General features: G+C 40.6%; 1 protein-coding gene across 6 annotated transcripts; it reads right to left on the bottom strand.

Annotated features, from left to right (window-relative positions):
* Nucleotides 1-42,302: 42,302 nt before the first annotated feature.
* Nucleotides 42,303-111,204, bottom strand: HFM1 (helicase for meiosis 1). 6 transcript variants are annotated; one of them, XM_077333045.1, is made up of 39 exons: nucleotides 111,050-111,204; nucleotides 108,032-108,127; nucleotides 107,358-107,470; nucleotides 105,659-105,701; nucleotides 100,485-100,750; nucleotides 97,428-97,475; nucleotides 94,321-94,391; nucleotides 91,820-91,952; nucleotides 88,686-88,837; nucleotides 87,327-87,404; nucleotides 87,086-87,247; nucleotides 83,033-83,233; nucleotides 82,854-82,942; nucleotides 80,504-80,547; nucleotides 80,312-80,413; nucleotides 79,152-79,297; nucleotides 77,343-77,437; nucleotides 75,011-75,144; nucleotides 72,264-72,311; nucleotides 69,611-69,691; nucleotides 68,133-68,224; nucleotides 65,623-65,729; nucleotides 64,858-64,905; nucleotides 64,522-64,619; nucleotides 64,287-64,418; nucleotides 63,887-63,972; nucleotides 62,074-62,157; nucleotides 60,973-61,130; nucleotides 60,779-60,882; nucleotides 59,009-59,146; nucleotides 56,698-56,793; nucleotides 56,051-56,169; nucleotides 54,382-54,464; nucleotides 54,141-54,244; nucleotides 52,145-52,381; nucleotides 51,398-51,503; nucleotides 47,824-47,935; nucleotides 45,469-45,605; nucleotides 42,303-45,238 (listed from the first exon to the last, which is right to left on the bottom strand). In XM_077333045.1, the coding sequence occupies exons 2-39, from the start codon at nucleotides 108,091-108,093 to the stop codon at nucleotides 45,175-45,177; spliced, it is 4,173 nt and encodes a 1,390-aa protein (XP_077189160.1). In that variant the 5' UTR covers nucleotides 108,094-108,127; nucleotides 111,050-111,204; the 3' UTR covers nucleotides 42,303-45,174. The 6 variants fall into 6 exon arrangements, with proteins under 6 accessions (XP_077189160.1, XP_077189162.1, XP_077189163.1 ...); XM_077333047.1 differs by having other exon boundaries at nucleotides 111,054-111,204; XM_077333048.1 differs by lacking the exon at nucleotides 111,050-111,204 and adding an exon at nucleotides 109,408-109,447.
* Nucleotides 111,205-127,783: the final 16,579 nt, after the last annotated feature.

Raw genomic sequence — 127,783 nt, 5'->3', positions numbered from 1 at the left:
CACGCCCCAGGTGGAACCTCAGGGTCCCCCAAAATTACAGCTCATCTCCAGACTACAGAGATCAGTTATCCTGGAGAAAGTGACTGCTTTGGAGGCTGGACTCTATAGTGTTGAACCCCAGGGATTCCCCAACATGGACCTGACAAACTTACTCCCTTATCCCCTGCCGGTGGGGGGACATATCCTAAATATGTCAAATATAGAATAAGATTGCCAGCCTCCATGCTGGACCTGGAGATCTCCTGAAATTACAACTGGTTGTCAGGCGATAGATATCAGTCCACTGACAAAATGGCTCTTTTGATGGATAGACTATGTAGCATAAGCCCCTGCTGAAGTCTCTCTCCAAACCCCACCATATACAGGTTCTACTCCCAAACTCCAGGAATTTTGTAAACCAAATTGGGCAACCCTATGCCAAATGAAACACAAAAGTTCACCTGCTGGCAGAGGACACTGATGGTGTCACATCTGAGAAACCCCTTTCTCAAGACACCACCCATCTAACCCCAGAAGGTGGAAGCAACCAAAGCAAGGCCTCTTAGGATTATCGGAGAAGTATTTGTTCATCGGGCAATAAATAAATTATAATGCATTTTCATCCATACTCTGAATTATTATTATCAATAATAAAAAACAATAAAAGGGGTTTCAAAAAACCCACACCTGATTCACTTTAAAATGTGAGGAAGGAGATGTCTTTATTATTTATTTTGAAATATTTTTATCCCAGAATGGTTAAAGCTGCTAATAGCACACTAACCAACATAAACTCATTAAAATACCTGATAATTATCTATTTAAATAAAAACAGCAGCTGCTGAAAATCAGAGGGTGTGGAACACCAATGTAAATCTAAAAAAAACCAACAATTTCAACCTTTTTTTTAAAAAAAAAGAAACCAGCCTATTGAAATAGTAGTATAACAAAATCACATTCAAGGGAAAATAACAGTCAACTGAAACAAAAGTAATATGGAATATCAAAATATTAACCTGCTGCATAAAGAAAGACCAAGAAGACACAGGGTAAACTTAAAAAGGAGAGTTCAAAGATAGAATAATAGAATCATGGAGTTGGAAGGGGCCATATAGGCCATCTAGCCCAGTCCCCTGCTTGACACAGGATCAGCCTAAAGCATCCAGGGCTGATTATGCACTTACTTTGTTTATTCTGTTGTGGATCCTGCTGAATTCAGAGCAATTTGAACTTGGGTCTTCCTCTATTCCCCCCTAAAAAGGTAAAGGTAAAGGTATCCCCTGTGCAAGCACCGAGTCATGTCTGACCCTTGGGGTGACGCCCTCTAGCGTTTTCATGGCAGACTCAATATGGGGTGGTTTGCCAGTGCCTTCCCCAGTCATTACCGTTTACCCCCCAGCAAGCTGGGTACTCATTTTACCAACCTCGGAAGGATGGAAGGCTCAGTCAACCTTGAGCCGGCTGCTGGGATTGAACTCCCAGCCTCATGGGCAAATCTTTCAGACGACTGCCTTACCACTCTGCGCCACAAGAGGCTCTTGCTATTCCCCCCTACAACTGAAAAAGAAAGTTTTTCAACTGGGAAAGCTCAGAATGGGGGGGGGGGGAAGCCAAGTGCAGCAGAAGCCTCTTACTTTTGTTGAACGGGGGGGGGGGGGAGAGATTGGAGACAGCAGAGGAGGGGGAAAAAACCAAGAGGCAAATCTCTGCTGGAGCGCAGTCACTTTAAGACAAGTCTTGCAACCAGGAACTACAAAGACTTTGAACTGACCCTCTGGCCAATCAGGGAAGATTTCTTTGCTAAAGCATTGGAGGCACAAGGCAGCAAGTTAATTTGCAAAGAGCAGAGAGCTGCACATTTACTCATGGCAGTTTTTGAAATATCGAGGCTTATATCTACTCCAGGATATCGATAGGGTTGAGAATGTCCTGCATAGTGCAGGGGGGGGGTTGGACTAGATGGCCCATTATTCCATGATTTTATGATTCTATTATTCTAATTATCCTTATTGCAGAAGGAAGATTGAAAGTGCCCAAAATCAAAATGTGAATCAAATTCAGTGTAGATGGGAGGGATTCATTCAAACTGGGACTGGGAAAAAAGCCCCATGCAGACTATATCTAAGAATAGTATCTGTCCAGCTGCTACTTGAAGATTGTCAGTTAGGAGGAACTCACCACCTCCATAGGCAGTTGAGTCCACTGCCAAACTACTCTGACTGTGAATTTTTATATTGCCGCTCTCAAAAAAGTCTTGCAGTGGTTCACAACAATGATAAAATACAATAAAATCCATAAAACCCTCTAAAACACCTCTTACCTTATGGTTAATCAGATGGCAATCTAGTTCCTATAAAGAGTCCCAATCTCCCACTCTCCCCCACCACCGTTCAGCCTATGGGTCAAGTTCTCTTCTACTGATATCTAGCCAATATTGTTCTACATGTAATTTAACCCCATTAGTGCTGCCAACAGGAACCTTTCCTGCCCTCCTTTAAGTGACAACCTTACACTTAGTTAAAGACAGCAATCATGTACCTTCTCAACTTCATCTTCTCTAGGCTGAACAATCCCAAGTCCCTCAGCCTTTCTTTATAGGGCTTGATCCCCAGGCCCTGAATCATTCTCATCACTCTCCTCTGCACCTTCTCTATTTTGTCCACATCCTTTTTGAAGTAAGGCCTCCAGAACAGCACACAGTACTCCAGGTGGGGTCTGACTAATGCAATATACAGCAGGACTATGACATCTTGTGATGTGATTTTGATGTTGCTGCAGCCCAAGATTACATTTGTCTTCTTTAATGCTGCATCACACTGTCTGAGTGTCATCTGCATACTGATGCAACGCAGCCAGTAACTCTGTACCAGCTGTCCTAGAAGGCACATGAAGATGTTAAATAACATGGGGGAATAGTACTGTACTTTGTGGTACCCCACATGGGAGTCTATCAGGGCGTAATAACATCTCCCCTCACTGCCACCCTCTTTGTCCAGTCCCAGAAAAAGGAACACAGCCATTGAAGACCTGTTCCCCGAATCCCGGCCCCGTTGAGGCAGTGGGTGAGTAACTCGTGGTTGACCACATCAACTGCGGCTGATCGAGTAACACAAATACTGCTGACCCGCCCCGATCCAGCTGGCGCCAGAAAGCATCCAACAAGGTGACCAACACTGTCTCCACCCCGTGGCCAGGATGGAAGCCTGTTATAGACTGAGCGCTAAAATTTCCTCCAAGTAAGCCAGGAACTGGTCCGCCACGGGCCTTTCAACCACCTTAACCATAGATACAAGATGCAAGACTTAGGTGGTAGCTGGCTGGGTCTTCCGTATCCAGTGATGTTTTTTTCAGCAAGGGACAAACTACTGCCTCCTTCAGTGCCTCTGGGAACTCCCTTGTAGCAAGGGAGAGGTTGACAATCTCGTCTAGAGGGACTCCTATCCGCTAGTCACTAGTTTTGAGTAACTAGGATGGACAGGGATCAAGGGGGCAAGTAGTTGCTTTTCTTGTTTTTTGAACAAAGTTTTTTGAAACTTTGTCAGGATTGTTCATTTTATATTTTTCTGGCTTTCCCACACACACACCTACAGGCTTCGAGAAACCCCAGAACTGGCACAAGCATAGCTGATATGCCAGTGTTTATTGTTCTGGTCTAAAGGACTGTAAATAAACTGTTGTTGGAAGCATAGCTGTGTACATGCCCACCTAGGGCCCCTCCCCTGCCCATGGGGGTGGGGTGGGGTGGGGCATATCGACATGACCATATATGGTCATATCACCGAGTAAGTGTTGAACACATTTTAAAAATATATAAAAAATCAACTCCCACCAGTCTGGGAAACCCTTCCAGGGCCATCAAGAAACCACGGAGTTTCATGAAACCCTAGTTGAGAAAGCCTGTTCTAACTACTGTATCAAACTGGCTTGGAATCAGGAGTTTGTGTTAAGAAAACAAAATAGTTATATGAGCATAAGAAGGTCTCCTGAGAAGCTGTTATATACAAGGTCCTCTACTTTTAGCAGTGTTATTGTCAGAAAGCAACCTGCTTCCTATATAATCTTTACAATCTCAACTTTCCTCTTTTTGATGAAGTGTTTAATTTTCTCGAAAGGTTTTATTTGTCTTTGGGTATTACAACAACACTTTAATGGCTGACTCTTATCTATCCACTATTTCAAGAAGGGATATAATCAGTTCATCTCTAAGTAAATACCTCAAGGAATTCATCTTGATACATGGCTGGTAAATTTCAAATCAAAACCAAGTTGGGTCTGTTGCTTTTCCTTTGCTCTTTCGGAGCTGCATTTGGAGTTTCACAAAGCAGCCTTTGACTGCCTCGGAATAAGAAATTAATAGTTTTTCTAAACATCTTTATAATTTTATCAGTCTCAATGACAAGATGGTGTGTCACACCAATGACAAGATGGTTATTATATCTGCCATTGATCAAAGATACTCTATAAAGAGGGGGAAACAAAAGGATTTTAAAATAGTTCTCCTGTCTTATTGCTTTATTAGTCTAGGATGGAAGCAAGTATTATTTCTGAATTCCTTTTAATTGGTTTGATGGAACTTTAAAGAATGAATCCAAAATAAAACTTGAAATGTTGTTTAATATGTGCATTAAGTGAATGAACAAATACTCCCAGCCTAGTTAATGGGCATCGTTGTCAATACACATTGGAGGGTTGAGCTGTTTGAATCAGGGCATGGGAAATGTAAAAGAGACACTTGCTAAACATTTCCATTAGAAAAAAATGTGGATTAGAATCATAGAAACATAGAGTTGGAAGGGACCTCAGGAACTCACAACTACCTGCCCAGCCATAGTGACCCTAATTTCATGCCCAAGTGATCCGTCCACCAAAAATCTCCAGAATTTCTGGCCTGGATGAAATTCACCTACCATCCCACAGCAGCAATTAGCAATTCCCTGGGTATGCAAGGAAGGGCCACAAGAGACAAACACTGGTCCATCCCTTCCTTCCCACCCCCACACTGCCTAAGTTGATAAAAATCAGCATTTCTGACTACCTAGCCTCGGCTTTAAAACTTCCAAAGAAAGAGAACTCACCACCTCCCAAGGAAGCCTGTTCCACTGAGGAACACTGATTAATTCAAATAAAAATTATAACAAATCAACAGGGGCTTGAGGCAAGGAATGACCTGATTTACATTGCAGTTTGAAACATCTGCTGGGCCTATGACATCACCAACAGCTGTACTGAGGACCACCACTGTGTTTCCGGCTGCACTGCTGTAGGGTTGCTCCTTGTAGCCTGGCTCTTGGACCTTTGCAAGCTGATTAACAAACAGTTGTTTAACAAATGCATACTGCTAGAAGGACAGTTCTGTCAGTAGTTCTGCTTTCTGTTAAAGAAACTTTCAGAGGCATAGGAGCCTCACTAAATGAAAGGAGCTGATAGCCCTTTTCATTTAACTTGCATTCAGAGTTCCATTTCTGATGCTGTTCAATAGAGGTTAGAGTTGTTGCACAGCTCTGTCCTTGTTCATATGGTGATTGGTGGGTAGAAATACCCTCCCTGCTTGTTTCTAATCTTAGCTAATTTCAGCATGGAACTCATGCTGGGGTTGGACTGGGATAGTCCTTCAATTTCTGCACAGGTATGCTCTTGCTAGTATAGGATACACCATGCAGGCTATGTGGGTGGTGGTAAGGGAAGTATGTGTCCTTGTATCCATCCATGTGATGTGGCCCACTGGATTTCAGAGCATCACATTCTCCTATCTGGACAGTGAAGTTATCATGCAGTGCAGTCTTATGTACAAGAAATTGTGAGTGTGTGGGGGGGGGAGAGGTGTCTTGAAACCCTAAAACGGACTCTCAGCCTTCCTGAGTGCAGCCATAAACTGCTCAATCTGGATCATTCATGTAAAAATGCTCAGCATACTAAGCCAGGGTCCCTTGGGCTAAACCTTGATGGTTATCATTGGACTAAAATAACTGATTTCAATTTGTATTGTGGTTCTCCCATTCAAACAGGCACATTCCTTTCTACAAGCATTAACATAATATGAAGTATTCACTGGTACATTAACAGCTGCTTGCCTTTTCTATATTCTCCAGCTCCTGACAGCTTTATATGGAATCCCCCCCTTTGCTTGTATCTATATAAATAATTCTTGACAGGTCTGACATTCCCCCCCCCCAAGCAATGGGTCAGTGTTATCACAAGATGAACTTCTTCAGTTTATTTTTCTAATCTCCAAGGCTCAAGCACAGGATGTGCAGAGAATATTTTTGTGCTGTCCTTCACACTTAAATTTAATTTTTCTACTCTTTAATGAGCTGCGGGCTGCTGCTCCAAAACAGAAAACATTAATAGTTCAAGGAGGAAAAAAGAACCCTCACAGATTAATCATTGAGCATCTTCATGGGCCAAATTTTAATCAGCAGGCAAAGCGAAGCTCAGATCTTCTATGGTGCAGAGTGCCTGGTTGATTAGGATATTAGCTCTTCGCGAAGTTTCACTTTGACATGCCTGAAGTCTGGTCCTTTCTCTGTTAATTGTGTCAAACGCTATCCAAGGTCTCAAGATATTAGTATTGCCATAACTACAGACAATATTCGGTTTTAACGAAAACTGAACTTGTCAATAGTCTTAAAAGCAGCTCTTTTTGTGTCTCTTCTTCCCCATTAGGCCAACATTAATAAAAGGCAGAGAACTGCTTCATCTGTCTTTCCCAAGTAATAAAAGTCTTTCTCTGCCTGTTCCAAAACAGCACTATTAAGTCCATAAAAGGCCATAGTGCTAATTTTTAGAAGATCCAAGGATTCCGCTGCTTTGGAAAATTTCATAACAGTTTCAAATATTCCTGTCACAGAATTTGTATCCCCATGGCAGAGAGAAGTCCTGATTTAAGTGGACATAGTTTTTTGCAATTCTTACCTAATTCATCCTGAAGCATTTTTATGGAGCAAGTAATTATTCCCATTTCACATACATCAAATAGCTTGTTTAAGGGCATTGGAGTCATATATGCTACCTTTTCAGGTTTCAGTGTTCTAGCTAGTGGAACAAACGAGAAAGTAAGAGCTACTCACTCCTAGCATTTCTAATAACACTTTTTTGGGTTGTTGCTATATATAGTCCTTACTACCAAATGAGAAAAAGATTATCTAAGACGTGAGAATCTGATAATGCAGAATACTTTTAGTATGAATTTGTAAGGAACTCTCCTGTAGTATCACAATATTAATATTTCTCAGAGGATTTATGCACCTGAATCTATAACCAGTGCTTTTGCTACATGCTGAAGATACCACCAATTTTTTAGCCACAATAGATTGTTAAATCACTGCACTTTGAAATGTCTTTAATAAAGGGACAGTTTTACTTGTCTTAAAGTTCTCAGAGTCATCAAGCCCTTAGTTTTGTTTTGATAAACTAGTTGTTATCTAACAGTAGGGGATGCAGCTCAGTGGGAGAGCATTTTCTTTGTATGCTGAAGGTCTCAGGTTCAACCATTGGCATCTCTAGTTAAAAGATTCAGGCAGTACACAATGTGAAAGGCTTCTAATTGAGCCCAGCTCCCAGTCAGAACAAACAACACTGAATTTGCCTGACCCAGGTAGAATCTGCACTGGGCTTTTTATCCCCAGTGACCCCAGATGAAAGAAAGTCATCTACATATTATTTGATTCCCATTCAAAAAGTACTATGCATCTATGATCAGATACATAGGCGTTTAAACGGAGAAGTATTAATTAAAAAGATTAGCAGACATCGTGGGACCTTTAAAACATGGAGAAAGGGGATTGGCTGCCTGGCTTGATTAACAGATGGAAGAGAGTCATGTATAAGGCGCGTTACTCTCTTCCTCCATTTCCAGCAGCAGTTGTGGAGGGTGAGAAGCACGAAAAGGTGGCAGACTAGAGCAAGACAGCAAAAAGGTGAGGAGTGGCTGGGAGGCACTGTAATATTTAGCGCTACGCCATGAACCTGGCATAATGTTATTTTTACTGATGTGCAAAAATGCCCTAAGATTCCAGTTTAACTAAGGATCATCTATTTTAGGACGTTTTAATCTTTCATGATGGTACCTACGTTAGTCTGCAGTAGCAGAATAAAAGACCAACAACCTTGTCCAGAGTATAAGCTTTCGTGGGTCACAGCTCCTTCTGTCAGTTGTTTCATCTGATGAAATAAGCTTAGATTCATGCAAGCTTATATACTGAACAATGTTAATGTACTACAGAACCTGGATTTTATTTAACTGTATTGTATGATTTTGTGAGCCACTTGCTATATGGCAGAAAGGCAGGGTACTAACTAACAAAACAAATTCTAAGAAAACAAATAGTGACTCAAAAGTAAAGTAAATGTTTCTTGGACGTATCTGTAGACACACTGTTTTGCTGTTCCTTTATATCTTGCCATTGAAAACAGATGCCAGGACTAAATCTTGATGAGTGTTTCTATTTATTTATTACATTTAAAGCCCAACTCCCTTTTGGAGGCATACATACAGTTCTCAGAATATTTTCCATCTAGGCACTGAACAGGCCTAGACTTGCTTAGTGGATCCATCCCCCAGTCCCCATACTTTGTTCTTGTTTCAAGGATTTTTTTTGGACAGCTAACCTTTATTGCAAATCACATTCTTTGTAACTGCCTCGGTCCCATAGAACAGAAAAAGAACATTAGCTTTGGTAAGGTATCATCTCTTATTAACTGATCCAATGCTAATCATATGACAACACTGGAAAACCCCCTGCTCTTGAAATATTTCAAAGACAGGGTCTGTTATTCACTCATTTATTAGACACGTTCCTTCCTTACTTAAAGCCAGCAAAGCTGATATAAATATGTTTAGTTCCTGAATGACACCTACAGTCTCTTGCTTGCAGCCTCTGAAACAATCCCACCCACCCCCCTTCCCACATACACATTTAATGGCATGCAAACACTACATACTACACTGCTTAAAATGGAGTAGAAATGACTTTTTCATCACTACTAGAACAGGTACTGTTGAAGATAAAAGCAACTGTCTCAGAAGAGCATGCATGACATCTGGTAAGTAGTACCAAAAATAAATCTTTAACTTCCTCTCATACCTGCCAGCTTTGCTCTGAGGAAACAAACCTGGGGAACACTACAAATACATGCTCGTCTCAGATTTCCAGTGAAGAGCTGACCTATTTCTTTGCTTTGCACCTATTCTTTGAAACTGCTTTGAAGTTGCCACAATAGGATTTTCAAAATATAAAATAAAAGGGGTGTGGTGTTGTTTTCACAAGATATATAAAAGAAAAACTTACTTGGTTTGCTCAGAAATCAGGGCGATAGTTGGCTTCATGGCACTTCGCAGCAAACGGATATTGCTTAAGTGCAGCATTAAGTCACAAGGGTAGAACAAATTAAACAGAAAACACAAAGAAATACAAAATGAAGCAATATCCACCCATGACTGATTCTGCAGTTATAATTTGCCGGCGCATCTTCACTGCATTGGATTCTAAATGTAGACTCTGAATTTGCACCTGGCATTTTGCATCTTTGGTTTTCTCCTGTCACAGTATTGCCAGCTTTCAAACTAGGGTTGGGCACTTCGCCGTCCGAAGTGACCGTTCGCGTCCGAAGCAACCAGCGTTGCGGGGGGGAAGGTGAGGCATAGGCAAGCCGACCGGCGCACACACACAGGTGCACACATGCTGTTGGCATGCTGGCACTGGCGCCTCCCCTCCCTCCCACGCCATGGCGCTAGCTGTTTCAGGCACGAATAGCCACTTTGGATGCTAAAGTGTCCAACCCTATTTCAAACCTTGGTTTCTGTCAGTAAAAGACATGGGGGAGTGGCAAGGACCTGTCCAGAACTGTTTTGGCCTTTGAAGGAGGACTTATCAGGGCCATGTTTGGCAATAACCAATGGTTGACTTGTTACTACAAAACTTGCATAATTTGCCCTGGCCTAGCTTCTTGCTACTGTTCAGTAGCAGCCACTCTCCAAAACCCATAGTGGTGTAGAGTTTTTGGAAGTTTTCAGGGAAGGGAAAGGAGAAATATCAGAGGACAAAAAGAGATACTATCTGCAAGTGCTTGCAGGTCCCCCTCTTTTGTAATATTAATGTAATACATTTTATGCTTACTTTATTTTTTAATTTGCTGGTTTATTCTGGCTGGTGAACATTCAGTTGGATGTGGCACTTGATTCCTTGTATTATCTCATACCTACCACTAAATGCCAGAAATACTTAAGGAAAGGTGATTGTAAGCCACGTTGAGACTCCTTTGGGTAGTAAAAAGTGGTATACAAAAACTCTTCTTCTTCTAAGACAAGCTGACTTCATGAAGCATAAGCTTTCCACAGGCTAGATCCTCCATCAGATATGAAAGGAGAAAATGATTTTGATGGCTTTTTAAAATGCCCTTCTTTCAATGGGTGCTCAGTTGCTCATGTGAGTTAAAGATCCCGTAAGTGCTTGCACACATTCAGAAACAAGACATTACATGGAATTTTGATTTATTTTGCCTTAACATTCCCAATAAATTTATTTTGAAAATGTACATGCCACCTTGCTACCATACTAAGGATGTTCAAGATAGCTGGTTTTTAAGGAGTCCTGGGCTGATTCTGCACTTACTTGGTTTATCCCGTTGTGGATCCTGCTGAATCCAGATCGATTTTGTTGTGTATGCGAGGCAGAGGAAGACTGAGCTTGGGGTCCAGAGCAGGATCCAAGCAGCCCCGAAGAACAACCAATGAGCTGTAGGGTTCCCAGCCGCGGGGCCTAATGAGTTTGAATCAATCAAGCACCGCTAAGCCAATTAGGCTTGGCCTAGGGCGATTCAACCTCCTGTACATATGTATATAAGTGGGGGCTTGTCCAGGCAAGTCTCCAGTCTGCGTGGTTACCTTGAACATGTACCCACTCCTGGAAGCAATAAAAAGCTGCTTGATGCACGACTGCGTCTCGCTTATTTCCTAGTGAACCCACTATACAACACATTTGAACTCAGGTCTTCCTCTATCTCCTCTCCCCATTGAAAGAGAAAAGTATTCTGCGTGTGATTTGGGAAGCTCAGAAGGGGGAGGGGAGCCAAACACAGCAGGAGCCTCTTTCTTTTCTTGAAGGGGGGGGGGGAGAGGATTGGAGACAGCAGAGGAGGGAGAAAATAAGCAAGAGGCAAATCTCTACCAAGGGACTTCCCCTTTAAGGCAAGCTTGCAGCCTGGAAATGAGGAAGCCTTTGAACTGAAGCCTTGGCCAATCAGGGTTTCTTTACTATGGAGACTCAGCAGCAAGTTTGGAACCAGCAGAGACTCGCCAGCAAGTTATTTTGGGGAAAGCAGACAGCTGGATGCTTTCTCATGCCGATTTTTCAAATATTGAGGGTTATATCCATCCACTAGGATATCGTGGAGAACAGGTAAGGTCACTCTGCATTAATCATGCTTGTTGCAGAGGGAAAATTTAAATCGGCCAAAATCAAAGTGGAAATTGCATTCAGTGGAGTCGGCAGAGACTGAATCGACCTGGGATTGGAATAAAAGCTCCATGCAAATTCAGGTCCAACCAAAATCTATGGGTCCCCAGGGCAGGAGTGTACAAATATCCAGATGTTATTTTATAAAACATAGAAATTTTGTTAGGAGGAATTTTAGGAAACATTAGTTTAGCAAAATTTCATTAGCACTACACAGACCTGCCCTTAACCTTGAACTACAGCTGGTCCAGAATGCAGCAATCAGGATCCACTCAGCAACACTATAGAGGTCCCACATTCGGACCCTTTTTCAACAACTGTTCTGGCTTCCAGTCAAATTCCAAATCAGGCTTAAGGTTCTGGTAATCACCTTTAAGGCCATACACAGTCTGGGGCCAGTGTACCTGAGGCCTTTCTGCCTATACCCCTCAAAGAGCTTTACGCTCTGCGACCTCCAACTGCCTGGTGATCCCTGGCCCCAAGGAAGCTCCCTTGACCTCAACCAGGGCCACAGTATTCTCCATCCTGGCTCCCACCTGGCAGAATAAGCTCCCAGAGGAGATCAGGGCCCTAATGAAATTTGAACAATTCTGCACGGCCTGCAAAATAGAGCTCCGCCAGGCATTCGGTTGAGGTTGATCAGAACCAACACCTTCCACTGGGCCCCCAAGCCTCCCTCTCATGAAAATCACCGCCAATTCATCCAACCCATTGGACTGTCAGTGTGCTGTAGTTTGAATTACTGTTCTCACCATTGTTCTACTGTTCTATCATATGGTTCAATTGTTATTTACCATTTATAGCTACTGAGTTATCTGTACTGCTCCCTGTTCTACTAAGTTTTATGTAAACCTCGGGAGGGCGTCATATAAACAAACAAACAAACAATACTCTAAATCAAGCAATCTTTAAATAGGACAGGGTCCTATTAAATAAAAGAGTAAGGCCACCTGGGGAGGAGTTAGGGCGGGCCCTGTCCAGGATAAAAACTCAGAGGGCCCAATCAGGAGCAGCGAAGCGGCTCCTGATTGGGCCCTCCGAGTGTCCATCCAGGGCCAAGCAGCCAATGGGGAGGCACGCAAAGTGCCTTCCTATTGGCCCCTCACAAGGACAGACCAAAATTCCATTCACCCAGCCCAGTCTGGCTGCCAGTCTGCTCCTGACCACCGCAGGGAGAGGAGGTCAGCAGGGCTGCCAAGGGGGATGAGAACAGAGGCTGCGCCAGTCCTTTTCACCTCAAGGCTGTCCTAACTGTCATGTCCAACTGTAAATTGCCTCAGAACCCTGACAGAGCTGGCAGGAGGCTGCAGAGTGCTCCCCCTCCCCCCCCTTCAGGCCTACTGCGAAGGATCCTCTGACAGGCCCTGACTGAGGGAAGAAGGCCTTTCCAAGAGCAATGCAGGGGAGCCTCAGGGCCTTCCTTTTGAGGGGGGGGGACTGTCCCCTTCTGCCAAATGGTTGCCTGACAGGGAGGCCACAGAAAAGCCCCTTCTCACTTAAAATACTACTCTGCCCGGAGGTTAGACACAGCCAAGCCATGTGTCTTTCTTCTTTGCAACTGCAGATTTGAGGCCTACTGCGCAGCGTTATTCTGCAGACAAAACTGGATGCCTTTGCAGAGTTTCTTTTGTCTCCTGTTTCATCTACACAACAACCCTGTACAGTAGGCCTCAACATTCAACCCCATGCCCTTACAGACTGGACAACTCCTCCCCTTCCTCTTCCCACTGCCAAGCTCTAGCGCCCGTTGTATTCTTGGAGACAACGGGCTTTGCCCCTAGTACCAAAATAATCACATAAGCTTTTTCCTATGTCACTGCAGTAGATCCATAGATCTGGGCCTCTGGAAATCCAAGCTAGCAGAACCCTTTCTCAATTACCAGGCCAAATATAATTTTAGGCCCACCTGAGTCAGGCGATCACTCTGAACCAATTAAGTCCCATGGGCATCTAGGAATAATCTCAACTGCTAAGCAGGCACATACTTCTGTACCAAGTGGAATTACAACTGCCACAAAGTGTCATAAATAGGGTAAAGTTCACCTGTCATTCGTTCAAAAAATTCATTTACCCCCATGAAAGTAGCCATGAATAGGATTCCTAACTCTGGCTTGAGAATTCCCTGGATATTTGGTAGCGGTGTCAGGGGGAATTTGGGAAGGGGAGGAAGCTGAGTAGATATGTGATATCACAGAGTCATCCCTCCAGTTATCATTTCTTCCAGTGGAATTGGTCTTTGTACTCTGGTCAGTTGTGATCCCATAAGGTCTACACACACACACACATACATTCTATGGAGGTTAGCAACCCTAACAGGTTAGTTAAAATCTGCTGACCCAGTAATCCTAACAATGGATAGTGTTGGACCATCAGACCCAAACCTAATTGCTAATAGCAAGGGAGACGATAAGAAGAGTCCTAACAGAGAGCATAAGCCCAGATGAATCTCCCTTGGGAACAGATTTGGATGGCAGCAGCAAATATTCAAGCAAGAGTGTTGATGGACAAATGCTGTTTCATCTGGTAAAGAATGATTAGATGTCCTGGCAACAAAATTATCTTAACACTTTCTCAAGCTTTAACTATAGAATGTGATCCACCAAAGAGAATGTTTAATATTGCACTCAAAGTGGCTTACAATCGGCTGCCCTTCCTCTCCCCACAATTTCACCATCAATATTTGGGTGGCCAAAAACTTTGGTCGCACTTTTGTAAAAAACTAACTAAGACCAAAGAGAACACAAATGAAGTCAGAACAAGCATAATGAACATGTGCTTCAGAGAGAGAGAGCTCATGTTTATTCATTTATTTAATACTATTATTTATTATTTATTGTATTTTATTTTCTTCAGTTTCTATACCATCCTCCCATAAGGCTCAGATTTATATAAAACGTCAGATTTATATAAATTTATATAAAAATATATATATCAAAGTCTAGTGACAGCAAATTTAACAGTGGTTCCAAAATTGATCATAAGAGATTATAACAAAATACTACAACTCTCAACTTTTAACGTGAACCCGTGGGAGGTCAGCATGGCTCAGGTCACAGAGGAGGGTGTTTGGGGGACTAACAGATCGGCCAGCCAATGAGAAATAACACCATGATAAGAAAACTATTAGTCCATTAAGCAGCCCTTATTAGGCGAGTGTACAGTGAATCTGGCACTGGGTTTTTAGTTCAGCCTGCAGTGCATATTGTGTCAGATACAAAACCTGGGTACCACTTATACACACACTCCTAGGAAAATAAAGGCTACCCAGTCTCAGACCGCACATTACCTGTCTTCACCAGCAGATGGCAGCTCACCATTATTTTAAGCTAAGGTCCTTTTACATTTGGGGAAATGTTTGGTAAGAAATGTGATTGTCTCTCATATCTAATGTTAATTAAATAAACCTATTTTTTCCATCAAAAATCAAAAACTGACTTTACTTATTTCTTTCCAAAACCTAAGAAAACTATTTGATTTCGTGATCAACCAGATAACCACTGCCTGCATTTTGTGCGTATCAGAATGTTATTTTATTAATATACTAGCTTCAAAGTCCGTTCCTAAGAACAGGCCTTGAAAGGGCCCCCTTGCCTGGCCCCTGGCCAGGCAGCTTAAGGTGGCTTTGGGTGGCAGCTCGCAGCCAGATCAAGTGGGGCGGGTAGGGGCTGGGAAGTCCTCGTCAGCCGGCCAGGAGGCCCTCGTCAGCAAGCCCTCCACCACAACCCTTTGCCCAGGGCCCTCTCCCCTTACCTGCTGCTGGCTCCAGGCACTGAGGTGTCTGAGAGCAAAGGGGCTAGAGTCAAGGGATGGAGGGCAGGAGCTGCAGGGGCAGGGCCAATCAGGGCAAAGCTGGCTGCAGCCTGATTGGCCCTATTCCAACTTGGACAGCCAGACACATCCCACCCCCTAGGCTGTTTCATAAATATATAGAGGAACAACAATGGATAAGGATAATATTGTAGACTACTGCAGTTATGGTGCATTACTTTTCACTTGCAATGTCCAATCAAGGACCATTTGGATCCACTTTGTTTGAGTCCTACACCCTGACTCAATGGATGGAGAGAGAAAAAAGCTGCACAGAGAGGAAGAGTTTGAATTGCAAAAGGACCAGAGTGGAATCCCTTAAGTCCCCTCTTCTCACCCAGTGTGCTCAGTGCCTGGAGAACCGGTTGACTTGGTTAGAGGGAACAACCATTCAACTTGGCCAAAGGTATATAGTGCTAATTGTGGATGGTTTAGGATACTGAAATGTTTTAATACACAATATGGTTTTAAAGTCTAATGTATTTATTGATTAATGTTACCTATCCTGAGACACACAGGAAGGACAATTTAGAAAAATAAATATTTATTTATTTATAAATCTCTCTCTCTCATACACACAAACATGTGTGCACACACAACTATTTGGAAAACACTGTGCAATTTTATATGCCATCAGTCTCATGGGAGAAAAATCAATTGCTGGGTCCCCACCCCTCTTTGAAAAACTGCAGGTTTTTAAAGCAATGGAAAAAAGAATCACAGAACTCCACACAAACTGTGGCTTGAGCTTCAATCTGGCCTCGAAGAAACAACCTCTGACTTCAAATTTCAAATGACCCCTAAATTCAGAGGGCTAAAATAGTCTGTTGTCAGGAATACTCAGGCCCATTCCGCACAAGGACCAATGTTGCCAATTGGTCACACAAAGTGGAAACACTATTTTTAAAAGTGCAATCCCGGCGTTACGCATACCTGCTTTTTTAGTGGAATCCAGTAGTGTTTCATTCGTTTCCCACAGGTTTCCGGTCTTGCAAAAATCACTAGACAGGAAGCAATTTTTCCGGTGCTTTGTCCCGCCCCTGGCCATCAGTCAAATGAACAGCCAATGGGCGGTTGTTATCATGCTCCGGGAAAGCCCCTTTCCCTTTAAGAAAAGTTAAAAAACACACACACGTTGCAACAAATATGCGTTAATTCATTGCAGCGGAGAGACCCATCTAGCTGGCAGCTGGCGTGTGAGCTGGTGATTCATTGTTGCCATGCTCCCCCGAGTGAAAAGAAAAATCCCCCCCGCACGGGCGTGATTTTCGGCAGAAAATAAAGGGAACTTGCAAACGGGGCTGTATTGTGATTGGTGACTTAGGGGAGCTTTAAAGCACTTCTGTTGAGGGACTGTAGCCGGAGAAGCCTCGCTCGGTGAATGAAGGCTGGCCGGTTTGTTGCTTTCTGCTCGCTCTGAGAAAAAAAAAATAGCGATCACTTCGCCGGAGGTTCGGAGGAGAGAGCCAGGGGGAGGGACTTTGCTGGAATCGCAGCAATGGGAATGCACAGGTCTTTTTCGCTACTGTTGCAGATTGTTTGCAAGAGTGAATCTTGGAGGGTGAATCCACTTTTCTGGATTTCCCTTTAAGCGCTACAACGAATCGCTTTTTGCGGGACTGTTTCAGGAGTGTGGCAGATTGTGTGCGACATTTTGCGGAACTGCAAATTAGTAGCATTTACAATTTGCAAGCCTTTTGCAACATTGAAGTTGTGCGGAATGGACCTCAGTCATTCACCAGTTTGGCTCACAGCCTGATCTCAAGATGTAGTCATTACAGTCAGCCATCCACCACACTGTTTATGTGTGGTTAAACAGTTCCTACACTATTGTGAAAAAGGCCATTGCACAGGTGCAGTCACATGCTGCTGCTCCTAGTATCTTCCTTTCTTCTGTTTGACATGTTAGTAAAGTCCAAAAACATTACTGTTTTGCTTTTTGAAGTTTACTAATGAGATGCCTCTCTGTGTCCCAGGATCTAGGGAAATTTGCACATCTACCTTCATGGGAATTGTAGTTTTCCTTCCCCAGAACCTGTCAAAATCACTGAGATTTGTTTGATTAGTAAAAAAATGTAACTCCAGGCTTTTTTATCACAGTAGTTCTTGGAGCACTACATCTACATGGCCCAGTAGATTAGGAAAGGCAGACAAGCTGTTCTGATCTTGATCAATTCACGCATATACATCCCAGCTCTGCCTCATGAAAGCTGTAGCTATCTTGGGTAGGAGAACATATTGTTCCCTAGGACCCAATCAACTGCATAACTGTTATCCTGCACATCATGATGAAGAGCTACTCTGGTTGGCTGCCATTACCCATTCATGACCCTCTAGGCACAAAATAACTTACAGAGGCATTAAGTGTATGAGTGGCAGGCATGGCATATGAGTCAAACTTCAAACAAATATGGTGAGAAGCTTTACTGTAAATACACAGTTTGCTCATGGCAAGTTTTAATAACGTAGCTTTAAAGCTGATGATGAATATACTGAAATTGTTAAATAAAATCTCCTTGGCTCCATCATCAACCAAAAGGAGAGGAAATCAATGAATCAGGGACTAGGGAGGGGAGTTACATAGGAACTAGAAAATATCCTGAAGTGGAAGGATGTATCAAGAGAATTCATACCATGGTATTCCCATTCCTATGCACAAGTGTGAAAGTTGGACAGGAAAGAAAGCTGTCAGGAAGAAAACCATTTCAGGAGAGCTTAGAGGAGAGCTTTATGGATGCTGTGGACAGCCAAAATGCCAATAATTGGGTTTTAGATCAAATCAAGCCTAAATTCTCTCCAGAAGTTAAAATGTCTAAACTGGGGGCTATCAAACTTTGGTCACATGACAAGACAAAACAGACTGTAAAAAGGCACTAATGCTAGGAAAACAGGAAGACCCAACGTGAGATGAACGGGCTCAGTCAAGGAAGACACAACTTTCAGTTTGCAAGGCCTGAGTAAGGCTGATCACAACAGGATATTCTGGAGGTCATTAATTCATAGGGTCACCATAAGTTGGATGCAACTTGATGGCAAAGAATACACGCCATTTGAGTGGCAGATGTGTTTTCACAGAACCCCTCAGCATCCTCCTCTATTGCTCTAACTGCAATGAGGAAAAAGGCAACTGCACAGCAGGACTATTGTTTGTATACTCAGAAATGCTAGCTGCAGCAGCTACAGTTATGAACTATTATTGTTCACATCTCTTTCAACAAAACTAATAGGCTGGCCACAAGTTGTTAGGCTAAAGAGGTTTTCAAAGGAAGACAACATAAAAACTCTATTGTTATAAGATCCAAATTGCCACCCTATGTACATTTGCTAGGAGTATGTCTACTGTTTACAAGGAGGGCAGACCATATAAACTATATATGTCAGGGCTCAGGCATCTCCAGCTGAAGGATCTCAGAGGCCTGAAGAGCTTCTGCCTGTCAGAGAAGACTGGATGACAGAAACAAACATTCTGCCCAGGTCAAGGGATGTGTCATAAGTGTCACAGAACTGCAAGTTGCAGTAATTCTATCCATGGCAGGATGTAACTCCATGAGCCATGTCATCACATAGCCCTTGACAATTTGTGTCCTGGTGCAATGTCAGTTCTGTTCCTGACTATTAGGGACATGGGATGAAGGCTCCAGTTCAGTGTCAGAAGGGAAATCAGAGCTGGATTCAGGTATAGTTCTTCTGCAGCCTCTGATCCAAGTTATAGCAGGGAGAAGCTTATTCTCTTCTTCACAGAAGAATGTAATTATGCAAACAAAATAATAATAATAATAATAATAGTAATAGAGGTATAAGGTTAACCATCTGCAGGGGAACAAATGGGAAATGAAAATATTTATGAATTGCATAATAACTTTAGAGTCTTTGATAGTTTCAGAAAGGCTCTCTGTGTCAGGGAAAAAAACATATTTGAATAAACCTTTCTTGTTAATATGTGCAACTGCTTAAGCAGAGCAGCCGCCCAGCAGATGCCGACAAGGTCCTGTCAATTTTTGTTTTCATCCAGGAAGTATTTTAAATAATATTCAAAGTAGGCTTAACATCTGTGATTACTTGACTTGATTACTGCATTCCTAAGATAATGGTTTTCAAAATTGCATTTTCCAGTTGAAGATTAAAGAGTTACTCCTGAGTTACATTCTCCTTTCTTTAATAAAAGGAGACTCAATCTATCCTCAAAAGGGGAGCATTAATATAGAAAAGGCTTACTGGCACCTTGATTAAGTGTTATTAGTAATCATTTAGTAGTCTCATTATTTTCCCAAGCCAACCAACCTCTGTGTACATTGGAATGTAGACTTTGTTCTCTCTACTGTTATACTGCAAGAGGCTTGAAATTAATGTTTTATTTGGAAAGAGAAAGGGAAAGACGTGAAAGTTTTTCACCATGTCTAACTTCTGTTTCCTTAGCCCATTCTGTCTTTAATTTTTTTTTATCTGTCCCTTTCATTTTGATCTCACCCACATTTTATCCTCACAACACCCTTAGGAAGTAGGTGTGGCTGAGAGAGATAGACTTGTATAAAGTCACCTCAGTTGCTGCGCAGGGATCTGAACAAGGCTTTTCCCAGTTATTGTCCAGCGGGTGAGGATAAAATTTATCACCTGAATCCGTACACAGGTACAGTGAAGGGACAGCTTCTTGCTGCTTCTCTTTGTCTTGACCAAGAAATGGAAGCCAGGCTCCCCCAGTTTACTTGTTCTGCTTTCTTAACTTTACTCATTCTACAGTCCTATACATGCCTAGGAGGGAGTCCCATTAAACCTAGTCAGACGCAGTATCTGCAAATGACATCAAACTAGGAGGAGTAATGAATACCCCCAGAAGATACAGATACAACTCAGTAATAGTAATAGGACACCACTGAACACAGTGGGACTGTAGGCAATTGTGAACAAAATGCAATTCAACAAGGCTAAGTGCAGTGTTCTTCATCTGGGTAACACAAAATGGAAGCCCACATACGGGGTGGGGGATAAATTTCTTGTATGCAGTATGTGTGAACAAGATCTTGAGGTACAAGTAGACTGGAAGCTAAATATGTATAGTCAGTGTGATATGGCAGCAAAAAAGGCAAATGCAATATTGGGGTGTATCAACACAGGCATAACATCTAAAGTGGAAGGTGTCTTAGTCCCTGCAGATCAGGCCGCATGTGGAGTATTGTGCACAGTTCTGGGGGCTTCACTTCAAAAAGAATGTGGGCAAAATGGAGCAGGTGCAGAAGACAATGACAAAGATGATCGGGGGCTGTGGGGTGTGGAGATCAAGGCCTACAAGGAAAGAATGACTGACTTGGGTATGTTCAGTCTGGAGAAGAGGAGGCTGAGTGGGAACATGACTGCTTTTTTAAATATTTGAAAACCTGTCACTTAGAGGAAGGCTGGGAGCTATTCCTGTTGGCAGCATAGGATAGGACTTTCAATGAAGGGCTTAAATTGCTGCTGTAAAGGTACTGGATGGATATTAGGATTTTTTTTTAGGGTATGAGTAGTTCAGTAGTGGAACTGGATGCCTAGGAAGGTGGTAAGATCCTCTTCACTGGCAGTCTTTGAGCAGCAGCTGGATGAACAATTGTCAGAAATGCTTTAGTTTTTTCCTGATTTGAGCAGGGGGACTAGACGGCCTGTACAGCTCCTTCCAGCACTGTGGTTCCATGATTCTATGTCTTTGTTTAATAAATTATTGTTAATATGCACAATGAAAGACCACTGAAAACCAATTTGAAACAGCAAACCTTTAAATAAAATGTAGTGTGATACATCAGAAATTACTGAATTATTATAAATAAATAAAATGTTTACAAAGTTTTAAAAACAATGACTAATGCCCAGGTATTGTAAATGAACTTAATGCCTTTTGAAAGGAACATTGAACTTCCAGAGGAGGAATACTTCTCACTAACCCTGAAAATACCCTTGTAAATTCCCCTTGTAGCTTCATAAGTAAAAGATCCGGAGTCTTAACATTTTGTTTTCCAAGTGAAAAGTGAAACTTCAAGGGAGAGGCATGCAGTATCTGCAAATGCATGAACACTTGAAGCTGCCTCATACTAAATCAGACCATTGGTCCATCAAAGTCAGTACTGGTTACTCAGACAGGTTGTGGTTCTCTAGGTCTCACACTGGGGTCATCCATATCACCTACAACTTGATCCTTTCTGGAGATGCTGGGGATTGGACCTGGGACCTTCTGTATGCCAAGCAGATGTGCTACCAATACGTCATGGCCACCCCCATGGGGTGTATTAGATGTCTATAGACCAATACTGCCAAGAGGGGGAATTTAGGAAATACAGTTCTAGATCCTCTTGTAACCCAGGGACAGGACCTGTTGTGGGAGGACAGGAGGGCCTTTCTGGACCTCCGAGAAGGCCTACCCAAGGGCTACATGGAACAATACAAGACATGGATTTGTTTTCATATGATCTTTGGCTTGAGGACGAAGTGAGGCAGGTGCAAAGGAAATCCTTGGAGGTCCATGGTGGCTCTTGGCAGTTCTGCTAAGGTTTATGGAAATGAAACTCTCTGTTCCCATTTCATGAGACAAATTCCAAACCATGGTAGGAACCAAGTCACCATGGTTCATCTGGAACAGCTGCTAAGCACTGATACTTGCACCCACTGTGCAAATGACCCATGCTGTTGCATAAATTCCAGGCAAACTGATGCTGCTGTAAGCATGTGACATATTTGGAGGTTGGATGTATTGATCTAGAGCAAAGATGGTAGTAAGTTGAGCACAGACTGTACAATCTGCATACCAAGTGCCCTCCATTTGGCATAGGGGACAGCCTGAGATCCTCTCTTTATAGATACACATCTTGCAGTGCAACACAGACTAAGGAAGGTGGCTAACTGCCACATGAACATACAGCAATGCTCATCTTGAAAGCACTTCAGAGAATCTTGCCTCTCACTGAGGACCACTCTTTTGCTACCTGTTACATAGTCATGATTTCCAAGGGTTGCTGGGGCTATTTTAAAAAGCAGGGGAAGACACAGGATGTTCTACATATTATTTCCTTTGATAAAGGCAACTGGTCGCACGATCACAAACCGAATGCTGCTGAGGCAAGCCCTGGGGATTTATCAGCAAGCTCTCTCCATGCTGAAAAATGTGTAGAATCTACAAAATAACATTTAATTTAATTTAAGCATCTAAGCGACTGATTCACAAGTCGTTTTTGTATTTGGGGCAAGGGAATCTCTGTGCTTTCTTCCCAATGGCTTTAAGTATTTTTATGGCTGTTAAAAGTCCCAGGTGGATAATCTACTACTAATAAGGACAATTGTGTAGATTTATTACACCACTGAGATCTAGTTAAATATCTTTTTGAAAACTCCTATTGAAATGAGAACAACAATAGTAACTTGGGAAGTCAGTGTGGGATTTAATTGTTTTTTTAAGCACAGACAAGGAAATCTGTATAGAATTTAAAGTCATGAGATCATTTCATGAAATATGAATCTGTTAAGAAATAGGAGTTATGAGCACACAATGCTTTGGTTTACAATAATTATCCACAGGGCAATATAAAATACAAATAGGTTTGTCCAGACTCAGAGAGCGAAGCCCCTGAGAAAGAACTTTTACTTGATACTTATACATGGTACTGGGCTTCTCAGCTAAATTATTAACATTACTATTATTATTTTGTTCTGGTCAGCTGCCAGAAATCCAAAGGACAAGGCATGGATCTTCCAGAATTTTATAGCTATATGCTTGAACAGGCCACATCCCTGAACCAACCAAAACCTCTAGCATTGTCTTTATTTATAGTCCCCTTTTCTACCCAATGAGCACCTAAGAAAGCTTAAAACATTGTTCTCTCTTCCAGTTTATTCTGACAACACCAGCCCTGCAAGGGTTGCATCTCAGCTCCAGGGGCACTTGGAAGAGACTGATTTTCTGGATCCATTTCAGCCTCGCTTCAAGACTGGAGTTGGAAAAGAGATTGCTTTGATCACCTTGGCTGATGACTTCTATTGAGAATTAGACAAAAAGGATGTGCCTTGGACAGGTTACCAGCTCTGGGTTGGGAAATACTTGAAGATTCTGGGGTGGACCATGGGGAAAGAGGAGCCTCAGATAGGCATCATTCCATAGAATGCACCCTCTCAAGTAGTAGGTCAGTTCTAACTGCCAGGTGACCTCTAGATCCCACCTTGGCAATCATAGTATCCTACTCAGCCACCCCTCAGCACTAGGACTGGGGGGGGCACACAGTGGTTCAGGTACTATCTGTGGGGGCTTCTCTCATAAGGTTGAGCTGGGGTATTCCTGCTTATCCCATTACCATTGGCCCATGGGGTTGCCTGTCTTGGATGGGGCTATGATCCCCTTGAAAGGCAGGTTCATAACTCAGTGCCATTTGAAATAGCAGTCACCTTAGAAAACCAAGTGACTATGGTGGTCCAGGCTGCTTTCACCCAGCTTTGGCCAGTGTATCCGTTGCATTCATTCCTGGGTCAGTCAGATGTAGCCACAGTAATCTATACCCTTGTTATATAAAGATTGTTGTTGTGGAACAGTCTGGCCCTGGAGACAGTTCTGGCTCCTCTGCTGCTGATCAGCTGGAGTCCATGCCAACCAGCCAGGAACAGCTGAAGAACCAGATGGTGGATCACAGTCTGCTGTGGACATACAGCCAGAAGGTAGTGAGGTGCTGATGGGTCATGGGCTATCCTGCCTCCTCCGGGATCCTCAGGTCTTCAAGAGTGACACCAGTGCAAGTGTAGAGGGGGTTTACAGTCTGGCTGGAGGTCTGCCCATCTCAAAGTTCAACGTCAGCTGTTAATTGCAGCGGAAGGAGGAACATCACTAGATGAGAAGCATCTTTCACAGGCATGTTATAAGGCAGGGGTAGTCAAACTGTGGCCCTCCAGATGTCCATGGACTACAATTCCCAACTGGCATGGGCTTATGTGAATTGTAGTCCATGGACATCTGGAGGGCCGGTGTTTGACTACCCCTGTTATAAGGCTTGCAGCATATAAAGATGGGGGAGTTCTTCAGCATGGCTTAAGTATGTTCACTTCCTTGGACACTGACCTGCTGCTGCTCTATGTGACTTACTTTCCCATAAACAGATGCTGCCCTGCTCAGGCAGTTCTTGTATAATATATGGACTCTGTTTATTAAATCCTGCCTCTGACAGCCAACTCTGCTTATCAGCCTTGATCCTGTACTGACTACAAGTCACAGTCAGAGGTTGTCTGGTGCTGGGCCGCAACTGCATACTATGGTGCCACTCCTGCACCCCTCCCTCCATGCCCCCTTCTCTGGCATTCCACGGGCTCTGGCAACTCTGGCATTGAGGCTGGTGGCTGCAGAGCCTTTGGTTCAGCTGCACGACTGAACATGCGGCATGCTGACTTCCTTCTGAGACTCTGCGTCTTCACCAGATGGAGTCCTCACCAGACCCTTCAATGGGGTTAAAGGTCCTTCAGTTTTGGACACTTCGCTGCTGGGCAACTGAATGTGGGGAGGAAAGCCCACCCCCCCCAAAAAAAAATAGGCAAGAAGCTGGAAATAAATATGACAATGGGAGGCAACATTTTGTTTTTTTGGCAAAACTTTATAGTGGAATTTTATCCACAGGCTTTGTCCACAAACTTGAGCACCGCCCCTTGATGTGCCTACTTCTCTTCTGAGTGACATAGACACGTCACATTTATTTCCAGTTTCTTCCCTCCCCATTTCTGGTAAGTTCACCCCTATTCTGTGCCAGCCTGTCTGGCGGACCTGGCAACCCTTCACCACCTCGTCCAGTGGGTCTTCCTACCATATCTGAGGACTGGGTCTAGCTTGTTCCATCTCATCTAAGGAGGTGTTGGCAGGCAGACCCAAGACATATGCAGAACACTGCAGTTAAATTGCAGATCAGGGCCAACTAAAGGGAGCATCTGACTCTAATACAACAGCAATTATACAGGCTTCTCATCCACTCCTGAGCCCAATTCAAGCTGGTTTTGACATTTAAAGCCCTACAATGTTTGGGAGGAATCTAAAGGACCATCTTCCCTCCTGACTGTCCCATCCATCAAAGAAGCTCACTGGGTGGGTTCACAAGAGAAGGTCTTATCAGTGGTATCCCACAATTAGGGGCCAGTCTCCCTGGGGAGGTGTGCTTGGCCCCCTCACTTTTCATCTTTAGGAGGCACTCCAAGAAGGTCTTATTACTACATTTGATTACATTTACAAGCAGTCCTAAATTCTTGTTTTTAATTTTGTTTGTTATGTTTTAATGTATTTCATCTCTGTTGCAAGGTGCCTTGACTTCCACAAAAAAGAAAGGTGGCTAATTACTGTTCTAAATAAATAAATAGGTTAGGCTGAGGCAGAATGATGGGTTTGAGGATTAAAGGTTACCCAGCGAGCCTCCACATCAGACTCCCAGATTCCAGTCCAGCACCCTAACTACTACATCACACCAGTTCTCCTTCTGCCTTGACTTGCAAAAAAACAAGAAAATAAAAAATTGGACCATATCCTCCACCCTCCCAAACTATCTTCAGCTCCACCCATCCACCTGGCTGCATCCCCTGACCCTCATCAGTCATTGTCTCTTGATCTAGAGATTTCACCCAAATACTGGAATGTTCTATTTCAAGAGCTGGTGATGGTCTTAGAGCGATGATAACAGATTTGGGGATGTGTCTCATGCTTACTTTTGACATGGTGGAGTGAATATAATGAGATTCCTAGTTGTCATTTTAGAGTGGTGAACTTTTAACACAACTATACATGTTAAGGTCTTAGATTTACTACATCCCAGAAATCCATGGAAAGCTAAAGTTATTTCAGAGGCAATAAATCTCAGAACATCAAGGGAGGCTATGAAGATACATCATCCACACAAAATGACAGGCAAAAGTCACATTGTAGTAGCTTTAGCACATTAGAAAGGAATGTGAGAACTGAGGCTCAGAGTCAACATTTCAAAGTTTTCAAAATACGTAATCAATCCAGTACCAAGTAATATATAGCAAGGGTCCCTAGAATTCTGTCTACACATTGGCTACAATGAGGGAAATGTTTGAGTCTCATATAATACAGAAATGGCAACGGTAATGAACTGAACTTTATTAATCTCCTGACTGGTGACAGCACAGAGTTATATTATGAACAAAAGTCAGATTCATGAGCCACTGTCAATCATTTTGACTCTTTCTATATTATGCTAAATAAAATCATAATCGTATTGATTATAAAGGCATTATTGGGAAATAGTCATATGGCATTAATGGTGTCCACACTTTGAAACATTTCACTTTATAACAGGCAGCAATTGCAAAGCAGTAGGCCTCTAAATTGCCCGCCATGTCAAAACATACTTTTGAAAATTCTCTGGGAGGAGAGTTCATATGTTCTCAAGGGGAGATTCAAGAAGTCCTGTGGGGGATTGAAATCACACCCTTACCCCTAACTGGCTTTTGGTCTCATCCTCTCTTTGTTGTTGTCAGCTTGTTATTGTTAGTTGTGAAGTTGTGTCCGGCCCATCGTGACCCCATGGACAATGATCCTCCAGGCCTTCCTGTTCTCTACCATTCCCCGGAGTCCATTTAAGCTTGCATGTTGTCAGCTAGCCCCTGACAATAATGATATCTGAAAAAGTTACCTGTTACAAAAGCTCATCTGTTCCACTATAGAGTTCTGGTAAGGCCTTGCAGGAGGAGCTGGTCTCATGGCTTAAGTGCCATTCTGTGCTTAACACCCACTCAGGGCGGCTGTCCCACCCCTGAGTGCTTCCTCCACCAACCAGCTTGCCTGTCTGTCCAGCGGCTAGCCTTCCGTCCCCCACCCCTGACCACCCCCCTCCTCCTTCTGTAGATCCCTTCTGCATGAGAGCTGCCCTTGCCAGTGAGTTGTATAACAGCTGCATGAAGCCTTTCCAGGTCCTGGGGGGGGGGGGGCCTCTGCAAAGTTTTTCCACTCCACCACCCCAATCTAGAGCCCATTGTATTCCTGAATGCAACGGGCTTGGCCCCTAGTATTGAAATAAATGTTAGTAGACTTGGGGCAATTCCGCACTCAGCTCCAACTAGCGTGATTCCCACTGAATGGGCTAGTGCTAACAAAAAAAAAGTGTCCCATCTTTGTTTTGCCTGCAGCCTTTCCCCCCCCCCCCCCCGCTAGTCTTCAGCTTCTGGTTTGGCTGGTGGGTAGAGTATGACGCCTGTTTTGTGCAGCAATTCATCCCACCTTGCTCTGTCTATCAAGCTGGCAAACCAATCAAATGTCGAAACGTTCTGGAGTGAGCCTCCAACTTAACCCTTTCCTTAATTAAAAAAAAATTACACGTATAAACGCATAAGCGAGGATTCAAATGTGCATAGGGATCTTAAAGCTCTATATATGCTAGTGATCGTGCCTGTGCTTATGCCTTTACACATGTGTAAAAGGTAAAAAAAATATTTAAATCACAGTTCAAGCACATGACATTTGGAGGGGAATGCTTTCAGTCACTATGAAAGGGGTAGTGGTTTTTCAGCAAGATCGCTAGGGCAAGCTGTGTAAATGCCTCCGGGTTGCCTTGGTTTTTTAAAAAATCAGGCAGTCCTGTCTCCCGGAAGTAGGGAAGGAGGTGGGACCGAAGTTGTGGTGAATTGGAGGACAACTAGCGCTGTTTTTACAATGCACGTGTATTTGACGGGTGTGTTGCTGCTTGCTCGCAGCAGGCACACACTTTTTGGGGGGGTAATCCACTTTTCTGGATTTCCCAGCTCCTGCTACAAATGGAACAATGTAGCAGGAGCTTGGTGAGGAGTTGGCAGATTGTGCACAACGTCGTGCATAATTTTTTTAAAAGCGTCCACGAAAAGTAAGACTATCACTATATTAAACTTGTGCAGAATGGACCTTGGTTTTTATATCCCACTTTTATCTATCTTATAAAGAGGTTACAATAGCCTTTTACTTCCTCTCCCCCCTGTTGGAATATGCAAGATCTGTAGGGTGCCGAACACACTTCCTTTCTGCATTTTCCCTACAACAGTTAACCAGTCATGACTCTCTCTCCTGTTCTTTATATAGTTGTTTCTCTTCACAATAAAGCTTTTTTGCTCTTTAAGCAGCTGGTTCTCTGCTCCTCCTTTGCTTATTTGATTGATATATCATCCCTCACTATGATGTTTCAGGGCAGCGGTAAATTCTGCCAGCATCCGTAAACAGCATCTTGAGAGGTAGGGGCCATTGGACTTTTGTTTTAAATAAGTGGTAGACGTGAAGCACAGCAAGAAGTGAGCAGTGACTCCTGAAAGCTCATAGACTGCTACAAATACTGTTAGTCTTTAAGGTGTTACTGGACTCTTACTCTTTTCTAACCTTGCACAATGTATGTGGGTTCACTGTAATATGGAAGCAGGGAATGTACAAGCCAAGAGGTGGCAAATGAGAGGCAGCAGCCATTCAACAAAACAACAGCTGATTTCATGGGGGGGGGGGGGGAGTTGCTAAAGGAGCCCCTATGTGTACCTTCTTTTGCATGTGAGTGAGCACATATTACAGCCCCCCTCCCCAGCCCTGGCTGAGTTTCAACTCCAGTCCCCAACCTAGGTTATAAAATGTCATGATGCATTAATTGTTCTGCTTGTGTGAAAGCGAGGATGGATTGCTTTACCCGCATAATATTTTTAAGTAGGCAGTGCCTCTTTAAGGGTTTGCATTAGAAAGGGAAATGAGGAATAAGTGCTTCTTTTTAAAGGGCCTTTTCTGTGTATTTTCTTTCCGAAGCAGATGGAGGATTCCGCAGCATGCCTCAGGCTGGGGGTTGTTAGCATAATTAAGACAGGGAAATGTCCAATATGAGACCTGTGTGAAAGCCGTATTAAAACACTTAGTGTGCAGTGCATCATGGGGTTTGTATTCCTCCTTGACCTTTTAAACAAATATGTTCTGAAATCTCTTGCTGAAATCTGTCTGAAAGCACAGATGTTTACAGATGTTAGCCAGAACATGAAACAATATTACCAATGCTGTTTCCTGGCAAAGAGTCATTTCTCATTCCACTTGTGTAGCAACTGGGAATATAAATGTAGAGATGATCTGTTTTCAAATATTTCCGCAGAGGAGCAAAAACAAATGCTGTTTAAGAAATTGCATATGGTTTGGTGGGGAGGGGCTGGTCAGGGTAATCACTTCCTTTGCCTAGTAAAAGTTCCCAAAGGACCAAAGACACGGCACAGAGCTGCCCAGGGCGTGGCTCTCCCTGAATAACTAAATCCAAGTGTGCCTTGAAGAGTGGTCACAGAATGTCAGTCAAAAAGCTTTACGAGGCATGCCATTTTTCCACAACAGAGAAATAATGCTGAATAGTATCCTTGTTAGGAAGAATCTGTCTTTTCATATTCCCTGCTTTTATGATCAACAGGAACTTCCTGGAAAGCATTGCAGTCACTTTTCTGTGGAGAAGAGCAGGAACTGGAGACTTGTAGGGTGGTGCTTTGGTTTTTTTTTAACCCAGTTATTTACTAGACCAGGGGTAGTCAAACTGCGGCCCTCCAGATGTCCATGGACTACAATTCCCATGAGTCCTTGCCAGCATTTGCCGCAGTCTGACTACCCCTGTACTAGACTCTGGAACGAGCAGTCACAGTGGCACTGTTGAAGTCTGGTTTGGAAGTGGCCAAAGCGACTGGGAGCTCCTTGAGTGGTGCCCCTCTCACAGGGCAGCTAGGACAGGGCCTCCTTCGGTTTAACAGGCCAGCCATTCTGCCTCAGACCACATGGTTCATTTCTGACAGGTTTAATGACAGCCTGCAGAATACAGCAGCAGCATAAGGACAGCTGGAAAGAGGATTCCATTGGGCAGTAAGAGAACTTACATGTGCAAAAAGCCAGTAGCTCAGTCCTGTGCTTTTAGGAAGAAGCAGTTGGAGATAGGTCACCCAGCTGGCTAAATGTGGAGGAGAAGAGAATTAAACTTGGCTCGCCAGATTAGAAGAAGCTCTTAACTACTACACTAAGTTGTCTCAGCAAGACTGGGTTGGAAAGTAAGAGATTCAGTCAAGCAGGCAGATCAGCTCTGAAAAACGTGGTCAATGGTCCGGTCTGGGGTCAGAAAGTCCAAGAACTGGCAGGATTTCAGCCAGGAGTTGGGCAAGTTGGGTGTTAGCTAGAGCATTGCTCACATTTGCATCCATACAAGTTCAAGGTCTCAGCTCACCTGAAAAGCCTGAAACCAGAGATTCTAGCTCTCATCCTTGCAAACATTCTCCCTATTCTGCTAATTGCCAGTGAGACCACATGCAGATGCTGATAAGTCTTTTGTCCTCACTGACAACAATGAGCCACAGCTGTTCCAGATGGGCAATCGGGAGAGCTGACAGCCTGATCACTAGCAGCTGGTTCTGAGCAGGGCTGACTGCTGCACAGGGAGGCTTCTGCTGGTACTTCTGGCTCAGCAGCTGGATCCTCCAGCTCTCCCAATTGAGCCTCTGCCTATGTCCTTGGGTTGCCCTCCAGCTCCTCCTCTGCAGCTGACTTATGACACAGCCTATTGAATCCTCCAAATTCTGCTCCTGGAAAGTCAAGGGACTTTTAGTGACAATACAAGGGTACTAGTGACAAGGGAACTAAAAGAACTTGCATCTCTGAACCTCTGTCCATTATTTTTGACACTTCTTGGATAACAGGTAAGATGCCAGGTGATTGGAGGTGGGTGAATGTTGTCCCCATCTTCAAGAAAGGGAAAAGGGAGGATCCGAGTAACCATAGACCTGTCCACTTGACATCTGTAGCTAGCAAAATTTTTGAAAAAATCATCAAACAGTTAGTCGTTGAGCAACTGGAACAGAAAGCTATGATTTCTAAGACTCAGCACAGGTTTCGCAAGAACAAGTCATGTCAGACCAACCTTATCTCTTTTTTTTTGAGAAAGTGACTACCTTGCTGGATTAGGGGAATGCTGTGGACACAGTTTATCTGGATTTCAGTAAAGCTTCTGATAAAGTTCCATATGATATTCTTGTTGACAAGTTGGTAAAATGTGGTATGAATACTAATTCAGTCAGGTGGATAGATAACTGGTTGACAGATTGTACCCAAAGGGTACTTGTAAATGGTTCAGCATCCTCTTGGAGAAGAGTGACAAGTGGAATGCCCTAGGTATCTGTCCTGGGGCCTGTGTTGTTCAACATGTTCATAAATGATTTGGATGATGGATTAGAGGGGGTGCTTATTAAATCTACAGATGATACTAAACTGGGAGGGATAGCAAACATAACAGAAGACAGAATCAGAATACAGGATGATCTTGATAGGCTCAAGAACTGGGATAAATGAAATAAAATGAAATTCAATAGGGACAAATGTAAAGTACTGCATTTAGGTAGGAAAAAACATTTACACAAATATAGGATGGGGTGGCAGGTTACAGTAGATGAGCGATAGGGATGTGAGTGTCCTGCATAGTGCAGGGGATTGGACTAGATCAGCGGTCCCCAACCCCCGGACCGGGGACCGGGACTGGTCTGTGGATCAGTCAGTACCAGGCCGCGGCTCCTCCTCATCCTCCTCCCTGGCTGCTGTCTCGGGGGCTGCCCTGCCACTCTGCCACCAGCTCACCTTTGGTGCTCTCCAGTGGCCGCCATGGCTGGCAGCTCCACCCAGCAGGAAAGCAAGTGGAGCCAGGGGCTCAGGTGGCGATGACGTCCCTCGGCAAAAGACTGCCCCCGCTATGGGCCTCAGTAAAATAGCCAAGCATTGACCGGTCCCCGGTGATAAAAAGGTTGGGGACCACCGGACTAGATGACCCAGGAGGTCCCTTCCAACTCTATGATTCTATATAGTATAAAGTGGTCTGCAGTGAGATGGGGAAATCAGCAAAATTCACATAACTACAAAATGCCCCTACAATGGCACAAATGTTTTGGCATCAGTGGAATAACAAATTTGGATCCAATCCATTGCCTTTGTCAGGTAAAATTGCTTTTAGTCCTTTGCTTTTGAGATTGGACAGAAAATAAGGTTTTCTCACACACACATGCAAAACCAGTCTTCCAAACACCGCTAAAGGAGGTACAAAGCCCTTCTGGATATGTACCTCCTTTTGAATCAAAATGCTCATTCAGCCCCACTAAACTGGCTGGATGGGTCTTTTCATGTGGATTTACCCTGCCAGTGATGAAGAACCAGCAGAAAAAAAGCGTCTGCAAGAGGTAACCTTTTCTCTTCATTTTCTGAGTGCGGAATGGCCCTCAGTGTTCAATTCCTACCTTTCTACCATTTTTCTGCTGCAAGTTAAGAAAACAATACAAAGAATATGACATTGTTGCAGGAAGATCCCCCCCCACACACACACACACACACATGCATGCACACATAGAGACTCTGCCAAGGGAGAACAATTCTCAGCTATAAAATTCACATGCTATCTGTACTATTGATCTTATCCAATTGTTTAAAAATGCGACAGCTTGGAATTTGGCAATTAGTAAAGATGTAGCAATTCCCCATGCTGTAAAAAGCTGCTCAGGAAAGCGGTTTGTGGCAGAAATATTGCCAGCGTAGAAGGCCTGCTACTCTCTGAAAAAGGTTAGACAACATACACTTCAACTCGCTCAGAACTGCAGAATTCCAAAATGCATGTCAGTGGAATATTTATGGCTGAATCCAGAAGGAGACAGTGGTTCTAACATCAGTCCCATTAATGAGAAAAATGTCAGTCTCCAAGAGCAATATTTTTTTTGTACCTGGTTATCAGATCCTTCAAAAAGCTGATAACTACTCTTTATAGATTGTGAGAACAAGATATAACTCTGAATCTATTATTTTATTGGAACCCTCGGGGTAAACTTATCACCTGGAAAGCATTTTACATGGACAATTTGACTTTCATGTGGAGTGTCATAATGTACCCTAGATGGAAATCCAAAATAAATTATATGGCATGCAGCCTTCCTGGTGCCGGAATTTATCGTTCCCACTCTACAATAATTTTGAAATCTGTATCCCTTAAGCTACAAAGATGTGAAATATTATTAACTGCCTGAACTTAAAGAACATTCTGATTGGCTGGTATAAAATGCAGGGGCTGGGATTAATTTCTATGGAACCACAAGCTTATCGCAAACTGTTTTTCAACCATCTAAACTGCCAAGTTTATCTTCTTCCAGGACACAATGTTCATTTTATCACCACCATCCCCAATGTATGCTGGCATTTCAGTAAAGCTGTTCAAGGAAGTGAGAATGCCTCCAGCCATCTATGGCCATGGTTCTCTGAGACAATCGTACCCCAGAGAAAGTAAGCAATGTTTACACCAGGGCCTTGTCTTCCTTTTATATGACTTCAAACTCTCAGTAACTCTCCTAACTGTAGAATGCATCATCTCAAGCTGGCACAGACTGAAGCATGCCTGTTCCATTACCCGTTCTTTTCCCACTGAAGAAGAAAGTAAAAGTAATTAGATTATATATACAGAGGTAAAGGCATGATTGGCCTGGGTCTGTTGGGCTCATAAAGGAAAGCAGAGAGAAGGTCTATATGATCAGTTCCCCAGCATTCATGGTGTTGAGTGGCAGCCCAGAACAGTCTGAACAGATCCTTTGCACTGGGTTTGGAGTGCATGATCAAATTATTGGCTTGTCTAGCTCAGATTCATCCATTGTGAACAGACCTGGGCTCTCCAGGGTCTTAAGCAAAGCATGGTCTTTCCTGCTTCTTGAGATTCTGGAAATGAAGATGCTGGGGACTGATCTGGGGACCTTTTGCAGCATTTCAAGCCTGTGGCTTTGCACCTGAACTCTGTTCCATCAAGCTGAACAGGCAATTCCCGGATTCCAGGACTGACTGCTACCAGTCTCATTCTTTTGCTGCAGTCCTTCCTGCAATAATAATTTGAGCAATAATAATTATGCTGCACAAAAGTGTCAGGCAAAGGGTGCCAGTGTTCCTTCCCCCACGCTTTTCTGTGGCTTATCTGCCCCAATACATTAAAGGAGTTTGGTGTGCAGATCTGGTACCCAATGAAAAATAAACTCATTAGAACTCCCATGAGTTGCAACAAAGAAGAGCTGCTGCACAGTAAAGCAGAGGGAATCAAACCCTGCAAAAATAATATTTGACTTCCCAACATCTTCCCTCCCAGAGAACCTTAAATATGTCCTCACATAAGGAGGGAGGGTGACTGTAAACTCACCTATTTTCTCTTCCTCCTCCTCCAGTTTAGTGACTCAGAGACAAATCCTTCTTGACCACCTCATGCTTACTGTCAACTCCCATCTATATTCCTTGCTGGCGCTGCCACTTTTCTCACTTGTCCCGGACTGAAAGACTGGATTTTTCTTTAAACAAGAACTCCCCACATCATCTGTTGGTCAGCTGACAACTTCGTTGGGCCAAGAACATTTCTCAGGCCTAGAGATGTAGCAAATGTTTTGCTTGGACCATTGAAATAAATATCCCCTTTGTCTTTGGAGATCCATTACAGTAACTGAAGTGGCCGGTCTAAATTCTCTTTGCTTGATTTAAATAATGATATTTCTCTAACACCGTGTCCTCTTAGAAGGGGAGAGAAAGAATTTTCACAGTTGGCCATTCCCGCAGCTATCCATTCTGAACATTTAGAAACAGCTTGGATGGCTGACCTATTTTTTTTAATGTGCTTTCCCCCCTTAAAAATGGTAGTTTAATTAGTGTATGTTTAAAAACATACATCCTTTGAGTGGATACATTGACACCACCTACACACATTTGGAAGTGTGATCAGTCGCTGCCACTGACAGGCAGTAGCTGGGGGGTGGGGGGGGGATTACACAACCTGACCTTAATATGTGTGGCTCTCCAGGCTTTCACTGCAGAAATGTATATTTTTCAATATTCCTCTCTGAGCTGAAATCATGTCATTTATATGCAAATGAGTCCACATTCTGCAGCTGTTTCTTCTCTGCCGAAGCCCTGGGAATTATTTGCACTTAATAAAGCCTCATAAATAGGTTTTGCCTTTAAACAGGTGGGGGAGCAGCAAATCTATCATATCTATTTGCAGTTCCAAGCTTCTTTCATATCTTGAAAGTTATATGCATCTTTTAATAGAAAGTTTCACAGTTACAAGAGAAACACAATTGCATTTACCCAAACAAAAGCATTTGTCCTTCTTCCGAGCATGTTTCATTTTGCCATTGCCTATAGGAAAAGGGAGAGTTTTTAAACATTCAAGAATAAATATTGCAATGTTTTACATTTATAAAAAGAACTATTGTGAGGCAAAAAATACCGGCCTCCCAGCCAGCCTCAATGGTGATCGTCAAACCTTTTCTCACTTCATGGTGTGTGGGGCTGTCTTGATTGAATGATACGGCCAGAGATGTAACATGGGAAATATGTGGTCAACCTCTCACACTTCTTCTAGCGCTGCAGGATGTAGTACTTTAGCTTTCTCTCCCCTCTAAATGGCATAGAGGCTAGAGTGGCATAAAGAACAAAGGCCTAGAATCTGGGAAACTCAGGTTCAAATTGAATAGCCAGTTTGCTATGGATATTTACTAGTGCGCCAGTGGGTTGTAATGGTTAAGAGTTGAAAGGTCTAATTTGGAGAACTGGGTTTGATTCCTCACCCTCATGCCAGACTCATGTTTTGAATGGTGTTTGTTTTAGGATTAGAATAATCGGGTAGGTATTTTAGGACTTTTTTGAAAGTCATTTATCTCTTGCATCTTGGAGTTCGCCAAACATAAACTTCTGCCCCCACATAATACAAGAAGAAAACTCTGTTCTTTAAAAGCAACATAAATGTTGTGGTCACCCCCAACCATAAAATTATGCAAGTGTTCTTTCACAGAAATTAAACCTAAACTGACCAATGGCGTGAAGATTGATTGTTCATGATTGTATATAAATTGGGTTTTTTCCCCAGGGTTTCTCAGTTGAGTTCTGCTTCTTGTCCTGCTGAGCTGTGCTGGCACCTGGAGCACCTGACGGGAGACTGCACAGCACTGCTGGAGCGGCTGGCAACTGAGCACAGGTGCCTGCAGGAGTAGTAGCAATAGTGGCAGTGTCCCCCCCCCCAGCCAAGCTGCTTGCCTTCCATGACCACTGTGAAAGGGTCCTTTGACCCCAAAAGGGGTCCCGACCTCCAGGTTGAGAACCATTGCTCTAGGCCAACTATATATGCAAATAAAGCCTTTAACAAGAGCTGGGAACAGTTGTTTGTGGAATATGGAAGGATCTTCCTAAATTCTCATAACTACTGTAACTGCTAATGTACCGTTTATCACCTTTGGAAGGAGATCTGATAGAAGCAAGTAAGGCACCCTTGGTAGTCAGAAAAAGGTCAGCAGTGCATCCCTAAGCAGAGGTACATCTTTCTAAACCAAAAGATGTTCTGTCATAGTGAACTCTTAGGTGGCTTTAAGCCCACAACCAGACACTAGTAATTCATAACTTTGTTTTTTTTTAAACAACTATGAATGGGAGTCCTCCATTTCATTTCTGCAAGAGATTCCACCCCCCCAAGTTGTAATTAGTTCTGGAAGGGAAAATAAACAGGAAATGGATCTCCAGCATTTCAATGAGTGCTTCTTCTGTGTTTTAATCATGATACCACCTGCTATGTGTCTGAACAGAATTGACCTCTGAGTTTTGTTTGAAGCTGAGCTCAGAATACTAATTGACTGATACCTCTGGCACTGTCTGGCCAGGGATTATGTTTTTTTTTGGGGGGGGGCATCAACTGGTCATGGAATTGGGGCCACTGTGGTGGGCAGGTAGTTGCGAATTTCCTGCATTCTGCAGTGGGTTGGACTAGACGACCCTGGAGGTCCCTTCCAACTCTATGGTTCTGTGTTCACTTTACTCCACTTTCTGTAACCAGGATATGGACAAATCGTCTAGAAATGACAGATGTGTGGTACTTTGAATACAGTAAGGTTGAGGGGATGTAGTTTGACCTGTTAATTTTCAGTTTCCTTTTCACACTGATGCTGCTGTAATTTGTGTATACCATTATAGGACTATAGAGATGTGTATCCTATAGGGCTATAGGATAATAGAGCTCTTATACAAAGCCTTGCCAGGAGGCATGCTGTTTTTATCGTGGCACAAAATCCATTCTGTCCAGTATATTCTACACAGACCAGCTCTAGACTCAACCTGATGCTGACATTTTCAGCTCCACTGTAACTCAGGCAATCTCAAGAGAACTGCAGAGGGCTAACTAAGGAACCTGATGTGGGTGTCTTTGTCCAGTTCTAATAAATATCAAGTGGCTAATATGGTCTATTTGCTTCGTAGGAAAAAATGTAATAGAATTGGCAATACAAAAATTTCTTTTTATGTCTTTTCATTACCACTTTTTGAACTCCATGTTTTAACTTCCACAATATAATCACAGAAAATAATGCTAAAAATAAAACTGCCTCACGTTAAAACACTGCTTCTTACTGCATTCATGAGCTTATCTGATGTGTGATATTGTATGCTTCAAAGTGTTACAGGAAGCATGTCTAAGCACTGAAAGAATATGGACTTTATGGCTGTCCTTTACAGATCCTGATTTTCAACTATGAAGTAAAGCCCCTCCCCCCATGTTCAGGTGCAGATCTTGTCAACCTCACTTTATAGTCTGTATTCAATATATCAGAGAGAGAACCAAAAAAACATAAGGGAGTGGAAGTAAAATTAAAAGCAGGTATCAGCATGTAGTTTATTACAGAGACTCAAACGAGTAAGATAGTAAATGTGACTTCTTGTTATATTGAATTTTGCTTTCCTCTATGAGAGAAAGTATGGTTATAATCTTCTGCAGAATAATGACCACAGTATTCTACTATATCAAGTGGAAAACTGGCTATTCTATTCCTTTTCTTTTTAAACAAAGCACTCATATGAGTTACATTTCTGTTCAAGAAATAATAATACCTATGATTTAAGTATCTTTGCTTCTAATAACTTCTGCTACCAATGGCCTTTGATTTTTTTTTTTACCAAGTTGTAGTAAAATTGACCATGGCATATACTCATGTATTTTAAAACCTACAAAGGACATACAGTACAGTATGGTGGCTGAAGTATTCAGATTTAGCCACCATTATTAATGACATTATAATTTCAAGGAGGGAAATAATTCTGAAGGGCCTGCAAGGCAGAGCTGTTTCACGTGCCTTGCCTTGACCAGGGCCAGGGCTTTCTCAATCCGGGATAACCGGCTGATTCACGCCTGCAGAGTGAAGAGCCTCAGATGGCCTTGAAAGTAAGAACCAAAACCTTGAGCCTCAACCAGAAGCTAATTGGCAACCAGTGCAGCTGCTTCAGCATAGGCTGGACATGAGCCCTCCAAGATTATCTCGTGAGGACCCTAGCAGCCACATTTTGTACCAACTGCAATTTCCAGGTCAGAGACAAGGGAAGGCCCACGTAGAGCGAGTTACAGAAGTCTAATCTGGAAGTGACCGTTGCAGGGATCACTGTGGTCAGGTGTTCTGAGGACCAGTAGGGTGCTAGTATTCTAACTTGGTACAGATGGTAAAAGGCCACTTGAGCTACCTTTGTGATCTGAGCCTCCATAGACACGGGGGCATCAAAGATCACCCACAAATTCCTGGCCACAGATATAGTCATTATCTGCACCCCATCCAGGTAGGGGAGGTGTACTTCCTGATCATGCCCCCTTCTACCCAGCCCCAGGACCTCTGTCTTGGAGGCATTGCATTTCAGGTGACTCCGCCTGAGCCATTCAGACCCTGCTTCCAAACAACTGGCAAATGTTTCCGGAGGGGAGTCTGGCTGGCCTTCCATCAGCCAATAGAGCTGGGTGTCTTGCATAATGATGACAACCCAGCCCAAAACCCTGGACCAGCTTGGCCAGAGGGTGCATCCTAACGTTGAAAAGTGTGGGGAGAGTATTGCCCCCTGCAACACCCCACAAGGGAGTACAAAATGGCTGGACAACTCTTTCCCCATTGCCACCCTGTGTTTCCAGTTATGGAGAAAGGAGATCAGCCACTGTAAGGCCATCCCTTTAATCCTCACCCTGGTGAGGTGGTGGGCTAACAATTCATGGCTGACCACATGAAATGTGGATGACCGATCTAGAAGCACGAGGATAGCCAAGCCACCAGCACCTCTTTCTTCTGTTATCGCTCCCCTCTCCCTTTATGTCCCAATCGCCCCCAAATGTTGTACCAGTCTTGATTCTCTATTTCTCTCCCACTTTCCTTTCTTGACCACAGGGCCAGATTTATGGGCAAAAGCTGTGAGATGCCTGGTTTGCCTCTGGGCTAGCTGGTAACTCTTCACGATCTTTTAATATTTCTCAAATTTGGCTGCATTGTAGATTCCCAATGCGTCTCTCTTCTCTGTATGGAAAGGATCACCTGAATGGCCCTGTAGTAGTCAGCCCGTTCTTTGGAGGTGTTGATGTACTTCATCCTGTTATAGACTTTCCTGATCTCCTTCTTCAGACTCTCCTACTACATCAGTGTCTTTGTGGTCGCACAAGACTCCTTAGTACGCAAAAATGAGATCCATTTCCCACTGCAGGAGAAATCCTTTCAGATCCCTCTCACACCTCAAGTAGCGCTCAGATTCCCACAGTGATGCACAACATGCCTTGATCCAGCCACATGGTGGAAAGCAGCTTCACTTCACTGGGGAAGAGAGAGGCATGACACCAGACGCTGTCAATTCTACTCCCCATAACTGGGTGATAGGAGATCAGTTTCATCCCTGAGGTATTCCCATACTTCTTAAGAAGTACACCTGATGGTGAACAGGGAGAAAGTCTGCCTCAGATGGTGCATCCAATATCACATCAGTGAGGTCTAAGTTCTCCTTTATCAACTTTTTCAGGTTTGTTTCCTCTTCTATGTTATCTTGCTCCTTTCCTCCTCCCAGACTTTCTAACAGCTTGAACCTATTTGATTCATCCACCTTGTATACACGCTCACTCATTCTCACCCTTGGCAAACCTCTCCTTTTTCTTTAAGAGGAGGAATTCATCAACCTGCCTCCCTTCTGCATCCTCCCTTATTGACTCCACCCTCGTCCTTCCTCTCCGATTCTGCTCCACTTCTTTTTCCTCCCCTCATCCTCAGAGGGCCTCTTTATGCCCTGTCTAGACCCTCTGTCCCGTGAACTGTTGTAAAAAGCTGTCGGACAGAACAGATACATGTGTCCTTCTTTCCCACAGAGGTTACAGCAAATCCCATTGTTACATCTCACCGAGGCGTGTCACATGTTCCCACAATTAGCACATAAGGGGTTTATACAGTTTTGGAAAATGTGGTCATACCCCCCCCCAACTGAAAACAGGCAGATGGTTGACCAGTATACTGTGTAATGCCCCAATCCAATCCCCCCGAAATACTTGGGGAGGTGCTGAATCCTTCCCCTACTCTTCCTCTTTAATTATATGACTGCTTTAAATTCTCCTGTCCATGTATCCCAATCATTTAATTCCCTCCCCTGCCTTCTATAGACATAAAGACAGCTTCCTTTCTGGATTCTATCGTGGGGCCTAGAGCTTGTGCTTTCAATTTGTCCCCCATTTGGTCTTCATCAAGCATTGATGCTTGCTGAACAGAATTCAAACTTCCACTTTTAAAACCTTCCCCCTTTTCACTAGAGTCTCCTATGCCTTCTTCTTTTGCTTCAGTAAGATAAATGTTATCTTTTGTGGAAGTTTTTGGCCTGATGAAGTATCAGTGGTATCGTTACAAAAGGCCATGGGATATATACATAGTTTAGAGATATTTTTACATGTTAAAATTTGTAAAGAAATGGGGATTTATATAAGGGTAAAAACAAGTTAGGTTAAGTATCTTCATGAATATGGATAGTTTGTTTTTAGGTTTCTTGGCCATGTTAGGACTGGAGAAGATGTAGTGACATAATATAGAATGGCCATGGGATGTATGAATATTTTTTGAAAATATTGTACCTTGAAAAAATGTTAAAAATAAGGATTTATATTAGGGTAAATACTCACATTATGGTTAGGGTTAGGGTTAGTGTAAGGATTTATGGTTCTTAGGAATGGGCTTTGAAGTTCGTATACCTAATAATGATGAGCACAAAATGGCTGACAAAACTAAAGTTCATCACAAATTTTGGCCAGCTTTGGTTTGTGAAGCAATGTTTGCAAATTGAAGAACTGCCACAATTTCCAAAAATTTTGATACAGTTCATGGCAATTCAGCTGTTTGGTTTAATTGGCTCCAAGACATTTAAATGCTGCTTTCTGCTCCCCACAAAAAGTTGTGTGGAGCAAAAAGCAGGTTTTAAAATGTGGCTGATGACCAAATACAAACTGGTTCAGTTTGTGAACCAGCATAGAAGTTTGTTGGTTAACTGTGCACAGGTTAATTGCTAGTGAGAGCCAGTTTGGTGTAATGGTTAGGAATGCGGACTTCTAATCTGGCATGCCGGGTTCGATTCTGCACTCCCCCACATGCAACCAGCTGGGTGACCTTGGGCTCGCCACGGCACTGATAAAACTGTTCTGACCAGGCAGTGATATCAGGGCTCTCTCAGCCTCACCTACCCCATAGGGTGTCTGTTGTGGGGAGAGGAATGGGAAGGCGACTGTAAGCCGCTTTGAGCCTCCTTCGGGTAGGGAAAAGCGGCATATAAGAACCAACTCTTCTTCTTCTTCTTCTGTGTAATTCATGTTCTGGCATGCACCCACTGTCCATTAGTGTCTGCATGTTTACAGGAGTTTTATCTGTGCCATGTTGCTCCTGATTGAAGAAGTAACCTCAATCCAACAAAGCTTTCTCCCATGTGAAATTGTTGGAAATGACCTTAATTCTAAGCAACCTATAAAATGCATTGCATGTAACTGTATGCAAAATATGCCTAAGAAACCATGCTAATCGGTGGTTTTATCACCTTTGATCTTGATCAGGTATGACAATTACTTCAAAACAAAAATCTGGAGAATGTATCAGAAGAGTTGATGTAATATAAAAACTTCATTTGAAAGAAGACTTCAGAATATTTTTGCTTCTATTAAAAATTTCAAACAATTTTATGAAAGGGAAATTAGATTTTAAAAGAAACAAAACACAAGTATGAATAAGTGACATATAACAAAAATGACAAAGTAAGATACTAACCCCCTCCACAAAGTTTTCAATAGTAACATAGGCTTTGCCCTATAGATCACATTTTCCTGGAAGACATCTGCATTATACAATCTGAAGATATGAATGTCAACAGGAAGAATATTATATGATGCTGATTTGCTATGAAAAAGTGATATGAGAGAAAAAAATGTATTTCAAATAACTCTTTAAAGTACTAGAGCTAATTTATTTCAAGGTATTTCTTGGTTACAATCTACTGGGAAATTTTACTGCTCAGGACCCACAGAAACATAAGAGAACATGAACTTCCTGGCATATTATACCCTTAGTCTATGGTTAAAAATGGAAATTAAAGCCTCTTAAAATCAAAAGAACAGTGACAATATATTGCAAAAAGAAGTGAAGCTATTCCCCAATGTATGCAGGACAGATTATTGATGAGCAGCATATGAAAAAATGAAAGGAATATTACACGAGGAGAAAATGTTATAAGAACAAACTTTGAATGTAACTTTTGAAAATTAATCACATTTTAAAGTTGAAATAAAAACATTAATAACTACTAATCCCCTCCCTGGGCAAGATTTAATTCATGAGGAGAAAAAGGAAGTAACTTGAAGAATAACTTTTTTAAAAAACTGATGTTATCAGGAATAAAAACTACGCTCTGTCTTAGAGAATTTTAGGGTCCAGACAGACGTTATGCACCAGATTGCTAGCTGAAGGTGCCTCAAGCTGTTGTAAGTTGGTCACTTGGGTGTTTTCTACACAGGGACAGGCGTATATAGTGTGCCCACTGCTGTTCCAGCTGCCAGTATAGCACAGCAGCAACAGGGCTTATTCATGTCAAATTTCCCTGCTCCGGTTCTGTGGCAGCAGTTACTCCCCACCTTGCATCATCAGGAAAGTTCCAGATTGTTTTCTTTTTTTGAAGAAACAGCAATTTAATATATCTATATGAATATCCCTTGATTATCCCTATATCATTACAATATGTGTAACAGGTTCTCCTAATATGATTTTTAATCATATTCCTAATATGATTTTTAAAGACGTTTCTAGCCCATATTTATTGCCTTGCCTCTATCTCCACAACCAAGGCACCTGACATTAAAAAATAATATGAAAAATGGAAATTCAGAGAATCTTTTACACGTATTGTCATAACATTATATTGACATAAAGATATTCAGTGGCCAATTTAAAATAACAAAAAGCCTCCACCCACTAGTGGGGGAAGGAAGTGGTCTCTGTAGGGAAATTGGGCGGGACTGAGAACATGTGGATGTCTCTGCCCACATGGCAACCATCCAGGATTTACTGAGATCTTTCCCAGAACTTTGGTGAAATGAAGGTTTGGGAAAGCCAGGGAACTGTGGGAGGTGCATAAATGTATCATGATGCTGTAGGGAAGCAGAGGAAAAACTTTCTTCCCCAAAGCATTGAACCTGGGAAAAATTCCACAATTTTGTAGTAAAGGCCAAGTATGCCAGAAACTGTTCTGTGAGCCTCCTTCAGACAAAGGCCACTGGTTGTGACAAATGAACAAAAAGGACATTAAATCATAGGATTCCTAGTCTGGATTATTGAGGATCATAAAACAGAATTTACAAATTAATGACAAAAATGAACACAGAAAGTTGCACTCAAATTTCCAGGGCTACCTAAAGACTGGGACACTTTGTTATAAGATTTGCATTCTGAGAAACGTAAACATTTTGATTTTATTTTTCTAAGCAAGTTGTTTATAGTCCTCATCCACAAGCATGTCTGCACATGTGATGGCATTTTCTTTAAGGCTCAAAAGTGAACTATGAAATATTTATTACTACCATCTTAGTAATGTCATAACACAGATGGAAAACTTCACCATCCATTCACACTAGCCCATTCATAAAACTAGTACTATGTATCTCTAGAATTTAATGTAATAGTGCATTGTATGACCTATATTAAAAATGCAACATAATGAGATATTGGGATTTAGAGAAGTCCATAAAGTGTTCCTACACATATGCAGGAGGTAGATGATCTTTGCCTGCAGTGATAGCTCCTTGAGTTTCAAAGGTGCTGCTCCAGAGACCCCTCAATACTGAGAAAGTGATTTCCTTTTATCAAGAAGACATAGGTGCTGCCACTGGAAAGTGGAACGATGAAATCCCACAGGCATGTATAACACTGCATGTGGCACACTGTATCTAAGTCAGTATCTGGATACCCACATCTAGATTTAGCTATATAAAAGCCATTGTAGAGATACCATTTCTTTGTGGCAATATCCCCTTTTGCAACCTGAACGAAGATTTTGCAGTATTTTTTAACATTCCCATTTAAACTGTAAACCCAATGCTAATTCTGATTACAGTCCATACAATAATATAAACTTACACTGTTCCTTTTTATTTTTAAACTCCATTGTTTCGCATACTGTATGGGCATTATAGAACCACATTTTCAAGAATGACAAAAGTTAAAAATCCTGTATACAAGATATTTTTCCTGATATAACACAGTGATTGTTTATTTACAAGATGCATATTACCAATATAATCTTATTTCCCAAAGTAAAGCAGGGTATAATTTGAAACCACCAAAACAAATAGTTTGGCTTATAGCCAATCCCCCTTAATAACAGGGTATCAAAGAACCTTATCTCCTACAATACAAGGAGCAGCAACTCTTATAAACAAAGATGTCCAGACAACTATTAAAGATGCATTGTGTATTAAATACCAGAAGGAAACCATACGTTATTTTGGTCATTGTTGTGTAGCATGTGCAGCAAAATTGTCTAATGAATGGCTGTAAACCCAAAGTAGAAAAATTTGATTTGTATTTGAAGTCCTCATCTGGAAAATGAATGTTTATTTCTCATCACTGACAACATGCCTGGTTTATTTTAGAAAATGCCATCAAATATTCCGAGAAAAGGCTTCAGATCATCACCATCAGGGAGGTGATCCCTAGCAAAATGAACAGAATAAAAGAAACTTTGTTTAATATAGCAAACTATAAGAAATCATAATATCTATCTAGAGTGAAACCTAACATGTTTTAGAGTGCAATCCTTGCACAGAAAGCTGAAGGCAGCCATATGTGTGAGTGCGTGACCTTTTTGAAATACTTGTTTAGATGTAATTATGCAAACTGAAGATGAAGCTCTAGCAGTACATGTGCAAATCTTTTTCATTACCTGAGATCAGCCTCTTTTGTAATTCCTTTGTTACAAATAAAAAAGTCCCCTTTTTTAGTGAATTTAGACGATCCTGGGATTGCTTCTGAGGCTGTAGACAACTGTGGTGGTGAATTATTTCTGTCTTGAAAGCCAAACTATAAGTGTTGTAAGAAACAATGTGAAAATTAAAAATAACCAGTTTAAAGAGACTATCACTAAAAACAGATATTTCAACACACATATAGTAGTATCAGGTCTGATTCAGAATACTAACAAAATAATTTACCTGCATGATTTTTGGGATTACAAGTGAGAAGTTAAGTTGGGCAACCTGCACGGACTTCCGGGGTGGAACACATACCTCATTTTATCTGTCCCCCTTCAGCTATATTTATTATTTATTTACTTCATTTATAACCTACATTTCTCTACAATGTGAACTCAGAACATCTTACACCATTTTCCTCTCCTCCCTTTTATCCTTAGAGAAAAAAACTGTTAATATGAGTGAAAAAATCCTAGAAAAATGGCCCCTCTACCTAAAAGGACGGAGATGAAAAGAAATATGCAGTCTTCCTGACCCTGCCCTGCCCTCCCAAAGAGAGATGGAGGGAAGAAGAGGCAGCCTCCCTCACCAGTTCTGACTGGTGCTTGTCTTGCCTTGGATACTTCCCATGCCTCAGATACACTTGGTGCTGCTTCTCTAATTTCATGTCCTAAACCTCGAGTGGGCAGACCAAGCCAGGTGCCTCTTCCCCCATGCATCTTGGGAACACCAATCTTGCCATGATCCCCCCCCTTTTTTTTTCTGGGCAAGATGAGCACACACACCCCATCTCACTTTGGTAGGGGTGCAACCTTCCTCATCCAGTAGCCACCTCCTCCAGTTCACTTCAGAAAGAGCAAACCAGACACTGCCTCTCCTGCCTTGCATGGGGCTCAGGCAGGCTGGGTTATGCCCTTCTGTTACAAGGCTGGCCCAACCCAGGTGTGGCAGAGGTCTTCAGCCTACTGAGAAATGTCTTCATGGGTAATCTGTCCCTGTTTCTGGGGTAAATTAGGCTGAGAGTGTGTAATTGGCCCAGTGTCACAGTGAGTTTCCATGGCAGAATAAGGGATTAAGTTCAGAGTCTGAAACTCTAATCACTATACCACACTGGCTTTCATAGAGTAGCTACTGTTGAACACTGGCAAGTATCTCAGCCCAGGTGAATCACACAAGTTGTATGGTGTCAAGTCACCCATGAGTTCCTGCTGGCCCTGGCCCTCATAAGTTCTTGCTCAAAGGCCAAAACAGCCCTGGATAGGGTCTGGACCCTCCCCCAGGCTTTTACTGAAAGAAACCAAGCCTGTTAATTTTGCCTAGCTATGGCCACTAAGGGCAACTATTTCTTAAAGCTACAGGTAATCTTTGTCAGTGTGTGTGTGTGAAGATTTATCCTCCCCTTTAAATGCCTTTTTCTGTGAACTCAGGACATTTTTCAGGTTCTTAGGAAGACCTATCTATGTTTACGGGCCCAGTTTTTGGTTTTAAATATCCTAAGATGTGGCCGTCGGCTATTAGAATACATGATAGCGATAAATGTCCACAAAGAAGTGTAGTTATTCAGTGTCACAATTAGTGACCTAATGGCATCTTTATAGCCTGGCTCAGAATGCTAGTATAAGTGTAATGGCCAAATACTAACTGATGGGAAAGTTATACTGTTATACAAGCAAATACAAGGATGAGATGGGATGTGGGAAGGATAGGGACCTCAGAGTCATTATGATCACCACAACTTTTTCACCTCATGTTAGAATAATCTTTTATAATGCAACTATAAGTGACACAAATTGTATGCAATTAACAAGCATAAGATGCTACTAAGTTCTGTTGGTACAAGACACTATGTGTATTGCCAGTACTATACATAGGTATGCATACATATATGTGTGTGGTCAAGTCACAACCAGTTTATGGTGATGCCAGCAAGGGGTTTTCTAGGCAAATAAGAGGCAGAGATGGTTCACCATTAGTTCTTCAACGTATATTTAGCAGCAAGCTATTAAGCATATGATTAACAGGATGGCAAAACTAAACCACAACTATGACTCTTCAAAACATCAGAGTCAATGGGAAGATTTGGTTTTCCCTTTGTACTTATAATTGACCCTCTCAGAGAAGGAGGGAACAAACTCAGTAGAAAGAATATAAATTGCAATGAGTTTTTGAAGAAAACTTCTAGAAAATTAATAAATAAAATAAAATCCCACATATACCCAAATAGAGAGCACAGAAACTTATTTGAATTATAAATTCAAATAATTACAAAATAATTACAAAAATCACAAAATTATTGACTGGTAAAAAAGACCTGAATTTCTACATACAGTGTTTTTATTTCCATATCCTGTAGGTGATTTCACATATGATGATGGAGGAGTCAATGAGAAGTCAGAATTTTGTAAGCAGAAATCAAGTTTTTCATTCAATATGGAAACACTTTAAAAAGTGAAAACAATAAAAATGTTAGAAAGTTTAAATAGTTTTAACTCTGAAGATCCATGTGTTTGATTGGTTGCATACCATGTCAGGGAGTTTTTAGTCTGAAAATACACAAATGTATACATTCTGTATAGTTACACAAATGACTATATCTGCTGCTGCCATACATCTGTATATATTGCATACATCTCTGCTTTTCCTGTGTGGTTAAGAGATTCAATAAAGTCACTGAGAAAATAAAAAATCATAGTAAGTTCTGGTCTTTTACTTAGAAACAGAAAAGAAATAGAAATGGTATGGAGCCTGCATGATACATTTCACAGTTTTGGTACATGTACATCTCAGAAGCAAAAAATATTGCCTTTTCCAAGGATACTTCCTGCATACTCAAATATTCTTCTAAAGCATAGAATTAAGAATACAATAATATTTTATCATAATTCATCTTTACAAATTCTTGCCCAATCTTCAAGGAGAAACTGAACATATGAGGTACATTTCACACATGATTGTAACAGAGATATGAATTTCAGTTCTTTGGGGGTTCAAAAACTTTTAGAAAACTTGATGGCTGTCATAGTGTTGCTAACCTCTTTTAGTAGTTGTGAAATGGCCTTCTCTGGGTCAACACAATGTGCTCAATAGCTTAAAACACTTGTTCAACTGCTCCTGAGGTCTTATGGCATGAACTGATAGATCATGGGAACTGTAGTCAATGGGCATCTGGAAAGCCACAATCTGGCCACCTCCGTCCTATGGTATTCTAGCTGCCACACAGTGAATGTCACAGTATATCTCCATTTATGAAGACCAACCTGGAGCAGTACCCAGAATTAGCAAAAAGCAGGTTTGCAGACAGTATCTCTCCGTTACATTCAGGGAGTTCCCCGAGGCATTAAAGGAGGCAGTGGTTTCTCTCTTGCTCATTAAATCATTGATTGATCCATGGGACCCGACCAATTACCATCCAATGTCACAGCTTGTGTTTCTGGGCATGATGATTGAAATGGCCACAGAGGATCAGCTCCTTGGAGGATACTTTCATACTTGATCCTTTCCAGTGTGGCTTCCATCCCAGACACGAGGTGAAGGCCACTGGTTGCCCTGACACATGACCTCTGGCATCAGCTGGATAGGGGCATGTCAGCACTTCTCGTGATGTTAGATCTGTCAGCCACATTTGACTGGTTGATCACAAGTTGTTGGTCCACTGCCTCGCTGGGACTGGGGTTCATGAGACAGCCCTTAAATGGCTGATCTCTTTTCTCCAGAACATAGAGGGTGGCAATGGGGGAAGATATGTTGCACCCTTACAAAATCCTGTGTGGAATACCACAGAGCACAATTCTCTCACCCACGTTTTTCAACATCATGTCCCCTCTAGCCTAGCTGATCCACAGTTATGGGCTGGCTTGTCATCAATATGCGGATGTTACCCAGCTCTTTCTGCTGATTGATGGCTGGCCTGACTCCCCACCCTCAGACATATTTGCTGGATGTTTGTAAGCAGTGATGGCTTGGCTCAAGCAGAATCACCTGAAACTCAACCCTTCCAAGACAGAGGTCACATCAGGCAGTGTGTCTTCCCTGCCTGGATGGGACGCAATTGGCGATCTCATCCTCAGCCAGATTACCAGAGTAGCCCAATCAACATTTTTCCATCTGCGGCAAGCAAGGCTTCTGGCACCCTACCTGGCTCCAGAACACCTGCCTACAGTGATCCATGCAACAGTCACCTCCATGCTGGACTTATGTAACTACGTTCTACGTGGGCCTACCCTTGAGTTTGATCCAGAAGCTCCAGTTGGTACAGAATGAAGCTGCTAGAGTCCTCACAGGAACATCTTGGAGGGCCCATGTCCAGCCAGTTCTGAGGCAGCTGCATTGATTGCCAGTAATGTTCCAGATCAAATTCAAGACTTTATGCAGTGAGGACCTTACATACCTGAGGGACTTAATATCCCCCTGTACCCCCCCCCCACCGCCCCGCACAGCACTTCACTCTGTGGGTATGAACAGACTGTTGGTCCTTGGCCCTTGTGAAATATGCCTGGCCTTGATAAGTCTTACAGGCCCTGTTTGTTTCTGGCCCCTACCTGGTGGAAAGAGCTCCTGGATGAGCTGAGGGCCCTGCCAGAGCTATCACTGTTCCACAGGGCCTGTAAGACTTAGCTCTTCCACCAGGTGTTTGGTCGGGGCTAGGGCCTGGAAGATCGCCGGGTCCCCTTCCTCCCCTCCTGGACAATTCCATCTGAGCCGCTGCATCTTTCTTTTATTTTACATGGAGTCCAGCAACTGCCAAGGAACCATCTGCTGTGGCAGTTGGCTGTTGTCTGGGTTCAATTTTACAGTTATTGTATGGCAGGGGTTTTAATACTGGGGTCTTTATTGCTCAATTATTATTTTTATTTTTGTAAGGCGCCATGGGCTGGTTTCACCAGGAGCGGCAGCTAATGATTTGCAAAACAAACAAACAACCAGAGTTACCAAATAGCAGGGGCAAAAGCAAGACAGTCTTCTAATTATGTTTGCCTCTAATGAGAGCTTATAGAGGAGAGGCAGTTATCTGACGATACATTTATGTAGCAGCGGGTTCAGATTTCCTAGTGAATCACGGCTCTGAATTTGCATATGGCCCCGGGGGGGGGGGGGCTCTGGCACATTTGAAGGGGGCCTCAAACTAAAACATGTAAAAAGGGAAGCCCAAAAAGGTTAAGGGGCCCCTGGAAACTAAACTCATGAAAGACTCTTTTTGTCATGTGTGATGTCGTTAATTGCTCAAAAGTTCAACCGTTGTCAAGGGAAAGAAAAAGAAATCATATAATTTTTGTGTTTGAATTAATGCATTCAAGGAAAAAAATGAATGCACATGCTTCTCTTGACTGAATGTTCTAAAAAGCTGTCTTGCATATATATAAAACAAGGTACATCAAGTATGATTATTTCACTCTTAGCTTAGGCCTTTTTTAGCCTAGTTAACTGTACATGTGGCCAGCCTACTGCAGGGAGCAATGGTACCTGAGAAGATCTAAAAGGGCCATGGCCAAAGAACAGTTGAGAATGGCTGGTCTACAGGTTCTCCCTCAAACTGTACTTTGAATGGGGCCTACAACTGCATGACTGACAGGGCAGGCTTATCTATTTTAAGGACCAAGATCCCTGGGTTACATTACAAGTTTGAAAGTATAAGTAAAGGTACTTATATCACCAAGTTAAATACATTGCAGAGTCTATTGCCTTTGGTGTCAACTAGGACTTCTTACCAGAACAAGGAAAAATATACTGGGATATATAAATTTATATAGCTACATATATACAATGCTTATTTTACTTAATCAAAGCACGGATAGTGTCACAAACAATCTCACACTCATTAGTTTTCCAACATGCAGCTGAAATAGCAGCTACACTGAATATACAGTGCATGGTTTGTATGTACTATCATTAAATTATATTTACTTTTTCAAATGTGCATCTGGATATTTCTTCTCTGTATCATGGAAATCGTATTTAGTTCTTCCTGAGCTCTGAAGACATGTGTTTATAGATCCCAGGTGAGAAGATTCTAAAATATAAAACATCTTGCTAGTACTTACTGGAATCCAGACATATTTGCAACATAATCTGAAATAGATCCATTAAGGCAGGGGTAGTCAACCTGTGGTCCTCCAGATGTTCATGGACTACAATTCCCATGAGCCCCTGCCAGCAAATGCTGGCAGGGGCTCATGGGAATTGTAGTCCACGGACATCTGGAGGACCACAGGTTGACTGCCCTTGCACTAAGGTAACAGGACTCTCTTAAAGAAACAACACTCAATCCGCATAAAAGTTACGCAATAAGAATTGAATTTAAGCTTTTTGTTTATTGGTATTGAACTTTACTTGTTTATTTCCATAAATTCAACATATTTCAGAAAAGCATAACATGATTACTAGTTGAGACTAGGAACTAAAATGGGCCTCATTGTTATGGGGGCTTGAGGATTACAGCCCAAGACATCTGCCTGAGAAGTAGGCACAACCAAATAGTTAAACTGTGCTTTGCCATTTCCAATTAAAATAGTTCAAAAAAGCTTTTGTATCTTTTGACCAATGAGTTTGGGAAATTTGCTTGTTATAGTTCCTGGAACTGTGACGTCTGCATATTTAACAGAAAAAGGAAATTTTTGTATCAAACATGTATAATACAGGCAGTTGCTTTACCTGAATTCTCCATATCAGCAGCAAAAACACTGGCATATACTAAACTCCCATCATCATAATCATCCCAAACCTCGTCTCCTAATTCAAAGTTCACATTCAAAGGCTCTGAAAACAAAGTGCTGCTTTTATCTGCATCTGTCAAATTATTCATTAAAGATGCTTTGAGATTTTTGTTTGAAAATATTGTCCGATGTCTCTTTTCATTTAAAATTGCAGGTTGCTTGCTAACAAAGAAGCCTATAATTGAGCATAATACAGGTGAAACAGTATGTTAAAAAAATGAATTTAACATATACTAGAAATATAGTACTGTCAACACATTTCTCAACATAGTTTGGGGGGGACAGGAAGGGGTATTATTTTAGAATTGAGCAACTTTACTCCACATCCAAACAGCATTTTAACTGTACGGACTGTACAAGTAGTCAATTATCAATCTTAAACATTTAAAATCACAATACTGATTAAGAGGGCGAATCTGAAATAAGCAGAAATTAACATTAAAACTAGCGGAAAGCCACAAGAAATGGCAGGGGAATCTCATTTCCCTCTCGCCCAGTATTTCCTGTTATCCCCATAGCCTCTCTCCTCCAGTTGCTTCCTTCTCTTCTTGCCAAACAAGAGCCAATAAACCCTTATCTGACTCTGTCTTCTTCTGCTTACTCCCTCCCCCCTACAGCATCTATCTAGAAAAACTATGGCCCTGTTATAAGCTTGTGTGTTTCCAGAGCAAGATGAGAATTTGAATCAGGTCTTCCAGACCCTACTCTGAAGCTGCAACTGCTACTCCACACTGGCTTTCACAGGACTGAACAGCAGCAAGGAGCCAAGACTCATTGATACCTTTTCTGCACAAGGAGAAAAAGCATAGCGGGCATGCATATGGCAGCAGGGCTAATCCTCACTTCTATATTACAGGTGCTGTCCTGTCCCTGGCTTGCTTTAGGTCCTATGCTGTCCTGCATTAAGAGAATGCAGATATTTCTGTGTTCCCTTTTTTTGGCCTGGGACCAACAAAGACCTATCCCAGTGCAGGCCCATGTGAAAGGGAAAAAGTCAGGCCTTCCAGGCCTAGCTCCTCCCCATCCTACAGCATCCCAGGAGGGATAGAAAATGCCCTAGTCAGCTCCACAGTACTTCATGGTAGTGTGGAGTCAATTGGGGCATTTAAATTGTTTTCATGAAGGTGGGATTGTATCGTTACGCAATCGCACCTTAGTGAAAATAACCCCCATCCCCACCCCCTCAGCACAGTGTAACCTTTTTGCTTTGGCTGCTTCATATAGAGGCAGAAATCCAGGGCAGATGGGGTCCACCATCAAAAACAGTCCCCCATGGAGACACAGGAAGCGGTAGGGCAAAGAGCACCATTGCAAACTTCCAGTGGCAGCTCAGTGGGGCTGCCACCATGCAGAATAGGTTGGAAAAATCTTACTTCTGAATAAATGGATCTAATCTGTGGATTTACATATCTGTAGATCAGGCATAGCTATTAAATATATAGATGATAACATAGTACACATTGCTGTGAATTGGGTGTGTGGTGATTTTGAATTCATTACTGTATCTAAAATATGAACACCATGCAGTATCTTTGAGAAGATCTGGCCAAAAGAAATCAAAATAGTGTGCACATTCCCTATAAGAAGGACAAAAAAGGACCCCCCAAAAATATTTCAGGCCATGATTTTAAAATCACTTGTTTGTATATTGTATAGGATGTGGTGCAGGCTTAATTAAACTAAATTATATTGATTGGAACTGTTAAGTGCACACTTGGCACTGTCAACATATACTGAAATTTTCTTCCCATGTTGCACTCCTGCCTTTCTGACTCTTCAAGAGAGCTGGGATGCTAACAAGAGAGCTGGGGGGAGATGGCAGCTGTGGATGATAGAGCAGTAATGCCCTTCATTTTGCCATGTGCTGCCCACTGATTCAATTTGTTTCAGGTTGACTAAGCCCAGGGGAATAAACCTAAAATACAATAACTTACTAGTATCTTTGAAATCTTCAGGTTGCAGTTGAATTCTTCCAGGAACATCAGATTCATTCCCCTCATCTAGCAATGTAAACTCTGCATGCTGTGCATATTCTGACCTTTATTAAAATGAATATTGCCACCAAAAAATTCCAAATTAAAACTAATTTTATATGAAAAACAAAATCATATATGTTGATAGCAGAGGTAGTAAGAAAACTGGATGAGAGGTCATTGTCATTGTTTTGTACTGTACCTTGATAATCTTGGAAGTAAAGATTTAGGAACATAACCAAATTGCTTAAGCTGCACATTCTGAGATTTCGTTGACAGATTCAACTAAAATATAAACAAATTATAGATTATTACTGTGTAGTCATATGATAAAATATATCTGGCAGGTATATACAAATTAAACTAAAAAGTGAATAATTCTGACACCTTTTCAGGAATGGAAAAGTTACATGTGAACATTATTTTCTCCCATTTTATGAGTGTTTAATATAGTTAGAAAAGTGTTCAGTTTAAAAACAGCAACCATGAATTATATGAACCAATTTAGCCAGCCCCTGCTTAACTATGCAAGAATTTCAGCAAGCACAGGATAGCTATAATTTGTAGTTTTTTTATCAATCACATTTCTTTCCCTATTATCAATTGTAAGTTATTATTCATGGTGAGAAAAATCTCACAGCAAAGGAATAGCATTTCTAAACCCATATATACATTTTACCAAGAGTGAAGTGATCCCACAGAAGGACAAACTACTACATTATTCAGGAAGAACATAGGTTTTTCAAAAAACACTTTAATCCCCAAATTGCTAACATGTAGAAATCTTAATTATGTCAAAATGTTAATTCTAATTTATGTTTTCTCACACACATGTATTTATATGTGTTCTCATGTACATATTTATTAATTCCTATTCAGTCAAACCTTGCATTCCCATACAACTTAAAGCTGACAATTTATTTGAGAAAATGTCCATATTTGCAAAGGATTCATACACTGCACTTAAATTTAATGATTCCAAATAAAAGGGGAGGGGGGACAGAACTCTAGTAAACAGAAAATGGAAGGGAGTTGCATTAAAAAGTAAGAGGAAGGCTCTTTAGATTGGAGGAATGCTTCAAACTTGAGCCAAAAGGAAAGGTAGGATTTAAGTACTTTAATAAATAAATACATTTTACTCACTGGAATGGAAGGATAGCGGCTTTGTTATATATAACAAAGTGGATACTAGCCACTTTCTAGATAATGATTTATTGGGAAACCAGCCAGAATCCATTTTGCTTCAGAATACAGTGAGATATTATAACCACTTTACCCTATCTACAGAAACATCCAAGATCTCAATGCTACATATTGATTTACATTTGATTTTTTTATTTGAACAATGATATTGGAGTGTTTATAGCACATTTTGGAATTTTAATTTTTTAAAAATAATTAAAATATTTTTTATTTAATCTCTATTGTTTTCCAGTATTTCCATTGCTGTATATGCATTATATTAATAGTTTGTGTTTAATATTCACATGTTAAGTATGTACTATACCTTTGGCATTTGAAATTACCACTCTTAATATATATATTATATATAGGTATTCTGCATCCCCCCTATTTTTGATGTATTGATTCCAGCCTTTTACCCCAATCCTAAAGAAATATGCTTGGAATTAAGTCCTAATAATTACAGTGAAAATTACTTCTGTGTGTGGAATAATTCTATTCACTCTTTTCTAAAACCGTTCTATAACGGTTTTGTACTGTTTTATCAATGACTACTCTGACTACTATACAACAAATACGTGACAACATTTCACTAACATTTCTAGATTTAACTAACAAAATGTGTCTGCAAATATATAAAAGTTTGTTAATAAAAGCGCTGTAATACAACTATTACTGTAGTTGTACACCTTTAATTGTTTGGCTGGGGGAACAGCAGATACAGCATCCCGATTCCTCAAATCAGCAAGATACGAAGAAAATTTCAACTCTTTCCTTGAGTCAGATTTCTTGGAGACTCCAATTTTGCCTTTGAAACATAAGGTATTTCTATTTTATATTTTTATTTAAAATATAGTGCCTAATGCAACAAATACAATCATAAATGCATTTGAATCATACATCACAGTATTAATACCAACAGGTTCCTTTATATACTTCATAAACATGTTTTTCATATTTAAAAGCAATGTAATTGTATATATTTATGTTTTATGTTCTCTGTGATTGACTGTAATGGCCTTTGGCTATACACAATAAATGCTATACCACTAAATGTATACAAAGTGGAAGTTGACAAAACTGTCCCCCTGCCACGTTTCTTTCTTCTGTGTGTATTGCTCCACATTCTCTCAACCCAACCCCCCCAATACATAATGGTGCATATGTCTACAAAACTAACATTCATATTTCTATGTGTTGGGAGCTGCCGATCATCTCCTTTAAAAAATGCATTTCCATAAGATGGGTTGTTTTGTTTTATTTTTTTTAAATGTATTTCATAAGTAAGCCAGCTAGTCCTTCAAAAAATAAAGTTACAAAATAAGATGAAACTCACAGCAGTCATGACCACATATTTCTTTATTTTTACAGTGATGGTTGCATTTTCTGTTCCCATATTTTATGTTGAGGATCTCTTGGTTACAAGTAACTCCTAAATTAATGACATATATTTTAAAGAAAATGTTATTTTTATTGACATTCTTTGGGTATCATATGGAAGAAATGAACTATGCCTGCTGATATTTGTTATTTCCTCAAGAAGTTGTGAGTACTTAAGTCACTCATGTAAATACATGAATATATGCTTTAATCATTTGTCTGTCAAGTGCTGTCTACTCAGTCATGTAATGTCTGTGCAGGGATTTTGAAAAAAAAATGTATTCCATATCACTCATGACTTGATGCTTTTAACTGGGGCTGCCAAAGATTGAACCTGGGACCTTCTGCATGCAAATCAGAAGCTCAGTCACTGAACATCTATAGGCACACCTCGGTAGGCACAGCTCCACCGCAATGTAATTACAGAGATGGTTCAAAACATGAAGCAACTGCCTTATCTTGTTATCAGTTACCTAAAATTGCAAATATTGGGCATTGTGAATTCTTTTAAAATCTCTGATCCTATTCACCTGAGAGAGGCTGAGAGAACCAGTTTGGTGTAGTGGTTAGGAGTACGGACTTCTAATCTGGCATGCCGGGTTCGATTCTGCACTCTCCCACATGCAGCCAGCTGGGTGACATTGGGCTCGCCACGGCACTGATAAAACTGTTCTGACCGAGCAGTGATATCAGGGCTCTCTCAGCCTCACCCACTTCACAGCGTGCCTGTTGTAGGGAGAGGAATGGGAAGGTGACTGTAAGCTGCTTTGAGCCTCCTTCGGGTAGAGAAAAGCGGCATATAAGAACCAACTCTTCTTCTTCACCTTTATTCTGAGATTAATATCATCAACTGGGACAGTCTTTGTGCATGAATATTTTATTTCTGACAGCCCAGTATCAGTAAAGTCCTATTACTGTGGACAATGTTTGTTGAGGAATAGTGGTGTGAGGAACATGTGTTCTTGGCATATGTCCTTGAAAGAAATTGCATTTAAATCAACGGGTTTTAATTCTGTTCAGGACCAAGAGGTTTTCTATTATGTATTTTTTTCAATTATTAACCCTGATTTTCCAAAATAGGGCTAAAAACAATTAAGAGTAAGAAGAGAACAAGTTTACTGTCAAGTCATCCCAGAGTAGAGCTGCCAACTGGGGATGATACATTCCTGGTTATTTGCCTGTGGACCCTGAGGATACTAGAGTTTGGGAAGTTGTGGAACCTCAGTGGTGTATAATGCCATACATTCAACCCTCCAAAGCAGTCATTTTCTCCAAGGCAGTGGATCTCTGTAGCCTGGAGATCAGCTGTAATTCAAGGAGATCTCCAGGCAACCCTACCCTAGAATCTAAGCTACAGCTCAAAATGCTATACCTTCCTACTGTTCTTGATATCTCGCAATGAAAAACCTTTGAGGTAAGTCTAGCCCACTGTGATGCCGAGGTCCATGCTGAAAGAGATCATCTACACTCGCATTTGCTTGTATTCAACATCTTATTAATCAGTTCGCACACTACACAGCTGAATATATAGATATGCTACCCTACAGAAAATTGTAGCCAATTCCAGCTCTTGTATGAATGAGTCTGCACCAAATAGTTATTTGCAAAAGTATGCTTGTTTGCCATCCTTTTTATGTTTTAGTGAACACTAAAAATATGTGAAACTGTCTTTATACATAACAGAGAGGCAGAAACAATATAAATTTTAGTTATTTCAGTGAAGCTTTTTTTATATCCCACTTTCCACTGTTCAAGGGAGACTCAAAGCAGCTTACAATCACCTTATCATCCTCACCTCAAAACAGACACCCTGTGAGGTAGGAAGGACTGAGAGAGCTCTAACATAACTCCACTGTGAGAACAGCTCTAACAGGACTGTGACTAGCCCAAGGGCACCCAGCTGGTTGAATGTGGAGGAGTGGGGAATCAAGCCTGGCTCCCCAGATTAGAGGCCACTGCTCTTAATTACTGCGCCACACACTGATCTCATATCTACTTTACAGGAACAGAATACAGCCCAATTTTAGGCTGATTCTACAAGGAGATGATTCACTGTAGGGCACTCCTTGTTGCTGTGAATACACTTTCACCTCTCCTTCTACATGCTGACTAAACCCACTTTCGGAAGGGTGGGAAGGAATGGAGTGCTGCAAGGAAAGATAAAACTGCAGGATGATATTGTGTGAATGTTCCCAGTAAATATGCTGCTGTTTGGGCACAGAAAATGGTCCATGTGCAAGCAGACTAAATAGGAAACTCTTGCTTACCTTTATTATCTTTGGCTGTTGGTGAGCTATCAGATGAACAATCACCTTCTAAGTTTCCATTGGTGCTGACTGTTTTATTTCCATACCTCTTTGGTCCTATGTAAATAGCTTTAAATTTCTGCTGAATATCTAGCCCAACTTTTGCAGGAAAAAAATGCAAGGACTTATTGAGTTTTAAAATTATTCTGAACCATTTACCTAATGCATCCCATTTCCAAACACTCAAGCATAAATAATTAAACACAGTTTTCATATTATTAGAAAAGTACTGGAATTTTACGATAAGGCACAGGTTTAAATTTCTCATTCAGCATTGCATTTTTCTTTCCTTCATGTCAAAATTGCACAGCTAAAATAATTGGGAGTATTGGACCAACATTGTTTTGGATGGACTAATTTAGTACTAACATTTACTCCCACTTGGTGTCTTCGTTGGTCTTTAATGTTAAGTGAAGACCGTCCTGTTTTCCTATGACTTTGGCATTTACATGGTTATATGTATATGCTGCTATTTTTTAGTGTAAATCTGAAACCCTTTCATGATGTCTCCTTTAGACTGTTCCCAGGGGAACGAGCCCCACAAGCTCCTCAGTTCTGGTTAAGTCTGTCATGGCTTTGACTGAACTCCGCCTGTTTTTTTTCCATTCTAGCATTTGGGCAAACTATTCAGTTTACTTGCTCTTTCATGCCCTCCCCCCTCACTTTACGCCAACATTTGATGATAGTTTGGAGACAATAAATAAGCTCTAATTCAGTTGGGCACCTGTAATCATGTGGAGAAGAAAGTTGCCTTACCTGTAACATTCATCAACATCTTCTATGTAGACATACATTTGAACAGTGTGTGCGGGGAGGGGGGCTTGGGTTTTTAATTGTTATGATTTTATTGTGATTTTAAGATTATGTTGTATACCACCACAAGTCGACTAGCCTGGGAGAGGCGGTTGAGAAATCCAATAGGAAATAAATGAGTTTTATACCACTAAAAGGTTATGTGAAACACTACCTTTGTTCTTCAATTAATTAGAATAGCCAACATCCAAAATGTAGCAGTTATTTTTTTATTTATGTATGTATATTAATTATAATTATAGTTAGCTTTTATCATGTGAACTCAAAACAGATTACAGAGTCAATATATGGAGTGAGTGGGTAGGTTGTGTGGTTCAATTTAAGAAACTGCAAAATTTTGCAAAGCACTTATCTTTAGAAGTTTACACTTTGGTTTTTATCTACAGGAAACAGGGTTTATAGTCATAAAATTGACAATGCATAAATAACACAGATTCACTAATATACATATAACAGAAATGAACTACAGTATAACATGTATTTTTAATTAATATACTTTTTTTTACTTTTAGTAAAGTAAATCCTTCTTATCATGTGTACTTAGAAGCAATTTCCACCAAATTCAATTAACTGAATCCCTGAATACTAGGGATTTCAGCTAAGGGTGAGTGCTTTGGCACGGTTCAGCCGCCTCAGCAATCAATGAAACCGAAGGCAGCCAGTGATGCGGAGGGGTGGCGTTGGCGCTCTAGCTGGCGGCCACATGCAGGTGCAGAGCTCTGCGCCTGTGTGCAGGTGCTGGCTGGCACACCGCCGCCACCCCTCCACACTGCACAGCTGACCGCCTCAGGATTTGGTGATTACCGAGGCAGCCAAACCTAACAGCACTCACTCCTAATTCCAGCTGAAAGCAAGAGCTACTAAGTTTAAGCGATTAGCAGGGTTGGATTTAGGATATAATCACATCACTTAGCTTACCATATTCAGAACTGATTAGATTAATGGTAAGCTCCTCAGATTTAACAGTTCTCCTTACTTCAACCTTTTTCGTCCAATTTCCAATTTTTAACATAGCAGAATCCCTGCAAAAAAAAAATTATATATAATGTATACAGATATTAAATAGACACAAATGGAAGGTTTTTTTAAATCAACGTTTTGAAACTACTCACGTAATCTTTTGCTTAAAAAACACCTGATTATCATCATCTCCTATTATTAAAGTTACATAGTGGTAATCTGGAGCAGTTCTCTTTATCTGCAGCTGTTCAAAGTTTGTTAATATGACTGACACTAAGATTTCAGCTATTGTTTCACTGTATTTTGGCAGCTGGAAAAAAAAGGCATGTTACAAAAAGAATTAGCATAGCAAATAGTTTCCCACATCAAAAATAGAGTCCTCTGTGGATCAGTGGAAAGCACTTTCACAAATCAAGCTGAACCCAAATCCCAGTACTAGAACTGGGATTCAGGGAGTTCGGATTAATTTGATCTAAACCCGAAATTGCCTGTGTTTTGCACACCCCTACTCAGCATGTCTGGTCATTGGGGAGCACTACATCAATCTAAGTTATCTCCCTGAATGGGACAGCTTTCTCTGTCAGGTATATTGAGCTATACTGAATAGCTGGTGGTGGAGAGGTTTAAAGGGTGACAAAGTTAATTTTCAGTTCTTCTCTAGGACTCTTTCCAGCCTTTTGCTCTGGATTCCAGGGCAACAGGAGGGAGGAGGAAAAGGCATCTCTGCAGGCCAATGGCAAAAGCACCTTAGGGGGAACTCTAGTCTAGAGCCAATCATTGCAATGTTTTTGTAAATAGCACTGCATTTCAGATTTGCAATTTGCTTAAAATTGCTTAAAATTGGCTTAAAATGTAAAATGTTGTTGGCTTAAAATATGAATTCTGAGTAACTACCTTGCTTTCCCCACACATTCTCAAGGAACATGAGGCAGGGGGAAGGAGGCAATGTGGTAAAAATAGGATTTCAGGTTAGGGGGAACACTGCTCCTTAACCATTCACAGAACTTTGTTCTGTTTTTGAAATTCTTCTGTGCATGGGCAAAGAGCATTACAGCAAGGGACGAACTATATGAACTATGATAAAAGCCCAAGTACAAGATCTTACATAAGCATTTTCCCAATAGTACTGATGACTGCTTTCTATAGTACTGATGACTGCTTTCTATTTTTCTTTCTTTAGGTGGTTGGGTTATTCTACCTGTATAATTATGGGGGAAGCTAATAAAAGCATGGGACTGGATCAGAGGATTTACCTGCTGTACAGTAAGTTCATACTTTGGAAGATGAGCTATGGCTTCTTTAATTTGATTTCCAAAAGGAGGATGCCTATTCAAAATCTGCAGATAAGAGTTCATATTAACTCAAAAAGTGCTTTAATTTACAAAAATCCTAATAAAACACAGGATCAGATAGTCTCAGTATGTTAATGAAATCATCATTATTAGCATTTCTACCAAATCCATCCAAAGGATGTTTGAGATAATCTAGTGTATTTCAGTTGATAGTTCTAACCAAACATTATAGATGGTCTGGCATATAACACCCCATTTTCACACTGGAAGATAACTGTGATTCATAGCACATTTATGCATGCTTACAAAGAATTCACCATATAACAGTAAAAAAGGTAAAGGTATCCCCTGTGCAAGCACCAAGTCATGCCTGACCCTTGGGGTGATGCCCTCTAGCGTTTTCTTGGCAGACTCAATATGGGCTGGTTTGCCAGTGCCTTCCCCAGTCATTACTGTTTACCCCCCAGCAAGCTCGGTACTCATTATACCTACCTCAGAAGGATGGAAGGCTGAGTCGACCTTGAGCCAGCTGCTGGGATTGAACTCCCAGCCTCATGGGCAGAGCTTTCAGACTGCATGTCTGCTGCCTTACTACTCTGCGCCACAAGAGGCATATATCAGTATTTTTAGCTTATATGATCTTGTAATGCACTATGACCAGTGAAAAATGCATATTAATTAAATAAACAAATAACAACAAAGGCAATCTCATTCAATCTGTTTTGAGATCATGCTGGAAGTCAACTTTTCACATTTCACTATTCACTTCCCCCCTCCGAATTGTCGGGCAGCATTATTATTTTCCTTCTACTAATTATATCAAATTTTATTCTTTGCCACAAACAATTCATGAAATATAAACTGTAAAGGAATTTTTTTGTGAAATGCTGTAGATCAGTTATTAAGGGTGTGCAAAAAAACCCACCAATGGTATTTTTCAGGTTCAGGTATATCGAACCCAAGAAATATAGTTATTTCCCGATATTCCCAAATCCTAATACTAGTATGCTATTTGGATTTGGAAAATATTTGGGAAAATCAATTATAGCCTATGGAGACCATTATAAGTCAATGGTAGAGGCACCGAATTTTCAGCATAACTGCTGGTGCCTCTCTTCAAAACCCCCCACCCCCCGTTTGAAAAAGATGGATCGGGGAGCACCTAAGAAAGCTCCATTGTTTCCAATGTAGTGGGAAAAGGCACTTAAAGAGTATGCAGTCATTAAAATTTAAATGCCTTTTGCAAGCTATGGCAACACATGTGAATTCCGAAGGCATTTAAAGGTCTCGCAGTTCACTCTGAAAGCATTTAAAGAAACTGAGAATGTACTTCTACTGCAGCTATCTGGCAGTCCTGAAAAAACCTGAATATTTTTGGGTTTTTCAGGTTCAGTCATTTCTGGTAGTTGAATAATGGGGGGGGGGGATATCTGGCTGAATTAATACTCGAAATATACCAATCAGGTAATTTTAGGGGGCAGGGGGAGTTGGCGTGAATTAAACAAATGCACACCCCTATTAGCTATCATTTGGTATAGAATGCTAAGAATGTATGTTTTTAAAAAGCAAAAATTGAGGGGTCATGATTTGATTTTCTGATACATCTTCTAGATACCAAGGGCAACCAAGAGACTCCCAATTTTAAATGCCTCATACAAAAGATGACAATTTCAAAACACAGGAGCACATTACTCAAATGTTCTAGATTGGCATATGCTGTTATTGTTTAGTACATTTCATACAGCTATAAAATGGCAATTAAAAAAATAAATACCAATTCAAGTTCCCTTGCATTTGTACTTTCTATTTTTCTAAAAGATGTCAGGCCTGCATTCACCATAGCATTTGACAATGTCACACCTGTTGAAAATTGCACACTGTTAGATGATACTTTCCTGTCAATTGCATTTTTAATAATCTATAGCTGTCTTCACAAACGCAAGCAAATCAAAAATGTGAACACATACTTCTCTTAAACTGGATATTAAGAGGTCTTTTTCCATGTGCTCTCTTAAAATACTGCCATAATTGTTCATTCTTACATTCCATTTCCCAAAAGAATTAAGCATGCAGAAGCTTTCCCATTGTCCTTTGGTTACAACCTCAAGTATCTGGGGGGAATACCCGCATGGAATTCAATTACAGCAGGTACTTGGCTGTGATGTGATACTTACCAATTTTTTCCAGTTGTTTAGATATGTACATTGAGTTTTCCCAGAGTCTACACCTGAAGCACTTTGCTAAAATCAAAGCATTTGATAATACAAGGAAGTTATTTTGATGGGAGGACAGAAATTCAGATAACCCTACAAGAGAGAGAAAAAATAAACATATAAAGCGCAGCCTTCACCAAAGCAAATAGAGATATTATTGAATAGTTCAAAAAGTAATAGTTAATTTTTACCATACATTTTGTAACTCTTATGCCATTTCTGAAAATCTTGCCTATATCTTGTGTCAATGTGAAATCTTGTATGGGAAGGCATCCTAGCTGTGCCTGAATAAGACTGAAGAAAAAACATTTAATTCTTCAAAATATCAAAAAGCATTAGAATGCAAACTACAGCTGTGATATTCAAGAGTGCTATTGAGGGGAAAATAAAAGTCAGGCCAAAAGTCACAGAATAAAGTGTGCAAAGAAAGGATCTTGCAAAAATGAAGGTACCAACTTGATCATGCTGAGTTAAATGGCAGCAGCCAGTCCTTCAATGTTTTTTTTTTAAGATTATGGAACCAAATACTTACCAGTTCACTTTCATTTCTCTTGTTTTTATTTTCCCATCCATTGGATATCTATATGGAAAATGCACATTTTATTTAACTTGGAATGAAACACAGCACCCAGTATATGTCCCAAGGAAAACGAAGAGATTTATGGATTCAAACGTGATTAATTCCCTACACAGAAAGTACATGATGACCACTTGTGCTTATCATTGAACACATTAAGCTGCCTTGTACTGAATTAGACCCTTGGTCCATCAAAGTCAATATTGGCAGAGGTCTTCCACATCACTTATAGCCTGGTCCCTTTATCTAGAGATGCCAGGGATTGAACCTGGAACCTTCTGCATATGAACCAGAAACCTTTCCACTGAGTCACAGGCCCTCCCCAATATATAGTACTTTGATGCATAAGAACTGAAATTATCCTTAACTAAAATTCCTAGTTTGCTTGAAGAGCTTACGATCCACCAAGGAGATACAGCCATGTATCATGGCACACAAGGGCTGCATCCTCATGGTACTGAAATGGAATACGAAGGTGATTTTAAAAAATCTCAATGTGGTCAAGAGCCTCTAATTGATCATAGCAGTTTTAGTTCTGAAAAGAGCTACAGTCAGCTTGGAAACCTTCTTTCTGTGCCTTAGCTCTCTGTATTTAAGACAAAGCTTCTAGAAATGCCTAAATAAATAAACTATAGGCACATGTAACTATATGCAGGATAGCAAGAGCCAATAATTAAAATTACAATTTATTTTAACTTAATCTGCTACATCATCTTGCACCTTATGCTTATGTTGTTCTTGTCTTTATTCAAAGTATTCAGTATTTTTTTTTCATTTGTTCTTAACTTGATGTCTGAAAATTCATTACAGCTGGATATCAGCGTGACCTGCAATGATTTGTTGAATTAGTTTTAAATTATCCTCTTGCCTTATTCAAAATATTTTAATTCTGTTTTAAGCACCAATGTTAGAGTTATCTAGTCACTTAGACAAAACTGTTATAAAATCTGCGATGCTTCCATTCCACTTGACCAACAATTTAAGAATAACAGCACTACTTATGTTACTTCATCAACAGGGTGCTAGACAGGAGTTCAAACTGTTCAGGAACAAATTATAAATATCAGAAATTTGCATGAAATAACAAAGCAATCCCAATCCCTCCTTCCAAGGGTTAATATGTGTTGTGTCAAATTGGTTCTCTCCTACAGAGGTTCATAATTGGAGAATGGCTTTGTCCGGCTCTCTTCTCATCTTCAAGGACAATGATTTGCCTGGGATAATTGTTTATGTGAGAAACATGGTGACTCAGGATGGGAAGGGGTGAATTAAAGGGTTGAGCTAATTTTCTAGAGGAATCTAAAAAAGATGGTTTCTAATTGGTTGAGAGTAATTACCTGATTCAGGTGGGGCTAAAATTATATCTGACCTGGTGACTGAGAGAGGGTCATGTTAATGTGGATGTTCAGGGGCCACATCTATGGATTTGCAGCAGTGAATTTGGGATTTTGGAAAAGTCACAGGAATATCAGAAGGATGTCTACATCTGCTTTATTGACTACAAGAAAGCTTTTGATTGTGTGGATCACAACAAATTGTGGAAAGCCCTGCAAAACTTGAGGTTGCCAGTACATTTGATCAAACTGATACAGTTGCTCTACACAAACCAAGAAGCCATTGTATGTACACCATCTGGTGTACATAGAGAAAGGAGTGAACCAAGGTTGTATTCTTTCCCCCTCCTGTTTAACTTGTATGTTAAGATCATTATGAGAAAGACTGAACTCAAAGAATCAAACATTGGAATTAAGATTGGAGGAAGGAATATAAATAATCTTCAGTATGCTGATGACACTACACTCAGAGTAAAAAACACCTAAGGAAGGCCTGGAACAGCTGATTACAAAGGTCATTGAAGTAAGAAATTTGGCCTTTTCTTAACCACTAAAAAGACAAAAATAATGACCATTGCAAAAAAACAGACATGTCAAAATAACAAATGATGGTAAAGTGATTGAATGCATTTAAGAATTAATTTTTCTTGGATTACAAATTGATGTGAGTGGTGATTATAGCGTGGAAATAAAATGTCAAATTGCTCTGGGTTGATGAGCTTGAACTCAATATGGAAAAGCAAGGACACAAGCCTGACTACCAAACATAGATTACTTAGATCTATCATATTTCCAACAGCCACTTATGGCTGTGAAAGGTGGATGATGAAAAAATCGGGCAAGAATCAATTCATTCGAACTCTGGTGTTGGAGAAGGCTTCTGTGGGTTCCGTGGACAACAAAAGTTACAAACAAGGAAATACTACAGTGCGTAAAGTCTGATATATCATTGGTAGCCAAAAATCATGAAATTTCAGCTCACTTACTTTGGCCATATCATGCGATCCAACTCAATGAAGAAAGCAATTATGATAGGAGCGGTCAATGGAAGAAGGAAACCAGGCTGACAAAGAACACAGTGGTTAGACACCATCAAAATGGACACCAGCCAGAACACTGCATGGCTGAGGGATCGGGGATCGTGGCAATAATTGTGCCATGGAATTGCCAATATTTGGACATGACTGAATGGCTGACAACAACTGTATATAACAATTTTTTCTTAAACTAATATTTTCTAAAATTCCTCCTAATGTATATATTATTTGCATACTCTTGTCCTGGGGACCCACAGAATTCCTCCTGGAGCCTCTTGACAATGAGCAGTAATATTAGAACAGATAAAAGGATACAAAGAGCAATTAACACATAGAATTTACTGGCACAAGAAGTAGTGGTAGCTACAAGCACAGACAGCTTCAAGAGGGGACTGGATAAACATATGGAGCAGAGATCTATCAGTGGCTATTCAATGCAAGGTAAAAATGGAACACTATGTCTGGGGAAATGATGCTCTGTATTTTGGTGCTTAGGTGACAACACTGGGAGGGGTTGTGGAGCTCTGACCCTGCTAGTGGACCTCCTGGTGGCACCTGGGTTTTGGCCACTATGTGACACAGAGTGATGGGCTGGATGGGCAATTGGACTGATTCAACATGGCTTTTTAATGTTTTTATGGACACATATGCCAGAACGTATAGTTGATTGTTAAGGGTTTTTCCATGAGAAGTGCTGTGATATCTGGATCAGGGAGTTCCATCCATTTGACAAATATAAGATTGTATATAACTCTCATTATGAGTTTAATAACCCTTTTAAAATATCAAAACTATCAAAAAAAGAGGTTATCAATTCAATCAGATGAGCTGTCATAGTTTATTTAAATAATGAAATTACCAGTTCAGATAAAGTCTCTGTCCCCTTAATCATGAAACACTTTTTCAAGGTATCAAATGCAATATAATACCAAGCCATTAGTCTCCCAGTTTCTATAGAAAAGGAAATAAAACAGCTTTTTTAGTGAGACAAGTAAATCATTAATATTTTCCTAAATTATATATATGTTATAACTCATAAGAGGCTTTCTGGGTTTCACTTGTTCCCATTTTCAGAGGACAAATAACAACATTTTCAGTGTTTCTTTAAGAGGAAAAATTCTGGCAATATTTATCACTCAGGAGATACATGCAATTCTAAGAAGAGTTGTATCTTCTGAATCAATTTAAATGAACCGTGTAATTCTGCTTAAAATTCCACCATATGAAAGCATTTATTTGCCTTGTTACTTTATTTACACCCCACTTTTCTTCCCAATGAGGACTCAAAGTGACTTACAACATTCTTTTCTTCTCCATTTTATCCTTACAACATAGACATGAATGACCGAGAGTGGGTGTGATTGGCCCCCAGTGGCTCAAGCAAGCTTACAATTTGGTAGAAGAAATTATCCCAACACTGCACTTAGGTTTATGTACATAGTTGCATTTGCACTGGCCTTATGTCTATCTTTCTTTAGATTCAAAAGACAAACCATATGGCTTTTCTTTCTCTTTTGGCCCAGTGGCTGAGTCTTTAGCTGAACTCTATCACTTTCAGCAGACCAATGAGCATCAACAGGACAATTTCACAATGAAGTAATACTGCACACCAGCCTTTTAGCAAGTTTTCCCTGACATCAATTTTCAATTTCTTATGCTTATGATCTAAATCTATTTTGGATTTCTCATAGTTCATGCTTACAATCCTTATCCATTGTTCCTCTTAATATTTTTGTGAAACAGCCCTGGGGGTGGAGAGTGTCCTGGCTCTCTGAGTTGGAATAGGGCCAATCAGGGTGCAGCCAGCTTTGCACCTACAGCTCCCGTCCTCCCTCCCTGGACGCTAGCCACTTTGCTCTCAGATGCTGCAGGAGCCAGCATGTGAGAGAGAGAGAGAGAGACAGAGAGCCCTGCCAAACCGCAAACCAGCCCTGATTACCTGCTATGGCTCCTGCTTCGAGGGAGAGACAGAAAGAGAGACAGAGCCATCCAAACAAGCCCTCATTCCTGCTACAAACAGCCCTGATTACCTCCTATGGCTCCTGCTGCGATGGGGGGGGGGGAGGAGAGAGAGAGAGAGAGAGAGAGAGAGAGAGAGAGAGAGAGAGAGAGAGAGATCTGCGCCTGCCGGTGTCCCCTGGGTCCTAGCGCCCATTGCATTCCTGGTTGCAATGGGCTTTCTTGCTAGTAGAAACATATTTTCAAGAAACTGTGCTCAAAAATCATGGGGGACATGGGAAAGGATTTCCTTAAGTATTAAGGGCCTAATCCATTATGATGACATATAACAAAATTAAACTCCTGATTGTAATATGTATGTTATATAATAAATATTACCTGTTGGTTTGAAATTAAGTTCTTCATCCATCTTGATTAGATCAAATGATGATAAATCATTCAAATTCTTCAAACATAATTCTGTTCAAATTCAAACAATAATTGTACAGTACATTTATTTATTTAGATTTCTATACCACCCTTCCATATGGCTCTGGTCGGTTTACATTAAATATTGTAGAATGGTTACATAGAATATTATAACAATGCAATAAATAACAATCGTAACATAACATGGCATAACATAATCATAACATAACTTCACAACAGAACAGTATTGTTCACAAAACAATAACAATGACAATCCCTGGGCAGGTCAGATTGTTCAGTTATGGAAGGTCGTTTGGGGGGGGGGTGCAGTAGATGTTTTGAGCTGGTTGGCTTCACACAAATGCCTGATGGAGGAGCTCCCTTTTGCAGGACCTACAGAATTGTGGAAGCTCTTCAGGGAGCTCATTCCATCAGGTGGGGGGCCAGGACCAAGAAGGCTTTGGCCCTTGTTGAGTTTCAACGTGCTTCTTTGGGGCCAGGGATCCACAGCCAGTTGGAGGTTGCAGAGTGTAAGACTTGTTTGGCAGGAAGGTGGTCTCTCAGATACACTGGGCCCAGTCCGTGTATGGCCTTGAAGGTGATTACCAAAACCTTAAGCTTGATCCGGAATTCAACTGGGAGCTAGCTGAGTTGTTGGAGTGCCGGCCAGATGTGGGATCTCCATGATGTCTGAGTGAAAATCTCAGCCACAGCATTCTGCACCAGTTGTAGTTTCTGGATCAAGGATAAGGGTAGCCCTGCGTATAGTGAGCTGCATAAGTCCAGTCTACAGGTGACCGTTGAATAGATCATTGTGGCTAGGTGTTCTGGGGCCAGGTAGGGAGCTATTAGCTTGGTTTGGCGGAGGTGGTAAAATTCCAGCCACGCTACCTTTGTGACCTGGGCTTCCATTGTAAGGGAAGTGTCCAGGATCACGCCCAGATTCCTGGTGGAGTGATTCGCTGAGGGCTGCAGCCGGGGAAAAGTATATAGATAGCAACGGGAGGAGCCATTTAAACAATCAGGAAATGAAAACAGCATAACATAAACACTGAGCATCTTAAAATATTATTGAAAAAAGAGTCCACAGGCCAGAAGCAGACAGAATATGGCCAATGATGGGCCAGACAATACAGAGGCTGTCCTAAAGGCACAATCTGGCTAAAATGAAGCACATCTGTCCTATTGCATTTAATAGAAGAGATTTATATTCTCAACCCAAAAAGTGTTAAAACCATTGACTCTAATTACTTAGAAGAGCATAATTGCTTAGGACTGCACTGTTATATACTTAAATACCAAGATGGGTTAATTTTGTCTGGATACACCAGCTTACAACTCAGTAACTTTAACAGTTAATTTAAGCTCCAGTTCTATGGGAGGGCAACATTGAACTGGCCCCACGTGAACTGAACTGGCCAGGAAAGTTCAGTTCCCCCTTTCTCCTGGCCATGAGGACAGCTGTTGAAGGGATTTTCCTTCCACGTTTCTCTTGGCCTTGGCTCACTGGGGCCAGAAGAAAGAGGGGGATTACCCAGGAAAGGGTTTCATTTAGCCTTTCAATTTTACTCCCCTCCTTCGAAGTGGCGGGGAGCTAAATCAAAGGGGTAAATGGTGACCAATCTGCAATTTAAATCTAACAGCTGAGGGATGGACTACACTCCATTCAGCTGTTAGGCTTAAATTGCTTTAACCATTTTAATTGGACAATGTTTTATGTATTATATTATACAATGTTGTAAACCAGTGGTCCCCAACCACTGGTCCATGGCCTGGTGCTGGGCCGCGAGAGCCTCAGCAGCGGGCCGCGGCTCCCTCTCCCAGCCGCCCCGCAGTGAGAAGTTCGCCAGGCTGCGAGCAAATCAGACACCAAAGTGGACGATTAGCTTGCAGCCCGGCAAGCTTCTTGCTGTGGGAGGGGGGGAGAGGGAGGTGTAGCCGCCGGCATGCCGGTGGCGCAAACGCGCATGTGCGGACCTGCTGCGCTTGCGTTTTTATGCCTGAAAGAAGCGCAAACGCGCACGCGCGGCAATTTCATGTATGCATGCAGAGCCGCCGCGTATGCGCATTTGTGCATACCACCAGGAGCGCAAATGCACATGCACGGCAGGTCCACGCATGCGCGTTTGTGTGGGCCCCAGGTCACCCTCTCTCCCCACCCCTTGGCAGCGGTCTGCAACAGGAAAAAGATTGCGGACCGCTGTTGTAAACCACCCTGAGCCAACTCCAAGTTGGGAGGTCATACAAATTAAAATATAAATAAATGAATGGCTGGGCCTGAACAGCTGAAATGAACTAGCCGAGAATCCAGTAAATGTTCAGAGAAGATTACTTCCTCAAGCATTGCCTCCTACCCGTTTGGCCGAATATTGGCTCATGAGCTTGTTCATGCCCATCCCTATCCAATTCATAACATGAATTCATTAGCTTGGTAAAGTCCTCACAGTTTCATTAACATGGTAAAGTTAATAACATAGTAAAGTCCTCACATGGTGCCATTGAACAACTGAAGGTGGCTTTTGGGGGTTTTTTTTTAAGAAAAGGATGATTAGATTCTTCATAGAGAACTTAAAATGAATTATGGTACTATTTGTGTTTTCAAGCAATGTAAAAAAAATCTTACCTTGTAATTTTGCTTCAATTGCAGCTCTATCAAATCCAACTGAAAAGCCTGCATGAAAAAAAAAACATTTCAATTTTATTATGAGTTTAATAGGCTGACTAGGCCATAGATGTTTCATTGTACAAAAGCAAGAAAAATCTTAGATAAAATGACAATCTAATTTCAACAGATCTGTATTATGAACACAGTGGGCTCCCACAGGGAGCCATCCTCTTCCTAAGGAGAGCCAGTTTGGTGTAGTGGTTAGGAGTGCAGACTTCTAATCTGGCATGCCGGGTTTGATTCTGCACTCCCCCACATGCAACCAGCTGGGTGACCTTGGGCTCGCCATGGCACTGATAAAACTGTTCTGACCGAGCACTGATATCAGGGCTCTCTCAGCCTCACCCACCTCACAGAGTCTCTGTTGTGGGAAGAGGAATGGGAAGGCAACTGTAAGCCGCTTTGAGCCTCCTTCGGGTAGGGAAAAGCGGCATATAAGAACCAACTCCTCCTCCTCCTCCCCCAGTCTGGTAAAATGAGCTCCCAGAAGAGATCAGGGCCCTGTGGGATTGGTTCCAAAGGGCCTGGAAAATGGAGCTATTCCACCTGGCTTATGGTCAAGGCCAGAAATAACATCTACCACAAAAGGCTGGCCTCACTGCTAGGGGAGGAAGGGGGAAGTAATGTTGAAGATCAGTTCCGGCCATAATCTTCCCCATTTGAGATTTTAGTTGGAGGCTTATATTAAATTCTAGGAATTATAAAGTGTAATGATTTTTAAATCTTAATCTTTGCACTTGTTTTAAATGTTGTTACTCCCCCTGAGCATTGGAAGGGCAGGATATAAATAAAATTTGTTGTACTATTTTAATACAGAAAACATTTTCCCACATCTTCCATCCAACGTGGATTTATTTATAATTTTTGTCTATTTACTATTACACAAGGAAGCAAAAGTTGAATTTAAATACTGACATTAGTTTTTGTCCTGTTCTTTTATTGGCTTTGACAAACATGTAATGTAAATTGTAAGAATATATTATTATTTTGAACATTTCACATTTACTTTTACAATGGTTTTATATTCGTCTTAAGGCATCAAAGTCAGCACAAAAGCAGATGTAGAGAAAGGTGTTAAATGTCCTAACTCATATGATTTAAGGGCATTTCAACAAAGTAACTATTTCGTTTACCACTTTCCCCCTTTATTTCACAGCTCTGAAAAGCAGCTGTTCAGTGTTCAGAGAGATCCCACTGTGCTGAACAGAATGCCTTATGCTGCAAGTGCTGACAGCGGTTGGGATCAGTGCAGAAGTAGAGGCTATGCCTTTAGGGGTAAAATAGATCTGTTTTCATTCAATGTGAAATGCTGTTCTGGATTTTAATGTTTTTATCTGTCCTGCTGTAAAATAAGTCTATTAAACAGAAAACCCATTTGGTATTCAACAAAGGTGAATTGTATTTCCTTCAAAAGTAGCCAAACAACTTAATACTGACTAGTAAAGATATGGTAACAGTACCAATTTTCACTGAGCTTCTGATACTTCCCTGTTATGAGATATTGTAAAAATTCTATTCATAAAGAACACTACTTTAAAACAGGCTGATCAAAATTCTATGTCCTAGAGCGTGATGCTGGGAATTCAGATGCAAAATACTAGAAAATATTTTTACACTCCAAATCCTTCTGGCCGTATGCAACAGGTCTACCATCTATCATGTGCTCAAGTATTTTATAAAACCACAATTCTTGACCCCAGGCAGCCATTTTACTGAGCATTTTTGGGAGGACTGTAATATGGGATTTTTATGTAGTACACAGTTCAAGAACTGCATATTTGGCCAGTCTTCCCTACAATTGCGGAGTCAGACCTTAAAGATGTCCACTCAGCAATACACCCTACTGATTCCAGTAGGACTGATTTCCTAAGAAGTACTATTGTAACCATAAGAGTGCAAACCTATTCAGAATTACTCCAAGTCCACCAATGGAATTAAGTTATAGTAACTGGAGTAATGGACTATACTGTATAGGTTTGCTGTGTGTGTTTTACTTATTCCCATTTACTCTGGTGGTGTTCTAGCCATTTACCAGCTTCTTTCTCCAAATAGAAGAAACAAACACAGCATTCATATATAATAGCACTTAGTATCTACAGGCAATTCCCCTACAGCTGTTTTTTTTGGGGGGGGGGGTGAAAGAACTCAGAGGCCTTCATTAAGAGGTCATTTGTCTTCTGTGGCTTCACAATGGAAGGACAGAGAATACATAAAGTAAAAGCAAAATAGAAAGCTGACATATGAGACAAGTGCTAATACAAAGGTTCCAAGTGTGAGTAGTCATAAAAAACTGTGGGAATGCGTTGAAGCCCTGTTACAGCACTTGACACCTGCACACAGACACCAGGTATGAGTTTTCAGATTCATACCAAGCTCCAACAAAGAGTTTGTGATGCTGCTAGAGATGCATACATCATCTATTACTATACCTTGCAGAAAGGAAAAGTGAAAGCAGAAAAAGGCCTGCCATATTTTGACACACACATCAGCATAATCACTGAAAGAGGTTTGTCTATATACATTACTGAAAAGGAGACTCTATGAAAGGCAAAAGGCAAAAGACCTTGAGTCTTTTTTGTCATTTCTTATTATTTAAGAAATAATTTCCCAAGGTGCAGTTATTCCATTGTAATTGCTTTGTTAAAACTGTATCACAGCATCTATTAATTGAGTGCTAGAGTTCAGAAAGCTTAAAAGCAACCAACCATAATGAGCTGGATTCTTCAGAGCTCTTATGTAGAGGAATGTTGATCGTATCCATTCTAAAGCTATGTTCACATCAGTGATTGTGTACAGTACTACTTCAGCATTTAAGTGTTCAGTAAGATGCTTGTGTAAGCTAAGAAAAAACAGATAGCAAGTTAATGGGGGGAGGGGAACCTTTATTAATCACTATGCATCTTATTCTTACAATGCACCGTAACTCCTCAGTCTCATGCAAAAGCCAAGATGTGGTAAATAGGACTGAGCAGCTGAAGTGCACTGGGGAGAACTCTGCAAAAACAATGGTCACTGTTCACTCTAAAAAACTAGAAAAATAATGGCTTGTATCCTACCATGATGCCCAGCCCAAAGAATGAGCTCAGCCCAAAGAATAGTCTCTTCAGTCAGAAGGTTTGCCCCGCTGAAGGAAGGCTCTGGACATAGTTATGCAGAATGGAAGGCTACAAGGCATCATATCAAGAAACACCTTAATGCAGCACTAAGTTATCTGTCTACTGTTTACATAAGGAATGGTTAATTTTCCTGTTTAGTGGTGTAGTCTCATATTAGTGCAAGATTTATCCTTGCAGAAGACAACTGCATATGTTAATACTGTTCCAGAAATGGAAAAAAGCTGTTTTCCAGCAAAGGTGAATAAGGAGTTATATGACAAAAAAGTTGTGAGCCAGCTTGGTGCAGTAGTTAAGATGGGCAGCCTCTAATCTGGAGAGCCAGTGTTGATTCTCCACCACATGCAGTCAGCTGGGTGATCCTGGGCCAGGGTATTTGTTGTGAGGAGAGGAAGGGTAGGCAATTATAAGCTGCTTTGAAACACCAGGTAGTAAAAAGCGGGGTATGAAAAATGATCATTAATAATAATATAATTTATTACAAATTGTGGTTTGGAAAAATCACACAGATCACATTTTTATAAACTATGTAATAATACAAAATATTAAAAATAAGATACAAAAACTAAGCATATACTGCAGTCCAGGGTGCCATTAAGACTAAACCCGTCTCAAAATAACTTCAAGTAAATGTGCTTAGAATTACAGCTATTAATTAAGAAGTGAATCTCACAAAAAACCTAACCAGGATCAGATGTAGTTTACAGGATTTTCAGTATTAGCCTGATGTTTTAAGCATACAAAATGATTTTTACATTTTCTGGTAAGGTTTTTCCCCCACAAATAATCAAGATGTAAAAGTATTTTCAATCTGTAAGATGGAAAACAGAGATCCAGATATCTGCAGTCCAACTTCCAATTCTAACCTTGTAAAAAATTCTATTGTCACTGAATTCACTTATGTTTTGACAAGGATTTATAACTAGACTTGCCAAAAGAGAGGGAAAACAGAACTACCTCCAAAGATACAGGCAATCTGACTCTACCTCGTTTATTCTCTCCTCTCATCCATCTTTTCCCAGCCTCATCATCATACCTTTCCTATTGTATCAGTCATCTATTAAAATTTATTTTACAGCACTTAAAAATTTCAGGCATTTCATTAATAGAAGATGACAAGAAGAGGCCCATTATACTTGTGGGGGTGGGGGAAGGAGGGAATTCACATACACTTTCTTGCTGGGCACAGCACCACTTGGGGTCTGTGCTGCTGCTGCTTGTGGACCCAGTATGACTTCTGGGTTGACTCCCAGTCTCTCTTCCTGCCACCTCTGAGTTTGGCACTGACCTCCAATGGGCCTGCTGCAGCTCCAGGACTGCTTCACCATACAGAAGGTAGGTTTGTACTTTACTAAGAGCTGTGCACAGAGAATGCTGTTTTACTTTGGGTGGATTTAAAACCCCTCATGCTTGTTTTTAAATTTTATTTTGTAGAGTTCAGAATTTTCTGCAAACTTCGAGGGAGGTACCCAAGTTTGCAGAAAAGTTTTGTGTGAATATGCCTCGATCCATGGATTTAGATATGTGCAAACAGGGGGAACATTTAGGAAATAGATATATAGATGATGATTCTCTCTTCATGAGGGATTAAGTGGAAGCATACCAGAACATACCAGTTGACTTTTTATTTTGTTTCAATTTACTTCTTTTGTATTAAATATTGCAGTACTAGACACAGCTACACCAACATAAGTTTAACTGAAATAAATAGGAACTACTATTTCCTGGATTGCAAGCAAAGCTTGTTTCTGTTCTAGTCAAATTATTACAATAAATATTAATGGAAAACACTACTCTTGATCAGTATTCTCCTATATGCAGAGAAGATAAAGATTTTCTGTCTGTTGTCTTTCCTCACAGGCTTCCTTCTAAATAAATGAAGATGTTACAGAGGGTACATCCAAGCTTGGGAAAAATGGGTTACCTGCTTTCTATTGTATCTGCTCCGTTTAACATCTGAACATACTTGTCTCTTGTAGTTAGCCTGGTCATGATAACTGCTGTTGCTGTTGTATCAAACTTCAAAAAGACATACAGACGTCCAATTTAAACAGAACAGGAAGGGGATAAAACATACACATTTATTTTGGATGACCCTAGCATTGTCGTCCCAAGCAGAGTTGCATCCTAAGACTGTTAGCATCAATGGACTTGGAATGGTATAACACTGCTAAGGAGGGCCCTGTAAATTTTGTCAGAATGTTCATCATTATATTCAAACTATTCAGTATCAAAATTACTCTCAAAAACCAGGAATAGGGAGGTTAACAAGTTTACTTGGTGAGAAATATGCAGTTATGAAGAGCCATGTTTACATTCTCAGTATATGTAGCTATTTTCTCATCAATACAAATGTCCACAAATCTTCTTTACTATTTTAGGAATGACCAACAGGTGAGATCTGCTCCATTCATAACCTGTGAGGCAAGTCTTGGTCAAACCCCATCCCCAAATCTATGTGTGTGACATCAACTATCCATTTCATGCTGCTTCTGTTTTTTACTGCAAGGATCATATGTACTCAGGAAGACTTGTGAATGCTAGAGATGTCTGTGTAAATAATGCCTACTTTCTCCATGTGCCCTAATTCACTGTGGTGAACCAAGCACAAATCTTTTTGTCCAATCTCCATGAGTTGCAGCTATGATTATTAAGCTTGATGTATGATCTACAGGAAATTATTGCTGATCACGACAGTCCCTCTGTATACTCTCTGTATACAAACAGTGGAGCACACTGTGGCCATTTACTTTATAATATTGGTTCCCATCTTTTTAATGTATGAGAACTTTTATCAGTATAACAAAATATGGACCCACACACACACATCGTAGTCGCTGTGTCATTACTGTTCACTGACTGATAAAATACATTTCATGGTTAGTTTATGCTTAAGGGTATGGATGTATCTGTGAACCCCTTGCAACAACTTCACAGCCTGCAAGTTGGGAACCAGAGATTTTTTGCCAAAGACTTCTTGTAGTTCACTTTTAGAATAAGCAAGAGTAGCAGTAACAGCCTAAGGAAGAGCAGATCATTGGATGCTCCATGGTGAGCATGTGAGGACTAAGTAAAAGGCCTGGCTGCAGAGCGACAGTGTTCATGGCACAAGAGCTGCTCAGCAAATGAGAGAAGGATGATTCTGCATTGTGCACACAAGGGGTGCAGGATTTCACCATCAAAACCAAAATAACAGTTCATAAGTTCAGGAACTATCAAAAAAACCTTATATAGGCTGTTTCACGTTGTTTATCTCACACTACTGTTGCAAAGTAAAAACTGGCACAGAACCCCATTAGACAGTTATGAATATTTTCATAATGGTTAGGTATTCCAGTATGTTTAAGAAAAGCAAGGACAGCTCATAAAATTCACCCAATGGATAGATGTGCCATATATTAAAACACAGGAGATAAACTGATGGTACAATAGACGGTTGTTTTTTTATATGAACTTTCCTCTATTAATATAAATATTTGCTAGAAAACAGTTAAATAACTCAGAATATAATTCATCTTGCAGTTCAAGCCTTGCAGTATCAACTTTATAGGCCTTCTAGTAAACAAGGCTGTATTAATTATTCAAATATAGCTCTGCTGAAAATAAAAACTTCACAAACAACCGTGTCTACATTACTTTCAGTTAATATTTTTTTACCCTTATCACTCTAAATATATGGCAATTTTTACATTTGTTATTTTAAAAATAATCCTTCAAAACAGATTCAACTTACTTGAGGTCTTCCTGCTCTTCCAATCATTTGTAAAATATCAGTTTCACTATATTCCTGGAACATTCCTCCAACATAATGCATTGTTGATTTTATAACTACAAGGTGTGCTGGCAAATTTACACCCATAGCAAGAGTACTAGTAGTAACTGCAAGCATTTAAACAGGACTGTGTGTTATAAATATGATTCATAAAGCAACAAATATGAAAAACAGTTCTGCAGTGCGCTGAACATTATTCTCACCAGGCAACAAAAACATATAATGTAATCTAGCCCCATTGTAAAAAATAATCTATTAACCAGCTGACACTTTACCTGCTAACCCAGAGGTCCTCAAAGTGAAGCCTGTAGGCACTCACCAAAACATTTCTTGGAGCTTGCCAATTGTTTCTTCCTAGGGTTTTGCCATGCAAGCTTTTGATCAGCTGTGTGAATTTTTTTTAAACACTGATTTGGCAGCAGCTGCCACAGCACAAAGATCTTTACTGCATGATTAAAGGTAAACTGTACATGAATTTTTTAAAAACAAGGGGCTTATTTTAAAAGACACCCAGTTAAACAGAGCTTCTACCTGAAATGTTGAAGATATGCTATTAGAGTTATGTATAGTGTCACTCCCTGAAAATTTGTGGATAGCTCCACCTCCTGCAGCTGCTATTTTATGGTTGCACTCAACATTCTGTGTCATAATTTAAAATGTGCCCACAGACTCTAAAGGATTGGGGATTACTATGCTACTTCCTTCCCATTTAGACCAGTTACACTGCAAGCAACATATGGAGAGGTGATAGCCTTTGATCTCTCTACCAACAACATTTTGGTTTCTCTTTGTAAAGTACACTGAATTCTAGGGGATTGATTGGCTGTTTTGACACAGGATTATTATTGGCTGTATCTGGTTGTGACACAGATGTAACAGAACTGATTTTTGCTATATATTCCCTGTCATGTAAGAAGATCATAGTCTGACGAAGGGTGCTTGCACTCGAAAGTTCACGCCTTTAATAAATCTTTGTTGGTCTTAAAGGTGCTACTGGACTCTGATTTTATTGTGCAGAGGGAAGGAAAGTCAGGAAGTTCAATGTTCTTTGCATGATTCTTGACTTGAATCCAACACAATATGATAATAACATTTTTGATTTTACAAATGTTTTTACTCACAAAGCACTGGTAGATCTCCCATGTTAAAAGCTGCTTCAATTATTTTTCTGTCAGACACCTCCAATCCAGCATGATGATAACCAACTCCATAAATCAAAAGATCTACAAGTGGAAGTCAGAAACAAAATATTACCAGATTTTCTCACCACAAACACATTACTATACTTTCTCCAATTAGCACATCCTACATACCCTTCAGTCTGGCTTCTTTTACTGAATTTGCAGACCTTTGTAATCTGTAAAAAAAAGAAAATAATTAATTGCAACATTAATAATACACTAAAATAAATAATAACACACTAAAATGCCCATCATGGATGCCATCATGATTGGTTTTTAATAATATACTTCATAGAAGTATTTAGAAAAGTCCTTCTTAGAGGAAAATTTGATTGCAGCCCCTTTCCCTCTCTTCAACAATGTCATTCTAAACACATTTGAGTCCAGTAGCACCTTTAAGACCAACAAAGTTTTATTCAAGGTATAAACACTTCTTCAGATACACTAAAGAAGATACACACAGGTACAAGTGTGTGAGCCTGCTGGCGTGTTGATGCCCATGCCTCCCCTTCCCCCTCGCTGCACCGGGAGAGACCGGCCACTTCGGGCACCGAAGCGCCCAACCCTCCCAGGCTCTACCACCACCACAGCCAGAGCAGCTCCTAGTGTCTGCCACCATAACGACTGGGCCTGGAGTGACTCCCAGGTTCCACCGCAGGCGGGTTCCTGAGTGCCACTTCTGCCACAGCTATTGCCAGGCCCCCCTTGCACTTTTTGTGCACATGTTACATTGGGAGGAATTTAACTCCCCCAATGATTTTTTAAAAACTTTTCAGATTTTTTCTGCAAACAGAAATGATCCTCCAAGTTTACAGAAATATCTGTTTGGGAAAATGTGGCCCCAATCTGTGAATTTAGATATCCACAGACAGGGACTACACTTGGGAAATATATATATTATTACCACTAAGAAAGGTCTTGAGTTTTTTTTTCCCCCTCCAGGGACAAACAAGGGAAGCTCCTGGCAGAAATGCAGTATCTTCTGTAAATAAAAAATATCTAAGATTCTATAATGTGATGAAAAAGTCCCTTCTAACAAGACAATCTCATGCTGCTGAGATTCATCATATACCAGCAATTCAAAGTTTATACCACAAGAGCACACAAATGTAGTATGATTTTCCCAGTCTCCTAAAATTTTGTGTCTCTTCCAGCTGTGCCTTTTCTATAGCCATCATCTTTCCTTTATGGAAAGATATTGTATTTGATTTTAATAGAGATGTAGGCAGACTAATCTAGGGTGTGTTGGTATAGGTCTTCATGCTTATTTTAACATCTTCCTAGTTTCCTAAATAGCACCTGCAGGTTAGAGACTTTTAAAAATGCTGCTTTAAATATTTTACAAAGCAAGCATAGTCTCTGACTTCCATCCTTGGCGTCTTTGCCAGAACTGGGAAATTCTTTGTGGCCTCTGTTTACCCTTCAAGATATGGATAGAGGTAAAAATTTAATCCATTCTATAAGATTTGCACAAGTGTAAGTGGAGTAGGCTTTACCAGGATGGCCTATGGTAGTCTGATCTTGTCAGATCTTGGACGCTAAGAAGGTTTACCTTGGTCAGTCATGAAACATAGGCAGAAAATGGCAAACCACCTCTGACTGTCTCTTGCTTTGATAACCCTACATGGTCACCATATGTTTGGTTGCCACTTGAAGCAAAAAAAAAAAAAGAAGAAGAATACAAGTGCTTTTGTAGAACAATTGTCTAATCAGAAAAACAACTTTAAGTTCATGAAAGTTTAAGCATTTTAATGATAGTTTTATGGAGAAAAAACCTATGGAAATAGTAAGTACCCAAAGAAAATTAATTCCAGATACTAAATATACAGTCTAAAAGTAAACCACTGAAACTGTTATTCTCCCAAAAGTCACTTGAAAAATATAAGCAACATTATTATTAGCTAGGATAACATGTCCTCTTTGTAGAGGGCATATCCTCTTTTTTTGGTGTCTATCCTCTTTTGGCCTCTTTTTAAAAAAAAACTGATGAAAATGTCCTTTTTGGGTCGGAAGATTAGGAATATTCCTAGTTAGTAGCAATTATCACAACTTAAATACTAGGGGGATTTTAAAATAAGATTTAAAATTATATACACTCACTTTTTTGTTTTTCAAAATATGGTAACCCAATATTAGCATAATCACCTGGTGATTAAAGTAATATCAGTATGAGTATCATTGTCAATTCAAGCAAAAACCTTACAAGTTACAAACCTTAATGCTGATGATTTTATAAACTAGATCTTTTACTAAACTCTTGTTAAATCTGACACCGATTACAGAAAGATCCCTACTGCATTGAAAGCACAGAAATCTTGAGATTGCAAATCAACGCTTGTATCAATTAGGAAGTACAAGTATATTTAAAACTGCCTTTCTGTTTTTCAGACACATACCAAAAGAGGGAAGACAGCCAAAAAGCACTAAATCCTATGTGTGAATTCAGGTATGTGCTACGATGAAGCCTGTGTTGGAAAAATACCTTTGTTTCTGTTCTATATTCATTATAAATTTAGCATCTTTTGCAAGGACAGAAGCTGCCTGCTGAACTCCTTTCCTTGTGGCACAGAACTGTAAATAAGAGAATTCATTGTTGGTGCAAATAATGTTAAAATACGCACATGAAAATTACAATTACAAGGGGAAAGCTGAAGTATATACCACAAGAGCTGGTTTTTGTTCAGAATACGTTTGAATAACACTTGCTACTTTGTAGTTAAGTGTTAAGTCAAATTTGAATTCTGTTTGGTTGGTACTGCAGGGAAATCCAAGAACTATTTTGCGAAGCTTCACTGGGCGGTATCTTTCATCTATTTTCAGGCATACAGCAGGGTTCTTGCCATCTGAAAGCCATTCTGCAATCTTTAAGGAGAAAAGAAGTCATGTTAGGCTTGAAAACAGGAAAATACTGCCCTGGGCTGAAATACTGTGAAAGCACTTGCCCAATCAGAGCTGCACTTAAAACATGGAAACTTAAGTGAAACAAATATTTTTAGGTCTCCAGTATTCTGTTATTCAATCTACTCTTCTTGCCTATGAACATAAAATAATGACCTGAGATATTTTTTACTTTGATTTAGTCCATCTAATAATAACAACACAGAGTGGTTAAATGGTAAGCATGTCCCTTTGTAAGTCTGGTCTTGTTTATATAATATGATAATGGAAGAGACGTTAATGATACATATTCGTAGTCTGAAAAGACATTTCATACAATTTTCAGTTGTCACATTTGTAGCACCAATATATAACTGAACATAAAATATTTTCCAAAGAAAGACAGCCCAACTCCAGAAGACCTTCAGTTTAAAAAATGATACTAATATGAACATAAAAAACTGCTTTACACTGAATTAAATACAGGCTTGTGCTTTAGCACCTACTCTGTTTAACTTCTATATAAATGACATATTCCAATTTTTTCAGGATAGTGACTTTCATCCTCCAGTCCTGGAGCATTGTCCTATCCCTATAATTTTATATGCAGATAATATAGTTCTTCTATCTAAATCTCAATAAGGCTTTGGAGAATGTTACATTGACTAGTCCTCTACTGCCCTAAAGAACATTTAGAAGTTAACTATCAAAATACCAAGGGAATGTCATTTGGCAAACGTTAAAATCCTGGAAATTAAATGACCGTAAGTTAGAACAGGTTTCAGGAGCTAAGAATGCTCATTTCAAGTATGTAGCAGGACTGAGCCATAGGTCAGTGAATGATATAATCAAATTTGTCCAAACCAAGGGTAGGTACTTTGTTCTGACTAAGACTCTTCAGGGCTAAGACCCTCTCCTAACTCCTGCACAGCTCCTTTTTGGGAGCCTTGGTTACAGACAATACCTTTTTGGAGAGGATTTAATTGAATTTTTTTAGGGCTATTTGCAAGATTCTCCAGCTCCTCTGATTTGGTGTGCTTGGAAAATGGGGATGCTAAAAGGGTCAGCATGTCATCTATTGCTAGGTGGCTCTAACTCAATCATAACCCCAAGAGTCTATCATCACATATCCTAAAGGATAAATTCCAATCGTCCTGATTTAAATCAGTAAAATCCAAGATAGAAAAACACAGGTTGTCCATGCAATCATCAACTACCTACCTAACCTCATTAGAGAACTGCAAATAGAGAAGAGCCTTCTCCTTGGTCAGCTGCTGTTTTGCTCTCAGCTGTTTTGGAGAGCCATTATAAGAAAATTCTGTTTTTGCAGAGGCTTTGTTCCTGAGTCAAAAGCCAGGTAGAAACAAGGGAACATTTATTTCACTGCTCTATATATAACACTGTCTGAGACCCAACTATGACTAGAGAGATATCCAGGTGGATAAGGTGAAGAAGCTCCTAAGTGACAAAAAATATTGTTGTTGTTAGGTGCGAACCCATGGACAATGGTCCTCCAGGACTTCCTGTCCTCTACCATTCCTTGAAGTCCATTTAAGTTTGCACCAAGATAGAAATACTCAAATAATTGCCAAATTTGGTGCTGCCACCATTAAGCTGCATACTTTTTATAGGGTAAAAATATATTTTTTAATGTTATGGTTTCTCTACAGTTTATAACTACAATGAATTTTAAATTTTTACTGTCCAGTTTATATTTCACTAATTTAAATAGTTTATTGTCTCTATTTGATATTGTAACTGCTGTTTGGTATAAATTACTGTAGATAAAATTTCAATTCACACTGAATTAAACCATTGGTTTAGCCTAGGGTTTCCCAGAGTGGGTGGTACCACTCCCCTGGAGACACTGAAAGGATCTTGGGGGGGGGCACGGTGAGGAATGGGGTGGACTTGGGGTGTGGGTGGATGCTATGGACCCAGAGTTCTGCACATCGCCCAACAGGTGCCTGGGCCAGCATGAGCCCCCCATGGCCTTCCCTCTGGATTGATGAGGGGACTCATGGCACAAGGTAGTTGGCTTCTCCTTCCACAGTGAAGGCATTTGGTGACTGGGCAGGTGGACATTTCTCTTGGGTGGCTAGGGTTCAGCCCCCCCCCCCACTCCTGTGTCATTGTCCCATCTACCCTCCTCCTCAGGGCACAAAATTGGCTAGGTATGTCACTTAAAGAGAAAGGACGCTCCTCCTTTCTATGATTTATATTGTAGCCCACAAGTATCTAGAAAGTGGTGGGCTGAAAATCTAATAAATAAGTAAAAAAAATGATCCAAAGTATCTTTGAATTCTTGCTGACATTTGTCTCTCTGATACTTTGATGCTGCATCATTTTTTAACTTGAAAGGTTTAATGAGAGATTCCAACTAGTAAGTGAGGGATATTAGAATGGATCATAACCATTCAAGATATGTTTACATTACGTGATGATGCCACAAGAACAATCCAAGTCCTTCCATTCCATCATTCTGAATTGGGTATTATGTGGAGAAGAAATGCCAGCACTGCATTCACCAGCCAAATCATCTTTACAGTTTCATTGCCCTGGCAAGACTTCTGCCTTACTCCAACTTATGCATAATTATACTTGGCTGATTGTTGCAGCAGAATGTGGGGGTAGAAGCACATTTGCATATGGGTGCCGTCTGATCATGTTGCATGTTTTAAACATCAAGTGTAAAGGATGTATCTCCATCCACATTCTCTCCGATCTAGTTAACAAATCTAACTGTCTATGTTAGGGGTAGTCAAACTGCGGCCCTCCAGATGTCCATGGACTACAATTCCCAGGAGCCCCTGCCAGCATTCGCTGGCATGGGCTCCTGGGAATTGTAGTCCATGGACATCTGGAGGGCCGCAGTTTGACTACCCCTGGTCTATGTGCAGTTCATCCAGGTGTGCACAATACATTTGAAGGTCATCTTATGGTATGTTCTTCTCCTCCAGTTCAGAGGCTCGAAAACTGGAAGACTTCGCAACAGGCTATGTTACGTTTGAATAGTAGTATAGTATAAGACTTTATTGTTTCCAACCATAGGCCATTACAATGCAATCAATATCATATACATTTGAATAACTATAAATCAGACAGAAATATGGAGAGGACCGACTTAACTTTGGTAAGGTTAACGTTATATCCTTGCAGTTGCAAATTAACTTTTTTGAACCTTGTGAATGTATCTGCTAAGTAACCAATATCATGCTTGCTTTTTCTTAGTTCATCACAGAAAACAGAAATGGACTCTTGGAAAAATTCAACTACTGTTTCAAAAAGTGAATACAAACGTCTCAGTTTCTCTTTGATAGCCATCTAATGTCTGTGTGCAACAACAAATATTGGAGGCAGAGTAAGGTAAAACTCTATTGCACAAAGCCATAGGCCATCACACTTTCAAATACATAGAACAATAAATGGATTCATAGCAATTGCAAAATTTAAGATATCACAATTTTAATCTAAAATAAAACTTGCTTTAGCCATATACTCTGCACATGGAGACAGAGTCATGTCAATCCAAGATGCACCGCCAAGCAGTTACTCACTACTCATTAACACATAAAGTAAAGGAACTTGAGTAGTAGTGTCATAAATTTTGTACTCACCAATTAGGAATTAATAATCTAAAGAGAAATAAAACGTTTGTCTTTAAGGTTTACATTTACATTACTTCTTAATTCAAAAAATATAACAATGGGAAGCTCCAAAGCAGTACCTTACTTTCCCTTTAAATACAATTATATGCATGTATATATGTATTGGGAGAGGCGGGAAAGCACAGTTTTTCTAAGGAATCGAAACAAAAATAGAATTATTTTTTCTTACATCTTCAGCATTGGGAATTGTGGCAGAAACCGCCACAAATCTCATAGAGTGGTCTGTGTCATGGTTCTCAAAGCGATGTGAAAGGGAAGACTGAACAGTTTTCATCCGACTAACCACAACCTCAAGAGTAGCACCACGACTTTCATCTTTCACAACATGTACCTACGGAGTACAAATTTATATACATATATATGAACTGCTTATCATCTCTTGCATTATGAATCATTTGTTATTGCTATACCTCATCAATGAGAAACAATTTCACAAGCTGAACTAAAGAGTTATCTCTCCACTTTCTAGTCATGCTGTCCCATTTTTCCTGGAGGAAAAGAAAAAAATTAATTATAAATATTAAGCAGCATCCGTCATTACTGTTCCTCTACTAATTTAAATGGGATCATGTAATAGTATTATGTAGTATATATTATACTGCTGTCACAGTACCATCAATTTACACATCAAACCCCCAAAATAGTATTTTATAGAAATCCAGTGAAACATATGATTTAATTATACTTTATCAACATTTTAAAAATCTAGGTAGTACCCTCAGTAGCCTAAGGGAAAAAAACTCATATAAAATAAATCCATACCATACAGACTGAGAAGTAGAAGAGTGATCAGGCTGTTTAATACAGGTAAAATACCGGTGTATATTAGGTGGAGTATAAATTTTGTAAAATAAAGTGCTCTGAAAATGGCTACTTAGGAGGCTAAGAGATTAATAAAATGACATCTTAAAAAACCAACAGACTGGGAGCCAGTGTAGATCGGCCTATGATTTGCTCCAGTCAATATCCTGGCTGTAGCATTCAGCACAAACTGAAGATGTCAAACAGTTTTCAAGGGAAGCCCCATGTACTGAGGTAATATAATCTAAATGTAACCAGGGCATACACCTGTAGCAAGATCTTTTCTGCCCAGGAAAAGTTGTGGCTAGCTGGGTAGCCAGTTGAAGCTGGTAAAAGGCACCCCAACCACAACCAGCACTTGCTTATCCAGCAGTAGTCCTGGCTCCAAGAGCATCCCTAGACTATGGATCTGTTCCTTCAAGAGAAGTGCAACCCCATCCAGAACAGGTGACACCTTAAATCACAGGTCAGACTTTGCGACAAACTATGGCACTTCCATCTTGTGAGAATCAATCTTCAATTTAGGGTTTCTATAGCCTCCCAGGCATCAGCTGGAAGAATGAAACAGAACAGAGTGACATCCATATATTGGCGACAATCCAGCCCAAATCTCTGGAGGACCTCACCCAGCAACATCATGTAAATGATAAAGAGCATAGGAGACAAGACGGAACCTTGCCAGATCCCAAAGACCAAAGGTCAAGGAGCTGAGCAGCGGTTCCCAGCTTTAAAACCACTAGCAAATTGTGCCTCCCAATCTCAGCCCAGAAAGATAAACCAGATACCTTGGTTAATAGTGCTGAAAGCCAGGAGAATCTATCCCTATCACCAGCTTTTCCTCCTTCCCTCCCCCAGCAGTCTTTCCCCAGGAAAGCTTTACCCTATTCTAGTATCAGTAAGAAATTATTCTTATGTATTAAAAAGCATCTTTTTAAAAGGGAAGCTTGCAAGACATGTGTGAAACCTACTGGTGTAGTCAAAATAATGTGAGCATGTTGTATTTCAAATAAGTCATCCATTGCTGTATCTCCTGTTAGTTCCTTACAGACAAGTCCAATGGGTTCAAATTTTTGTTTCCAGTCCTCAAAACGCTGACTGCAGAGAGCTTTTATTGGAGCCACTATAAATAAAGAGCAGTGAGGAAAAAATAAAAAATGTCATATTTAAACAAATCTCTAAATAACATGAGGTTTTCAAAAATTCTCCTATTCTTTCCTCCCAAGCTAACAGTACATTCCTAAACATAGAATCATAGAGTTGGAAGGAACCTTCAGGGTCATCTAGTCTACCCTTTGAAGAATGCAGAAAACTCAACTACTTGCCCATCCACAGTGACCCCAATTCCATGCCCAGATGATGCCCCCCTCAAAAAAAAAAAAAAAACCAAAAACAACCCAGAATCCCTGGCCCAGGTCACCTGGAAATAATTCCCCTCCCAACTCCAAAGGGGCAATCAACATTTTGCTGGCCATGCAAGGGCCACAACAACCCACCACCAACACAACCTGCCTAAGGTAACAAATAATTAACAAGCATCCTTTGGCTGCGATCTGTCAACCAGTTATTGATCCACCTACATACAACATTTTACCAATTTGTCAACAAGAATATCATATGGAACTTTATTAAGAGCTTTACTGAAAGCTAGATAATATGTCCACAGCATTGCCTTGATCCAGGAAGGAGTCAGTTTTTTAATATAAGGTTAGTCTGACATAACTTGTTCTTGAGAAAGGCATGCTGACGCTTAGTAATCACGGTCATCTGTTCTAGCTGCTCAAGGACCGACTGTTTGATGATGTGTTCTAAAATTTTGCCAGGTATTGACATCAAGCTGATAAGTCGGTAGTTACCCAGATCCTCCTTTTTCTCTTTCTTGAAGATGGGGACATTTGCCAGCCTCCAATCTTCTGGCACTTCACCTCTTCTCCAAAAATAATGGACAGAGATTCAGAAATTTTATCTGCAAGTTCTTTTAGTACCCTCGGAAACTAGGTGTTTATGGCCTACCCTACAGTGATCCTAAGCTGCAACTCCCATTTTGCATCACATGGTAAGATTTGAGCATGATTCCCCTCACAAGAGAAGATTGAGAAGTAGGAATTGAGCAGTTCAGCCATCTCTTCATCACCTGTTACAATTTCACTTTCTTATCCCCACAGTGGTCCTATCATGTCCTTACTCTTTTTCTAACTTTGAAGATAACTAAAGAACTTTTTTTGTTGTGTTTAGCATTTCTCGCTAGCCTAAGCTCCTACTGAGCTTTAGCTTTTCTAACACTTCCTACAAGGATCGGTTATTTGTTTATCCTTGGTTATAAGGCCCTCCTTCTATTTCCTAAATTATAGTAGTCTTTTTTATTACTCAATTCTTCCGAAAGCTGTTTATGGAGCCACCCTGGCTTCCTCCTGTTTTTCACTCTCAAGGGAATTGTTTAATTGTGCCTTCAGTATTTTACTTTTAAGAAATTCCCATTCCTCTTGAACTCCCATCTCCTTAAATTTTTCTTACCATGGGATTCTACCCAGCATAACTTTAAATTTGTTAAAATTTGGTACCCTGAAGTCAACCAACATGTCTGACTACATACAGCTTTTCTGTTCTCCAAGACTGTAAATTCCAAAATAACATGGTCACTATTATCAAGTGTGCTCACTACTTTCACCTCATCAGACTGCGGACCCCCGAGTTGCCCACTCCACTTTATCAGAAATGAAGATGTCAGCAAGAGAAGTCAAGAATTTATTGGACCTTTCATTTTTAGTAGAGTTGGTCCAGATATCTGGGTAATCGAAATCACCCATGACGACTGCATCCTGCCTCTTTGAGAACTTTGTAATCTGGTCTAGGAGCATCTCATCCAATTACTCTGCCTAGCCTAGTGGGCTTTAGCAGACTGCCTTAATAATACCATTATTATTTCCTACTCCTTTTATTTTTACCCAAAGACTCTCAATTGACCTTCCATGCTCAGACACATGTATTTCCTCACAAGTATACACATTCTTTACATATACTGCTATTCCTCTCCTTCTTTATTTGTCTATCCCCGAGTTCCCTGCAACCTGCAACCTTTCCAGGTCCTGGGGAGAGGGAGAGGTCATCCGCAGAGTTCTTCCACTCCCACCCCCAATCCCTTTGTATTCCTGAATGCAATGGGCTGTCAGGATCACATGATCACTGCCATGATTTATACTTGACCTGAGTGGTTCCATCTTGTATCAATGTGTGTCTGTTTCACTGACTCTGTAACAACCCTGAACTGTCTGTTTGATTTAGTTCCTTGTAACAATTATGCAAGACTATATTATCTCTGGGTGGGGTAGCTGTGTAACATCCAAGGCCAAGAGAACCCAGTTATCTCTCCTGGAAAGGAGCCCAGGCTGGCACCTGAAGGTGGGGGCTTTTGCTCCCTGGGAAAATGTACAGTTTGGGGCAGGAAAGAGAACCAGTAAAAGTGATTGCTTTTTGTGTATTGATTAGATTTGACTACGAAAGTCAAGGATACTGTGGCACAGTATCTCCTGTTTAGCAATAAAGCTTTCTATTAATTCAGAAGACTCGTTGCTAGTCTGTCAGCCCTGACATGGGCTTTGTCTCTAGTTTATAAATATTTTGTTAAACTTTTGAAGATCTACTTGCAGACACATCTTATTCATCATATGGTAAAGCCAATATGTGAATGAAGATCAGCTCTACCTTACACTTGCAGCTGATCCTAGGAAGGCTTTTGGTGAGTGTTCTAGGAGCACATGGTTCTGCTGGGATGTGTTTCTTTTCTGAGTGTGGCATGGCAGCTGCCTGCTATTGTCTAACTCCTGGAGATGGAGTTTGACTCTGCAAGAGGCACACAGGTTTCCTGGGTGCTTACAATCCAGGGTTTCAGAAATAACAAGAGCTTGGAAGTTCAGTGAGGTCAAGGAGAACAAGACAGAACCCCTCTGGTCCAACTTTCTTTAGACAGTATGTACAAGTTCCACATCAGTTAGGAGGGTGGTGTGCCACAGTATCCTTCCTGCTACAGAAATCTGCACAGATACATTCTTGAGCATTAATAATAATAATAATAACAACAAATTCTTTCAAATTATAGCATACTTACTATATACAATTTTAATATTTAGCCAGGGCATTGGCACTTTGATTAACAGCCTGGTAATTGCAAGCTCAAACATCACAGTTTTTCCAGAACCAGTTGGAGCACAAATCACAAAATTTCTGTCTGTATAAAGGAGCTGGGGGGGAACATAGTAGTAAATGCAACATACACAGTTGGGTGCATCTGTTCTAACTAATCTACTTAGAAATACTGATGCACAAGGAATTTACTGTTTCAGCATTGATGACGTATTACCAAATCACAGCTAATACAGTTTTTCAAAGATTATTTTTTTGTGTTACCAGATGTGAACTTTTTATTTTGTATGAGAGCAAAAAGGTAAAATAGAAGCAATACTTTTCCCCTTGATATCTGCCACTGAATAATTATGAAGAATACGTGGTGCAGCAACTAAGGCCATTATGCAGCAAAGACTGATGCAGTATTACAAACACAAAAATATTTTCAAGTCCCAGGAAAATGCAGCACTCGTAGAAGTATATGGGCATTGACAGAAGTATACAATAATTTTTGATCTTCAACAATATTTTCAGAAGAAATTCCAAATCATTATAACAAAAGTGGAGTGAAAACTATTCAAAACATACTCAATGAAACAAGGTCACATCCTGTAACAGACTTAATTCTACAGAATTCTTAACAGCATATCTTACATAAGTGATGAGTTCAAAGATTCTGAAACTCCAATCTAATCTAATGCTGAGATCTAATGTTCTCTAACCTAATCTAAGCTAATGTATTGATGGCTTCCAAGATGGAACCAGTGATTTTTACTCTGGGGCAGCTGACGAAGAAGAGAAATATTTACAATTTCCTGAAAGCGCTGAGAGGCAGTGAGAAAAGCAGGAGATGCCTTAGTCAGTGCTGTAGAAGCATGCAGTTGATTTAATAGCTGTTCCTAGAGAAAGAACAGGCTGTTGCAGTCAATAAAATGAGGTATCCAATAAGCATCTGCATGTCTGTATAATTATAACAAAGGCATCTCCGTGCCTTTTATTCTGCCTTCTGTTGCTTGCAGGCAAGATATAAACTCCCCACTCACTAGGGTTTTCAAGTCTCCAGCATCACAAACTCTGAAACTCATGACTGATGTCATGGCACGTCCTGGTAATGTCACATGGATTAGTATCGTGAAAGGTAGTACTTCCATATATGGTGTATGTAAATCTGTGAAGCCACATTTGTGATTTTGAAGAGATATAAAATTCACCACACAAATTTTAAAAACATAGACATTAACTTTGTGGTAAAGTTACCAGCTAAACATGAAAGAAAGAAAGAAAGAAAGAAAGAAAGAAAGAAAGAAAGAAAGAAAGAAAGAAAGAAAGAAAGAAAGAAAGAAAGAAAGAAAGAAAGAAAGAAAGAAAGAAAGAAAGAAAGAAAGATGTAACCGGATACATGAAAAATCAAACTGACGATGGCAAGGATGCAAACATGTTCTCTTTATTTGTAAAATAGCATGCACAAAGCCAAAATGAGCCCCAAAAGAAAATTGCTTGTTTTCAATGTGTACCTTCATCAGTGGCGCTGAAGCATAAATATACGGATACTTAGAATTTGTACTACATTTGTGTAATAAAGCAAATCAATCATTTAAACACTAGCCATGCCTAGGCTAAGTAAGATAGGCAATTTTCTTCCAGGGCTCATCTTGGCTTTGTGCATGCTTTTTTACAAATAAAGAAGAACAAGTTTGCATCCTTGCCATCGTCAGCTTGATTTTTCATACTTCCATCTATTCCATGGCTGATGGGTCTGTCTCTTGGTTGCTTGCCTCTTAAACATAAAATGTAGTGTTTAAGTGCCAGTTTACAGTGTCCCAACTCCAATTTACACCTGTAGTAGTTACCACAGACAGGCATAGGTAGTCTTAAAAGAAGCCATCAAGTGTGTGGGCTATCTGACTGTCCTGTGTTTTCAACTTGTTAATGTATATTGAAACCCTGATGAAAATCTGAGAACCTGAAGGCAAAGCTTAGGACCTAGTGACCTTAATGCTCTCCCTGAATTGTAGTGCTGGTCAGCAGATCCAACTTGCATACTGCTTTACCAGCCGCCACTGACTGCACCTTACTGCAAATGCATGCTCAATTATTGCTATGGTTGGTTATGATATGATGATGCATTGCTTTGTATGCTTTTCTTAAGCACTAATTTCACTTGATGATACAGCAAGCAAATAGTTCAGACACTGCACTCCTACACTTCTCTCTCTGCAGGGAAATAGTCTACCCTCTATGCATGACAGTCTACCAGTATACCCCTAAACACAGTTACAACCATCAAATTCCTTTGTAGTCAATGGGTTTAGAAGGGCCTAGTTTCATAGCATTGCCCTATTCTCTTCAATTTAGTGAGTCACAAGTTGCACAGGCTTAGTCTGGAGGAACAGGACAGTAAAATTTTATGAAATTAGCAACAAATACTTACATTGTCATAAATGTATGAATAATAATAATAATTTAAAACTAATCTATACTTACATCATCCAGAGCCTTGGACTGAATGTAATTAAAATATGGGAACTCTTTGAAAATATTTCTAAACTGAGCAGCTTAAAATCATAGTAAGGAGTCAAACTATTAACTGAAGAATCAACAAAAGTATAACTTTACAAAAGTATAACTATAGACTTTCTACTTTTATGTATTTGTTCAAAGGCTTGGAAATATTTTAGTTGTAATAGAAAATTTCCAGTTAATTTGAAGCCATTGATTTTCTTTAAAAATCTAACAAGAAGACAGGAATTCATAGGAAAAGCAGAAATTCTTGCAATAATGATTTACTTATCAAACTTCAATACTATTTATCACTTTAAGAACACAAAATCCATTATACATACATTAGTTAGCAATAGCCATTAACACAATGAACATTTATAAAGTCAAAAGTATATTTTAAAATGTTTTGCAGTGAAGTAATAATTACAAAAATACCCAGTTTTGCTTATTTAACTTTTTTTAGCTGCCTTTCAACCTTGTGGCACTCGGGGGACTTACAGGGCTTTTCTGCACGCGATAAACATAGTGACATGCTTACCTTATGAAGACGCTATATTATGGCCTCCTGCAACTGGCCAGCAAACTGCTTGCTACATCCGCCATTTTAAAGCTAGTTGGGGAATCTCATAAATAAGATTCACCCTCCTAAAAACCGCTATTCCCCCAGTGGACAACTAGTAGGTCACAGCAAAAGAAACGTATGGAGATGAAGAAGCGCTATCTCACCCCCAATGTCCCGCCCTCACACCCGCCTCCCTATTTTGAACAAAAATGGAGAACAGCCTGGAGCAACGAATAAGCAGACAAACGTGCAGGTGATGCCAGAAATCCTCCCTAAAGTTGTGACACAAAGCATGCCTCTCTGAAGTCCCCCCCCCAAAAAAAATCAAGAATGAGACTAATTTTTAAAAGTATCAAAACTCATGATTCCATAAGAAGTGGCATTCAAAAAGCACTATGCATCTATTATTAGATGCATACTAATACTTCTCCATTTAAATGCATATGCATCTATGATTAGATGCATATGCGTTTAAAAGGAGAAGTATTAATTTTAAAATATTAGCGGGCATCGCGGAACCTTTAAAAAATGAAGAAAGGGGATTGGCTGCCTGGATTGATTGACAGGCGGAAGAGAGTCACGTATAAAGCATGTTGCTCTCTTCCGCCATTTCCAGCAGCATTTGTGGAACATAAAAAGCATGAACAGGTGGCAGACAAGAACGAGACAGCAAAAAGGTGCAGAGTGGCTGGGAGGCGCGATAATAGTTAGCACTACACTATTCAGCTGGCGTAATGCTATTTTTCCTGATGTGCGGAAATACCCACAATATAAATAAAACAATAGTTATAAAAGACATGCAAAATGACAGCTTGAAATCTCAATTAGGATAACCAAGTAATAAAAACTAAATTAGTCCAAATACAGTTCTAAATAAAACTGTCTTTAGTTTTAGAGATGAAGACACATCCTAAACATAGTTTAGTTTATAAGTAATCCTGCTTTTCACATGCAGAGGGAAAGACACAAAGCCTTCTCGTCTACCCTTCAGCAGCAGCAGCTGGTCATTCTTACACAAAAGCTGACAGAAAAGACTGAGGACAAAGGAGGTTAACCGTCTCTTCCCTTCCTAACTTAAACCGAGCTCTTCCAGAAACTTATCTTCCTATTTTTTTTGAGGGCGCTAGAAGCTTTTGCCATTATAAATATTAATTCTTTTCAAAGTTGATTTTGTTATATTTACATGAAGCAATTTAATGCATCTCATGAAGTAATGCAAACACTACACTGCAGTTCACATTTTGTCTTGATCTGCACATTAAGCAATATAAAAAAGAGCTCCGGTTCTTTCTGGAACATACAGAGAACTTAATGTATGGTACATGACCTGTGCTTCAAAGGTACTTTGTATTCTCTTTCTTTATGAAGAGGTTGCACAGAGGAAGCATACAGTAGTGCATACGCATAGACCTCAAGTCACAAATGACCATACATATAGAGAATGAAGATACATGGAGAACAGGCTTCTAGAATCATGCAGAGCTCTTTTAAGCTTCAAGCTCTAGCCCAATCAAGAGTCTAATACCTATTAGAAAATCTCAAAAATTATCACATCAGTTATCCACTAGATTGTACCATACACCCATTCATTCATTTATAATATGCACTGGCCTTGTGAATGTGTGTTCAAAATCCATGGAAGGTTCTAGAAGCAAAAGACATGCAGCAACACTGTTGGAAAAAATGAAAAGGTCTTGGGGAAAAACATTTTTTCTTAATTTTTCTGTTTCTCTCCCTCCAGGCTTTCACATACCTTCTAATAATGAAAAATATCCCAAGGTAGTACTGAAATACCTACTAGTAAAATGAAAAATATCCCAGGCTACTCTCTCCATCCTGGGATGTTATCAAGTTCCAATTCCTCCTAAAATCAGAACATAGACTAGGAAGAACAACAGAAATTACGCTATCAATAAAGCAGTGCAGAGAAAAATCCTATTAAAAACATTTTAAAAGCCTTAAGTAGATCTCTGCAGCAGCCAGAAACCTACCTGTGGTTCATGAGCTACACTGTGATGACCTCAGTATGAGATCATGGTGACCGTAGTACAATGAGTCTATTCACACTTTCCTATTTTGCCAATAAATTGGAATCTTCAGAGTATAACCAGATTTGTAAAGTATTTCAAAAAGCATTATAACTTAAAACTAAAAAGAGGTACAGAAAAATGTTTCACAACTATGATTTTAAATCCTGGTTAGGAATTTTGGACTGTAGGGAAAAGAGCAACTGAGTGCTTATATTAGGATGTTATGATAATGACAAACTATATTTAGCCACAAAAGCAAAAGTCAGTATCAAGTAACATGTGAGGCAAGTAAGGAGGAAGAACATGAGCCCAGGTTCTTTTCCATGAAACCAAGCCATTGTCTATGGCAATATCTGAAGCATTCCTAAAGCTGAAATTTTATACATACTTAATCAGTAGCAAGCCACGTGTAGTCCAGTGGGGTTTCTGAGAAAACATGTTAGGATTATGTTTCATATCATATCTTAAAAATGCAGATCACAATATATAAAGGATACGTATTTCAGTCACAGGTCGCAAAACCATCAATTCCTTTTTAACTGTTCCTAATGAATGAATATTTGTTTTCATTATCATATATATCAAAAGCACACAAAAAATACAATTTCTGTACAACTTGGAAAAACACCGATTTGTATGTGATACGCTTTTCTATACAATTTATCTTATGTGCCAACTATACATTCAACAGATACATTAAGGATGGAACATCCTTACCACTGATACATCTCCATAAATCATGTAACAGTGATGCTGCAAGTGAATACACTAGCTTTTAAGAGAGGTCTGAATTTATCTGAGAAGAGAAAACTGTCCAGAGGTCTAACAGAAATCTAGGAAAGTATAGGCCAGTTAAGTCTAACATCTGATCTGGATAGATGAACAGAAAATGTTATTAAAGATAGCAGTATTAAGCATGCAGAAGAAAAAAGCCTAAGGGAAAATCAATATACCCTCCACAAAGAGAAATGCTGCCTCACTAGCTTTGAAGTTTTTTCAGAGGATTAAGCATGTGTTTAAGGGTGCCCCAGATATACTAGATCAGTGGTCCCCAACCCCCGGTCTGGAGACCAGTACCGGTCCATGGATCAGTCAGTACCGGGCCGCGGCTCCTCCTCGTCCTCCTCCCCGGCTGCTGCTTCAGGGGCTGCCCTGCCACTCTGCTGCCAGCTCACCTTTGGTGCTCTCCAGTGGCTGCCATGGCTGGGGCTGCCCCTCGGCGTGGCACTGCACAGCTGCTGCTGGCAGCACCCCCAGTGGGCGGCAGAATGTCAGAGGCACCGGCGGAAAAGCAAGGGGAGCAGGGGCTCAGGCGGCAGTGACGTCCTTCAGCAAAAGACTACCCCCCCCCGGGCCTCAGTAAAATTGTCAAGCATTGACCGGTCCCTGGTGATAAAAAGGTTGGGAACCACTGCACTAGATAGTTGGTTGCCCACAAGGTTTCTGACCAGGTCCCTCACTGAAGATTCCTAAGTAAAATTAGCAATTATGGGGTAGGAGGATGAGACAACCTCTGAAGAAGGCAACATCAGAGGAATGCCTTTATGCTCTGTTTGTTGGACTTGTAGAACAATTAGTACCCATAAATGTGCACGACCTCTTATGAATTACAAACTGGTTAAACAATAGGAATAAATTGGCAGTTCTGCCCATGAAAGGAATAAAGAAGGGGGTCCCACATGAATCAGTATTGGGAATGGAGCAGTTTAATTTTATAATAAATTATTTGGAATTGTATAGTGACTATGTTTACAGATGATAATCAAGAGGATCACTCTAATCTGGGTGACCAACAATGTGGCAAATTATTTCCAATACTGAACAGTGCAAGATGATGCACACTGGAACAAAAAAATACTTGTTATATGATTTAAACTGGCTGAATCTGAAAGACACCTTAGGTTACTAATAGAAAGTCTGATGAAAATGTGCAGTCAGTAGGCAATGGCAGAGAAAAAGGAAAACTCGACATTAAGGGATCAAAAATAAAACAGCCAAATATTAATGCCCTTATATAAAACTAAGAGTGAGTCCTCGTTTAAATACTACATACAGTACTAGTTACCAGATCTCAAAAAAGGTATTGCAGAAGTAGATGAAGTGCAGAAGAGAGCAATGAAAATTATTAAAGAGTTGCAGTCCCTTTCCTATAAGGAAAGTGACATGACAGAGACTTGTAAAATTAAGCACAGGAGAAAGAAAAGGAATAGGAAGTACTTTTTTTTCCTTCCTTCACTATACTAGATTTCAGGGGTACCCAATTATGGTGATGGGCAATAGATTCAGGATGAACAAAACAAGCTATAGCACTTCTTCACTCAATGAGTCATTACATCAGCTCATATTCACCTGTTTGTGGCTGAAGATATTTTAAAGACTTCAAGGCTTCCCATATCCTGATTTATTCTGGGGATAGGGATAATTCCTGGAAGTCAAGCCTGTCTTGTCATTTCTATGTCTACAAAGATACCATATTAGTATGGATTAAATGCTGAATTTTTATCCCTAACCTGAATTTAGCATAGAAATTAAAAGAAGAGAGGAATTCCAGAATCTGTTCCCTGTCAATTCACAAGTATGCCCTTCCTCTTGTTTCCCAACTTCCAGTTGCTATTTAATGTAGTCGCCCCTCTCTTTGGCCTGTCAGTACACGTGACATTCAAAGATCCTTTGAAATAACAAGGCCCAAGAAATTTTCAACCACACCCATACATGTTTTGATATTAAGCTACCGTGGCATTCCATTAACCATTCACAACTGGATTTTCCTGTGAGCACAAGACAATTCAGTTGTTAATGACTACCATAATAGCATGATAGCACAAAACCTAACAACATGTGAACGGCATTTCAATTGCTGTCTTTCCTAGGTAGGTGTGTTCCAAGGCAAAATCCAAAATGGAAAAAGATTATTTAAGTCAGTAAGAGAATGAGCAAAGAACAGAGAATAAGCAAATAAATTAAAGAATCAGCAAAGAACAAATTAGGAAATGCCAAATAGAAATGGAAATTTCTAAAGGGTACTTCAGAGATTAAGAGTCATTTTACCATATTCTTTCCCCACACCAGTGTATAAAGGAGGGGAAACAGTTGCTTAGGGGAAGAGAAAATCATTCTAGATTACAACAGTACAACATGATAAAATATAAGGAGAAATGAGAAAGAGAAACTAGGACAAAGGAAGAAATGGAAAGACAATGCATAACTTTCTTTTCATCAGTTGCCATGATTGTATCTGCCAATCTTATTGTCCCTCAAAACAACCACACACTAAGCTCTTTGAGACATACATTTAATTATAATTACTTGCATTTAATTTACTTTTAAGTAAACTTTTTGTGAATAACATCTTTTCTTCTAATCTGCTTCTATCCTTCTACATGAATACTATGTTATGTACTTGATATTACTCAAACAGATTTAACTGTTCTGTATTTTTTGATTCTGTCTAGTGTACAGTTCATGAATATACATTATTCATAGATACTGCATGCAGACTATATTGTAATAAACATTTTGCAGAAAAAAATTATAGAGTAAATCCATAAATTTACCTTCTACACTAGAGCTCTTTGAAACACAAGGAAATGACTGTACTTTTTCAATTCCCTCTCCATTTGCAGAAACAGAAAAAATATCATTTACACTAGGCAGATTAAAACCTGAACATTGTGCGATCTGTGTATTATTTTTCCATAGATCTCCCATTTTCATCCCTTTGTTGTTAGAAATATTACAGTATGCATCTATTCCTCTCTTTGTGTTGGTGTTCTCCTTGCAGTCTGTATTTGCATATGTATAATCAGTTGGTTGAAATAAACTATAACAAATGCAAAAGGATGTTTTCATATTATACACATGCATGCAAAATACACTCTCTTTTAAGACCATTATAATATTGTGTAGTTTCCAACACCTGTTAAAAACAAAATCAGATTTTGTTACCCAGCAAGCTTAATACAGTCTTGCATGGCATCTTTCCAGATGTGTGTCAAGCTATTCAGCCATTATGTTGGCAATCATACAGGAATGTTGGATATTCTGAGACAGTCACAAATTGTATTCAAGAATATAAATTTAATTCCATTCAAGTATTGAAACACTGGAACTTACCTGAAGGTTTCTTTCCTTCAGTGGGGAGAAGTCATAAAGCTGGTTAGGTCATGCCTCCTCTTGCTCCAGGCAGGGTTATATACATTGCTGTAGGAGTCTCCTGAACAGAAGGGAGCTGACCCTCCAGTTATTATATAGCCCAGCATCTTGCCCATTTAATGATTCTTTTAAGAGGAGGATAGGAAGTGGATGGCTTGCCCCACTAAAGAAAAGAAACGTTCAGGTAAGTTTCAATGTTTCATTCTCCTTCAGTGAGGGAAGTCATCTAAGCTGGTTATATAACCAGGTAATCTGAACAGGTGGGAATTCCATAACCATAAATGCTCAAGAAAAAAAAGGCATTTCAGTGGTGCTGCTATAGCACTGAAGAGCTATATTGGTTTAGCGCTATAGTGCTCAACTTAGAAAGTTCAACAAAAACTCACAAGGTGAAATGGGAGGGAATGCTATGGATATTTTAAAAAGCACACCACAGCAATTCAGAAGCACAACAAAGGGGGGAAAAGCAGTTCCCCACAGAGGCAGCTCAACCACACTTTGCTAACCCAAAGCACGTGAACAGGTAAATAAATTATACCAGCAGCCAATTAATAAAACAGGCTTGTCTGAAATGTCAGAAAAATCCATTAGCAACCAGTTACTAAAATGGAATACAAATGCAGTTTGAAAATAGCCTTCCAGTGCTTTAACCACACATTTCTTTTGACCACTACATTAGTCACTTGTGCTCTGACACAAAATTGCATGGCATCATGATATGCATCTGCTGCAATTTCTGCATCTCTTTTAATTTTTAAAAGAAATCTCTTAAATAGATCAATATCCAGATCCTGAAGAAGACTGTTGGCCCAGAACACAATACTCTGGTGCAGTTAGACAATACAGTAGAAGCCCTAATTGCAACATAGAATCATAGAATCATAGAGTTGGAAGGGCCATACAGGCCATCTAGTCCAACCCCCTGCTCGACGCAGGATTAGCCCTAAGCATCCTAAAGCATCCAAGAAAAGTGTGTATCCAACCTTTGCTTGAAGACTTCCAGTGAGGGGGAGCTCACCACCTCCTTAGGCAGCCTATTCCACTGCTGAACTACTCTGACTGTGAAAAACTTTTTCCTGATATCTAGCCTATATCGTTGTACTTGAAGTTTAAACCCATTACTGCGTGTCCTCTCCTCTGCAGCCAACAGAAACAGCATCCTGCCCTCCTCCAAGTGACAACCTTTCAAATACTTAAAGAGGGCTATCATGTCCCCTCTCAACCTCCTTTTCTCCAGGCTGAACATTCCCAAGTCCCTCAACCTATCTTCATAGGGCTTGGTCCCTTGGCCAAATACATAAAAGTATTTATGCAATTTTAAGGGTTTTTATTTACTGAATCTTTCACGGCATTACTCCAACTTTCAAGGGCACTGTTCTAGAATGAGGAGCAACCATTGGGGTATCAATTAGTGGGACCTTAAGGTCTTCCATGGTATCTACCAATTATCTTTTTTCAGGGGGGGGGATTGGGGGGAGGGAGTGTCTAGTTAATTTAAGGTCAATATTGCCTTTTTAGTAAATGCTGCAATTATTCAAGTTGAAAAAACCTAGTTAAGCTGTCCTGTGACTCAGAGTCCTCACCTGAATTCTCTGTCAGAGCTGGCTGCAATGGATCCCTTAGTTGAGGGGGGCTCTCCCATTTCTGAATCTAAGCCTGGGACAACACTGTCCCTAAAATGAAGACTCATCTTTGGATCACTTGCCTCTCCAACTAGGCTGTGAAAGAGGAAGATCTGTTTTCCTCCTCAGAGACCCCTTCATGATGGTTAATTTTGCATCTAAAACCTGAAAATAATTTAGATAAGAGCAAGGCCTTCCAAGTAGAAGAGGATTTTACAGAAAGGGAGGGGGACCTTCTTTTTTGGCATCTACTTTGTCCATATTCTTGGCCACTAGTCATCACTGGATTGCCGTCAACCATATTACCAGTGGGGCAAACATTCCTTGACAATTGGACCTCAGTAGTTCACATAAGTGTTGATAACATCACTTGGTACAAGGGGGACCAATGTGGTGTGCAGGCTGAATTCACCATTTGGGAGAAACAAGGTTTAAAAAGGCAGGGGGAGAAGACATGGATGCCATGTAGAGTTTATCAGGCCTTCAGGCATGCTTTAAATAGTCACCAACAAACTTTGTGGCAGTGGGGAGAGGACCTGTGATTGGCCATCATGGTTTGGCCGAAAACAGCACTTGGCTCAGGCATTCCCTGCTCAAGTGGTGGTGTTACTAGGCAGCCAGGTCTGAGTTATCAATCTTGGAGAGGATCAGGCAGTATGCCAACACGCTGTAGTCAGTGTTTTTGCAGTCAGGAAGACTGATGTTGTCAGCTAGGAGTCTCATAGTGTCAAGCAGTCCATGATCCGAGGCAGGCAGATACAGACAGAATCATGTATCATTCAAAGCCAGAGCAGGCAGGAGTCCAACAAGGTCAGGGAACAGTCCATACTTTGTTGGCAGGCAGAAGTCAGGCAAAACCAGTTATCAGCAGGCAGGTGTCAGGCTTGGAAACTGACTTCACTCCTGGTGCACAGGTGTGGATGTGATAGCAGTCTCATTTTGTACCCAGTCATTTTGTACCCTGATTGAGATTGTGCCTGGGCTTCAAATAGGACTGTCTGAGGAACAGACACAAATCCTGCCATGGCTTATGCAAGGAGTTCTTGTCCCTCAGTCCCCATCCTGTGGGAACTCAGCTTACAGTTCCTTGCCATAACAAATGGCTAGTTGGGTACTTTCTTTTGAGACTTAAGTCATGCCCCTGTCTCTTCCTCCCCTGCTCAAGAGACTCATTACTCTCCTGTGTCTCTGTTCTTTCCCCAACCTCTTGGCCTGTGCCCAGCTGTTCTTCATCAAGCAGCTGATCTGCCTCCCCTGGCTTTTCTTTATTGCCTTCTGTCTCATTTCCAGACCCCACGGGCTTGACTCATGACCAGCCCAGCTGTATAGCCACCAGTCTTGGGATATGATGCACAATCTTCCTATTTCCACTAATCAAATGGGAGGGGGAAACTCACATCCAGACTTGCCCAAGCCATGCTCTGTGGATCCAAAAGCTTCCTTTTTTAAAAATTATATTTTATTGAAAAGATAAAGTAAAACATAAAAGTTCAGGGGGGGGAGAAAAAATGTTTTTTTCCCATTACAAAGACACATACAGCTACCAATTAATCCAAGCTTATAACATTACTTACTTAAACTAAAATTATTACAAATTTATAACAAAGAATCTTTTTTCCTATTCTCTGAAAAGCTGTCCTTTATCATCAACAGTGGTGTACCTAGCTGATTTTGCACCTGAGGCAGCTGAGCAGGTCTTAGTGACATGGGGACAGGGTTTGGTGATGCAGTATGGGGGGGACATGAACCCCATAGCCACCCTGCATCCTGGCCCTGTCCAATCGCCCACTGTCTTCCCCCTGGGTGGTGGCTGCGGGGCCAGCTGCTTCAGGCCAGGAGTCCCCCATCAATCTGTAGTGAAGGCCATGGGGGGTTGAGCTAGTCTGGAAAGGCATCAGGCACTGTGCTGTCATGGAGAGCACAATGCCCCACTTTGGGTTCATGGTCTCCAAATGGACTACCACCCCAGTCCATTGTCCTCCACCCACAGGGGAATGCACAGGGGTACCCAGGGGCACCGGCAGGCCTCTCACAATTGCAGCAGGCCCCTTTCAATGGCAGGCGGGGCACGGGTTGCAGCTTCCATGGATGTCTCCTGCACCTCCCTATCAAGTGGAGCTCAGAGCACATGCCCTGGCTGCCACCCCCTGGATATGCCTTTCATCATCAACTCCAATCTAAGAAGGAGGTTTTTGGCATTGGCAGCATTAAGGTAACAGAGAGACCCAAAGCTTTTGGTCTTCCCGTTTTTGCAGTGGGGGCAGCCATGATTTTTGATCCCTTACTTGCCATCTCTAGTCCCAAAGCTTCAGACAGGAGAAGCTTTTCTCTAATTTTTTTTTTTATCATACTGGGAACATTGTCTTTCTCTATTGAAAGGAGTTCCAAAAGGGTAAGCTTTCCTTCCCCAAATACTGGAACTAGACTCCTGCTGAAACTGCCAGGCTATTGAAACTAGAGGGTCAGCCTGACCCAGGAGACTCATATAAGAATTTGAATAATCCTGCCTAGAGCAGGAGGAGGTATGACCTAACCAGCTTGAATGACTTTTCCGCTGAAGGAGAATGGAAATGTTGTGATTGACATTTACATGTGAGACAGCAAAACTATAAAAAATAAAAATGAAGATGAAGATGCCACTGACTACCTTTTTACAGGATTTTAACAGTGAATACAGAAGTTCGCTATTGCTTTACTAAAGTAATAAACTAAATCCTGTGTTTAAATCCTTGTAAAAAGGGTAGTGCCTAGAGCAAATCTAATTTCTATACTAAAACATCACAAAAAGGAAATATTCTGTTGTTTCTTACATTCAAAAGAATAGTAATGAAAATGCCTGCCCTACTAAGCACTTTCATTTTAAAGATCAAATTCAGTTTTTGACAAATGTATCTAAAACAAAATGCGTTCAGTATTTGATGAATTATTATACTTGGCTACAAAAAAGCTCGTACCTTTTCCTGAATGTTGAGCAGGTACTTTCATCATCATATTCATCTAGAAAAATTAATTATTTCTTGAAACACATTAACTCTTTATTCATACTGATCAAGGTTAAAATGAAAAAATATTAAATCAATTATATTCTTTGCGCTGGAAGTAGTTCTAATTTATCTCTCCTAAAGTTAGCTACTGGTGGTTTTTGCTCATTATAATTTATAACAAAATGCACATATTGACACATTTTATGATTTGATCCCCCAATATTACTTATGGTTTATAATTATTCAGACATATGCCACCAAAAGAAAAACATGCAGAATATCAATTGTCTGTTAAATCAATAAAATGAGCAATATTATTTCAAAGAAAAATTATTTTATAGTGCCTTCCCATTGTTCAGTGATAACTACAATGTGTGTCTTATTTGTAATGTTTTTCATTTCATGGGACAAGACTCATATTTAAAATGTATTTAAATTGTACTTTCCACAGAACCTATATGAATTTCATAAGGGGATGAAGTATGTGGCAATTTATTGCACAATGAAAATCCCAGTAACAAAAACAACTATTCCCTGTCATTCTCCCAAGCCCATAAAAGCCCTCTTGGATCAGACCAGTGGTCCATCTTGTCCAGCAACCTGTCTCTCAGTGGCCAGTTACTTTGAAGGCCCCAAAACAGCCACAGAGCCCAAGAGCAGCTTGTGATGCTGCTTCCTGGCACTGACACTCAGGCCCATTCTGCATGGTAATGGCTGCACCAGGCCACCGCCACGCACTCGGGTGCCGAAATGTGTCCTCCCAGGAAAAAAAGCAGCAACGGAAAAGTTCTGCCACGTGGAGGGGGTGCCAGCAGGATTTTATTATTTTTAAGGAGAGTGGGATTGTATTCCACACACTCCTACCTTCTGGCAAAATAATGTCGTGGTCCACCCCGTGGTGTGGCAAAGCACCGCAAAGCTGACCAGGGCATTCTTTGCCCCTTTTGGGACACCATAGGGCGGGGAGGAACCAGGACTCGAAGGCCAGGCTCTTCCCTGTCCACATGGGCCTGCTGCGGGAAAAGCCCTGATGGCCCCCACAGCAGCTAAGGGAACACAGATTCTCCCACATTCCCATAGCCCAGAGTAACTGAGGACCTGATCTGCAGCAGGGAGGGGCCTGTCCAGTGGCTGCGTCATGTAAAGTGGAAATTTGCCCCGCTTCCATATGACCTCCCCCTTGGCCTTTTCAACCTGTACGGAATCAGTTTCAGAGGTTTATTGCCTCTGAATGTGGCAGCTCTCTTAGCTAGTAGGTCTGCAAGTTTGTTCCTGTAGGTCAATGGATCCCCAAAATGAGAAGGCAGCAAAGTAGTCACCTGCAACTAAAAGTAAGAATGGGCAAAAACCTTCCATTTTCCATAACCAATAATGGTGTTCTGCCAAAAAAAAGAAACACACACACATACACACACACACACACAAACAAACCCCCTGCTGTTGTGACAAGAGAACGGCACTTTCAGACCTGGGCCTTTCTCTCAGGGTTCAAGATGATTCTCAATGGCTGGGCAACTAAAATGGACTGCTTCATGGGAGAGATGGCTCAGATATTATTCATTCTGGGGCAGTACACAAAGGCTGAGATAGCTGAAGTAGGCAATTACATATTAATTCTTAAGGTCTCTATTAGTTCTTAAGATCTAAAACTAAGTACAAAACATTTTACCTTGTTGGTTATTTTTTTCAAATTCAATTTGTAGATTTTGAGCTGGTGGAATTTCCAAACCAGATGGAACAGGTGCAAAATACCAGTTTGTTGGCGTTTCATTTTCTAGATATCTGTTTCCAACGTATTAACACGAAACAAAAAAAAAATAGGTGTTTCCTACCAAGTTAATGATAAACTACAAGATAACATATTGACTGTTGCATCACCTCTAAATTATCCCTTTCAAAATTATGCTTGATGTGTCAAATGTAAATGTAAAGCTTCTGTCAACCTACTTTAAAGAAATGTGAATTTGATATGCAGTGGAGTACAATTGTATGACTACGAGAGCAATTCTAAAGAGGTCTACTCAGAAGTACTCTGATATTTTGTGATATTTTGTGATATATATTGTATATTGGTTTCAATTCCAAAGGCAGGGCAATAAAATATCTGAATGTATAACATCTTAATGTTTCCCAAAATGTTAAATAACTTAAAAACTAGGATTGGAATATAAGAGTCTGCAATTATTTTCTGTGGAATATGAAAATAGAAATACGGAGTATCAATTTTTCTAATGATTGATGCATTCTCGATTACAAGATGCTCATTACAATAGCTCATTAAAGTAAAAATATTTTACTGAAATATTATGACAGAGCTAAGCAAGGAAAAAAGCACTAACTTACTCATGTTTTTCATCTGGTCCTTTAAAAAACAAACTATCCAACGAAAAGGTTGTGTCCATCATTGTTTGAAAAAATAAGATTTCGGTTGTCAATAAACTGTAAAAATAATGGGAATTAATTTTAATAATCGTGATCTGCTTGTAAGTAAATATAAACCTTTAAAAGTTACAGTTTACAATAAATATTGTGAAGATCTCATTATATGATTAGTTTCCTTTCAACCTTCATACATAGAAGGAAGTCATCTATGTCTAATGCAAGATGCCTCTCTATTTGTTCTCCTAAATCTGAACCAAGCAACAAGCAATCTAGGCATTTAAAACCGCACATATAGAATTAAATGACTATGGATTCCATTTATAGATTTGCACCAATTCACTTAATATTTGGCTGTAGCTACTCCCACCCCCACCCTCTAAATTTTCACCTCAGAAAAGTCAAATCACATTTCTTCTCAGATAATCATGTTGACTTCCACTGCCTGCTTGAAATGGTGAAATCATTTGGTGACAAGCTGGAAAGGCTTTTACCTCAGTCAAGCACTTTGAACCGTATTAAAAAAACAACAACAACAACAACCGATTTCACCTTTTTTCTCTTTTGACCAAGCAGGGACTGTCATATACAGAAGGTCAGACAGCTTTAATAAGAAGCCTTTTAAAAGTATCAAAAATATTAGGGAACAAAGGGCACAGGGGTGAGGGATTCTGGGAACTGTAGTTCCTTAAGAAAGACTGTTCTTTCAAAAGCCTTGCAAGGCCTCATTCATTTTATTTATTTATATTCATTAATATTCTGTCTTTCTCCCAGAGGAAACCCAAAGTAGTTTACATCATTTTCCTCTCCATTTTTTCCTCACAATGTTGTGAGGCAAGTTAGGCTGAGAGTGATGGACCAGAAACACATTTAGAATTTAGTTTCACATTATGTGGCAATAACTTAACAAATATAACTGAATCCTTAGCTATTCAAGGACTGATAAGACAAGCCAAAAGACACAGGAGGGGAATATATTACTTGGAGCAATTGTGAACAAAGCCCTTTTGTGGAACAGTTAATGATGATTTATCTTCCAGAAAAGTCCATTTATCTGAAATACAGGAATTAAAGGAGTAATCCCAACTCCATGTAATATGGAATTCCTTCACCAATAGCAGAGGAACATTGTGATCAATTAAATGAAGTGTGGATTGTCTTTTAAATATTAATTCTAAAATATACACAGGGCTACTGTTACAGGTTCTTTGTGGAGGGCTCCTCCCCTAAATGTTCCACTTTCATGATGGTGTGGTATATTACTCTATCAGAAGAACCTCAGGCAACATACATGTGCATTAGTAAAACACATGGTTGAATTGGCTGGAAAAAAAAATTACCACTTAAGCTGGGGCAATTGACCCAACTTCCTGATGCCGCCACCTTGAGGGCAACTACCAAAGAAAACAACTGAATAACTAGAAATGTATTAAATGTTCCAGTTAATGCCTTGTCAGCAGTCATGAAATTCTAACTGTCAGAAACTATACACAACCAAACACTAACACATGATCATAGTATGTTTGCCTCATGTATACAAGTATTATGGACAATATCCTGTGAAAGCACTTTTAGCTCTAGTAATTGCATTGGCATAAAATTAGACAATTCCCTGTGAAATCAATGAGAAATAAAAGGACTTTACTTTAACTGGATTGTACCCAGTGTACTTTTGGAATCTGCTTTCCCTTTTCTTAACATTAAACACTGTGCTCTCCAATTCTTTTGGCCTCAGGCAAATTTCCATCTTAGTTTGCAACATCTGCTTTTAGCTGACCAGACTTTAAAGATTAAAGCAACCATACAAACTGTTCATTTTTCAGAGCTTTTTTTTCTTAGAGACTCTTCCCAAGATGGCATCTCCCTCAACTTACAAACACACAAATCACATAAAATATATAGCAAAGCAGCCTCTCAACAGCTCTGAGACAGTTTAATTTTTGATTTCCCCCAAGCCTAACATCTGATCAGCCATATGTTTGGAGTCTTTTCAGCTCACAGAGATCACATAACAAGCCACAAACCTACATGTTTTGGAGCAATGTGACTAGAAAAATCACGAACACCAGAAAGTCATGGGTCAATGATCCATGCAACAATAGAATAAGACATATCCCAACTATGTACAAATCTGTTAAAAGCCTGAGAAGTTCTTTGGAAGTTTCCCATTGAATAAAAAACAAACAAACAACACAGGAGTTTAAGCTAGCAATCCTAAGGAGTCCCAGTCAGGTCTATGGAGAGGAACTTACTTCCAGGAAGTATTTTTAGAATTGCGCTGCAAAACATCAAGACTGAATCATCACAAAATATTTAGCGGGAAACAGGGCTTTAAGAAAAATGTCACTGGCTTTTTACACTGATGTGTACTGGAGTGACGTCTTTATTCTTTTCAACAAGAAATTATAAACGTTATTTTATTTTCTGTGGCAGATGATGGCATCCTAAAACTACTTTCCTCGGTGTAAACCACATTGAATAGACCTGAGAGCAGGATTCCGGGCAGATCTGTTTAGGATTGCGCTGAGATTAAAGCCTTCAGAGTGAGTACTATTACTAGCTGGTCTACTTTTTATTATGCCCAACAAAGTCTTAATGCTCAGGTCCTTTGTTTAATTGGCCAGCTCCTTAACATTAGCTTTAACATTAACAGTAACCCCAGTCAACATTTTTATTGTGAAATTGTTTATAGTTTTTCAGACCATGTACACAAATGAAAGATTAAGTCAGTACCCAGTCTTTTTTACAGCTATGTCCTGCAAACACTTATATACCTGAATAAGCTTACTCATGCAAGTAGTTCCATTGAAATCAGTCGTGTGCATAAGTGTTTGCCAAATTGGGCCCTAAGAGAACTAAACACAGCTCCCTCTGGACCCCACCAATACTGTTTGTATGTCAGCCAGAGGGAATCCCCCAAGAGTGTTGCAAACCTCTCCTCTCCTGAGAATGAACACAGATTTTATGCATCACTGCACTTACTCACGCCTGCTCAAGAAATTCACATGCTGAAGCTTGTATTCCAAATGGCAGAATAGTTTTCAATCTTATTTTCCATTTTAGATTATTTTTTCTTGCAGCTTTTCATTTTCTGTCCGAATCAACTTCTGTAAAAGCAACATGAGCCTTTTAAAGTGCAAACTTGTTCCCTCCCCCTCAAAAATATAACACACTAGAGGTGCAATTCTATGCACACCTATCTGCGAGTAAGCCACTTCTGAACGTACTGGGATTCATTACAGAACAGTCATGACTCCGATTGCACTATAAGGAATGGTAATATAATAGTAATAAATCCACAAATAGAAAGTTCAGTTTTCACTGTTACAACGTTTAGCATAGTTTCTCATATCTACATGCTACAATACATACCACTAAGCACAGAAATGACAATATTTCTGTACCTGTGCACATTGGTTCAGTTTGGACCTCAAACCATGGTTTATGTTTGAAAATACAGGATAAACAATGGCTTGGAGCTACTTATCTGTTTTCATTTTCCTCCCTGTTCCAAGTCCCTTAGTCTTCAAAATCAGAGCAACAAAAATAAGGTTTGTTGCATTTTAATGAAACAAAAAAAGAAAAAACTGCCAGGTGATAAGTAATAGATAGAATTCATTTGTTGTATATAGTTCCAGCACCAGGTGAATGTTCTGATTCTCCCTGACAAACCCTACATGTAGGGACTTCTTAAAATAAACCTATTACTTATAACTTGGCATTTTTTCCTTTTTGTTTCGTAACATATTACTGAGTACAACCTACTTTTTTTTCTTTATCCTTGTTGCATTGTAAACCATAATAAGAAAAAAGCATAGTTTATTAGCCCATTTCAAGCCACAGTTTCTTATTCTAGTTTGGTGACTTCCCAGAATATATGACTCATCAATTCAAAGATCATAGTCAAACTTACTTAACCCAGTTATGGTATGTCTAGGGTTACCATTTTTCAGGTGGGGCCCAGAGATCTGGAATTACAAACAATCTCCAGACTATAGTATCAGTTCCCCTGGAAAGAACTGCACTTTGGAAGGCGGATTCAGATACCTACTGAGCACCCTTCATGCCACAGCTCTGCCTACCCCGCCCCACAATCTCTACGGTAAAGGTAAAGGTATTCCCTGTGCAAGCACCAGGTCATGTGTGACCCTTGGGGTGATGCCCTCTAGCGTTTTCATGGCAGACTCAATACGGGGTGGTTTGCCAGTGCCTTCCCCAGTCATTACCGTTTACCCCCCAGCAAGCTGGGTACTCTTTTTACCGACCTCAGAAGGATGTAAGGCTGAGTCAACCTTGAGCCGGCTGCTGGGATTGAACTCCCAGCCTCATGGACAGAGCTTCAGACTGCATGTCTGCTGCCTTACCGCTCTGCACCACAAGAGGCTCCACAATCTCTAGAATTTCCCAAACCAGAGCTAACAACCCTAAATCAGAATGGAGCGGAAGGTTGCCAGTCTCGTTAGGGCCTGGAATTACAACTAATCTCTGACTCAATCCTATAAAAGCCCCTCAGAATTTGCAAACTCATACCTGGAAAAGCACCCTTCAAGTGCCCACAGATATTCTTTGATTTGCACCATCTTGTGCTAATCATGGAAAACACATTTTGGGACAAAACTGTGTTGTGGCTTAGTTCAAACTAAACACTACATTTTGGCTGCCACTACACCTGTTTATTTATTTTGTTCTCAATATATATATAAAGAACTGATTACTCAAGACTTCTGACAGTGTGGCGTAGTGCAGGGATTCCCAACCAGGGATCCAGGGATCCCCAGGGGTCCATAGCTTGCTGCCTTAATGGACTCAGCCAAAAGTTATGGAAGCAGCTACATCCATTGCTCCCTCCAAGCATAAGTGAGTTCTTTCATGGTTTCTGCACCTGGGAGAGGGCAGAGCCTACATGACTACTGCTGACTTAAACCACGTTATATCTCTTCTCCTCTCAGTCTTCCTGGGTGGTGATGTCACTTCCGGTGACATGTCAGTTCCAAGGGTGTCACAACTTCTTCACTTCAGATTCTGAGAGCTACCTGAAGCCATTAAACGTATCGCCCCCAGATGGCCAAGGGGCTTCCAGTTCCCTTTCTTTATCAACCATGGCGGGAAGGTCACGGCAGAGTGAATTAACATTATCCACAAAAAAACTTGCTAATGCCTCACAGCCTAACTCCAATTGCCTAGAATTTTGACACCCTTTCTCGAGGACAGTGAGTAACCTAACTACCTTGAAAAATTATGCCAGGCGAGAGCTCGCAGACTCAACAGAGTCTGGCCACATTTGGCCAACTTCACTGCCTTCTCATACGCTTTCATAAGTGTGAGATAAGATGATCTTGCCACATAGTCACTCTAACTTTCTCATTTCCCTCTTCTTCTCCTGCAGCTCTGCTGTATACCAAGGAGTCATTTTGAGGCAAGGGCAGAGAGGGCATCTAGGAGGCATCTCATCACTGGTGGCAGCCATACAGGACTGCCAGTCCTCCACTGGCACTGCCAACGAATCACTGGAAGGCATTGGGTCCCGCAGAGCATTCAGGAATCCAATTGGATCCATCAGTCTCCACAGGCAGGTTAAAATATGCACATTGCCCAAGCAGGGAGTGAGTGGTACCCTAAGCTAGAGTTTCAGGGCACAGTGGTCTGACCATGGGATGGCACCTGCTGCCATCAGATCCACCTCTACCCTAGTACCAAAGATCAAGCTGAGGGTGTGGCCAGTCTGATGAATGGGGTTGGAAACAAACTGGGAGAACTCTAGTGTCACCAGACCCAGAGAATGGCAGATCTGCATGGATGTTGAAGTCACCCAAAACTATAAGTCTTGGGTGCTGCAATGCCCAGGCTGTCACCACCTCCAGGAGGCTTGACAGGACAGGTGGTAAAGTGCTGGGCAGTCAGAAAACCAACCAGATGGCCTAGTTCTCCACACAGCCCACTCAATGCCAACACACTCTCCTCACAAGATCGATGGTGCTGGGAGATCCCTGAAGGAGAAAGCCTCCTGGATAAGGATCGCCACTCCTTCCCTGGGGCTGAGACTGGTGAAGGACCAAAAACCTGGGCAGTGTCAGATCTTTCAGGGTGACTGTCTCACTCTCATGCATCCAGGCATCAGTCACGCATGCTAGGTCTACCTCCTGCCCCACAGAGTAGAGGATTTATTAATTATCCTGGCATTGCACAAGATCAGTGTTGGCCCCACCGTAGCCTTCACCCTCACATTTCTAGGGATTGGACGGAGGTTAGAAGGGCAGCAAGTATATCCATATCCCTCACCGTAGAATCCCCATGGATGAGGGCCTGCATATCTCCCTGCTCTTCTCTTGTCAAACCTCCTCCTACCACAATATTTCCCTTGGCCAAGTTTACCACCCTGGTCACTGTTTGTGAAAACTAGATCTACATGACAGATTTGTCTGAACAAACCAATTGGAATATCACCATATATGCACATTCTAAGTCAACAGTTTATTCAAAAGAAAGAAAGTTACTTATAAACTTAACCCTCAGTGAGATTACTATACATTAAAATACAAAAATAGTGACTGAGTGATATCTCACCATTAGGGACAAATGTGCATTCAAATTCCTGCAATGTAGCCTTAAAGCAGAACTACTGTAGTAATGGCAAAGAACTAAAGGAAACTGTGATGCAAAGGGAAGGGGAAACTCTGTCACTGAAAGCCTGATAAAATCAGAAGAGGTTATGAACAATGGAAGAATGAGAAATGTCGACCCACTACCATAAGGAAACAGAGCTGGAAATGAAATACCTTTATAACAAGTTGACTGCTGACAATGCTACAGAAAGTAGGTGACAGCATTTCAAAGTGAAGACATTCTACATACTTGTTGATGTGTTTACAATGCAGATGAAAGCATAGTCTTGAGATTTCACAGAGAAGTATCAGCTGCTGCCTTTGACGCTGATAAAGTTATTAAAATATTTTTTGGATAAAGCCATCAAGGTAAATTTTACAATATACATAATCTAGCGCAGTGGTTCATATTTTTATCTTTCTATTCCATTTCTTATGACATTCTTGAATTCATTTTCTCACAAAAATATCTTAAATATCCACTGGAATTTTAATACAGCATTCTTCTAATATATCAAAGCCAGACATAATCTTCAACATGAGAATTCAAAACTGAACTGCAGATGAATCCTAAACTGAATATGTGAAAGTAATTTCTGAAGATTTCCTTTAAAAAAAAAAAAACTCGATGGCCCCACCTATTCCCAAAAGAACAGCTAATGACTAATATCTTGATGTAGTAAAATTTTATTTCTTCCTTTGGTCTATCCTTTCACAGAGCAACTCCCCCTTTTTGTCCCCTCTTTTGAGGGATACTCTAATCTTTTTGTAGGAAATTGAAACAGTACTAAAATAATTCTACTCCTTTCCATTTTCTTGACCCAGACAAATAAGCTGTTCTTCAGCTAGTGTGGTTTGAGTTCATCATCACCAAGGAATACCACCAGGCTAAGGCATTTGGAAGGTAAGCAAGTCTGATGTCAATAGTCATCATCATCATTCCTCTGCCAATACCTTTCATGGGACCCACCAAGTATTTTTAGAAAGTGGGTAGGGATAGGTGGGGATTTTTACCCAGGAAGACTTCTCAATGGCTATTCAAGTTTGGATTGGCTGTGCAGATTGTTTAATTGTTGCTTTGCCCGCATCTGCCACCACAGAACAAGGATCTTTACTGTGTGACTGCAGGTAAACGGTGGCAGCCATTTTGTGGTGGCTCTGACTCCTGCAGCCATTATTTGGCTGTGCCCACCGTGCTGTGTCAGAATTCCAAAGGGGCCTGCTAGAAGAGTGAGCAGCAGGCCTACAACTTACCACAAGAATCCCTGAAATTGCCTCATCCTCACTGCCACCATGAGTGGGCAAACCAAAATGAACTCTCAAGCTGGGGGGGGGGGGATAGTATGGATGCATCCTTATATCTCCTCTTTTTCCTCCTTGCAGAAAGCACTGAAGGGCTATATATACTATCAGAAAGGAAAGCTTGCATGGCCCTTAGCCATCAAAATGTCAAGTACTTTTTAAAAAATCACAGAGGGGGTGATTTATTAATTACAATGATAATCCATTTGGCTTATTTACTTTCACTGTACTTCATGTATGCCCTTGTGATCTCAAAAATATCTTCATAACCTATGTTAGTAATACTTCTTTGTGAATAATCATTCTGCCTCCCCCTCTTTGTCTCCTGTCATCTTTTGCCTCCAATTGTTTTTCTATTATTCTCCAAATTCCTGTTGTCTAAATTCCACTCTCTGTTCTTTTATCTGAAGGGTAACCTTCAGCCTATATTCTAAGTAGGTGCTGGGGCTTCTGTAGTGGAAGGATTTAAGACAGCCATATCTCCTTGGGCAACAGAAGTAGAGACAGCAGGAGAATCAAGGAAAATACACTGTTAGAATAATTCCCTTCAGAGAAATCATGATGCCAAACCATTCCTTCTAGCTATTGCTCTCATAACACATAATATTTATTCATTGGTATATGAGGTTCAGCAGACAGTCCACATTAGAATTTGAATTTCTAACTCTGACTGAGTCTTCCAAGTTCTCCAGGAAGGGGGAGAGCATGAAGTCAATAACATAAGTATGAAGAGTTTAATCCAAGAGTTCACGATCTTTCAAAAGCACTTATTTCATTGGCTTTCTATGCATTTCCTCCCAAGCATTTTGACAAACTGTTTGGGTATATATGCGTACAGCGGATACAGTTTTATATCAGCTGTACGCTTATGAACATTGACTCTGCTCCATCTGCACTGCACCATGAATCACCACATGCATACCAGTGTTGGGTAATGGAATCTACACAACAGCCTTGTTCTGTAGCTTGTAAGTGCTGCTTAAAATATATCACAATGATATAATGATGTTTACATTATGTCAATTAGTTTAACAATTACTTTGAAATGTATTTTTATTTTGATATTTAACCTTTCTATCTCAAGAGCCCTAGACAGGTAAAGATACTTATGAATAGACAGGAGTGATACTAATGCATTCATCTACATTTTAATAGCCTCTAGATTGAATTACTGCAACACATTTTGTGTGGGCATGGCCTTGAAGAATGTCCACAAGTCAGTGCAGAATACCATGATGGGTAGCCAGAATCAGTTAAATCCCTTACAACTGAAGCAGCACTGGCTTCTTATTCATTTACCAGCAAGATGCCGAGAATACAGTAGTTTGTTTGTTTGTTTACTTACGTTATAGCCTGCCTTTCTTGCTGAGTCTCAAAGTGGATTACAACATATAAAAAGAATACAGACAACATAAGACACCAAATAAACAATGCAACAGGACTAGGGCTACAAAATCAGAAAACAATACAAATATAAAAGTATAAAATGTGACTATTATAAATAATGCAGAGGCTAGACTAGATAACCAAAGAACAAGATAATACAAACAATGGACTGTGAAACAGTCAATAGATTGAAATCCTATTCCATTTATGAAAGTGTTCTCTTGAACTATTCCATTATACCACAGCCCTATTTCCTTTATACAAATGTTGTCCTGAACATTTCTATTTTACACTGCAGAGAAGCCTTTTTCAACTTTTTGACTAAGGAAGAACCCCTGAATAATTTTTCAGATTTCGAGGAGCCCTGGAAGTGATGTTGTCTGGCCATGCCTCCCTGCCACACACCCTGGAAATGACATGACACCAGAAGTGACATCACCATCTGCATTAACAAGCAAGCTTGAGGAAAACTGGGGGCGGGGGGGAGGCAGGAGGCAGTTTAAGGCACTGTGGTCCAGGGCAGGGCAGGGCAGGGCAGGGCAGGTAACTCTAGCCAGAAAATATGCCCTAATATGATTCCACACATTTATTTACATATTTTCACATGTGAAATAATGTTTAAAATATTTATACATCACATAGCCTTTCTGAACCATGTATCTAACTCTTAGAATCATAGAATAGTAGAATTGGAAGGTACCTCCAGGGTCTTCTAGTCCAACACCCTGCACAATACAGGAACTAACAACTACTTACCCACCCCCAGTGACCCCAATTTCATGCCCCCAAATCCACCAAAAATCTACAGAATCCCAGCCTGGCTGGAGTAAATTCACCTACGATCCCACACTGGTGATCAGCAATTCCCTGGGTATGCAAAGAAGGGCCACAAGAGACAAACACTGGCACATCCCTTCCTGCTCACCCACTCACAATCTGCCTAAATTCATAAAATCAGCATTTCTGTCAGATTACTATCTAGTCTCTGCTTAAAAACTTCCAAAGAAGGAGAAACTGATCCCTCAAAGGGAATTATGAGGAATTATGAATATTGAAAGAGGCTGGGTAGCACAAGATCTTTCTACCTGTTTACCAGGTCCTTTTCCAGGGAGAAATCCTTCTTAAATAATAATGACATTTTATCTTATATTCAATGAGATTTATTTGGGGGAAATATTTGGGGGACTCAATACTCTCACACGAGCAAAAACATACAGGTTCCTAAGAAATAAAAAGGAAAGATTGAGGAATTCAGAACATTTACCTCTTCAGAATCAGAATGAGGGGGTGTCCATAAGCAGTAGCAGCAGCCTGTTCTGAATGCTTTGCTTCCCATAAGGTAGAGCCCAATATGATAATAAAAATGATGGGTTTCTGGTCTAATTTTTAGCCAATTTTGTATATAGAGGACATGGGACAGGGCAGAAAGCCTTGATATAATGGATGACTGGATGAGGTACTGTCCAAAGGGCCTACAGTGCGTTAATGGGTGAACTGGCTCTGACAATGAAATTATGATGGGCTTGGTGGGGAAACTTCCTGAACTGGAATGTCTCAGGTGGTCTTAAGGCAGTGGGCAGATCTGTATACTGGCTAGAAGGAATTGCCAGAGGAGGTCTCAATAGTACCTTGATGCACCAGCTACTGTGAGACAGGAAAAGTTTCCAGAAATATTATTACATCATGAAAGAACATAAAGGTAAAAAATAGTGCATGGCTGTCTTGGGTGGGGAGGACAGGAGATAGCCTTTGTCTTTCATTGTGCAAATTAGTTGCATAACTCTGAGGACAGGAATTTTCTTGCTGGAAATCTGGCTCCATACATAGAGCCTGTTTTTGGCAAATTATTTTGGATAGACAATCTTGCCTTGGCCGTACTTTGCTTATAGTGCAACAGAAATAAGATGGAGGTGTGCAGCTGCACTATCCCCTTGCACAGTAGAGGGCTATCTGGCCTTGTATCACCTGCTGGTTAACAGCTTTGTACTAGTGACCCTACTTGAATCCACTGGCCCAGCTTAGTCAAGGCCATGGGCTAAGAATCAAGGCCCTTTCAGATCTTGTACTTAGGCTTTTGCCAAAAGGCTCACTTCTGACTACACCCAGGCTTAAATGACTGCAAACAGAAATGAATACAGAAGTTCATTCTCGATGTCTTGCAACTGGCAGAGATGCTCCCCAAAGTTCCCGTCTCTTGCTAGGATAAGATGATTCAGTGCTGTTTATCATTTTAAACTCCCTTTCCCTGAACTTGAAAAAGAAATCTGGAAATGCACAAGGAAAAATTGAACAGAGAGAAATATAAGACAGTTTCTGCTCCAGCAGTAAAGCTTTCATTAGGGAAGATTCAGGAAGCATGCAAGCAAAAAGCATAGTGAGATTCCAGGCCCGGTACCAATTCTAATCTAAATAAAGACTGACTATAAAACTCAAAGTGTTTGTTTGAAGGAAGAAAGCTTGGTTTACTTCCAGCTGAACAGGCTCTCTGGGTGAATATTCCTCAGGAGGGCAGAAAGACAAGATTTCACAAGCAGCAGTTCCTTTGAAATTTCAGTTACAGTCTGCATATTTTATTAAAATGTCATTTTAAGAGATTTTCATGCAATATTATTTATTATGGGGGTAAATATAAGCATATGTTTTCCAGTAAGGAAACAGTATGATTTATGTATATAGATGTTATGTGCTGTATAATTATGGAGGAATATTTGAATATGTGCCCTAGATTTACATTCCTAATTGGATCAAGAAATCCTATCTATATTTTGGAAGATGGGTAAAGGCATAGATCCAAAAGTTTTAATGAAACTGAATGTGTGAACATACCAAATCTTCCCCATAAAAGGCATTCATTGTAATCTTAGCAAAGGGATTAAATACAATATTTCATAATTAAGAAATAGGAATGAACAGGACAGTGATAGTAAATTAGAAAACCATAATTTAACACTGCCTTTTAATACTTCACCAGTGTTCTTAGGAACAGCATACTTTAAGCACATAAAAACTTGCCATTCTTTTTAAAAAATGACCCTTTCAAAACAAGTATCAGTTTAATACTTTAGAAGCCATTTTAGCTCCCGTACTATCAGACTTTAAACCAATTGCTGTGGTATAGAACTTCAAAGTAATAAAAGGAGCATAAGAAAGGACCAGAAGCTTTCTCTGATTTTGCAACCACATAATCATTAGCACCTTTGAAACAGGAGGAAACAAGGTATAATACAGGGATAAGTCAAACTGCAGCCCTCCAGATGTCCATGGACTACAATTCCCATGAGCCCCTGCCAGCGAACAGTAGCTATAAACTGCTTCCTTGGGTGTGTGGAACATCACGAAATTCATCAGATCCAAGCCACTAAAACATGTTCAAAATGGAATTCAATATAGCGGTGGTCCCCAACCACCAGGCCGCAGCCTGGTACCGGGCTGAGAAGGCCCTAGCACCGGGCCGTGGCTCTCTCTCCCCGCCTCCCCCAGTAAGAAACTTCCCAAAAGCGGCCGATTAGCTTGTGGCCCGGCAAGCTTCTTTTTGTGGGAGGGGGGGAGAGGGAAGCAGGGCCATCAACAGGTGTTTCACCATCTGTTTGCTTTCCAATCCCTACCCTTAAATTTAATATATAAAATTCTGTGTGTGTGTGTACATATATATATATACATACACATATATACACATATATATATACACACACACACATATATATATACACATACATATATATACACATACATATGCCTATACCTATACCTATATATATCTACACACACACAAAAAAAGCTTATTTATCACAAAGCCACCCAGCTGTGGCTTTCAGGCATCTGGCGAATGGTTCTGCAGGGGGGAAGGGAGTCCTGGCGGCTGTCTATGAAGAGATAGAGCTGGGTGTCATCTGTGTACTGATGACAGCCCAGCCCAAACCTCTGCTCCAGCTGAGCCAGAGAGCACATAAAGATGTTAGAGTGTAAGGGAGAGCACCACCCCATGGGCTACTTGGGAGGGGGGACTCTCCAGCTTTGGATCCCATGGAGATGCACAGATGCCAGGTTCCAGGTGGGAAACAAAGAGAAATGCCGTCTAGCAGTAATTGCTAATAACAATAAACATCAAATAATTCATAAACTTTTCACAGTTTCTTCTTCCAATTAAAATATCTAATTGATAGCAAAATTTGCTTGAAGAACTGAAAACCTTTCAGTCTGTACATTGTTCAGCTCAGTTTAATATCAAAGTAAATCACAAGCAGTTGTATGTTACAATCAAACATGAAAACACTGGCTGGCAAAGAACTTACAGAGGGTTTCTCAATTACTGCTTCTATGTCAGCTTTTCTCAGAATTTTACCACTGATGAACCCCTGAAATATTCTTCAGCCTTTGACAAATTCCAGAAGTGGGATCTCCAGATCCCAGCTAGAGGCTGGCATCCCTGCCACTGTTCAGAGATGCCAGCTTCCAACTGGGCCCTGGAGAACCCCCAGAATGAAAGCTCCTCTCCACACTGCAGAGATTAGTTTCCATGGAGAAAAGGGCTGCTTGGAACGGGGAGGGGGCTGTGTAGCACTCCCCCCCCCACACACACACATACACAGAGAGGACAAAAGCATTCCTTCCTTCTCAAACAGCAAACCTTATTAACCACACAATCACTTCTTCATATAGGAAATACCTGAGTATCTCCCTTCTTGGACTGCTGAGAAGCAATTGACCATAAGGCCCAAATTTAAAGGAAAAGAATCACATAACTGTCCATGAGAAAGTCAAAAGACTTATACCATCCTCCTGCAGCAGCTTCTTCTGCCTGTGCTCTAATTATATCTCTTTAAGCCAATGGCAATTTGTACAGCTGGATGTCATAGTCAAGAGCAACAACTTCTAATGTGGAAAGCTGGATTTGATTTCCTGATCCTACACCAGTGGTCCCCAACCTTTTTATCACCGGGGACCACTCAACGCTTGACAATTTTACTGAGGCCCGGTGGGGGGATTGCCGTCGGCAATCAAGTGAGCGCTCCTAAGCGCTGGGACTCCGGGGGAGCAGGGAAGCCGAGGTGGCACTTCTGCTCGGGGTAGCGGGGTGGCTGGGGCGGGGGAGGGAGGCACAGCCGTCGGCATGCCAGCGAGCGCAGGCTTGGAGCTCTGAGCCTGCACATGTGCGCCTGCCGGATTATTGATGAAGTAAAGGGCTGGGGGGGAGGTGTCCTTCGCGGCCCACCTCCAATTAGTCAACGGACCACATGTGGTCTGCGGCCCACAGGTTGGGGATCACTATCCTACACAATGGGTGACCTTGGGCTATTCACAGTCCTGTTAGAAACTGTTCTTACAGAGCTCTCTCAGCCTCACCTACCTCACAGGGTGCCTGTTGTGGGGAGAGGAAGGGGAGGCTATATAAGCTACTCTGAGACACCTTTGGGTAATGAAAAGCAGTGTATAAAAAAAAGAGTTCTTGTATGCCACTTTACCCGAAGGAGTCTCAAAGTGGCTTACATTCACCTTCCCTTTCCTCTTCTTCTACTGGGAAGGTGATACAGGGAAACAGTGAGTATTTTCTGCACATCAGTATGAATAGGTTGGTGAATCCACTTTTTGGGATTCACCAACTCACACTTTAAAATGGCAGATATAGCAAGCAGTTTGCTGGCCAGACGCGGGAGGTTGGCGACGTCATGTGGAGTGGCCGGAATATAGCATCTTTACCAGGTAAGCATGATGCTAAATTTATGGCGTGCGGAAAAGCCCAGTGTCTCCCCCCCTACACATGTCCCCATGGCCTCATAGTGCTTCTTTGCCCCATCTACATGCCATTGGTCTCAATAACAACTTTGTTGTTATAGTCTTGGAAATAATGCAGCAAGATCAAGATGACATACATATGGAAGATCATTTACACACTGGAGGTTTCATGCTGGGCTGCAGGCTGGAGTTTTAGTCGTGGCAGGTTGCCCCACCTCTTCCTGCACTCACACGAAGGAGCATGTGGCCTGGTGCACCTCATCCTCCCAATATTTGTGCTCCTGCATGGGAGCTGGGGCAGGGAAGTTCCCCATGTGTTAACAGTCGAAAAGGAAACCCACATCAACATTATTTTTCATGCTGCAAGTGCCTGTGACGGCTACCCCCAAAACATTCCTCCCATCTCAGATTGCTTACCCATGAGTAACACATTCCCAGGGTAGAGAGTTTTCCAGGCTGCCCTGCGTCCCAGAGGGTTGGCAGTGGGCTGCTCCTGGGGCTTCCACGCCACTCCATCCAGAAGGCGCACAGAGCCTGCGCCAGGAGGCAACTCGATCCCTGCACCCATGCATGCCAAGTTGAAAGGCCAGGGGAACTTACTGGCAGCAGAGCATGCTCTGAGGCTGGCTCCTCTTCTACTCAGCAGTCTTCTGAAACTGGCAGGAATTTGGAGATGGAGAGATGATCCATTATTAGCCTTTCCTAGTTGACAGCTCACTCCTGATTGATGCTAAATTACCAAAGCGTGCCATTCCTGGCTGAAGGCCATGACTTATGCATGACTAAATGTTCCCAGAGCATGAATAAACATCCCCAAGGTAGAGGCTTTTCCTGGCTGCTCTGGGTCCCAGTGAGCCAGGGGACCATTTCTGGGCCTCCTGCACCCCTCCCCCTATAGAAGGCACACAGAGGCTACCCCAGGAGGCAGCTCGCATTGCCCCATGTCCTCTGAACTGAAAGAGACCAGAAGACCAGGACAACTTACTGGCAGCAGGCCATGCTTTGAGGCTACCTCCTTTTCCACCCAGCAAACTTCTGAAACTGTCAGAAAATTGGAGATGGAGAGGCCTTATTAGCCTTTCCTGACCGAGGACTCCATCCTGATTAGGGATAAACTACCAGGTCGGGACATTCCTGGCTGAAAGCCATCTCGTATTGGGAGAATATTTCTGAGGGGGCCAATCAGGTAGGTAGGAAACTGAATGCAATTTGAGTTGATTGGCCCTCACTGACAGAGTGCTCTCTCTCTCTCTCTATTTGTGACACATCCCCAAGGAGGTCCAATCAGGTACGGAGTGAGTTGTCAACTTGAGCTTTATTATGTTTAATGATAATGATGATGATGAAGATCAGGAATCTGAGCCACTCGCCCTGAAACTATTTTGTTTATAGACTGGATTAGAAGCAAATAAAGGAACAATGGTCTAAACATTCTTTTTAAAGTGCTTCTATTTGAAAATCAGATGGAGATAAAATTATTTAAGTGGTTATAACTATATATCTTTTCTCAAATTAAACTGACATTGCACAATTTCCATTTCAAAGTTTAAAGAACTTAATTCTTTCTGCTTTACTTTTCAAAAGGTATCTCTGTTAAGCAGCAAAGAGACAATGCACGGGAAGCAAACAATTATGTACTCCTTAAATCTTTTGTGTTTTGTTACAGCTCATATAACAACAAAGGCTTGATATATAGGTTCACTGCTGACCATTTCCAATTGAGTGAAAAAATATGCATTTATGAAGCTTTATTAATAAGATGTGAATAATTCAAACAGCTACTGCCGTGAAGAAACAACAGAGTATCTTCGTATTTGCATATAAATGAAATGATGCTTTAGTGTCATAGTTGAAAATTAAATAATATAAAGTTTTACAGTGCAGTCCTGACATTGTCATAAATATTAAGGTCATAAGTTGAGATTTTCTAACATCTCATCTTATCTTCAGTTGCAAAAGTGTGACTGAGAGGCCAAATCCAGCTTTGCGGTACCTGTGTAGTTGTCACAGAGTCCAATGCATGAATTAACATGGGGAATATGAGAAGATACAGTGCTATATTTGATAGCAGAGGACAAAGTGCCAGATGCTAATCCATGAAGATAGGAAGATAGTGAGGATATTCACTTGGGAAAGTGACAGGCTGTACAAACTAAACAGGAAAACAACTAAAATAAAATCAGAATTCTGTAGGTTTCATTAAAAAGCATTATTTAAATTGGGCCAAGGAAGAAGTTCTTGTCTAAGCAAGGATTTTGAACAACTCCCTGCCATGCTACATTCCTTATTAACATTTTTACCACTCAAGAGTCACAGAAAAGTTCAACAACAGAAAAAAGGTGTTGTGACATTTTTAAAGACTAACACATTGTTGTGGTGCAGGATTTCATGACCTCAAAGTCTCTGGGTTTTGTTTTTTTAGTCTTATGGTTACCCACCCCCCAAAATCAATCACATGGAAAGTTTCTATTCATTTGTTTTCAAAGCTGGATCCAGCATCCGGATAGCTAAGGAACAAAATCTCAGTATCTTTGTTCCTATTTGTATCTGACAAGAGTGAGTTCTGATACATGAGATTACTGCCTGGAAATTTACGGTGCTGCCAGACTAGAAGTTTGTTCTACTGGATGCTACGGACTAACAGGGCTACCTACCAGAAACAAAAAGAATGGTTTCTCCTATTGCATTACCACAATATCGCCACCAGAGGCAGCAGTGCAACAATATTGCTAATGGGGCATTTTCAATGCAAATCCAAAACAAAGTTATATGCTTCTAAATCAATTTAAGCCAATTACATTAGAAAAGTGTATTTATGTTTAGGATCTCCCTGTATATCCTCCAAGACTTGGAGGATGTGCTGAAAATGTCAGGGTTGTTTTTCCCTCATCTTTTCACAAAAGCAAAATATTAATGTATTTATTGCTTAAAACTTAAAAGCAGGAACAGGTAGTTTACATCAACAGGCAATCAAATTAAGTAAATGAAATATGTGTATCTAAATTCAGACTCTGTTCCATGGTTTTAATAGGCAGTCTGTTTTCAAAGCTGGGTCCAATATCCAGGGAGCTAGGGGCAAAACCTGCAGGAGCCAATGCTACAGGAAATATCCTATGGCAGAAAAATCTTTGTATAACCAATGAATTCTTTAGGTAACTTCAACCTCACTCTTTACTAGGAAAAAGTCTTCAGGGCTGGGGAAAGAGTAACAATGACTACTTAACCCCTTTGTAACATGGACCAGTTGATGCCAATTGATGGACCAATTGATAAACATATAATGATGCCAAGGGAAGCCAAACAGTGAAGACGAATACGAGAATCACTCTATTTTCCAGATTAATTTTTGTTCAGTATTCTAAGCCTACACTTCTATGCATATTTATAAAAGAGTAACTTCCAATCACGTCACACTTACTTCCAAGCAAACATGTATAGGCTAGGCTACAAGAACGGAATCACCAGAAAAAAAACAACTAGGACAGAATGTTTATACAACTCTTTAGGAATGTTTAGAGTCATTTACCTGTTACACTATACGAGTCCCTATGGGTGATCAATGTTATTCCCGTGTTTGGGGCGGGACAGGAGTAGATAGAATAGTGAAATCAAATACATTTATGGCAGAGGTGAGATTTCTAAGTCTCTTCTCACTTAGGCTCTTCTATTATACAAGATCTATAATTCTGTTTAGCTTGTATACATTCAATGGAACTGGAAAATTCAACAGCCAGTTGGTTCAATTGTGCAGAATAAATGAATTTGTGGTATAGGAACAGTTACAAAAACAAGATATTCTTACAAGCAGAGATCTGCAAGAAATTCATATGGGAATTTCCTCACCATTGTCTGATTGCTAACACCCACTCCCAACCATCTTTCTCAATAACTACTACCTCCCCCCCCCCCATCTTTTTCCTTCCATACGCTACTTTTCTTCCCATACACCCAACACTGGTCCTCCATCTCACTTGCCCTCCTACGAACCCAACTTTTCTGATTCTGCCCACCTACCAATCCCCCACACTATTTTGCCTGTCTGTCCCCTCATCCCCTTACTGATTAATGGCCCTCCCACCACCCTCCCCACTAATGTTTGCTCCCATCCTTCCCCCTAAACAGTGGGCCATATTGATTTACTGTGAGATGGGAGAACTGCATCTCAGACAAGGTGACTAGCTTCTATATCTACCATCGCAGCCCTTTATGCTGTTAACACTTCTGCATTATCTAGTCCAGTGATATTCAGCAACTACCATGTGGCCCTTATTAGAAACATTCCCCAGCCTGGAATCCCCTGTTTAAGGAAAGTAGGGAAGGCCCTTGTTGGGTGGGACCTGAAGTTGGCACTTTGTTTCTTCCTTAAAACAACTAAGGTGCAGGCATTATGCAAAAATGAAGGTAAATGTGGCTTTTTGGTTTATGGGAATTCTGAGAGTGGGTTTCCAACAGCCACAGAGTGATACCACAATATAGTAGTATCTTATTTGATATACACAAAGACCTCTGTCAAGGTCATTTTTTTACTTCTCCATAGTAGACAATTAGCCTCAGGTTCCAGTGTAGTGTAGTGGTTATTGCTGGATTAATATCCATGAAACTCATAACTCAGATCCTCAGTCTGCTGTGAAGCTTGTTAGGTGATATTGGGATCTTTCCACTTAACATACTTCACTGGGTTTGGGGGAGGATA

Source organism: Paroedura picta, chromosome 4, assembly GCF_049243985.1.
Source record: "Paroedura picta isolate Pp20150507F chromosome 4, Ppicta_v3.0, whole genome shotgun sequence".
NCBI lineage: Eukaryota > Metazoa > Chordata > Lepidosauria > Squamata > Gekkonidae > Paroedura > Paroedura picta.
Note: the sequence above shows the minus strand (reverse complement) of the source record. Positions and strands in the feature narration are given on the sequence as shown.

What these genes read in the sequence shown, in the direction of transcription:
- HFM1 (XM_077333045.1), bottom strand. Translation starts at nt 108,093, where the DNA reads ATGATGGACACAACCTTTTCGTTGGATAGTTTGTTTTTTAAAGGACCA. An exon ending in TTTTTTAAGCAAAAGATTAC is followed by an intron (nt 60,883 to 60,972) that starts GTGAGTAGTTTC and finishes TTTTTTTTGCAG; the next exon opens with GGATTCTGCTATGTTAAAAA. An exon ending in CCCCAGCCAAACAATTAAAG is followed by an intron (nt 54,465 to 56,050) that starts GTGTACAACTAC and finishes TTTATATTTTAG; the next exon opens with TTGAATCTGTCAACGAAATC.